Genomic DNA, 115,000 nt, shown 5'->3' with positions numbered 1-115,000 from the left:
TTGTTGACGTGGAAACAATTTTTAGCGGACAATACTATTCACGAAATGAAAAGTTGTTGGCAAATCTTACAGGTTATGGCTTACAACAAAAATGTTAGATAAAGTAATACATAGGGGGGGGGTCTAAATATAGGGGCCAGAGGTATAAAAAAAATAGGAGAATAACCTCTATATAAAAAAATTAATATACAATTTTTAACTGTTATTAACAGTTATTAACTGTTATTAACTGTTATTAACTGTTATTAACTAATTGTAATAATTATAAAAGTACAGAATAAATATGAATAAAAAAAATCTTAGTAAAAAAAATGCTTGTAATTTTTTTTTTAAATATACAGTTTAAATATTTAAGATAAATATATTTTTTTAAATTATAAATTGTTCCTGTTCAAAATAAATTTTAAAAATTTCAATTTTTTTAAATGTAATTATATCTTAATTTTCTTAATTTTATGATATTATAAATATATATGTAAAGTATATCTACTTTATATTTAATGATAATTTATATATAGAAATATTTCACTTAAAATAAGTAATAATTTAATTAACAAATAGACAAAAATTTAACATTTATGCCAATAATAGAAAATATTTTACTTTCTATAATTTTATTACTTTTTCAAATAACTGCCGACTATTTTATGGGTCAATCTATTGACTTAAATCCCTATATATGCCAGTGCTTACAACTGCAACATATTAACTACAAATGTATAACAATTTAATAATTAAATAAAATAATAATTTTAAAATACAATGAGTTTTTTAATGTATTGGTGCGTAATTACAATTGCCGTAAAAATCAACTAATGTTTTACATATATTTTTATATAATATAAATTTATATACACATAGTTATTTAAATACATGTCAAAGTACACTATTGTAACATTTAATATATATAGGTTTATTTAAAAAAAATTGGTGGTCAGTCTACTTATTGTATGCTTATGTTATGCCTATAGTTAGTCATCAAAATTAGATATAAATATATTAGTTTTTTTTTACTAGAAATGAGTCCAAATAACCAATAATTGTTTTATCCATTTATTTATTTTTTTTGGGTCATATATTTAAATGTTTGAATAATTATTTTTTTTGGGTTTTAATTATATTTTTTTATGCATTATGTTATGTTTAAAAGTTATTAAAAACCAGAAATAATTAATTTAATTAATTAATTAATTTATTTATTTATGATAATTATAAACAACAATTAATTAATTTTTTTAGTATTCAATATCTAATGATAAACTCTATTATAAATCAAATAAAATACTAAAACAAAAATTTACTTAAATTATTACAATAGTATTGTAATTATGATAATTAGTTATTAAGATATTACTAGAATAACTATAATTGAATTATTAATAATATTATTGATTATTTAATTAACTTATGTTAAACTTGATCATGATGATGATAATTAATAATTATTTATAATAATTATGTTGGTATAACTAAAATTTTATTAACATTGTGCCACCTAGATACTTTTATAACAGTTTGATCAACATTAACATTAAAATTATTGGTAATTAGGTAAAAAAAATTATTATTATTATAAATAAGCAACTTTATATAATTATTTATAAACAATTTACAATTACAAAAATTTTATAAATTAATAAAACAACAAAAATAGTATATATTGTAATAGTAAAACAAATGATTAGCTAATAATCGTTTAAATTTATAATTAAAAAATATATATATATTTTATTGAAATTGAAATACTGTACAAACATAAGAAAATATAATAATATTTTTTAATATAATAAAAATAAAATAAATAATAATTATTTTGTTTATTACAAAAAAAAGTCATTAAAATACATCCTTTAAATGTGAATTACATATAATGTCTTTATTGTTGTTATTTTATATATTTATTATATAATATGATATTATATTTATTATTTTATTAATTAATTTCTTTAAAAAAAAGATGTTTACTATATCTATGATATTGTATAAAAATTTAAATAAAAAACAGTAAATTATACAAATTAATAATTTTAATAATTTAACCCAAAATATTTAAAATGCGAAAACTTTTCAAATATTTCCAAAAATAGTCTCTAAATTGACGGCTAAACCAAAAATAGATTAACGTATAGAAATCGCTGGCAATTAAATACCAATAATAGTATCGGGAATAATCAGTTTCGGCAATTATAGTACATAGATCAAATATCATTGAATTAGTAGCTGGATAATTTTGTTTAGTAAAATAATAGACAATCATTGTATTTTGCATCAGACAATTAGCTAGAAAAAATACAGTAATTTGCCAAAATATACGTATGGCAATGCTATCCATATTATTTGGTATGATTGTTGTTGTGTTGGTGTCGTCCTTTTTCATATAATTGTAAGCCATTGTATACAATAAGCGTATCGAATAGAATAGTACTATCAAACCGGGTACCATCAATTGCAATACAAATCTGATAGTAATAATATATTTTCGATATATATAACCATCGGTTAGTTGTATAAAATATGTTGAACTAAAGTTACTGATATTATTCATGCAAACTATTTGGCCGGTTGTATAGTCTAGATAAATGATTACATTGTCCAGACTAAGTGGTATGGCCAATAGTAGACTGGCCAACCAAATGGAAATAATCAGCAATCGAGTAGACAACCGATCGAATGGGTTCAGGTGTGTGAATATCATTGTCATCGATATATAGTGATCAGTGGCTAACAGTGCCGTCGACAATGATGTTACATACAGTGACCAGTTTTCGCATAAAACGCCAATTGATTTGACTGTATAGGTAGGTGCAGGTAGATTGGCATACTGGAGCACTGGTAGATAAATTAAACATGAATAGGTGCATCCAATTTTCAATAKTAACTGCGATATTGCTATATTCATCATTAATAGTTTTGGACGTTTGTTTGAATTATTATTATTATTATTGTTTGCATTATTTTGTTGTTTAAATGAATACAACATAACTCTAATTATTAAAATATCCGATATTATAAACACTGTAGTAATTACTGCTATCAATATAATTATAATCAATTGTATGGAATTATTTCCAAATAAAACGGTCACTGTATTGGTAGCCATTAAAATTTAAATTTAAAAAATAAATTGTTAAATAATATTTTTTTTTATATAAAACTTTCACAATTAGTTATTATTTATAATTATCGATATATTAATCAATAATAATAAAACATATTTTGTTAGCAATAATTTTTTTTACTAATATATTGTTTTGTGCATTAATAAAAATAATGTATTAATAAAATACTGTACAAAAACAACAAATCAATTAATTTTTTATTATTTTATTTTTATATTTACAAATATATCCTTTATTTATGAATAAATTAATTTTTTTTATTAATTGCATATAAATCAGTGATATATAAAATATTTACTATCAATATGTGTTATTATTATATCAATATATTATTTAATTTATTAATAAATTAAGGATATAAATAATTAAAACAATTAAATAAATAGATAATTAATTTTATTGTTTTGTTATCATTTTTATTATTATCAAGAATTTTGTAAAAAATTAATGATTACTGAATAATAGTTTTTTTATGTTTATATATTATTACATATTATATATTATAAATATAATAAATAAAATTTATTAATAATACGGTTTAATGTTTTACACAAGATTTAGTTAACTGTTTAACTAAACGTGAATTTTATATTTTATATATAAAAAATTATATTATATAATATTATTAAACATTTAGTTTACTATTTAATAACAAAAAAAAATTATTACAGTATAATGATGTCTAACAATACGCTTACTATTGTATTATTAGAAAATAAATCCATTGATTTGATAATTAATATTATATTATTAATAATCACAACAGTGTTTATCGTATCGGATATTATTATAATTATAGTTATGTTTAATTCATTTAGACAACAAAATAATACCAACAGTAATAATAATAATAATAATAATAATTATCAATCAAATAGACGTCCAAAACTATTGATGATTAATATAGTTATAGCACAGTTGATAATGAAAATTGTTAACACCTACTCGTATTATATTTATCTACCGGTGCTCATCCATTATTATAATTATTATTATAATAGAAATCTATTACAATATACAATACTATTATATACAATCAGATCGTTGGCCATCGCGTGCAATACATGTGCCGAATACGTAACATCCATATCGATGGCACTGTTATCATGCGATTCATATATATATCGTTGACAAAAATATTTACACACCTAAACCCATTGGACCGGTTGTCTAATCGGCTAATTATTTCAGCAATTTGCTTGGCCAGTCTACTGTTGGCCATACCGTTTACGATAACATCGCATATAATTTATATGGATTATACAACTGGCCAAATGCTATGCCAACATACTATTTATAGTAACTATAGGCATCACTATTTTTTCTACCTGTCCACTAGTCTAACGTTTCTAAAATCGACCAACATCGTACGATTTCTATTACAATTGACCATACCCGCTACGATAATACTATTCTATAGTGTACGCGCCTATTGTTTGCAAGCGTATACAACTATATGAAAATGGACCAACCAGTGTATGAACGAAAAATCATTGTACGCATAGTATTGCAAATATCGGTATTTTTTATGTCCAATCTATTGATGCATTCAAAAAAGTATTTTAATTTTTTAGGACAAACTATACGAAAAATTTAGATAATCTATGTCTAGTAGCGGCCAATATATATGTATACTATTGTTTTTATTTAATTGTAACACAATTCTATACGCTAGTTTATTTTTGGTTTAATAGACAATTTAGAGAATATTTCTGGAAATATCTAAAAAGTTTAAATATATTTTGAATTTGTTGTCAATTTAGAAATAATTAAATTTATTGTTAATTAAATTATTAAAATTAATTTTATTAAAATGTATTATTATATATTACTATTAAAGAAATAGTAAATATTTTATTTTTTGCAATTAAAAAACAAAAAAATAATTATTTATTAAATATTGTATTTAAATTGTATTAAATATTAATTATTTTATATTTTCTTATATTCAAATAATTATATATATAAATTATATATAATTATTATAGATTTCAATAAATCAAAAAGTTTATATTTTATAATATTTATTTTTTATGAAATATATAGTTTAATAATATTTTTCTACTAGTGCATAAAATAATATAATTAAAATTGTTTTATTTATTATTAAAAAAATAATTATCAATAAAAATATTGTAATAATTATTTTATTATTTTTACTGTTGTTTATACTAAAAAAATAACATCAAAAATATATATTCTTATGAATAAATTTTTATTTACTTATTATTAATTTCTACATTACTTGCACTAAATAATATGATATATGAAATAATATTACATTTATTTAATAGATATTTAGATTTAAATATTTTTTTTGTTATTAATTATTATTTTTATTATTATGTCTAGTATTATGTCTACTATTATGTCTAGTATTATGTCTAGTATTATGTCTATTAATATGTCTATTAATATGTCTAGTATTAATAATAATACTAATCTAAATCATTTATGATACTTAATATAATTAAATAATTAATTTAAGTCTTAATATGTATATGTTTATTATTATTATTATTATTAATCATATTATTATATCTATGACTATGTCTACTAAATATGTATTTGTATTTTTTAAAAAAAAAAATATAAACAAATCTTAAAAAAAACACTAAAAACTTTTTATATATTTCCAGAAATATTCTCTAAATTGTCGACTAAACCAAAAATTGCTTAACGTATAGAAATCACTGGCAATTAGATAGAAATAATAGTTTAGCATTGAATTAGTATCGGCAAGCCCTTTACATAGATCAAATATCATWGAATTTGAAGCTGGATAATTTTGTTTATTAAAATAATAAACAATAATTGTATTATGTAAAAACCAATTACCAAGAAAATAAACCGCAATTTGCAACACTATACGTATGGCAATGCTATTCATATTAGTATTGCTAATAGTTGTTGTTGTTGTTTTGTTGTCGACCTTTTTCAAATAGTTGTATACTATAGAATACAATAGGCGTACAGTATAGAATAGTACTATCAGGCCGGGTACCARCAATTGCAATACAAAACGTATACTAATAATATATTTTCGATATATAAAAGTAGCGGCCAGTTGTATAAAATATGATTGATTAGTGTAAGCAATATTCAAGCAAACTATTTGGCCGGTTGTATAATCTAAATAGATTAACTTGTTGATTAGAATAAACGGTATGGCTAAAAGTAAACTGGCCAACCATATGGCCATAATTAGCCAACGTGTAGATAACCGGTCCAATGGGTTCAGGTGTTTGAATACCATAGTCAACGATATATAGTGATCGGTGGCTAACAGTGCCGTCGACATTGATGTTACATATAGTGACCAGGTTTCGCATAAAGAGGCCAATGATTTGACTGTAATCGATAGCTCAGGTATATTGATGGGCTGGAGCACTGGTATATAAATTAAGCTTGAATATGTTAGACCTAGGTTTAACATTAACTGTGATATTGCTATATTCATCATTAATAGTTTTGGTCGTATGTTTGTATTATTATTATTATTATTATTATCATTTATATTATTTTGTTGTTTAAATGAATATAACATTACTTTAATTATTATAATATCCGATATTATAAACACTGTTGTTATTATATATATTATAATTAAAATTATGAATTGTATTGAATTATTTMCAAACAAAACAGTCACTGTATTATTGTTTGACATCAATAATATTTTTATATAAAACAATATATTTATATTTAAAAAAAAATAATATAATGTTGAGGAAAAAAAATTTAAATAAGTATTTATATTATTTACAACAACAAAAAACACATAAAATTACATATCCTTTATTTGCTAATAAATATTATTAATTACAATAAATAAGATAATATAAAATCATTGAAATAATTACAGATAACATTAATTTTTTCCAAATAATTAATATTTTTATTTAATTACTTAATTTATTATATTCAATATATTATTTATTTATTTTTTTAGTATTATATCTAGCAATTATCTTTATTTAAAAAAAAATTTGTTTACAAATATATATATATATATATATATATACAGTATATAAATTACTATATTGTTTGACATAAATACTGGACTATTATGTGATATATAAAAATTTATATCTTATACATAAAAAATACAATAATACTTATTATTATTTTTATTGTTTCAACAAAATCATACATTAAAATACAGCCTTGACTTATRAATKAATTATTATATAATTTTTTTTTATTAATATTTACATTAATTGCAACAAATAAATTAAATGAATATAAAATAATATTACTTATACTTTTAGATCTTATTTTTATTTATATATATATTTGTTGTTGTTTTTTGATTTTATTATTTTTTTCTATTGTTATTTATAATTTATTAGTTTWTGATAATAAAAAAAGTTAAACTAAAATTATTTAGACATTTTTTTTTATTTACAAACATTCCTAAAAAATCGAAATACTTTTCAAATATTTCCAGAAAATTTCTAAAAATTGCCGATTAAACCAAAAATAGACTAACGTATAGAATTGTATGCAAATTAAATAACAACAATARTATACATAAACATCGGCAGTCATTAAACAGGGATTGTTTGTTGAATTTTGTCTAAAATTTATCAGAAAATTTCTAATASTATTTGAATGTTTTAAACCATTGGATACGAAAAATACGGAAATTTGCATAACTATTCGTACAATAATTCTATCGTTACAATAGTTTTGGTCCTTTTTTACATAATAGTTGTATAATTGTGAATACAATAATCGTAGGTTGTAAAATAGTATTATCGTACCGGGCATAGCCAATTGCAATACAAAACGTATTATTAGTGTATACTTTATATAATTGAAATTTGATGCCATTTCCGTAAACTGGTGACAATAGTTGCTTGGATTATTCATTAGGCACAACATTTGGCCAGTTGTATAGTCCATAAATATGACATGTGATGTTAGTAGAAACGGCAGGGATAATAGTAGACTGGCCAACCATAGACCTGAAATAAGTAGCCAATTGGACAACCTGTCCAATGGGTTTAGGTGTGTAAATATTTTTGTAAATGTTATATAGTAATCGCCAGATATGATTGTCATCGACAGGGATGTCATRTATTCGGTGCACGTATTCAACAACATTGTCAACGATCTTATTGTATATAATAGTGATTGGTTGTGGTCGTCATCATAGTAGCTAATAAGCACCGGTAGATAAATATAATATGAATAATTGTTGATAATTTTTATAACCAACTGTGCTATTACTATGTTCAACATCAATAGTTTTGGACGACGTTTTGAATAATTAAWATTATTATTATTATTATTTGTATTATTTTCACATTTAAACGAATATAACATAACTTTAATTATAATTATATCCGATATAATAAATACTGTACTGATTATAAATAGTGTAAAATTAATTATTAAATGCATTGTATTATTATCTAATAAAACAATTAGTGTACTATTATTATTATTAATGTACATTTTTATTTTAGTTTTTTTAAATAAATAATTTTTTAAAAACTTATTTTTTTTCGTTAAATTGATAAATAAATCAAATTATTGCTGAATTATTATYAAATAGATTCAACTAAATAGTTATCAATTGTTTTTATAATAAATATAAATATTATTGTCATATACAGTATATTAAATTTAATGATTTTAGTAATAGTTTACAAATATTTTATTAGTATTATATTAAAACAGTAAAATGTATTAATATTTGTTATACCGAGAAATTTTATTTATTGTCTTATATTATTCTAACTAAAATATAACAATACTATATATATATATATATTTATTTATTTTTATTAATTATTAACAATACAATTACATAAAAAAGTTATTATATATACCGTATATAAATTGCTTATCATTTTATTTTTATTATATTCTATAGTATTGTAAATTAACTAACTTTTTGTTTATATTATTTTAGTATATTAATACACAGTGCTATTATTACACATTATTATAAATAAATAAATTAATTAATTAGATATATGATTAAATAATAATAATATTAATAAAAATAATAATAAAATAATTATAATAATAAAATAATTATAATAATAATAATAACATTTAACAATTATTATTRTTATAAAAAATTTAGGTTATATAATAAACTAGTTAAAATTATAAATAAAAAATAAATTAAATTAAATTAAAGATCATCTAGCTTGTCGACTATGTAGTATATTATACGACTGGCCCAACACATACTGTACATTTGAAGCTGTAAATATGATTACCAKGAATAGTGTGGCCATTACGGAAACAATATAGCCGAGTACTAAATGTTGGACCAATGGAAACTCTAGTAATAGTACAATATAGGCGCCCAAACTGACTACCGATCCCAGCAATGTTCAATTATTTAGCAATATATTTTGACCAATACGTACAGTTATATTGATCAATTTCATAGCATAGCTGATCGTATTGTTTGAGCACCCGGTCCTCCTCGACATCCATTGCTAAACGCCTCCTATTCCTTATAAGCAGTGTACTATTGATAGTACGTATTTTCAATTTCAAATATAGACATAGTATATAGAAATAGTATAATTTCCATAAACTGATACCGAAATTATAGTAGCCAACTAGGCTAGTATGCAAACCGTTTAGTAGGCCATATCCAAGTGTATCCCACGGTGACAATAGTATAGCATAGGGTACGACTACTATTAAGCCCATAAATGGTGTCGTACGTCGGATAGCAAACCAGGTCCACCGGTATAGACGTTTGGCCTGTCGGGCCAATCGGACAACAGCCCGGCGATTGGTTAGACCAACCGATTCGGGCGATCGCCGGCCTGTTAGCACCGAAAATATTGTCAGCAAAAATACCGGTTCATTATGACAACCATTAGCACTTGATGGTAGGCAGTGGTAGTTATAAATGTAGATTAGATGTGTGGCCAGATTGACTAATGTCCATAGTATGCTAGTCAAACGTATGTGTGGTCCAAAACCGATTAGTCGACTATAATCGCCCAGTGCTATATACAAATGGGGACAGTTATCCGGTATAAACTCCAACAATGTGTTTACTAATAGATACTGTAAGTGAATAATATTGTTATGTTTACTAGCGGTTGACTAATTAGTTTGCGTTTATGTTCTTGTTTACTATCGGCTATTTGCGGCTCCGGTAGTCTAATATAGAGACCAATATAATATAGACAATTATTTTCATTTGGTGGCAATTGTAGGCTAACCGGTAAATTGCGATCACAATTGATTTGATTCATACTCTTATACTATTATATATTAGCTTTTTTATATAGTAATTATAGTAAAATATTGGTACTATTTATTTGATTAATAATAATTGTTTTAAATATTTCTTATATGAAAATAAGACTATATTTTATTTCTAAATATTTCTATTGAAATATAAAAATATTTTTCAGGAAATATATTACATTATATATTTTAAAACAACAAAAAAAATATTTATTTTTGATTATATCAAATATCAATAGTACTGCTTAAATTTACATTAACATTATTATATTATATACCTGTATATTAAAAAAAATATGAACTTATAATTTTGATATTACTATTATTGTTAATTTTAGTATATTAATGTTTGTTTATTATCATTAATAATATAGTTAATTACTTTTAAATAAATAAATATACATATATATTATATACTGTATATAATATACTATTATTTTAATTGTATAATACGTTTTTTTAAAATAATTTTTAAGGTTAATAATATTTTTTTAAAGTTTATAATTATTGTATAAATTATCATATATATTATAATTTTATGGTTAGTATGCCCATGATTTAATAACATGATTTTATTATATAATTATTATTTTAAGGTTTTTTATGATACTAATTAAAACTAAAACTAAAATTAAAACAAAACAAAAATATAATAAAAATTTCCATAATTATATAAATTTTAGCAATATTTTTATTTATTTATCTATACTGTATATATATAGTGTATATAATATACTAATGTTTTAATTGTATAATACTTTTTTAAATAATTTTTAAGGTTAATAATATTTTTTTTGCTATAAAATTATTAATATAATAATTATAAACTGCGAACAAAAATAATTATCAAAAATAAAATAAAAATATTATTAACCTTTAAAATTATATTTAAAAAAGTATTATGCAATTAAAACAAGATTAAATATATTAAATATATATTATAATTAAATTAAAATTTTAACTATAATTTTTTATTTATTTACAATTAATTAATCTAAATATAAAATAATGTTTTTTTTTATAAATATGATTTTTTATAAATAATATTTTTTTTATAAATAATATTTTTTTTATAAATATGATTTTTTTTGTCGACTAAACAATAATTTCTTAATTAAGATTTTTTTACTTAAAAGAAAAATATTTAATTAATAAAAAAATAATGTTTTGCTATTAAATTTTTCGTCCAAAATATAAGGCATTCAATATGTTTCAAATTATATCCAATAATAAATAAAATTATAAATAAATTTAAATTAAATTAAAGCACATCTAGCTTGTCGACTATGTAGTATATTATACGACTGGCCCAACACATACTGTACATTTGAAGCTGTAAATATGATTACCAGGAATAGTGTGGCCATTACGGCAACAATATAGCCGAGTAATAAATGTTGGACCAATGAAAACTCTAGTAACAGTACAATATAGGCGCCCAAACTGACTACCGATCCTAGCAATGTCCAAACTGTTAGCAAATATTTTGACCAATACGTACAATTATATTGATCAATTTCATAACATAGCTGATCGTATTGTTTGAGCACCCGATCCTCATCAATGCCCATTGCTAAACGCCTACGGTTCCTTACTAGCAATTTACTATTGATAGTACGTATTTTCAATTTCAAATATAGACATAGTATATAGAAATAGTATAGTTGCCATAGACTGATACCGTAGTTATAGTAGCCTACCAGGCCAGTATGCAGGCCGTTTAGGAGGCCATATCCAAGTGTATCCCACGGTGACAATAGTATAGCATAGGGTATGACTACTATTAGGCCCATAAACGGTGTCGTACGTCGTACAGCAAACCAGGTCCACCGGTATAGACGTTTGGCTTGACGGGCCAATCGGAAGACAGCCCGGCGATTGGTTAGGCCAACCGATTCGGGCGATCGCCGGCCGGTTAGCACCGAGAATATTGACAGCAAAAATGCCGGTTCATTATGACGACCACCACTATCACTACTACTACTACTAGCACTGGACAGCAGGTAATGGTAGTTATAAATGTATATTAAATGTGTAGACAGATTAACTAATGTCCATAGTATGGCACACAAATGTATGTGTTGTCCTAAACCGATTAGTCGACTATAATCGCCCAGTGCTATATACAAACGGGGACAGTTATCCGGTATAAACTCCAGTAATATGTTTGCCAATAGATATTGTAATAATATAGTTATATTTACTAGCGGTTGACTAATTAGTTTGCGTTTATGTTGTTGTTGATGTTTGCGACTATCGGCTATTTTAGGCTCCGGTAGTCTAATATAGAGACCAATAGTATAGAGACTATTGTTTTCATTTGGTGGCAATTGTAGACTATCCGGTAAAATGCGATCACAATTAATTTGATTCATACTATTATACTATTATTATATTAGATTTATAGTAAATTTTAATTAACCAAATATTATTATAATTTATTTAATTATAATAATGGTTTAAAAAAATTTTTTTTTGAATAAAACTATTATTTTATTTTTTAAATATTTCTATTGAAATGATAAAAATATTTTCAGGAAATATTACTTTATATTTTTGAGAACAGCAAAAAAAATATTTATTTTATTTTATCAAATATCAATAATACTGATTGCATTTATATTAATATTATTATACTGTATTATAATTTATATATATAAAATTATGAACTTATAATTTTGATATTACTATTAATGTTAATTTTAGTATATTAATGTTTGTTTATTATCATTAATAATAAAGTTAATTACTTTTAAATAAATAAATATATAGATACTGTATATAATATACTATTATTTTAATTGTATAATACTTTTAAAAAAAAAATAATTTTTAAGGTTAATAATATTTTTATTGTATTTTTATTTTTTGATAATTATTTTTTGTTTGCAATTTATAATTATTGTATAAATTATCATATATATAGTTTAATTTTATAGTTAGTATGCCCATGCTTTAATAACATCATTTTATTATATAATTATTATTTTAAGTTTTTTTATTATACTAGAAAAATCAGAAAAATAAAACTATGATATAATAAAAATTTTCTTAATTATATAAATTTTATCAATATTTTTTTTTTATTTATCGATACAGTATACGATATAGTGTATATAATATCCTATTTTTTTAATTGCATAATACTATCTTTTGAAAAATTTTTTAAGGTTAATAATATTTTTTTACTATAAAAATTATTTATATAATAATTATAAAATGCAGACAAAAATAATTTTCAAAAAATAAAAATATTATTAACCTTTAAAATTATTTTTAAAAAGTATTATGCAATTAAAACAAKAGWATATTATATACAGTATATATATATATTAAATATATATAATTATTAAATTAAAATTTTAATTMTAATTTTTTTATTTATTTACAATTAAATAATCTAAATATAAAATATTTTTTATAAATAATATTTTACTACAATTRCTATTATAAGATTTTTTTGTCGACTAAACAATAATTTCTTAATTAAGTTATTTTTTTAAACTTAAAATAAAAATATTTAATTAATAAACAAAAAAAAATGTTTTGTAAATTAATTTTTCGTCCAAAACGTTTGACATTCAATATGTTTGAGATTATGACCAAAATTATTGGGAAATTTTTTCGGCTGATCACTGAACTCATAATACGGTCGTATTAGTTGATCGCCTATATTATAATATGCTGGCCATTGGGCACCAGGAGTTAGAGGTACTGATGGCCTATCCGATTTGGCAAATGTTGTAAACGTTTGGATCATATGTCTGGATAGTAGACGTTCCTCATTCAGATAACGATCCGGATCCATGTAGGGGTTACCAAACAGATAGTATATATCATCGAAATGACAGGCACCCGACCATCGGCTACAAAACAGTTTAGGCTGACCCAGTTTACTATTGAAATAGTATTGATAGACATGGGCACCACCATCACCACCTATTGAATGTACTAATTGGCCAAACTGTATGCTTGAACAGCCCAGAACCATATCGCCCAGGGCTACAGCCAATTGTTGGCGCAACCGATCCGGTTGGGTATCATTGGATAGACCAGTAAAATAAAACTTRACAATCAGTTCACGAGTTTCTAGACTWAKATTRGGTTTAAATATGGAKATAAGTGTCCGAAAATCRTGGACTACACTATCATAATCWACAGRTTCAGGTGCTCCGTGTATGTCATATTTTTGWSGRTTYAGGAACTGTAGCATAATAGTACCCTCATCCTGGGTAGTACCAAATAGTAGATTCAGACTACCCTGTTTGTTGTTAAACMCARTTAGTTGWCTGTCAAAYWGTTTGGGTATAATTATATCRTCGGGCACTAGTAGAAAAAWAGGYKTACCATCACCGACATGATCKATRAGGTTAGTTAGCTCATCGGCTGATTTTGATTTTAGACAATCAAACATTTCRGGTGTAAATCTAATAGCATCATCATTACTACTACTACTAGTGCTGGGATCACCAGTTTTAKTATTATTATTAGGGCACCCGATCCTATGGGCAGCCCTGGCCCATCCACGCTGGGCATTAGCGGGCGATATCAACGATCGTTCACTGACCACTGCACCCGACATTGCTATAGCATTGCGAAACAATRGTCGGCTAACGGCGACATAATATGYAACGAACTGAYACCGAACCGGCACTTTCGCCCACAATGGTTACCCTCTGGGGATCGCCACCAAAGTAGACGATATTATCCTGAACCCATTCCATGGCCAACGATTGATCCCATAGTGCCTGATTGCCCTGAGCATCATCAGCTCCTGTACCCGTATATAACAGTCCAAACGCATTCAAGCGATAATTGATGGTAACGACCACTACATCGCCCAGTGCTGCCAATACTTTCCCATTATAAAACTCTTCGGCTGCCGATCCCCAAACCAAACCGCCGCCGTGTATCCAAAACATGACTGCTTTCGACTGACCAGTTTGTCGGCTACTACTCGGTGACCATATATTCAAATACAGACAATCTTCGCTTTGCGTAACATTATTGTAATCGTTATGAAATTTTTTGTGATGACATGCCGGTGCCCAGTGTCCGGCATCGTAGGGTTCAGTCCATGGTTTGTTGTCTAGTGGTAATGATCGGCGAAATCGTAGCTCACCTACCGGTGGCTGTGCATAGGGTATACCCAGATATACGTCCAACTGGTGGCCATTATAGCTATCCCGTAGACCATTGACCAAACCTTTACTTATCCTAACGCTTACTATATTATCGTTTATGTTATCATTGATCGCACAATTGCTAACATCTATTAGCACAACAAGTAATAATAATAATAATATATTTAAAATAATTAATAAATTATTATTTTTGTTAAACATTATTATTATTATTATTATTACAATATATATAACTATAAATAATTTGTTTTTGTTGATTCAACTGATATCTAACATTTATATATATACTATACTATTATAATAATAATAAAAAAATTTTTAAACTAATAAATATTATTTCTAAAAACTATTTTATGATTAGTTTTATTATTAATATATTTACTGTATATATATATATATTTTTTTGTACTTAAGTAATAAATGATAAAATTATCAATGTTAATACAATTTTTATATAGTTTATACTGTTTATTAATACACTTTATATATATAATTATATATTAAAGAGCAAGGTCAATTGAAGTACTGTAGTTAATGATTAAATAGTAATAATAAATTTAATATTAATACAATTATTTATATATATATATTTATAATATTATAATAAATATTTATTATTATTTGAAATTTAAAAAACAATTAATTAACATAAATAGATAAATTTGAATTAATTTTTTCAAAAAAAAAAATTAATAGTTGTATCAATTGTATTATTAACCTTGTAGATATTATTTATTAATAATAATAATAATTTAAACTAAAATACCATCTACAGTTTATTAAGTAAAACATAAAAATATTGAATATTTTTTTTTAATTTACAAACAAAAAATTATAATTATTTAATTTTAAATTAAGTTTTAATAAACTATATTAATCAGTATTTTTTATAATAATAATTATTATTTTAAGTATAAAAGTATTAATTAATAACTAATTACTAATAATTTTATTGTTGTAATAATATTTATATTTTTAATAATAAAATCATTATACAGTTTATTATATTCTAATATAGTATATATATATACTAAATATTTTATTTTATTAATTAATTAATTATTATTTTATTAATGACACTCCCATTGAATTACACACTTATCTTAATATACTGGCAAAACAATTGCCTAAATTGACGGCCAAACCAAAAATATATGACCGGATATAGTAGTGTCGATATTAGAAACAAATAATAATATAAAAAACTATTAATATTTATGCATGGATTTTGTGATTTATTTATGAAACTTTTCATAATATTTCTGACAATATTTGTATAAAACATACTATTAGTTAATAAATATACTATCAGTACAATCAATAGGCGTCCAAGAATCCAATAGCCAAAGTTTACGTCCCTTTTCATAGTGTTTCGTACGAATACAATCAATATACCAATAGTATAGAATAGTATGATTAGTCCGGGTATAAACAATTGTAGGATAAGCCTCGTTAGGGTTACACTAGTTTTATACGGGCGACTAGTGGCCAGCACTGGTAGATAATCGGGTTGATGTCGGCAAACTAGTTGACTCCGGGCATAGTTAATATAGTAGATATCGTTGGTTACCAGAAACGGTACGGACAACAATAGACTGGCCGTCCATATGCTAGCTATTAGCGTACGGGTAGCCAAACGGTTTAATGGATTCAAGTGCTGGAATATACGGGTCAAAGTCATATAGTGATCGTAGGATAACAGTGCCATCGATAGTGAGGTTACATACAGTGACCAGGCATTGGATACGTTAGCCATTGATTGTACACAATTGAGTACTACTGGTGAAGCGCCGGCATATTCAAGCACTGGTATGTAAAGAAAACATGAAAAACTTGATCCAATTGTCATCAATAGTCCCGATAGGGCTATGTTTGTCATCAAAATTTTCGGTCTTTTTGTTTGAATTGTATTATTATTATTATTATTTGTATTATTTTGTTTGAATGAATTAAACATAACTTTAATTATAATAATATCCGATATAATAAATATTGTTTGCATCGATAATAATATTATAAAAATTATTTTTTGATTAAAATTTATATTTAAACTAAATATTGTACTATTATTAATACTATTATTATTATTATTATTTGATATGTTAAATAACATTTTATTTTTGTTTAAAAAAATAATATCTATATTGTATATAAAATAAATATTATTTTCAACTATTTTATTTTAATAAAAACATATTTTTGAATTATTAATTAAATTTATTAACATTTTAATATATAAGATATTTACTGATACAGTATATAATGTGTATATAATAATAATTAAATATTAATAAAAAAAATGATTTCAAGTATAGATATCTAATTATACATAACAAATATGACGTAATATCATCCTGTATAATTTTAATATAAATAATTTAATATATTACAAAATAATAAAATAAAATAAAAATAATATTACAAAAATATTTTCAATTTAAATATCTATAAATTTTATATATATTCAAATATAATGTTGAATATATTATTTTTTAAGTTTTTTTATAAAAAATTTTACAGGATGATAATATCATATTTACATTTTAATAATTATATCATCCTGTTTATCATATCTATTAATATATAATTTAGTATAATATTACTAATTATAATATTAAATTTATAGTACATTATATTTTTCTAGTAATCAAAAAAAAATATTTATATGATTATAATGTGAATTTGAATATTTAAAAAATAAAATTTAATTTAAAACTACAATCATATAGTTATTGATATAATATTACATTAATTATATGATATTTATAATTTTAATAACACACACACATACATACATACAAACACATACATATGCACACACACACACACACACACACACACACACACACACACATACACACATAAACACACACACACACATATATATATACACATATATACACACATATATACACACATATATACACACATATATACACACATATATACACACATATATACACACATATATACACACATATATACACACATATATACACACATATATACACATATATATACACACAACTCATCATAATTTTTAGCTTTTCATATACTGGCAAAACAATTGCCTAAATTGATGGCCAAACCAAAAATATATGACCGGATATAATAGTGTCGATATTAGAAACAAATAATAATAGATATAACTATCTGTAGTCAGTATACATGGATTTTGTTTCATATATTTGAAATTATTGACAACATTTTTGATAGTATTTGAATAAAATAGAAAATTTGTCAACAAATATACTATCAGTACAATCAATAGGCGTCCAAGAATCCAATAGCCAAAAGTTATGTCCTTTTTGAGTGTATTACGTATGAATACAATCAATATACCCATTGTACAGAATAGTATCACTAGTCCGGGTATAAACAATTGTAGGATAAGTCTCGTTATGGTTACACTAGTTTTATACGGACGACTAGTGGCCAGCACTGGTAGATAATCGGGTTGATGTCGGCAAACTAGTTGACTCCGGGCATAGTTAATATAGTAGATATCGTTGGTTACCAGAAACGGTACGGACAACAATAGACTGGACGTCCATATGCCAGCTATTAGCGTACGGGTAGACAACCGGTCCATTGGATTCAAGTGCTGGAATATACGGGTCAACGATATATAGTGATCGTAGGATAACAGTGCCATCGATAGTGAGGTTACATACAGTGACCATGAATTGCATACATTAGCCACTGATTGTATCAAATTTAGTATTTTAGGTGAAATACCGGCTATACTACTGAGCACTGGTATGTATAGAAAACATGAATAACTTGAACCGATTGTCATCACTAGTCCCGATAGGGCTATATTTGTCATCAAAATTTTTGGCCTATTATTTGTGTGTAAATTATTATTATTATTATTATTATTATTTGAATTATTTTGTCGTTTCAATGAATATAACATAACTTTAATTATAATAATATCTGATATAACAAACACTGATTGCATTGTTATTAATATAATGAAAATAATTTGATGTTTTAAATTCAATTGTAAATTTAATAGTAAATTATTATTATTATTATTATCATTATCGTTGATATCAATACTATTATTATTATTGATAATAATATTATTATTAATATTAATATCAATATTACTAATGTTAAACGACATTTTTATTTATTTAAAAAAAATATTATTAAATTTGTTTTAATTAAATTTGTGTAATTTTTTTATATAAAATAGTTATTAAATATCACATAACAAATGTAAAAATATATATATAATATACTTTATATCTATATTATTTAATTTAATTGCTTCAAAATAACTAATAATAACTTAAAACATCAATATTTTATTTTTCAAAAAAAATAAAAACGGAAACTAATTTGTTTTGTTTAGCATTTAATGTTTTTTTACCCGCAAATTATATACATTTAATACATTTATTTACATTAATTTGTTTTATTTTTTAATCATATTATTTGATTAATTGTAATAAAAATAATAATTTTTATTATTATTATTTGTTTGTTTGTCTAGAAGATTATAAGAAAATATTGACATTATATTATTTATAAATAGATAAATTGTTTTTTTATATTATATATTAGAAAAAACAATTATTATAACTAACTAAATAATTATAATTAATTTTTTATTATTATGAAATGTCTAAATATAAAATTATCAATATTAATGTTTAAAGCATTATTATTATTATTTTTATTATCAATAGTACTAATAAATATTTTTAATTAATTATTTCAATTTATTAGCATATTAATTATAAATAAATAATTAATATAAATGTTATTCAACTATATCATAAAATTATATTTATAAATAACATTGACTTTAATAACACTTTAATCAAGATAATAATAATTATTATTATAATACTTTAATAATAATTATTATTATTTAATTAAAGTGTTATTAAAGTCAATATTGTTTATAAATATAATTTTTAGTGATATAGTTGAATAACATTTAGGTTTAATTATTTATTTATAAATAAATACTTAAATACTAGTATTATTATTATTATAAATATTACTATAATAGTTTGAAATTAATACAATAAAACTCATTTTATTAAACTATAATATTAGGTAATAAGTTTTATTGGTAAGTATATAAAATTATATATATTTTTTTTATTTTTAAAATGTATTTTATAACTACATGTAATTTTCAAAAAAAAAATTATTAAAATTTTTATGAGAAATTTTTAATTAAAATAACAATTATTCCTATTTAAGAATATTATATAAGAATATAAGTTTTCAATATATATATATATATATATATATATATATATATTTATCAATAAATAATGTTTTATTTAAATATTTTAATTACTATTCATCTTATTTAGTAATTTAAATGTCTATAGAATATATGTCATTGTATTTGTTTTTAATTATTTTTTTTATTTAATTTTTTAAAAATTATTTATCATACATAGTGATAAAATTTTTTTGATTAGTTAATAAGATAATCATTATTAATAATAACATATTATTTATTTACTTATTTTTTAATTGATTTAATTATCATATATTATTTTTCCAAAAAATATTAGTAGTGATAATAACAAAAGTTATCAACAAAACAAAAAACTATTTATTAAAACATTTGTTAATTTTTTGTTTGTTTTTTTCAATAGGATTTATTTATTATATTTATATATCTAGGATTATGTTTTTAATAAATTAAAAATTAAAAAAAAATTATAGAAATAAAAATCTTTAAATTATAGATAGCAATAATAATATAACACTTTTAGATACCATTATAATTAATATTAGGTTAGCTGGATAATTTTTTTTGTTAATTAAAATAATAAACAATCATATATTAGTATAGACAAACCAGTTAGCCAGAAAAAAATTCAATTGTAAAATATATAAAAATCAACTAATATTTGAAATTTATATAAAATAAAAAACAAATAATAATTATTATTTTTATGTATGAAATTTATTTAACTATTAGTTTAAAAAAATATATGTCATTTGTTATAAATATAATTTTTATAATATTTTATACAATATACAAATTACAGTATAATGTAATGAAATACTGTTTTTATTTTATTTTTTTTTTATAAAATGATAAATTTTTGGTTATTTTTTTGTTTTAAATTAGTTTATTTAGTATTGGTTATATAAAAAAAATTATTTAACATGTGATCAATACATGCATTATTAGATTTGATATATAATATTGAATAAAATTCAATTAATAATCTAAAAAAACTAATAATTTAATTTTAAATGAATTTATATGCATATAATGCTAAATGATAATTCATAAATAAATTTTATGAAATGTATAGATGAAAATTGAAAAAATTTATTAAAATAAAAGAAATTAGTTTAGTTGTAATTACATGTAATATACATGTAATATAATATTTTGTGTCAATATATACTGTATATATATATATATATATATATATATATATATATATATATATATATATATATATATATATATATATATATATTGAAAATTAAATAATAATTTAATTTTCTAATTTTTTAATAAATAAAATAGTTATTTATTTATTTTTAAAAAAATAATTAAAAGATTTTTTCTTAAAAAATAAAAAAAATTATGTATAAAATAAAACCCGAAGATTACGTTACAATGACCTACAGGGACGACGACATACATTTAGAGTCAATTCAATTGATTTCAAATGAAAAATGGTATTAAAATTTTTTTTTAAAAATAAATTAATTAATTAGTAATTAAATGATTAATATTATTACAGTTCATACAATCTGATTGTTGACCTGGGCTTCGGTGACGGCAGAGTTACCCGAATGTTGTCCAAACATGTTCAGCACAAACAACTGGTGGCCATCGACTCAGTGGCCGAAATGTTAGCCTACGCTGTGGCCAACAACAGTTCAGACGATACCTCTATTGAGTATGTCTTACAAGATATGAGTGTCCCGTGGCTTGAGTTGTGTCCACAGATCAGACAATTGGAGTCCAAAGTGGATCTACTGTTCACTAACTTAATGCTAAACTATATCACAAATAAACGGCAAATAATAGAAATCATTGGACGGTTGTTGTCAAGCGGTGGACTGTTTTTTGCAAATATTATTTTATTCAAAGATCTGAATGAAAAACAACTGTTGAACAGTCAGACTGATGAAGACGAAGAAGACAAAGAAGAAGAACAGCAACTGTTGTGTCATTCAATTGATCGACAATTAGATGATTGGAAACAATGTTTAGTCGACACAGGATTTACAATAAAACTATTCAAACGATTTGATTTCAACGAATTAGCAGATAATCGCAAACAGATTTTAGGTTTAGTATTATTATTATTATTATTATTAGTTAAATAATAGTTAATTTTTGAAATTGAAATATTTTATTCACAACATATATTTATTCACGGTTATGGAAATGTTATATTATATCATATATTATATGTTAATAACTATGAATGCGAACAATTGCGAACATAGGGGAGGGAGGGTGGGGAACATAGATTTCGTAAATAATGCAAACGTAATATGTGTACAACCCCTTACTTTTTAATTTTAATTATTTTATTCAATTATAATTTAAAAAAATTTTTTTAGATTTTATGCCAGAAGTATTTGACTGCTACGGTATCTATTGGTCAGATCGGCGCCATTTTGACACCAAAATCAATGGTAACGACAAGTTCAGGGATCGTGTATTTAACGCCTATTTTAGTCTACCAGACAAGTCGGTGGCGACGGCATCGGCGGCGGCGGACATATCGGTGATGTCGTGGAAACAATTTCTCGGCGACAATACTATTGATAAATTGAAATTTTCGTGGCATTTGTTACAAGTGATGGCATATAATAATACAAAACAATAATTAATTAATTAATAAATTAATAAATAATAATAATTTTTTTTAATGCGAAAAAAATTTAGTAATTAATATTTTGTTTTGTTTATTTAGAAATTTTATATTTTTAAACTTTTTTTAATTTTTTGTTTTTTTTTAGTATAAATATATATATATATATAGTTAATATTAGAGATCTACTATTATAATTGTTGCAGTAATCAATAAAAATTAATTAATATTTTTTGTTGTTGTTTATTTATGTTAATATTTAATATGTTTAATTTATCAACTAAATCATAAAATAATCTATCATATTAAATTAATTTATTAATATTATAATATATATAAAAATAATATTTTATCAATTACATAATAAAATTTTTTCTAAAAAATATAGTGCATTCTTATAAAATATATATATAATTTATATATTTTTAACTAAAATTTTAGTTATATTTAGATAGATTAATTTTTTATGATTAATTTTTAACAATGTTTTTAAATAATAATTATTATTATTATTAATTATTATTATTAAAAAATAAAATAAAATAAAAAATGTACATTTATAATAAAAGTATACTAATTGTTTTATTTTAAAAAATAATTCAATTCGTTTAATAATTAATATTACAATATTTATAATTACTAAACAGTATTTATTATATCGGATATAATTATAATTAAAGTTATTTGTTATTTCAATAGTAAACTGGGTCAGCCTAAATTTATTAAAGTTTATTAAAAGTTAAAAAAAATCTTATTAGTAATTGTAGTAAAATATTATTTATTTAAAAAAACATTATTTTCTATTTAGATTATTTAATTGTAAATAAATAAAATATTATAGTTAAAATTATAATTTAATCATAATATATATATATTCCCTATAAATTCCCACTAAAATCCCACTAAATTCCCACTAAATATACTATTGATATATATATAATATACTCTTGTTTTAATTGTATAATATTTTTTTTAATAATTTTAAAGGTTAATAATATTTTTATTTTTTGAAAATTATTTTTGTCTGTAGTTTATAATTATTATATAAATAATTTTATAGTAAAAAAATATTATTAACCTTAAAAATTATTTTTTTTAAAAATATTATACAATTAAAAAAGAGTATATACATATACAGTATATATATACTGTATATACATATACAGTTTATACATATACAGTATATACATATACAGTATATATATACTGTATATACATATACAGTTTATACATATACAGTATATACATATACAGTATATACTGTACATATACAGTATATACTGTACATATACAGTATATACATATACAGTATATTCATATACAGTATATACATATACAGTATATACATATACAGTATATACATATACAGTATAGACATATACAGTATAGACATATACAGTATAGACATATACAGTATAGACATATACAGTATAGACATATACAGTATAGACATATACAGTATAGACATATACAGTATAGACATATACAGTATAGACATATACAGTATAGACATATACAGTATAGACATATACAGTATAGACATATACAGTATAGACATATACAGTATAGACATATACAGTATAGACATATACAGTATAGACATATACAGTATAGACATATACAGTATAGACATATACAGTATAGACATATACAGTATAGACATATACAGTATAGACATATACAGTATAGACATATACAGTATAGACATATACAGTATAGACATATACAGTATAGACATATACAGTATAKACATATACAGTATAKACATATACAGTATATACATATACAGTATATACATATACAGTATATACATATACAGTATATACATATACAGTATATATTCTATCGATAAATTAGAAAAAATTATTGTTAAAATTTATATAATTATGAAAATTTTTATTATATCATAGTTTTTGTTTTAATTTTGAATTTTCTAAGTATAATAAAAAAACCTTAAAATAATAATTGTATAATAAAATCATGTTATTAAATCAAGTGCATACTAACTATAAAATTATACTATATATAATAATTTATGCAACAATTATAAATTTAAAACAAAAAAAAAATATTATTAACCTTAAAAATTATTTAGAAAAAAAAGTATTATACAATTAAAACAATAGCATATTATATACAGTATCTATATATTTATTTATTTAAAAGTAATTAACTTAATTATTAATGATAATAAATAAACATTAAGGTACTAAAATTAACTATTAAAATATCAAAATTATAAATTCATATTTTTATTTTATATATATATTGTATATATGATATAATAATTTTAATGTAAAAGTAATCAGTATTATTGATATTTGATAAAATAAAATAAATATATATATAAAGTTATATTTCCTGAAATTATTTTTATCATTTCAATAAAAAATTCAATAAATAGTAAAAATATTTTAATATAATTACTATAAAAGCTAATATAATAATAGCATGAATCAAATCAATTGTGACCGCATTTTACCGGAAAGCCTACAATTGCCACCAAATGAAAACAATAGTCTCTATAATATTGGTCTCTATATTAGACTACCGGAGCCGCAAATAGCCGATAGTCGCAAACAACAACAACAACGTAAACGGAAACTAATTAGTCAACCGCTAGTAAATATAACTATATTATTACTATATTTATTGGTAAACATATTGCTTCAATTTATACCGGATAACTATCCCCGTTTGTATATAGCACTGGGCGATTATAGTCGACTAATCGGTTTCGGGCCACACATTCGTTTAACTAGCATATTATGGACATTATTAAATCTGGCCACACATCTAATCTACATTTATAACTATCACTACCTACCGTCCAGTGGTGCTAATGGTGGTCATAATAATCATGAACCGGTATTTTTGCTGACAATATTCTCGGTACTAACCGGCCGGCGATCGCCCGAATCGGTTGGCCTAACCAATTGGGCGGCTGTAGTTCGATTGGCCCGACAGGCTAAACGTCTATACCGATGGACCTGGTTTGCTATCCGACATACGACACCATCAATGGGCCTAATAGTAGTCGTACCCTATGCTATACTATTGTCACCGTGGGATACACTTGGATATGGCCTACTAAACGGTTTGCATACTAGCCTAGTTGGCTACTATAATTTCGGTATCAGTTTATGGCAACTATACTATTTCTATATACTATGTCTATATTTGAAATTGAAAATACGTACTATCAATAGTAAACTGCTAGTAAGGAACCGTAGGCGTTTAGCAATGGGCGTTGAGGAGGACCGGGTGCTCAAACAATACGATCAGCTATGCTATGAAATTGATCAATATAATTGTACGTATTGGTCAAAATATTTGCTAACTGTTTGGACATTGCTGGGATCGGTAGTCAGTTTGGGCGTCTATATTGTACTGTTTCTACAGTTTCCAGTTATCCAACATTTAGTAATCGGCTATATTGTTGCCGTATATTTAACACTATTCCTGGTAATCATATTTACAGCTTCAAGTATACAGTATGTGTTGGGCCAGTCGTATAATATACTACATAGTCGACAAGCTAGATGTGCTATAATTTAATTTATAATTTTAACTAAGTTTATTATATGCACTAAATTTTTTATGTAATTATTATTATTATTATTATTTGAAATGTAATTTAATCTTATTATGAAATACTAAAATAATTTAATTCAATAATAATATTTAATTAGTAAATAATAATAGAAAACAAATAAAAATAGTTTTTAAATTTAATTTGAAAAATATAAATTAAAAAAATCAAATTAATAGTATAATTAAATAATATTAATAATAATTCAATTAATTAATTAACATATTTGACATTATTATTATTATTCATAATGTAGTTTTATCTTAATAAAATTGAATTATTTAAAAAAAACATTAATTAAATGTTTTTTTTTTCAAATATAAGATTAATATTAAATAACTATTTATTTATTTTTTAGTAAAATAAACATTAAAATACTAATATATATATATATATATATTAAATAATTAAAATTTTTATAAGATTTAATTTATTTAATCAATAAAATTTAATTAATACTATTGAAAATGTATTATTAGTTCTATATATATATATACAGTATATATATAAAAATAATTTATAAAAAAAACATATCTACAAAAAAAAAWTTTTGTTAGCTATTTATAAAAAAAATCTATAATAATATTACTGGAGGGGGTGGGTGGGTTGGGGTGGGGTGATGAGAGGTAGGGTAATATTTTTAATAATAATTTTTGACAATTTGTTTTCATTTGTATTATAAAATTATTTGTTATATTTCTTATAAGCCATTAGTTGCAAGTATTGAAATGAATGCATCAATTCATGGATAGTATTGTCTTTAAAAAATTGTTTCCACGACAACAACATCGGATGGTTGGCCACCGTTACCGATGCCGACGCGGACACCGATTTGTCTGGTAAACTAAAATAGGCATTAAATACCTTATCCATAAAGTGGTCGTCAACTTTGACCTCAGTGTCAAATTGTTTACGATCATTGTAATAGATAGCGTAGGTGTTAAATATATCGGGCATCATATCTAATGTTTTAAATTAAAAATAATTAATAAATCAATAAATACAACCAAAAAAAATAAAATTATAACTAAACCAACAAAAAAAATTATTATAATTTTATAACTGATATAAATTTTAAAATTAGTTATACTTATAACCTATAATCTAATTAACTATATTACTAAAAAAAATAAGTTATTATTTTAATTTGTTTTTTTTTAAATAAAAATACAGATTTAATTCATAAAATATTATATAATTAATTAATTATAATAATATTTTTTGAATTAAATCTGTGTTTTTATTTAAAAAAAAACAAATTAAAATAATAACTTATTTTTTTAGTAATATATATATATTACTAAAAAAATAAGTTATTATTTTAATTTAATTTTTTTCAAAATAAAAATATAGATTTACTTCAAAAAAAAAAAATATTAATTATATACTTAACCTATAATGTGTTTGCGAGTCATTATTTCATTGATAGTCAATTGTTTGAATAATTTAATATCAAATCCATTGTCGACTAAACATTGTTTCCAATCATTTAATTGTCTATCAATTGAATGATATAACAGTTGCTGTCGTTGTTGTTGTTGTTGTTGTCGATCTTCAGTCTGACTGTTCAACAGTTGTTTATCATTCAAGTCATCTGATAGTATAATATTTGCAAAAAACAGTCCATCGCTTGACAACAACCGTCCAATGATTTCTATTATTTGCCTTTTATTTGACATATAGTTTAAGGTTAAGTTAGTGAACAGTAGATCCACTTTTGACTCCAATTGTCTGATACGTGGACTCAACTCAAGCCACGGGACACTCATATCTTGTAAGACATACTCAATAGAGGTATCGTCTGAACTGTTGGCCACAGCGTAGGCTAACATTTCGGGTACGACATCGATGGCCACCAATTGTTTGTGACTAATGTTTTCGGACAACATTCGGGTAACTCTGCCGTCACCGAAGCCCAGGTCAACAATCAGATCGTATGAACTGTTAGTTTGATTATTATATGATTAGTAATAATAATAATAATTATTATTATTTAATAAACTTTTTTTTTATCAAAAATTAAGATACTTTTTAATTAAAAATTTTCAAAAAATTAATACCATTTTTCATTAGTAATCAATTGAATTAATTTTAAATTAATTTCGTCCGAATTGTTGGCCAATGAAGCGTAATCTTCGGGTTTTATTTTATACATAGTTTTATTTATTATTATTTTTTTTAAAAAAAAAAGATTAAAAATTTTATACTAATAACTATTTAATTTAAAATTAATATTTGCTTATATATATATATATATATATATATATATATAGCAATTTACATTTTCAACAACAAAATTGATTAAATGACAAATAATTAAATGTTTTTTTCATAGGCATAAAATCATAACTTTTATAGCATAAAATTTATATATATTTATTACATTATATTTTTTTGAATAAATGTATAATAATAATGAWTTTTAAAAAAAATGATTACTAAGACAATAGTCAATATTAGCCAATAATTTATAATAACATAGCATTTTCTAACTAAACATACTTATAATTATAATTTATTTTCATTACTTTCATTGATTATTAATTATAAAATTTATATAGTTTTATTATTTTAATAATTTAATTATTGTTTTAAAATGATTTTTTTTTACAAATTCAATATTTATTCTCTTATTATATATATATATATATTTCACTTAAAATATAATTTTTATAAAAATATTTTATTTTTAAATAATTATAATTAATAAGATCTAATGTGTTTTTTAACTAAAATTATTAATTGAAAATATTGAAAAAAATTATTAATTTTAAATTGTATAAATAACTATTATATATATATATATATATATATATATATATACACAGTAGATATTTATATTTAATATTTTCTATAATTATTATAAAATTAAATTTAACAAAAAAATATATTTTATTTGTTATCTATTTGTTTTAAGCTTTTGTTATTAAAATTCTTAAATATATTATTTAAAATATAAATATACTGTATATTATATTCAAAAAAAACTGTATTTTTAATTTTATTTAATATTAATATTAATAATATATAATAAACACAATTATCATTAGTTATAATTTGTCAAACAGTTTTTTATTATACTACAATGACATTTCAATTTTATAAAGAAAAATATTAAAAATAATAAAAATCAATTCAATGATATTTGTTAATTAATAAACAATTTCACAATTGATTTCAAAATAATTATTATATTTATTATGACTAATATATACCTGAGTTATATTTTTTAATAATTTTAATAAAATAAATAATAAACTTTATATTTAAGCAAATTTACTATTGATTAAACTATTTATTTATCTAATAAATCAATAAATATTTAATTTATAATATTAAATGAAAAAAGAAATTAACATTAAATTTATAAAAAAAAGTATAATTTATTTTTAATGTTAAAAAATGTTAAATTAAAAACAAACTGTATATATATATCAATAGTTTTAATTGTATTGCAATGATATTTTAATTTTATATTTAAAAAATTTTTAAATAATGAATTTTGATAATATTTAGTACACATAAATTATTATAGTTTAACTATAAATTCAATAATAAAAAATTATTTTTAAAATTAAAAATTAAAAGTTCAATATATATATATAAATAATAGATAGATTTATATTTATAAAACATAAAATAAAATACAATTTATCCAAAAACAAATAATTTAATTAAGAAAAAATAATAATAATAATAATTACTTTATTAGATATTTAGTTTGATTTTTTGATTTAATTTTTTTTAAAAAAAAATTGTGTTTTATTACTATAGTACTTATGTACATACAAGTGTTAGTGATTAATAATTATTTAATATAACTATAGCAAACTGTATATACTGTTATAATAGTTATAATATACATTAAATAGTTTTTATTATACTGTATTACAATGACATTTATAATATATAATTTTTTTTTATATAAAAATAATAAAAACATACAAAAAAAATGAAAATCATTTCTATTCATGTGTATTTGTTATACACATAGAGATTTATTTCAATAATAATAATAATTATTATACAGTTTAACTATAACTAACTATGTCTAGCAACTAAATAACTTATATTTTTTTAAATAGTTTTTTATCTTGAACAATTAACTTGAACTTTAAAAGTAAGTATTTATAAAAAAAAATAATAATATTTTTTACTAAAATTAATTAAAAAAAAATAATTTATCTACAACACTATATATATTATATCTATATTAATATAATATATATTTATCTAATTAATAGCAAATAATTTTTTTTTTATAACTACATGTACTAAAGTTAATAAAAATTATTTACAAATCTCTCTCTCTCTCTCTCTCTCTCTCTCTCTCTCTATATATATATATATATATATATATATATATATATACATATTATACATACATATTATACATACATATTATACATACATATTATACATACATATTATACATACATATTATACATACATATTATACATACATATTATACATACATATTATACATACATATTATACATACATATTATACATACATATTAATATAATATATATTTATCTAATTAATAGCAAATAAAAAAAACAAATTTTTTTAACAACAAAATAAAAGATCAAAATGACTGAAAACAATGAACTAATCGATGGATGGATACATGAATGTCAACAAATGTTTGATGAGATTATCGACAAAGTTTTGAATGAATCTTTAGGATCGGATTTCAAACGATTGAGACCGTCATTGCAGAAAATGTTTGATTATGTTTTAGGGAACCGGGATTTGTATGCTTTCGCCAGAATACTATTATCAACGTATAGTGTACTGAGTGGTTGTGGTGATGGCGGTGCTGGTGGTGGTGATGAGCACAACCAGGGATCAAACAACCAGCCAATTGATAGGCGTGTCTATGCATTGGTCTGTGCTATGGCAATGGTTATCATTTACGTTGATATGTTGGACGATATTATGGACGGCTCGGACACACGTCTAGGAAAGCCGTGTTGGCATACATTGGTAATTATAAAATGCATTAATAATAATAATGATAATTATTAGTATTATTATTATATGTCTAATACTTTTAGTACACATAGGAATAGTAAATGTTTTTTTTAAAATTATTATTATTATGTCATTTGATTGATTATTACGTATAATTTTTAGCCAACAGTGGGTATGTCGGCCCTAAACGATAGTACTATAGTATTGTCGACAACTTATAAGATTTTGAAACTATATTTTAGTGATCATCAAAATTATGTGCAAATTGTTCACTGCATTCAAGAGGTTAAGTATATATATATATAATATATTTATTATTAAATATGATTTATTATAAAAGATTTTTTTTTAAAACTAATTATCTATAATAACTACTGTATATCTATATATATATAGTCTATCGAGAAGACAGCTTACGGCCAATTGTTGGACATGCAGTCTACCCGTTCCCAGACAAACAATGTTGATCTGAATACCTATACCTTAGATAACTATAGACAAATTAATAAAGCTAAAAATGGTGATTTTGCTACCGGTGCATTTTTATTGGGTTAGTTATACAAAACCAAAAGCATATATAATAATATTAGAAATAATTGATTATTTATTGTTGTTATTAGGTATGTATGCATCGGGTCAGTCATCGTACGCTAATTTGGACAAAATTGACGAAACGTTGACCGCATTGGCCATTCTGGAAGGTGTTACCAATGATTTGGATGATTTGCTAACCGATGGCACCGATATTTCAGAGGGTAAGTGCAGCTGGCTTTACGTTAGGGCCATACAGTTGGCTGATAATCGACAAAAATCATTGCTATTGGCTAACTATGGACTCCCGGATCCCGGTGCTGTCCAACTGATCAGACAATTGTACGGCGAGTTGAATATCAAGACCGAAACCGAGGAGTTTATCAAAACCGAGATCCGACTATTGAAACAAAAATCATTGGATATCAGCAGTACTACTGATAATACAGTACTCAATCAATTGCTTAACAAATTTATTGCAATCTATAAGAAATATTTTGAATATTTAAATATTTAATTATAAATTAATTATTTTAATTTTCTAATTAATATATTTTACTAATTTTTTTTTTTAAAATAATCAAGTTAAATTTTTTTTTGTTGATTAAATAGTGTTAATTTGTAGATTCAATTTTGTAGTTCAATACAACATCAACAACAAAAACAATTATAATAATCAAGATTACATTTATTTTTATCAATTATTTTTAAATAATAGTTATTTATTATATATATGAATAAAAATTAATAAAACTTAATCTAATTTATTGCAATCTATGATAAAAATATTTTGATTATAGAAATATTTAATTTTAAAAATTATTTTCTAATTTTCTAATTAGATATTTCTAATTTAATATTAATTAAAAATAATATTAATTAGTAGACTCTATTGATAGTTAATACAATAACAAACAATTATAATAATCAAGATTACATTTATTTTTATCAATTATTTTTAAATAATAATTAATAGTATAGTTAATAATAGTTATATATATATATATATATATATATATATATACAACAGGTATATTTATGAGTAAAAATTAATAACGCTTTTAATATAAAATATTCAATATGTAATATGATTTTTTTTTGTTAAAATTATGTTTATGTTACTAAAAATTTTTTTCATTGCCACGATTTTAATAAAACATAAATAAAATGATTACTTAGTTTTTTTATTACTTTAATATGATTATACATAAAAATTAACTTTAATATAAAAATATTATTATAATGAAAAACATAATAATAAATAATTGTTTGATATTAATTATATAAATGACTATTATATATATACAGTAGATATTTATATTTAATATTTTTTAGATATTTAATTGAAGATTATAGATTAAATAATATAAATTATTTAAAAATTCTAATTATTAGTATTTTACTATTTGTTTTAATAATTATTTTACAAAAAAAAAGTTATGTTTAGTTATGTCAACTTTTATTTTAAAAATAACTCTTAAGTATAGTATTTTTTTTTTAATATATAATACATTAAAAAAATTGTATTTTTAATTAAATTTAGTATATATATTAACACAATTATCACTAGCTATAATTAGGCAAACTAGTTTTAATTGTGTATTACAATGACATTTCAATTTTATAAAAAAAAAACTATTTGTAATAATCAAAATTATTTCAATACGTTTTTGTTAATAAACTTTCCACATATATATATATTTAATTGCAAAAATAATTATTATATTTGATGTCTAATATTTACATTGGTATCTAATATAATTACTATAATTATTAATTAATAATAACTTAAATAAACTTAAATTTTTAGGTTATGTATGTTATCAAATGTTTGTGTATCAGACAAAATAAACTCAATTATAATTATTTAAGGTATATGTAATAACTTATGTAAGAAATTTTATAAAGCTAAATAAGCTTATAAAAAAATTAAATTTAATAAATTAATAATTGTACAGAATTTTATTAATAACAACAATAGCAAAAATTTATTATCAATGAGTGCTATAAATAAATAAAAAACTAAAAACAAAAATTATCTTTAATTAATTAAATTTTTCTGTCTTTATCTTATATCTAAAAATGTGAATAATAATAATTATTATTGATTTATTTATGCAAACATTTAATTAAATTTTAATTAGAATAAAAAAACAAAAAATTATAATATTTGTTTTATTTTATTAAATTAGTATATTAAAAAAATAATATTTTCATTAAAATTTTGCATATATGTATGTGTATACATAGTTTTATTTTATTTTTAAAAACAAACTATTATGATTTATAAAATAAATATATTAAAAAAAATTTTATACTAATAATTATTTTATTGATATTAATATTTTTAATAAACCAGTAATAAAAAAAATGATTATCAAAAACATCATTGTATAGTAGATTAGAAATTAGTTCAATAAATAATAATTTGCTAAACATTTACTGTTTATTTAATTGTTATGACATAGCAATTAATAACAATAATAAAAAATATGCAATGACATAGCATTTATACAGTTAAACTTCAAATAAATTTATAATATGTTTTTTAAATAGGCATAAAATCATACTAATAAATATTAATATTTATAATAATTTACTATTTATTTATTATTAATATTTTATTAATATTTTATTAATATTTTATTAATATTTTATTAATATTTTATTAATATTTTATTAATATTTTATTAATATTTTATTAATATTTTATTAATATTTTATTAATATTTATTTTACGATTTATTTTAGTATAAAAATTATGTTTTCAATGACGTTATATAATGTACTACTGTATAGTGTAAACATTGAAAAAATAATATTATTATTGTTATTACAATTTATATTAAAAAAAATAAATATTTTATTTGTTTTTCTATTATTTGTTTTTTTATTAGTAATGGAATTATTTTTGTATTTATTTAAGATTAATTAATATTTCAAATAATAATAATAATAATAATAAAATATTATTAATATTATTTAATTATGCTATTTATTTGACATTTGATTTTAATAATGTTTTAATTTATTTACCAAAAATAATGATTTTGCTAAAAAAAAACTTAATAGTTTAATAACAAATATTTTATTGTTAAATAAATAAGTAGTACTAATATATTAATATTTATAAAATAGTATTAATAAAATTAGTTTTTTTCAATTAATAACTATAGATGTATTTAATTATAATTATAGTTTTAAATTTACATGCAAACATAAATGTCCTAGAATAATTATTTATAAATTAGTTTATATCAATTACTAAATTTTAATAAAATTATAATTGTTTTTTTTGTTAAAATTTTACAATTTGTTACTTATTTAAAATAATTTACTTAAATATTATTATAAAAATTAATTTTTAGAAAATAGTTACTATAGTTATCAAGAGTTTTATATATTTATTTTTTTAAATATTAAATTTAAATTCATAGTAATTTTTGTTGGTTGAGTTAATTAGATATAAAACAATTATATAAACATTTATATTTAATTAATATATAAATTATATATTTATTTGTTGTTTACTTTACAAAGTTTTAACTTACTTTAAACATATTATTATTAATATTATTGTGTTTTAGTTTACCTGAAAATATTTTTTGATGACTAATATATATATAGATATTTAATATAATTACTAGACATTTATAATGACTCATTAGTTTAACATTAAAACCAGTTAAATAATGTTAGAAAGCATTTCCAGAACGAACTCCTTATCCAGGAATTAAATATAACAAAAAATTAAGAAGTCATGTAAGATATTATATTAACCATAAAGATATTAAATATTAGTCATGTAGGGTATCAAATTCATTCAGTATCAGACAAAATAAACTCAATTTTAGGTCATGTGAGGTATCAGATTCATTCAGTATAACAATATAAACTTTACTATAGTCATGTAGGGTATCAAATATATAATTATTATAAAAATAAACAACTAGAGTCATTTAGGGTATCAAATGTATCAGTATTAGACAAAATAAATTCAATTTTAGTCATTTAGGGTATCAAATGATTCGGTATAACAAAATAAACTCTACTATAGTCATTTAGGGTTTTTTTAAAAAATCATTTAACTATGAAACATAATTAATGTTTAATCAAAAAATTTTAACTTTCTTCAAAACTTCCAACAACAACAAAAATATCTATACAGACATATAGAATTCAAATACCTAACTAATTTCAATGAGTTGATTCAAATAATAATAAGTACATGTATTATTTAGTATAAATATATATATATATATATATATATATATATATATATATATATATATATATATATATATATATATATATATATAAGTTGCACAAACAACACAAAGATTTCCAAAATCATAGTAATATAATATTATTAACTTTAATATATATATATATATATATATATATATATTAAAAATTAGATTATTAATATAACATAATTTTTTTTTTATTAAATAATCATTTTTCTATAATAAATAACTAAAACCACAATATGTTATATTTATTTGAATCAAATCTATTAATTCAATGGACTAGTATTTTATTAGTTATTTTATTAAGTTTTTACGCAATTTATAGGTAATTATAAAAAATAATTTAAATTTAAATCTAAATTTATTTATTATTTTTTTGTTTATTTGTTTTAAATACTATATACTACTGTAAATATTAAATATATAAAAATAACTTTATATACAATATATATATATATATATATATTTATGTTAATTTATTTATTAAGTTAATAAAATTGAAAATATGTATAAAGTTATTGTATTTATTCAAAAGTATAATAATTTTATAATTATATTTTTTTATATTTTAAATTAATTAATTATAAATTAAAATAATTGACTAATTATTATTATTATTTAAAAGTAATTTAAATTAAATTATAAATGTTTTTTAGTGATTTTTGTATAAATAAACTATTATTATTATTATAGTTATTAATTATTGTTAATTAAAAGCTAGTATTTAATATAAATTAATTAAATTATAATTATTTATTTCATAATTTTTTAAAAGATATTATCTGTCAAAATGTAATTATTGGGAGACACAAGGCGTCCAAACAGTATCGGTTGGGCTATGGACTCGGTTAACAAAAATGGCGCACAATTGGGAACAGGATTTGTACCGTCGGTACGGCAAATGTTTCGGTGTCTATGAGCTAACAGTTCCGGTACTCTATGTGTCGGATCCGGTAGTGATTCGCGACGTTTTGATCAAAGATTTTCATTGTTTTGTAAACAAAAGGGTATTACTATTACTATTACTATTACTATTACTATTACTATTACTATTACTATTACTATTACTATTACTATTACTATTACTATTACTATTACTATTACTATTACTATTACTATTACTATTACTATTACTATTACTATTACTATTACTATTACTATTACTATTACTATTACTATTACTATTACTATTACTATTACTATTACTATTACTATTACTATTACTATTACTATTACTATTACTATTACTATTACTATTACTATTACTATTACTATTACTATTACTATTACTATTACTATTACTATTACTATTACTATTACTATTACTATTACTATTACTATTACTATTACTATTACTATTACTATTACTATTACTATTACTATTACTATTACTATTACTATTACTATTACTATTACTATTACTATTACTAGTCATTTACCAACAATACTGATCCAGTGATGGACAATATGCTCGACAATCTTATGGGACACAACTGGAAGAGAGTCCGATCGATAATATCGCCGACATTTACCAACAGTAAACTAAAACTAATGATACCATTGATTAAGGAATGTCTGCAAACAATGGACAAGAATCTCGAGAGAGTGGCCGCCGACGCCGCCACTGCCGACGGGTCATCACAACTACCCTTACTTGAGACTGATATCAAACAATTGTTTGGCGCCTACAGTATGGAAGTCATCATTCAGGTTGCCTTCGGTGTCAAAGTTGACGTAATGATCGATGAGGACAACCCTATCATACGAAATATACGGACATTTTTCGCCCGTGATCTTAGTCTACGATATTATATCCTATTTCTACCGGAATCGCTGGTCAAATGGTTGAAACTGGAAATTTTCGACCGAAATGTTACCAAATTTTTCCAAGACTTTACACTTAAACTGATTGATGACTATCGCCGACAACAACAACAACAACTGAAGACTGGAGTCAATGGTAATCAACAAAAACGGATCTACTTTTTGCAGTTAATGTTAGACTCGATGTCATCAACCGAAACAACGACCGACGATAAAGTAGATGTTATTACCGATGAAGAAGACGAAGACATTACTGATGGCTCAGTCAATAATCAGGAAGAATATGAAGAGTTGTTTTCGTCGTCGTTGTCGTCGTCGACGAAATCGATGAACACGTCTAACAAAAGTAATAAAGTTTTTAATTAATAAAAAAAAATTTTTTATAAATAATTTAATACTAAAATTACAAAAAAAAACAATCGATAGGTATATCAATTGATGAACTAATATCTCAATCGGTATTTTTGTTTATTGCCGGTTACGAGACAACTGCCTCAACACTATCGATAGTATCGTATTTGTTGGCCAAGAATCCCGTAGTTCAGGAAAAATTGTTTGAAGAAGTCGATGACTATTTCATACATAACAGTCAGGTATTAATATACTGTATATTTATATACCGTATATAATAGGCTACATAAGCACACAGATAGAGATATAGAGATAGAGATAGAGATAGAGATAGAGATAGAGATAGAGATAGAGATAGAGATAGAGATAGAGATAGAGATAGAGATAGAGATAGAGATAGAGATAGAGATAGAGATAGAGATAGAGATAGAGATAGAGATAGAGATAGAGATAGAGATAGAGATAGAGATAGAGATAGAGATAGAGATAGAGATAGAGATAGAGATAGAGATAGAGATAGATAGAGATAGAGATAGAGATAGAGATAGAGATAGAGATAGAGATAGAGATAGAGATAGAGATAGAGATAGAGATAGAGATAGAGATAGAGATAGAGATAGAGATAGAGATAGAGATAGAGATAGAGATAGAGATAGAGATAGAGATAGAGATAGAGATAGAGATAGAGTACTAAAAAACAGGTAAACTATAAAAACTAAAAAACACTGAATCGTTTCCTATTGATCTCTACCCTACCCTACCCTACCCTACCCTACCCTACCTTACCCTACCCTACCCTACCCTACCCTACCCTACCCTACCCTACCCTACCCTACCCTACCCTCCCATCTCAACTCTACAGAAAGACGTCGACTACGATATATTACGTTCGCTAAAATACTTGGACGCAGTTATCAAAGAATCGATTAGATTGTATCCGAACTCACCGTTTATCGAACGAGAAGCCAACACTGACTATACGTTGAGCACTGGTATCCAAATAAAAACCGGTCAACAAATTCATATACCTATCTATGCTATACATCGAGATGATGATAACTTTCCCCGAGCCGACCAGTTTATACCCGACAGGTTTCTGGATGATAACGATATACAGCAGCCGCACAATCCGTACGTCTATTTGCCGTTTGGTATCGGACCGCGAAACTGTTTGGGCAAACGATTGGTCGATTTGATAAGCAAACTATCGCTGGCCAATGCCGTACATAAGTACCGGTTCATCGACACTGGGGTAGAGTATATAAATAAATATATATTATATATATACTGTATATATACAGATATATATACTAATATATATATTTGTATATATATTATATATATACTGTATATATATATTATATATATACTGTATATATATGCAAATATATATATATATACAGTATATATATATAATATATATATATATACAGTATATATATAATATATATACAGTATTTATATAATATATATACAAATATATATAATATATATATACAAATATATATATATATACTGTATATAGTATATATATATATATATGTTAAATAAATACTCAATTCAGTATATTTTGATAGATTGTATAGTATATAAAATAATTTTACTAATTTATTTTTGTATTATTATTATTATTGATTTTTTTGTTTTGTTTTTACATTTATTTTTTTATTTTAGAAACCAATGGAATTTTATGAAAATTTGCTTCTAATGGCACCTAAAAAAGTTATGGTTAGTGTTGAGAAACGGGAGGTTAAAAAACATCAATGAGTGGTAAAAATTGAAAAACTAAACAAAAATAATTTGTTTTAATCAAAATTTTCTGTCTTTATTTTTTAGCTAAAAATAAAATAATAATTATTATTGAATTTTTTTTCAAACAATTTAATTAAATTTTAATTAGAATAAAAAAGCATTTATAATATTGTTTTTATTTTATTAAAATAATATATTATTATTAAAATTTCTACTGTGTATGTGTATGTGTATGTGTATGTGTATGTGTATGTGTATGTGTATGTGTATGTGTATGTGTATGTGTATGTGTATGTGTATGTGTATGTGTATGTGTATGTGTATGTGTATGTGTATGTGTATGTGTATGTGTATGTGTATGTGTATGTGTATGTGTATGTGTATGTGTATGTGTATGTGTATGTGTATGTGTATGTGTATGTGTATGTGTATGTGTATGTATATGTATGTGTATGTGTATGTGTATGTGTATGTGTATGTGTATGTGTATGTGTATGTGTATGTGTATGTGTATGTGTATGTGTATGTGTATGTGTATGTGTATGTGTATGTATATGTGTATGTGTATGTGTATGTGTATGTATATGTGTATGTGTATGCCAACTGACCCATTTTACTAATAAATAGTATTGCTAATAGACACGAGCTTAGGGTGGGGGAGGGGGAGGATAGCTCTATGTAATAATTTTTTAGCCAAATTAGCAAATTTTAGTCATATAATAAAATAATTAACTAATATTGATTTTGTAATTATCCTAAATTTAATAAAATTATTTTCAATTTATATTGGTTTATATTAATATAATAAATAAATTTATTTTTTAGAAAAAAAACACAAAATATCATTTTCCGATATAAAATTTTATTAAAAATAATATAATTTTTTATTTATGCTTAAGAAAAACAATCTTGATTATTTATGATGATTTAGAATTTCATATATATATATATATATATTTAAATTTAAATTTAAATTTAGTTTGTAATAATAAAGTAATTAATAAATATACAGTACTATATTTATAAAATTAATAATAATGATTATAATTATTATTAAAACTGTATTGAATAAATTTAGAAAATTTATCCAGCTAATTAGTAAACTATTATCATTAATTAGCCAGTTAATCAGGGATATTATCAAAATAATTATACTATTTATTGTTGGTCCAGACTATCAAAATGTTTGCAAAACGTTTGAACAATTTGAACAGTTTTCCAGTCAAAACTATTTGATACCATTCAATAGTATTGATGACCAGTTCAGGGGTAGTCCAGTTAGACCGTCCCGACTACTAATGTGTATCATATGGAATCTGACATTTGTTAATGCATTTGTTCGCGGGATAGCATTGAATCGGTTTGTCGATAATCCGGTACTATTGGCACTGGTAGGTTTTAAAAAAAAAAAATTATTTTTTGAAAAAATATTTAATATAAAAATTTTAGAATAATTTTTGAATAAATATTATTTATATTTTTTCAAAAATAAAATTAATATCAGATTCAGATATATAAATATATTTAATTTTAATAGAATATAATATATATTAGTTTTATTATTTTAATTTAATTGTAATACAGTATATTATACAGTAATTATATATTTCTAAATAATACTAATATATAGTAAATATATATATAGTGAGAGAGAGAGAGAGAGAGAGAGAGAGAGAGAGAGAGAGAGAGAGAGAGAGAGAGTTAGAGAGAGTTAGAGAGAGAGAGTTAGAGAGAGAGAGAGTTAGAGAGAGAGTTAGAGAGAGTTAGAGAGAGTTAGAGAGAGTTAGAGAGAGTTAGAGAGAGTTAGAGAGAGAGAGAGAGAGAGAGAGTTAGAGAGAGTTAGAGAGAGTTAGAGAGAGTTAGAGAGAGTTAGAGAGAGTTAGAGAGAGTTAGAGAGAGTTAGAGAGAGTTAGAGAGAGTTAGAGAGTGAGTGAGTGAGTAAGTGAGAGAGAGAGAGAGAGAGAGAGAGAGAGAGAGAGAGAGAGAGAGAGAGAGATAGTGAGTGAGAATATATCGTATATTTTATAATAGATAGCAGAGTATTATTATAATTAAAAAAAATTATAATATTTGAATTATTTAGGTAGGTTGGACCGGCCCCGTACAACAATTGAAAATTATATCAATAGCCGGTACAATGTCACTGATGGCTGCAATAGTAACCGTATATCTATATCTAGGACTGGATTGTAGTCAACAAACAACTACCCGTCTATTTTGGACATATATGTATCGTTTGAAATACAATCTAATCAGATATCCATTGAATCAATCTAATCGTAAATGGTTTCTGATATTAATAAGATTTTTAACCTGGTATCTATTGAAGCCAATATTACTATTCAATATACTATGGGGTAGTATGTTTTATATAGGTATTACATTAGCTTATCAATTGAATAGTACTGCTATCATCCAGACACCATGGCCGATTTATATCTATTGGACATTGACAACAATCTTATTGATTATACATGCACTGGCTTATGTAGTCTATGTATTTCTACTATTTGTTACAATCATAGTATATTTGGTATTAAAATTTAAGGAAATTAATTTGAAATTTAATCGAGCCTCCTACTATACTAACAGTCCTAATCATCGACTAATACAATATGCTATAGGCGAGCACCAGTATGTTACCAAATTTTGTTCAGCCATCAATCAGTATATCTGTCCACTGGTTTGTATATCATTTTATTCATCATGCTCGATTTTTGTATTCCTACAATACATGGCCGACTCGGGTCACCAGTATTTTGTTGAACTAAAAATCCGATACCTAACAGCCCTATGGCTGCTAATGGCTTATGTATTACTAACGGCTGTTTCCTATGTATTCATACTAATACCTCGTTTAGCCCACCGATCCTTATCGCTAATGTATTCCTATTTGACCCGATATTCAGCTCAGCTATCGATTAGCGATAGACTACGGCTAATGGTTTACATAGAGAAGCTGGCGTCGGGACCTCAAATCGGTTTCTATTGCTATGATTTATATCCATTAAATACCTATGAGATTGCAATGTTTGTATTGACTGCTTGTAATAACTATATGATGTGTGTCCAGACATTTCAATAATTTATATTATTATTATATTTAGTTTTATATTATATTTTTAATAAATTAAAACATATTTCAATAATAATAATAATTTTAAAAAAATTAATTTATAAAATAGTACTTATGTTTCATAGTTAAGTTTTAATGATTTAATTACTAAATTTACTAAAAAAAATTGTATTAAAATATTTAAATTATAATATCTTGAACATTTTTTTTAAAAAGAAAAAACTTAATAAATTAAAAATCAAAATTACTATAAAGTTTTTTTTATTATTATTTTTATATTCATTACAATTGTTATTATATTATTAATGTAATTTTTTTTTTAATATTTATTGTAATATTATTTAAATATTATTATTTTTATTGTAAATTTTAATAAAAAAAGTACAATAATAATTATTTATAAATAAAACATATTTTTTTGTAATCTTAATGAATATTTTTGTATGAATAAATATTTATTTATTTTTAGTTAATGATTGTTATAACGCAAAATAATAATATTATTATTTTTTTTAAAAATCTGTAATAATATTTATTTAGAAAAAATGCGTAAACAATATTTGAAAATATTTGAAATTAAAAATATTTATTATAATCATTAGACATAATAATAATAATAATGAAAATCATAATAATATTAAGTTATTATCATTAATTATGATACTATATGTAGAAATAAAAATATTAAAAATAATATATAAAACAATTCATATTATTTATAAACTAGAAAACTTTATTTATTTATTTTTGTAAAAAAATATTTACTGATATAAATACATTATTATAGCTTAATGTTTAAATATTAATAATAATAGTTAATTCAACATCAAAAAAATCAATAAAATTTATATATATATATAKATATACAACAATAAATAGTTAGTATATAAATAATTGATTCAAAAAAAACAACTCATAATATTTGAGATATAAATATATAATCTCTTTAACTAAAAAAAATTACTTAAAAATAATGTTTTTAAATAAAATATTACTAAAAAAATATATTGTTTTTAAATTAAATATTACTAAAAAAATATTGTTTTTAAATTAAATATTACTAAAAAAATATTGTTTTTAAATTAAATATTACTTAAAAAAATATTGTTTTTTTTTAAAAAAATAGTTAAACAAACTTTAATTTGTTTTTTAATCAACAAAAAAATGTCAATTATTGTTTGCAACAAATATTTACCACTGGATAAACGTGTTGAACGCGCGTGCAGTCAACTATACCTAATTGGGCTATCACTGAAAAAACCAATTATACCACTAATATCGACAACACAAACAACTATACCTATAGGTGGTCATCACCGACACCGACACTGGACCAGACATCCCATAAATGTATCGCTAATCCAATGGTCATATCTGATAATACATATTATATTATTATTGCTAAATACTGGCGATTCAAACAATGATTACCATCTAACTGTCCTATTGGGTGACTTTTCCGAAATGTTGGACATACCTCAGGCTGGCCTACAATATAAGCTAGCTGCTTGTATATGGACTATTAAAAACATAATCATTCAATTGATATTCATTTACAACTATTATTATGTCGGCACCGGTAGTACATGTATACCATTTATGCCTGTATTTGATATGCTGTCCGGTTGGCGTACACCCCTGAGTCTAGGACTCGATGATCCAGTAATGGTCGATAAATTTACCCGATTAGCCCGGAAACTGTTTCGATGGGCACAATGGATAACCACTAGACTGACCCCATTAGCTGGACTGATGCCCATAATTATCTACTATAGTTCAACCAGATCCATGAGTACGTCCATTGTTTATGGTCTACCCAATACAATCTATCAACTAAATGTATTCTACTATAATTTTGCCATCAGCACCTGGATGCTAGTCTATTTCTATTTGGAACATTGGTATTTTAAAATTAAATTACAAAAGTTGCATGATAAAATTTCTATTTTGTTCAAACATATTGATGATGATGATGATGAAAATATTATTGATAATAATAATAATGAAAATAATAATAGTAATAATAATATTAATATTAATAATAGTAATAATAATAGTAGTAATAATAGTAGTAATAATAGTAGTAATAATAGTAGTAATTATAGTAGTAATAATAGTAGTAATAATCGTAGTAATAGTGGTAATAATATTAGTAATAATAATAGTAATAATAGTATTAATAATAATAGTAATAATTATAGTAATAATACTATTAGTAATAATAATATTAGTAATAGTAGTAATAATTATAGTAATAATAGTAATAATTATAGTAATAATTATAGTAATAATAATAATAATAGTAATAATAATAATAATAATAATAATAATTGTAATGATAATATTAATAAAAATCTTAATAATAATAATCTAAAAAAATTACTATATATTAGCAAAATTTTAACCAGATTAAATAAATTAACATTAGAAATTAGATTATCCAATAGTACATATTGGTCAAAATATTTGCTTGCTGAATGGCTACTAATGGGTACAATAGTTGTTATGAATATACATGGATTAATTTATTTGAAATTTCACTATCTAATCAAATTGGTTGCATTCAATTGTTTGCTATTGTTTTTGATATATCTAATATTTATCATGTTTATTACGGCATCAGTAAATTATCAAGCTAAACAATTTTATAAATTATTGATTAAAACTTATTATAATTTAAAATTAATTGATAATAATAATAATAATAGTTGTTTATCAAGCAACAATTACTTACTAGTTATTAAATATAAAATTAAGGTATTTAACATTACTATTATATATATTTATGTTAAATTTTTTTTTTAATTTTTTTTTAAATTTACTATAGTTATTAACATGGATTGATATACTATCTAATTGTAACATTGGCTATACGTGTTGGAAATTGTTTATTATTAATTATTTTCGATGCTATGAAGTAAGTTTACAACAATAATAACAACAAATTAAATATTTATTAAATTTTTTTGCATTAATTAGTTTATAATAATTAATTAAAATATTAATTACACCCATTTTTTTTGATTAGCTAATTGAATAATAAATTTTTTATTTTATTTTTGTTTTTATAGATTATAGCATTTTTGGTTACACTGTTTCTTAAATTGAATGAATTTTATAATAAGTTAAGTTAATTATATAATAACTATTTAAAAATAAATAAATATGTATTTAAACTATTGTTTGTAAATTTTAAAATATATCAATAATAATAATAATAATAATTATTATTATTATTATTATGCATTATAAACATTAATATAAATCCCCTCCCTATTAATATATATTAATTTAATATATTTACTTTATTAATATTAGGATTAATTAAATAAATCATTTTTGCGATTAACTAATGTAATATACTAATTATTTTATTTATACTTAATATGCTTTAAAAATCAGTATCAAATTTTTATTTTTAAAAAAATATTTATTTATTTTCTAACAATATATAGTAACATAAATACTGTAATAACAATAATGAAAAATATTATTATTTATAAATATAATTAATATAATTTTATTATCATTAGTGAAATAATTATATTTCTCTAATTTATTATTTAATTATATTGTTTACATTAAAAATATATATTATATTATAGTGTTATTGTTTATTTTTCAAACTAATTTATATATTATTATAATGTAGCATTTTTTAATATAAACAGTAGCTATAGTAATTAATATAATTTAATATTATTGTTATTATTTGTATTTATTATCAACAATAAAAATCAATATATTTAATTTTAACTATAGTAAATTAATTTTATTAAAATATAAAAACTAAAAATAGATTAATAATAAGTATTAAAAAACAAAATATTTAATATTTATTAAAAAATATATAGTTTTTTATATTAAAAAAATAACAGACTTTTATTATATTAAATATATTTTGTGTGCAATAAAAATGTTTATTTTTCCCACTTGTAAAACGTGTTGAACGCGCGTGCATTCAATGTATATAAGTATACGTAATAAGGTTATCATTGAACAAATCATTTTAAATACTTTATTTAAAATAATTTATTTATTTAATTTTTTATTTTTTTAATATAGATTTAATTCCATTAATTTAATGAAAAATGTTGCCAATATTGCTAGAATCTAAATTGTATTTTTCAACAAAAAAAATATTAAATATTATTATTTATAATTTTAAAAAAAACTGTATATTATACTAATTAATTAATTATTAATTTTTAAAAAATTAAAAAAAAATTAAATCCCATACTTCATAACATCGAAAATAGTTGATAACAAATAATTTCCAACACGTATAGCCAATGTTATTATTTTTTGCTAATATTTCAATCCAAGTCGATAACTATTAATATATAATATAATTAAATTATAATTAATCATAAATAATAATAATTATAAATAATAATAATTATAAATAATAATAATTATAAATAATAATAATTATAAATAATAATAATTATAAATAATAATAATTATAAATAATAATAATTATAAATAATAATAATTATAAATAATAATAATTATTAAAAATAATAATAATAATAATTACATAAAAATACATTTAATTTATATAATTAAACCTTTAATTGATTATTAATCCATAATTTGCGTTTATTATTATTATTTAATTTAGATAACTTAATCGCAATAGTATTATTATTATTATTACTAATATTATTATAACTACTAATATTATTATAACTGCTAATATAATATTTAATAAATAATTTATAAAAATATTTAGCCTGATAGTTTATCGATGCCGTTATAAACAATATAAACGATAAATATGTAATAAATATTATGACAACATAGATAATGATAAATTTAATAATCAGGGCAAATTTTAGAAATATACATGCATGTACGCCCATAACAACCAATGTTGACATTAATAGCCATTCAGCAAGCAAATATTTGGACCAATATCTAGAATTACATTGATTAAATTCTGTAATTAATTTATCAAGCTCAATTAGTAATTTATTTGAATTATTTTTATTTAATAGAAATTTTTTAGTAATTTTTGTTGATTTACAGCAATTCAATAAATATGATTGAATTTTTTGCTGTATATTTTTCAATTTAATTTTAAAATATAAATGTTGTAGATAAAAATAGACAAGCATCCAGGTACTTATCGAAAATGTTTGATACAGTTCCAACATTAAGTAGACAGTATTGGGTAGGCCATACAATATACCAGTGCTCACGGGTCTAACATATATACAATAGGTAATCAAACACATTAGACCGGTTACCGGGGTCAGTCTAGTTGTTAGCCAATATACTACTGGAAACAATTTGCCAGCTAAACGGACAAATTTTGCTACCTGTCCCCGATCGTCTACTACTACTAGTCCAATACTACTAGCCGTACGTTTACCGGCAAGCATATCAAATACGGGCATAAATGTTATACAACTACTACCAGTGCCCGTATAGGTATAATAATAATTATAGATAAATATCCATCGGATACATAGATTTTTTGTAATCCACATAATTGCGGCAATTTTATAGACCTGTCCCACTGTATGACTGCCCAACATCTGGGAAAAATCACCCAACAGGACTGGTAGATAATTATTGCCATTATTGTTAATCAATAGTATAATACAGATGACTATATATGAATACAATACTATGGATATTGTTATGGGATGTCCGGTCCAGTGTCGGCTGGGTTTCAATGTTGTTGTTGTTAGGTTAGGTAGTATATCTGGTTTAGTCAATGACAACCCGATTGCGTACAATTGACTGCCGGCCCGATCAACACGTTGTTCAGGTGGCAAACATTTGTCGCATGCAATAGTTGTCATATTATTTTTTGTTGTTGTTTAACAATATTATTATTTATTATATATTTTTTTTAAAAAAAACTGTATTTAATTAGTAGTTAATTATCAATTGTTGTTGTTATATATATATAATAATAATAATAATAATATTAGTTAAGCTAGCTTAATTTTTGAAAATATATTTTTTATTTATATTGTATATAATATATATATACAAAATAGTTTAACAATTTATATATTAAATATAAAATATTTTCTTTGTTGAACTAAACTTTTGTATATTGAAAATAATACTAATAATAATAACTTTGTAAATAATTTTTAAAAAATACTAATATTTATATTAACTGATATATTATAAATGATTAATGATTTTCATGCTTATAAATAATTATTTATTTAAAATATATATTTTTTATTTGCTATAATAATAAAAGATTAATAGTTATATTATATTAAAATAGATAAATATTTTACTAAATAAGTTAACAAAAAAAAATAAAAAATACTATACATTTGCAATAAATTCAAATATATATATATATATATATATATATATATATATATATATATATATTAGTGAATTTTATTTGTTTGGTGCAAATATTTTCCAATACAATAAAAGCAATAAACAAACAAAAAAAATATTATTTTATTTATTTTTTCAAATGAATTATTAATTAATGTCACACAATATTATAATATATTTATCAATAAATAATAATCATTATTTATATAAAATAAAAATTTCTATAAAAACTATTATATAGAGTAATTTTAAACAAAAATAAAAATAAAATCAATATTATAATTTATAAAAAAAAACTATAAAATATTGTAATTATAAATTATTTTGAATATTTTTTTGGTAATATACTGTATATTAATTTTTAATAAAATTTTTAATAATATAAAGTAATTTAAAAATGTTTTTTAAAATTTATTTTATACAACTATTAAAAAAAATTAAATATACAGTACATTAACAATTATAGTAATTTTATTTTCTATATATTATTAAATGATATCTCCATTAACTTAATGAATAATACGGTCATAAATGATACAATCTGTATATATTTTTAAAAAATTATTTTTAATTATTATGTTTTAATATTTTATTTTTAAAAAATTATTATTATTATTACTAATTAATTAAATATATATATATAATATTTTTTTACCTCAAAGCATCTAGTATAATTGATGATAAATAAATTGCCACAGGTAAAACCAATATCGCGTCTAGCAAATATTTCTAACCATCTCATTAGCTAGATAATTAATTAATTAATAATTTAACTAAATAATAATAATTTAATTGAATAATAATAATTTAACTAAGTAATAATAATTTAACTAAGTAATAATAATTTAACTAAATAATAATAATTTAACTAAATAATAATAATTTAATTAAGTAATAATAATTTAATTAAGTAATAATAATTTAACTCAATAATAATAATTTAACTAAATAATAATAATTTAATTAAGTAATAATAATTTAATTAAGTAATAATAATTTAACTCAATAATAATAATTTAACTAAATAATAATAATTTAATTAAGTAATAATAATTTAACTCAATAATAATAATTTAACTAAATAATAATAATTTAATTAAGTAATAATAATTTAATTAAGTAATAATAATTTAACTCAATAATAATAATTTAACTAAATAATAATAATTTAATTAAGTAATAATAATTTAATTAAGTAATAATAATTTAACTCAATAATAACAATTTAACTAAATAATAATAATACTAATATAATACCTTTAAATTATTTAATGTATTTAAAATAAATATACCAATGATATTTTGATTAATAAAATTATTATCATTATTATTTTTCTTATTATTATTATTATTTAAAATATTAATATTATATCTAATAATACATAATTTTCTATAATATAAATTTAATAGCTTATACAATTTGAATAGTTCTAGGTTAATTGATGCAGTAGTATACATTAGAAATATCAATATTATAGTTAAATTAATTAGAAAATAACTGAATATCAATTTAATTAATAAGTTAGCCTGGACAAATATAATTGAATAGCAAACTATAACTGTAATCGTACCCAATAGTATCCAGACAACTAGTAGATATTTAGACCAATAACTTAGATTATAATTGTTAATCAATAAGATTAGCTTGCACAATTTTTCGTTCAATAAATTTGCATGTTGATTTAAATTGTTGTTATTATTAATAGTAATAGTAATATGCTTGCATATAGATGAAATCAATAATTTCAAATACAAATGTACCAGGTAGAAATAGACAATACACCAAATAGATATATTAAAATTACTATAGCTTAACAATGCTAGATATAGCGTATTAGGTATGCCATATAGTAGGGCCTGCCATAGTGGTTGCTCAAGTAGATAGTAGACAATACACAACAGGCCAAACAATGGTATAGTTTTATGTGTTACAAAATGTGCCCAGGTAAATAATTGTTTAGATAGTTTAATATAGCTAACTATTTTAGGCCAGTCGTCTAATTGGACACTGAGGGGTGTACGCAAACCGGACATCATATCGAAAACAGGCATAAATGTTGGCGACTGAGCTTCCAGTAGGCCTGTCCTCCCCCTCCCACTCCACTGTTGATAATAAAATATCAATTGTATGCTTGTATTCAATACCGTCCACATTATGACTGCCAGCTTATAGTGTAGGCCATAGCCGGCCATTTCGGAAAAGTCGCCCAACAGTACCACTAGATATTGATTGCGCCCCCGATTGACCACCAGTACAATGTTTACCAGTAGGTATGTCCATAAAACTAGTGTCACTGTCAAGGGATGGCCGGTCCAGTGTCGCGGTAGTTGACGTCTCACTACTGGTGATGATAATTGTTGCGGTTTTTTCAGACATAACCCAATTGAATATAATTGACTGCCGGCCCGATCAACACGTAGCCAATCGGCCAGACATTTGTTACATGAATTAGTTGTTGTTGACATTTATGTTTTTACAACAACAAAAATTAATAAATTAATATTATTTAGAGAAAAAATTAATCAAAAAAAAAAAAACAATTTTTATCCCTTATTTTTTATTTTTATCATTACTGTTTAATAGTTAATAATTATATACATTTTTTTTTGTTAATTAAATTAATTATAATTTATTAATACTGTATTATTTTATTATTATTATTATTAATTTTACTTTGTATAACATATATGATAAATCACAAATTATCATGTTTTTCAAAAAAATTATATATTTATCCCATAAAAAAATATATATATAACAACTATTCAACAACAAAAATGATATTTACATGTATTATATACTGTATCATAGTTTATAAATAACAATAGTGATAAGTAATAATTATTTTTTATATATATATATTTTATAAAAATAATATTTTTTTTTTGATACACTATAAAACATAATATTATATAATATTTTCTTTAATTATTATAATTATAATTATAGATATTTTTTTTTATTTTCTAATTAAATCTATATTTATTATTATTATTATTATTATTATTATTATTATTATTACATTTTCAATTCACACTGAAAACTAATATTAGATTTTCTTAGTATTATTATTATTATATTATTATTATATTATTTTTTTTCTTAATTATTATTTAGTAATTTATATTTTCAACATTAGTTGATGTTAAGCAATATTATTGACAATGATATTACAGTATTATTATTATTAGTATTATTATTATATTGTACTTAAATAAAAACATAATTTAAATACGGTATATAACTTATGAAAATGCAATTTTATTTTATAATTAATTTATTTTTTTAAAAAAATAATTATATTATTTAAGTTGATTCTAGAAATAAAAGTTTCATAAATATATATATATATAATCTATTTATTTCATGTCATTTTATAATAGTATTGCAATAATGTTATCAAACTATGTGCAAAAAAAATAAAATAATCAAAATATGTATTTAAAAAATATAATATAATTTCATAAACAACTATTGCATAAATATTTATATATGTTATATACAAAAAATCATAAAAAAAAATTAATGAAATATTTTTGTTGTTATAAATAATTAAAATAATTATCTCATTTTTGGATATTATATATTTATTATTATTAAAAAAAATTTATTATTATTTAAAATAAAAATCATTTAAAAACTATTTATTCAAAAAAAAAACATAAAAACAATATTCAATTTATTATATATTAAATAATTATTAAGTAATAAATTATAATTAAAAGCGTTTCCAAAACTCATTACATTCAATATGTTTTAAATTGTGGCCAAAATTTGAGGGAAATTTCTGATAATTACTAAATTCATAGTAAGGTTTGACTAGTGTATCGCCAATCTGATAGTGGGCTGGCCATTGGGCACCCGATTGTCGGGAAGGTCTATCCGATTTGGCAAATGTGCTAAAAACGTCAATCATATGTCTGGATAGTAGACGTTCCTCATCCAGATAACTGTCCGGTTTGATAAATGGATTGCCAAACAGATAGTATATATCATCGAAATGACAGGCACCCGACCATCGGCTACAAAACATTTTAGGCTGACCCAGTTTCATATTATAATAGTATTGATAGACCTGGGCACCACCGGGATCGCCACGTTGAATATACTGTCCAAATATTATAGTATCGCAACCGATAACCATATCGCCGACAGCAACGGCCAACTGTTGACGAAACTGATCGCTACTACTGGACTCCTGGGATAGTCCAGTAAAATAATAGTCAACAATCTGGTCGACATAATCACTGTCCACTCGAAACCTATGCAATATCTGCCTGAACTCATGGCGTACACTATGGTAATCAAGCGGTTCGGGCGCCAGTAGATTGAATCGGGTGCTATTGAACAGGGGTAGCATAACACTACCCTCATCCTGGACGGTACCAAACAATAGATTCAAACCCTGTTTGAAATCACCCGATTCTAACATTTTGAAATACTCCCGAGGCATCATCTGGCCATCCTGTACGATAAACATACCGGCACTGGTATCTTTCCATAGCTGAATCATACCTATCAATTCAYGGGCCGGTTTCGACATCAAACAATCCAACATTTTCTGGCTAAACCATAAGCTATCTGGTTGATCGGGTCGAATATGACTGTCCCCACAACCTACCTCAGCTGCGAGTTTGGCCCATACCTGTACAGCATATTCCGGGGATATCATTAGTTCACGTCGGGTACCGACACCGCCCGACATTAGTATAGCGTTACGAAACAAGTGTCGACTAACAGGGGATACTATATGCAAGGATACGGCATAGGCACCGGCACTTTCGCCAAATATGGTTACCCTCTGGGGATCGCCACCAAAATATCGGATATTGTCCTGAACCCATTCCATGGCCAGCGACTGATCCCATAGTGCTTGATTACCCTGAGCCTGGCCATCCCGGCCAGTGTATAGCAACCCGAATGTATTCAGCCGATAGTTAATGGTAACGACCACTACGTCGCCCAGTATTGACAGGACTTTCCCGTTGTAGAACTCGTCGGCAGCCGTTCCCCACATCAGACCGCCGCTGTGTATCCAAAACATGACTGCCTTTAACTGACCAGTTTGTCGTCGGGTAGTACTACTAGTCGGTGACCATATATTCAAATACAGACAGTCCTCGCTATGCGATACGTTGTTATAGTCTGCATGATAGTGCTGATGATGACATGCCGGTGCCCAATGTCGGGCATCATAGGGTTCAGTCCACGGTTTGTCGTCCAGTGGTAACGGTCGACGAAATCGTAGCCTACCTACCGGTGGCTGTGCATATGTATACCCAGATATACATCCAAATCGTGGCCATCATAGCTATCTCGTAGACCATTGACCACACCTTTACTTAACCTAACACTTACTAAATCATTGCTATCACTACTACTGTCATCCGTACAACTGATTTCATTAACAATTATTGTTAAAAATGTTAATAAATTAAAAAATACAAAACAATTAAATTTAAACATTTTTTTGCAGAGAGAGACTTGTAATTGAAAATTATTTTTTAAAAAATATTTATTTTTTTTTAAATAAAATATTTTGATTAAAAAAATATGTTATTTTATAAATAATATTCATTTAAAATAACACTATATATACAATATATTGTGGCATTTATAGTTAGCAAATAAATAATATTATATTTACACTGTAGAAAATAACTTTATTTTTAAAATAAATAATTAAAAAGTTTTATAACAAAAAAATCATTATTAATAATAATAATAATAAATTAATTTTCTATAAATAGTTATATATATATATTATATTATATATATAATTATTACTGTATGTCATATCTAACGTTGTTTTATTTGATATCGTATTTTTAGTTATCATTTTTTTGTGTGTAATTAAAACGAAAAGTTTTTTTTATAATTTTATTTATTTTATTTTTTTGATTAATCGTTTCGTTTTATTTACGCAATTATTACATGACTGATACAGTAATGTAAAATAGTTTATAGTTTTAGACTAAAAAAAATAATAATTATGAAACAATTGCTGAAATAAATGTTAATAAAAAAAAGTTTATTAAAAATAAATCAAAAACTTATAATTAACATTTTTTAAAAAATAAATAATAACTTAAGTTATATATATATATATATTTCATATTATATACTATTAATAAGTAATATATTATTTATTTATTTAATTTAATCAAAATTAATTTTTTGTTTAAAATGTTTTTTTTTAAAATATTTACATCAAATATAATTTATTTATTTAATATAAGCTATATTTTTTACAACAAAAAATTAACCTTGAACATTAAGCTTGTTTATGAGAAAAAAATTATTAGACTATAACTATGATTATGATTTTTTTTAATTAAAATTAATTATAGATTTTTTATAATATAATAATCAATTTTTTCTAAATTAAGTAATATGATATAATATTAAGATAATTATTGTAACATTAAGATAAACATATTATAAATATTTAATAATACAGTACAATAAATGTATAATATTTATCATAAAATATTTTATAATTTTTATTTAAAAAAAAATTTATAAACAATAATTAATATTAATGCTAATTTTAAAAAAAATTAATTAATAATTTTATAATTATAAAATTAAAATTAAAATAATAATAATTATAGTTATATTTGCTTTAAAAAGAATATTTAATTAAATATAAGTAATGGTTATAACATTTAATTACTATACTGTATATAATATTTATTAAAATAAAATTATATTTATCAAATATATATATATATATATTAATATAAACATTTTGTATTATATCATTCAAACATTAGATAATACTATAGATAATACTATAAATATATAATTATATAGATTTTGATATAAGATTATATAAATTTAGACATTAATACATTTTAGACATTTATAATGTAATATTATATATAAAATAACATATTTTTTTAATCAAAATATTTTTTTAAAATAATTTGCAATTAAAGTCTCTCTCTCTCTCTCTTTTCAAAAAAAATGTTTAAATTTAATTGTTTTGTATTTTTTAATTTATTAACATTTTTAACAATAATTGTTAATGAAATCAGTTGTACGGATGACAGTAGTAGTAGTAGTGATAGTAGTAATGATTTAGTAAGTGTTAGGTTAAGTAAAGGTGTGGTCAATGGTCTACGAGATAGCTATGATGGCCACGATTTGGATGTATATCTGGGTATACCCTATGCACAGCCACCGGTAGGTAGGCTACGATTTCGTCGACCGTTACCACTGGACGACAAACCGTGGACTGAACCGTATGATGCCCGACATTGGGCACCGGCATGTCATCATCAGCACTATCATTCAGACTATAACAACGTATCGCACAGCGAGGACTGTCTGTATTTGAATATATGGTCACCGACTAGTGCCCGACAAACTGGTCAGCTAAAGGCAGTCATGTTTTGGATACACGGAGGCGGTCTGATATGGGGAACGGCTGCCGACGAGTTCTACAACGGGAAAGTCCTGTCAATACTGGGCGATGTAGTGGTCGTTACCATTAACTATCGGCTGAATACATTCGGGTTGCTATACACTGGCCGGGATGGACCGGCTCCGGGTAATCAAGCATTTTGGGATCAATCGCTGGCCATGGAATGGGTTCAGGACAATATCCGATATTTTGGTGGTGATCCCGGGAGGGTAACCATATTTGGCGAAAGTGCCGGTGCATCAGCCGTATCCATGCATATAKTATCGCCAGTTAGTCGACACTTGTTTCGTAACGCTATACTAATGTCCGGTGCTGTCGCTACCCGACGCTATGTTATGCCATCACTGGATTATGCCGAACATGTTTGGGCCAGACTATCGGCTGAAGTTGGTTGCGGTGACAGTCATATTCAACCCGATCAACCCCTCGATAGCTATAGGTTTAGCCCGGGTATGATTGATTGTTTGTTGGAGAAACCGGCCCGCGATCTGATCAATATGATCGACCTGTGGACAGATACCCGAACCGGTCTATTTATTGTCGAGGACGGCCAGCTAATGCCCGATAATTATTACGATATGTTACAATCGGGTGATTTCAAACAGGGTATGAATCTATTGATCGGTACGGTACAGGATGAGGGCAGTATGTTGTTGTCGATGTTCAATAGCACCCGATTCAGTCTACAATCACCCGAACCGCTTGATTACGATAGTGTACGCCATGAGTACAGACAGATATTGCATAGGTTTCGAGTGGACAGTGATTATGTCGACCAGATTGTTGACTACTATTTTACTGGACTATCCCCGGAGTCCAGTAGTAGTAGCGATCAGTTACGCCAGCAGTTGGCCGTTGCTGTCGGCGATATGGTTATCGGTTGCGATACTTTAATATTTGGACAGTATATTCAAGGCGGTGATCCCAGTGCCCAGGTCTATCAATACTATTATAATATGAAACTGGGTCAGCCTAAAATGTTATGTAGCCGATGGTCGGGTGCCTGTCATTTTGATGATATATACTATCTGTTTGGTAATCCATTTATCAAACCGGACAGTTATCTCGATGAGGAACGTCAACTATCCAGACATATGATTGACGTTTTTAGCACATTTGCCAAATCGGATAGACCTCCCCGACAGTCGGGTGCCCAATGGCCGGCCTACTATCAGTTTGATAAGCAAACTGTTATCAAACCCTACTATGAGTTTCGAGATCAGCAAAAATTTCCCTCAAATTTTGGCCACAATTTAAAAGATATTGAATGTAATAGCTTTTGGAAACATTACTAATAATTAATTAATTAATTATTAGTTAATTATTTTTTTTTGTTATTGAGATTAACTATTGGTGTAATATTTTTGTTGATATTTAGTTTACATTTTTTATATATATAACTAAAAAATTTATTATAAAATTTTCTATTAGTTTTTCTAATAAATTTTATTAATTAAATAAAATATTAATTTTGAGAAAAAAAATTATTTAATAATCTAATTGATATTTTTTTTTACTTAATTGTAAATTTTATTAAAAAAATTATTATAATTTAGAAAATATATCTAGTATCTACTAATTATTAATTATACTAAAAAATTTTCATATGGAAATTTCATATATTTTCAACATTAACAATGCTAAAACGCCAAAATTCTATAAATAAATATGATAGATAAAAATTAATATTTATTATTTAATAATTATGATATTAAATTTGTATAATTATTTTTAATGTTATTTTTTTAAAAAATTAATTTACCACTAACCTCAACTAGGCTATAATGATTAAAAACAAATAGCTGCCAACAAGTAAAACCATCATGCTTGTTTGCCATAAACTCAATTGATGTAGATAGCTAAAATTTCAACAACAAATAAATAAATTTATTTATTATTTTAACAACAACAAAAAAATTATTATTATTAATTAAAAAAAATAATAATTATTAATTAAAAAAATAATTATTAATAAAAAATTAATTATTATTATTAATAAAAAAATAATTATTATTATTAAAAAAATAATTATTATTAATAAAAAAAACAATAATCATTAATTAAAAAAATAATTATTATTAATTAAAAAATAATAATAATTGTTAATTTTAAAAAACATTATACTATCAAAAAAAATTATAAATAGTTAAACAAACTTTAAAAAAATTACCTTAAACAAAAATCTAACTTGATACTTATTATTATTATTATTACGATTACGATTACTATTAGCAATTTGATGACAATATAAACTATTTAATACAGGATAAGCTAGTTTTAATTGTCGATTAATTGATGCAGCCTGGAACAATATAAAATATAGAAAATAGATAAACCACCCGGTACAATAATAGCCAATCAATTTGGTAATTAAATTAAATTCAAGAAACAATAGCCCGGATAGACAACAAACTACTGTTAAGCCTAATAGTAGATAATCCAAGCACAGGTATCGACTCCATAACCCTGTATTATAGTTATTAATCTCCCGGTGCAATAAATGTAGTCTAGTTAGTATATTTCTATATTGATTAATATTAGTAGTATAATAGTGCACCTGGATACGTTTATGTTGTTTGTGGTTATTGGTATTAACATTAGTTGAGCACCTGGTGGTTGTTGTAGTAGTGGTGTTGATGCTATCAATTAGCCTATTCACTAGATGTCTATGTTTTAGACGCAAATACAGACAAATTAGATAAAAATAGGTCATCAATGGTAAACTGATACCAAAATTACTAGAGGCAACCAAACATAAATGTATAGTATTAGGTAAACCATAGAGTAGGACATCCCCGAAACTATTAGTTTTTACTAGATATTGAAACAAACACATCAAACCAATCAAATGATTGATATAACGGCACATAAATCTACATAAGCCGAATGACCAGTGTGAACGTTTCACTACATAGCTAACTGAGCTCAGGTGGGTTAGACCCAGTGAACTGGGACTACGTAGACCGGCTAACATTTCAAACAGTTGCATAAACTCGGGTCCATCATCATCATCATCATCACTAGTTTGATGGTTGTACCCGTAGTTATAGTAGAATAGTAGACAATAGCTAAGGTTAAGTAGATCCCATAGGGAGGCGCCCACTTTATAGTGATATTTGATGCCGCTTAGTTGGAAAAAATCGCCCATCACCAGATGACATCGGGGACAGTTGTCTACAATGGCCAACAATATTAGCTGTACGATTAGATGGCTGCCCAGTACACTGGTTATGGTTATCGGATGCCTTAACCAGTGTCGTCCACTACTACTACTACTACTACTACCGGTACTACTACTAGTTGATGATGATTGATATTTATTAGGTAATTGTAGTCCCGATTCATATAAATAGGTATGTGCCCGAGGCAGCCGTATGTTTGTAGGCAATGGTTTGTAGCAATTAATAAATTGTGATTTATTTGTAATTTTTATGTTTTTACTATTCATTACTGTATTGTATTGTTAAATATAATACACTTAATAATTATTTATAATACACTTAACAATAATAATATTATAATATATATTTTTTTCAATAATTTCAATTATTTTTTGTTAAAAACTTATTTATTATTATTATTATTTTTACTTAAAAATATTTTAATGTAAATTTGTTATACACATTGTATATTAAAAAGTGTATACAATATTAAAATTTTGAACTTAATATTTAATTTGAATATTAAAAATACTTTATATTATTATTATTTACTGTATTAAGTATAATGTATTAATATTTTTTAACTACAGTTTTATGTAAATGAAACTTGAAATATAAAAATAAATAAATAAATAAAATATTAATGAATATTTATAAAATATTTTTATAACTAAAAATATACAAATATATTAATCATTTTAGTATATTATATAAATTATTTTAGTTTAATAACATCATTAACGTCAATATACTGTATATAGTCTAGTGATAAATGATATAAATTTTTATTTTGTCAAAAAATAATATTACAACAAATATTAATCAATACTACTGTATATATATATATATTTATTAATACTTTATTCAACCCAATGTACTGTAAATTACAGTATTTTTTATATAAAAAAAATTTCCATAAATTTCTATAATGATATTTCATAAATTTTCAACATTAACACCGCCAAAAACATGTAATTCTATATAAAATTTTAGAAATTAATTTTTTATTTATTATTATTGAAAAATATAATTAAATTATTTTATTTTTTTTAAATTATAATATTAAAAATAGCTATAAATTTTTTGTTTACCTCAAATAAACGATAATAATTAAAAATAAACAATTGCCAACACGAAAATCCCAATTGATTATTAGTTGATAGTAATTCAATAAAATTAGCTAGCTAAAAAAAATTTACAACAACAAAAATTAATTAATTAATTAATAAACATTTCATATATTTCATATATGAAAATAAAATTTTAAGTTAATATTTACAACAACAAAAAAATCAAACATAAAATACAGTATAAAATTTAGAAATAATTTTATTTATTTATTTTTGTAAATATTTACCTTGCATAAAATTGTTATTGTTGATTGATGATGATGATAATTATTATTATTATTATTTACCATGCTACAATATAAACTATTTAACAATTTATAAGCTAGGTTAGCCTCATAGTTAACTGATGCTGCTTGAACCAATATAAAATGCATCAAATAGGCAAACCAACCGGTACAATAGTAGCCAATTAATCGGGTAGCCAGGTTAAACTGTAAAAACATTACACCAAATAAACAAACAACAACTGCCAGTCCCAACAGTAGATAGACTGAGCACAGGTATAGACACCAATAGCTACTATTGTAGTCATCTATTTCCCTATAGATAGCATTTAATTTATATAATATACTATCTATTGATTGATAATATTTATTATTATTAGTATTATTGATGATTAACCTGGTACATTTTGAAATTTGTCGACTACATGAGCGTAATTTTAGTTTCAAATATAGACACAGTAGATAAAAATAGAGAAGCAATGGTAGACTGAGTCCAAAATTAGCTGACGATACCCAACATAGGTATAGTGTATTAGGTAAACCATATAGTAGGACATCACTGAACTGTTGACTATGCAATAGATAGGGAAATATACACATCAAACCAATCCAATGGTTAACATATCGGCATAGAAATCTACATGAGCCAAATAATCTACCCGAACGTTTTACTAGCATATTGCAAGCACCGGGATCAGTTAGACCTATTGATTTAGGACTCACCAAACCGGCCATCATATCAAACAAACGTAAAAATTTTGGTTCAATATTTACGCCCCGATAGTTATAGTAAAATATTAGACAATAGCTAAGATTAAGCAGATCCCATAGGGAGGCGCCCACTTTATAGTGATATTTGATGCCGACTAATTGGAAAAAATCGCCCATTACCAGATGACATCGGGGACAGTTGTCTACAATGGCCAACAATATTAGTTGTATGATTAGATGGCTGCCCAGTACACTGGTTATGGTTATCGGATGCCTTAACCAGTGTCGTCTACTACCTGTACTACTAGTAGTAGTTGATGATGATTGATGATATAGTAGTCCCGATTCATATAAATAGGTATGTGCCCCAGGCACCCGTATGTTTACAGGTATAGGCACTGTCAAGTCAAGTATTAATTGATGATTATTGGTTTTTTTAATTGGTTGACACTGTTGTTGTTGTTGGTGTTGTAATTGTGGTATTATTTTATTAATATTTAGTTTAAACATTTTATTTTTTTTAATAAAAAAAAAATTATATATAATATTTTTTTTATTAAATATTTGTGTTTGTTTTTTTCACAATAATAAACATACATAGAAAATAAAATATTTATTTTTCTATAATTTGTTTTCAATTTTTATTGACACAAAATATAACTAAAAAAATTTTTTATAAAAAACTGAAATAATTAAATTATTTTTTGTTGTTGTTATGTAAGTAAAAAAAACATAAACTGAAAATCATTTAATTTTGTAGATAAAATTGTAGTAAAAAATACAATAATAAAATAAATTATACAGAAATAATATTTATTTATTTTTTTATTTTAATTATCTAAATAATTATTGTATTTTTTGAGTGTAATCTTAATTATAACTATTAAAACCAAAAAAAACTACAATTAGATATCAATAACAACAACAAAAAAACTATTAGAAATTTTCATAAAATATCATTAACTAAAAAATATTAATTAAAATATAATGTTAATTATTTTCATTATATTATGTAATATATATTTCTAGTAATTATTCTTCTCTAACTAAAAAAATAATTATTTTATTTGTATATTATATTTATATATATATATAATTTTAATATAAATAATATTGTAGTTATAATATTATTATCATATTATTTAAACAATTTTTATTTATAAAATTTATATTTTACTTACAAACACATATACAGGTACAGTATATTACCTGTATTTATGTATACAATGTATACAATATACACTACAGTATATACAGTATATATATAAAACTTTATATTATTTTGATTAAGATATTACTCTCTAATTTATACCAAAAAAATAAATAAAATTACTTATAATTATTGTTTTAATTTTAAACTTTTTATTAGTTTATTTTAGACTGTAATAATTTAATCGATAAATATTTACAGTTTTAATTGAAATCATTTTATAAATTAATTATTGATCTCAATGATTACAAACAGTTCTAATATTTTTTTAATATATATATATTTGTTTTAAAATTTAATATTATTAATAATATATATAAAAAATATCTATTTTTATTAATTTTACAATACATTACAGTTACAAACATACTAACACATTATATATATATTTTTAAAAATTTTAATTAAAACATATTACATAGTACTTTATATTTTAAATTATTAATAATATTAAATGATTTAAATTTATATTATATAATTTTAACTTAAACATTTAAATTAATTAATTAGTGATAATTATAATAATAAGTGTTTTTAAACACTGGTAATTATATGAAATAATTTAATAGAAATTTTTTTATTAATTTAAAAAAAATTATTAATCAATTGTGTATTGACAATAATAATAATTTTTTCAAAAAAAAAATTTAATATACAGGTGCAATATAATAATAATAACTAATAACTAATATAATGGCCAAGGTAGTCCACTAAAATCGATAGGTCCACCCAGGCACCCGGCATCAGCCTCCAAAATGGACATCTATTTATAGTTTCATAATAATAATAATGGGTTTTAAAAAAAAAATTAATTAATAATTTTATTTTAATTAAAAAATAAAACATTTATCGATACGATTTGAATATTATGTATTTAATTAATTAATTAATTTTTAAAATAAAAAAAATTAATTATTTATTTATTTTTATTTTTTTGATCAATCAATCAATCAATCAATACATACAATCAAACTCATAGCCGCCTCATCTGTTGCCTCATTCACCTGATTTTGTTGTTGTTGTTGGTTATGATGATTGTGATGGTGTTGCTGCTGCTGCTGCTGATGATGGTGACCATGGATCAGACCATTATTATGTGTAGTAGTAGTAGCAGCAGCACCGGTAGCTATAAAACCATTCAATGGTCTACTGCTGACTACCGGTATTAAGCTATGCTGTTGTTGTTGCTGCTGATGGATGTGATGGTTGACCGCCGCAAGTATAGGATAGCCTATGTTGTTGTTGTTGTTGTTGATGGCCAAGGGTTGGCCAACTGTTACAAGCGGTTCGATAGGTATGTCCGATAGTGAACTATTGGACAATGAGGTCAACGACGGCAACGATAGGCTATCAAAATAATTGCTACTATTGCTGCTGCTTTCGGCGCCACTACCGCTGCTACCGCCGACACCGCTATCAGTGCCACCGCCGCCATCACCACCACTACTATTAGCCGACAAATAGGAGGCCATGTTTTGCAAGACACCGTCATCGACACTGCCGTTACCGCCGCTGCCGCAGACCATCGCCACCGACGTCTTGTCGACGATAGCCGAAACACTTGTACCGGCACTGGACGATGACGACAACATACCCGTACCGTTGTTACTCTCCAGTGTCGACAACAACGATGGACTACTACTCGACGCCTGCGATGACGACGACGAACTGCTAAACTCTTCGGCCCTTCGCTGAGCGTCGAGTACTTCTTCGGCAATTTGTTGGCCAATCTTCGAATGTTTCATTCGGTTAGTGATAAAACGTTTGACAATCGATGAGTTAGAGGACAGTTGACTGCTTCTGCTGCTACTACTACCGCCGCCGCCGGTAGACAGTAGCGATTTGCGACCTCCCGGCGAACCGACCGATGACGGGGACAGCGATGACGACGACGACGCCGCCGACGATGGCGATGACCAACGCAAATGATGCTGTCGTTTAGTGCCGACCCGCGAACTGCCGGCCATTACGGAAACAGTTTGTATAGGACTGGTGTTGTCTTTATGTTGTTTTCTATAGCTCAGTGACTCTGATGTCGCCTGTAGTAGTAGTGGTGGTGCTGGTGCTGGTGCGGCCTCAAGTGCTTCAGTAGTTTTTAAATCGCCGCCACCGCCCTGGCCAATAGTAGTATTGGACGCAACAATTTCGGCACTGGTCGACATTGGCACACGAAACGGCTGCTGCTGCTGCTGGTGGTGGTGGTCAGGTGTGGCCACATTTTCGTTGACGGCTACCATATACTCGAACTCACGGGTCCATGGGTTTTTGAATGTCCGCCACTGGGTGGACAAGTATAGGTAGGTGCCCAGTTTGGTTTTGAACCGGTAGGGTATAGTTGAAGTGTTGTTGTTGTTGGTGGTGGTAGTGGTGCGCCTATCGCTGGTCGGTAGTATCAGTGCTGTGTTGTTTAAGTGTGTGTGTGTGGGACGGGAGGGGTGGAGGGGATGTATAAAATATATATATATATTAGTTATTATCATTTGATATTAGAAATGTGTGTGTTTTTTAAAAAATAGTATTAGAAGTAAAAAGGGGGAACTGGTATATAGTAGTATGACCTATACTATACATACCGGTGCGATGACTTTCGGCCAGTGTAATAATGTCGTCCGGATGACAGTAGTCGTAACATGAAGTTCCCAGCATTTCCTGCGGCAAATAGCCTAACAATGGTGTGACTCTATATATATATATATGTATAGATGGATAAAATGTTAGGAGATAACATAAGCACAGGTAGTTTTTGATTTTTTAAACACACAAACCTTTGATCGACAAACAAATAGATGCCGTCCATACTGTGCCGGGATGTATACTCAAACGGTTTGACTGGAAACTCCCGATTGTCGGCCGAATGTTGCCTATCGAACTGAGGCATCGCACGGGCCATAGCTACCAGACAGCCGCCCATATGGCTACCGGTGCCGCCACCGCCACCACCGATAATGCCATCGGAGACTATGCCGTTGCCAATGTTGTCGTCAATTTGGACACCGCTACCACTGGTGGCGGTAGGTTTTTGTTGACCCGATGTCAAGTATGACTGGTTGGCGGCGGGACTACCGATAGCGGCAGCGGCAGCTGCAGCCGATTCGGGTGTCCACGACTTAAGATAGCCCATACAATAGAGATCGCAGTAGCGATCGCTTAGACAGTTTAGTCGGCGACGTTTTTTACCGTAGGCCAGTCCCTTAACTACATGTCCACCACCATCTCCACTGCTAGCAGCAGCAGCACCGGTAGGTGTATTAGCAACACCACCAGTAGTACTACTACTACTAGTAGTTTGAATGGTAGGAGTTGTAGTAGCAGTAGTAGTAGTACTATTGGTAACAGTAGTTGTTGTTGTTGTCGATGCCGAGGAACTGGATGTCAAGCGCTGTTGTTGTTTGGCCGATGAGGCCGAGGAGGTGGTGGTGGTGGTGGTGGACGACGATGGCATATGAAACTTGTATTTCATGCGACAGAAAAACGATCGCCTACTGCCCGGACACGAGTGTATAGCCGCCGATCCTTCATCAGAGTCGCCTACCGATGCCGCCGACGCCGCCGCCGCCACCACTGATTGATGATCTCTTAGCTGTGTTTGTGTTGACGATACTGTTGCTGACATACCGGTGCTATCGCAAGCTTTACGACGTATCAGAGGGTAATGTGTAAGCGGATGGTAGATGGGTGGGGGGCGGCGGAGGGTTAGGTTAAGGGTTAGTTAGTTTGTTTTAATCGGAAATTTAGTTTTATTCATATATATATAGTAATAATTGATAGTATTTATAGTAAAATAGTTTGTTTTATATATATATTAATAAATAATTTTTACTGTATTTACTGTATATATATATATATAAACTTTATATTATATTATTATATATATATAAAGTATTATTAAGCATACAGACCATTGAATTAATATATTATATTAATATAATATTTATTTTTTTTAAAGATACATAAGCTTTGTTATTATTATTATTATTAATATCACTTTTTATATATATAAATATTTATTTGTTTTTTTTTGTAGTTTTCCAACAGTTTAAACACACATTTATAGAAATGATATAATATATATATACACTAAGTTTATCTTATATTAATATATATTTTAATTATAATAAATATATAATACAAAAAATTACTTACAATTATTAGTGTCATCCTGTTTGGACGTCGTCATCGATGATGATGATGGTGTTGTTGTTGTTGATACATCCCATAGAGATAACTGTTCCTTGACTTTAGGTATGTCCTTATGATGTAGTATATCAAACCAACTGATTCCCAATAGATCTTTCTATAATAAAATTAATTAATAATAATTAAATTTTTCTATAGTTATGTTTTATAAAAAAATTACTATTTATTTAATTTTTAAATTAAATTTAAATTTAAATTAAATACCTGATTATAATTAAGTGTCTGGCTAACATTTTCGGATACGTACAGTATTTTACCACGATCACACGATACAACAAACAGGAAACCCTCAGTTACCTATAGGTGCGTTTAATGGACACACATATTATATATATGTATATGTATTTAAACACACAAATAAAAAATAATAATAAAAAAATAATTACAATAATAATTTGTACAACACAAAAATAAAAATATCTTGTTTTATATAGGTTAATTTTTTAAAAAAAATATATTTTTAATTAACTATATTTATATATTAAAATAATAATAATAATAAGGCATGGTTCACATATTACGTTCGCATTTGAGGGGAGGGCGGGGAGGGTTAGCCTAAGCGAACTTTTTTGCGAACGAGAGGGAGGGTAGGGATATATACTATAAGAACGTTCGCATTTTTAATAATAATATTTTATTTCTTGTGGTGGCGGGGGTGGGGGTGGGGGTGGGTGTGGGTAGCGGTTAGGGACATGAGAACGTAATTTTTGTTTATAAAATGACTACATACGAACAATTTCGAACATAGGGGAGGGGAGGGGTCTAGATTTCCTAAAAAAAAGTGCGAACGTAATATGTGAACAACCCCTCTAATAATTTTCCCAACATAACATTCCTCAAGTAATAGCCTATCGATATGTTGATCGCTTAACGGCTGAGCCGCTTGACTGATAGCCTGGTCCAGTGCCGACCGTTTCCTAATGGCCTTAATATGCTGGACAGTCATACGCATTACAGTCAGCTTATCTAGTTTGCGGGCACTGGGTATGGCATTGCACATGGGTACCAGTTTGGCCAGTTCCCTAATTAATGTATTGATTTTCTCCCGGCGCCGCTTCTCTATCTCCGAGTGATTTTGTTTGCGTAATTCATCCAAATTTATGCCGCATGTGTCCAAACAGTCCATCAATTGTTCAACATTTCTAAGTGAAAATTGAAATCAAAAATTGAAATTTTTTTTTTGTTTTTTATAGTTAGCTAATAATTGTTAGAATTATTATTTATTTTAATTAAAAATTAAATTATTAAAGTTTTAATAAAAATTGTGTCTAATTATAGCCTAATAATAATAATAATAGATTATCACGAAATAAGTTTTTAATTTTCTAAATGGTTATGAATTAATCACAAAAAAAAACAAACAAATAATCATAAAAAACAAAACTATTGATAACTTTTTTGTTTTTTTGGTGTTTAATCTGTTTATACAGTAGTTGTAAAAAATAAATAAATAAAAAATTTTTAATCATATAATACCTGTATATTATAGACATCTAATACACTAATATTTATGTTATTTGATGTTTTATTTTCTAATATATAATATAATATTAAAAAGTTATTTGTATTTATTTATAATAAATAAAAAAAAATTGTTTAATTTATAGAGAAACGCTAGTATCACAAAAAAATTAAGATTAAAAATCTTTCAATTTTTATTTTTAGGTCTAAAATCATTGTTAAAAAAATATCAATTACTATAACTAATGATACTATTGTTGATTTTTTATGTGTTATTATTATTTTTAATAGCAATATATAGTAACCTTAAATGATATTTCCTATTTACCTATCGTACGATTATTATTATTATTATTATTATTATTATTATTTGATATTATGATTATTATTGATATCATTTTTTTTTGTTTTTCAAAGATATTATTATTATGTGAGATAAATGTTTTTTATCAGTTATAGTTGAATTATGAAATCAATAATAAACACTTAATTTACAGTTATATATATTATGTTATATACAGTTATATAACTTGTAAGTGAAAGAGAGAGAGAGAGAGAGAGAGAGAGAGAGAGAGAGAGAGAGAGAGAGAGAGAGAGAGAGAGAGAGATGTTTAAGTTATAAACAAAACAATTTCCAATTTAATATCAATGATTATGTGGAATGGCATGCAATATGATGAGCACCTGTAGTAGATATATATTAGCACTTTATGTCTATGTGTGTGTGTGTGTGTGTGTGTGTGTGTGTGTGTGTGTATTTATGTAAGTATGTATATGTATGTTTGTATATGTGTGTATATATATGTGTTTGTAAGTATGTGTGTGTGTGTTTATGTATGTGTGTTTGTGTGTGTGTATGTAAGTTTGTATATATGTTTGTGTATGTATGTAAGTATGTATATGTGTTTGTAAGTATGTGTGTATGTGTTTATGTATGTGTGTTTGTGTGTGTATGTAAGTTTGTATATGTGTTTGTGTATGTATGTAAGTATGTATATGTATGTGTGTTTGTGTGTGTGTGTAAGTATGTATATGTGGGTTTGTGTATGTAAGTATGTATATGTATGTATATGTATGTATATGTATGTATATGTATGTTTGTATATGTGTGTATGTATGTGTATGTAAGTATGTGTGTGTTTATGTACATGTGTATGTGTGTTTGTGTGTGTATGTAAGTATGTATATGTGGGTTTGTGTATGTATGTAAGTATGTATATGTGTGTATGTGTGTGTGTATATGTGTGTGTGTTTGTGTATGTATGTATGTGTGTGTATGTATGTATGTGTGTGTGTGTGTGTGTGTGTGTGTGTGTGTGTGTAGTATCGTGTTGGACACTCATAATCTGTGATAATCTCTAATCATTATATATTTAGTGTTTATTACTATTTGCTGATTAACTTTTTTATTTTGCTTGATTTTGCCTGTAGTATATACAGTGTATAGTGTTTTTTATTTGATATTATTTTTATTTATATCAAATTGTTTTGTATAGTTTAGTTGTTTGATATTTAGTGATAAAGTCAAAAAAATAATAGCCAGTAAAATATAAATAAAATAAAAAAAACATTATATTTGACACTAAATTAAACTATTTGTCAATAATGCTGTATAAATAAATAGATAAATAGAGAGAGAGAGAGAGAGAGAGAGAGAGAGAGAGAGAGAGAGAGAGAGAGATTAATAATAAATTAAAAATAAATTGTTTTCTTGGAAATAGTTATTTGATAATAAAAACTTTTTTATTATTATTAATATTATTTAACTATATTATAGGTTTTAATTGTAAATAATTAAATAAATATCATTTTAAAAAAACTATATTTATATAATAAATAATTTTATTTAATAAAATTGTTTTTTAATATGATATTATTATAAAGTTTTTATTTAAAAAATATTATTAAATTTTTTATATATTATTTATATAATATTATTTTTTTAAAATGATATTTATAGTTTTAAATATTGAATACTTATTCAAACAATTTATTCAATAACATAAATAATTAAAATTGAAAATTAAATTTTAATAATTATTTAGGTTTTAATGACTGTTTAAAATTATAGTCTAATATAGGATATAATATAAACTAATTGATAATTATTAATATTTAAAAAAACTGTTAATTATTATTTCTAATTATACTAATAAACTATGTTGTATAATAATAATAATAATAATTAATGTATATGTATTAAATAATATTCATATAATAGATAATATTTTTCTAACAAATTAGTTTATACGTCAATACATCAAATATATTACATAAAATATAATTTTCAAATTGACATTTAAAAAATATTTAATAATTATCAATATACTTTATATACATATACACAAACATATACAGTACATACACATATACAGTACATACATATATACATACACACACATATATACATATTCACATATACATACACATATATACATACACACATATACATACACACATATATACATACACACATATATACATACACACATATACATACACACATATACATACACACATATACATATAGAATATAGCCTATAATATTAATGCTAAATAATTTGAATAATATTTATTATTATTATTGAAAGTTTAATATATACGTATAGAGAGTATTTTATTTCAATATAATAGAAATTTTTATATTTTTTTTGTTTTGTTTTAGATATGCATCTAACTATGCAATACAAAAAAATTAATACAATTTCAAATGTAATTGATTTTTTTTCATTGTTTCCATATAATTAAATACCATAATATTCATAATACTGTATATTGTATAGTATAGTATACTAATAAATTGACAAAAAATTTAATATATATATATATGAAATATTTATCTATATTTTTGATGTAATTTGATTACTTTATACCTCTCTCTCTCTCTCTCTCTCTCTCTCTCTCTCTCTCTCTCTCTCTCTCTCTCTCTCTCTCTCTCTCTCTCTCTTTCTCACACACACACTGTATATTTCATATTAATATAATAATAATATGATTTTTTGGTGCATTTAAACAATGATAATAATAATATATATATATAAAAAATATTATACATATATATCATATAATATGATATTCATGTTTTCAACAACAAAAAATAATAATAATGTTTATATTTAAAAAAAAATAAAAATGTTACCTAGACAAGTATTTGAAAAAAATAATTAATTAAAAATTAACACATACACACAATTAAATATTTTAAAAAACTATTATTAAAATAAACTAGATACAATTTTTAAAAATAAAAATATTAGCTAGACAATAGTTTTTTTTAAAATAATTAAAAATTAACACACACAATTAAATATTTTTTAAAAAACTATTATTAAAATAAACTAGATACAATTTTTAAAAATAAAAATGTTAGCTAGACAATAGTTTTTTTTAAAAATAATTAAAAATTAACACACACACACAATTAAATATTTTTAAAAAATTATTAAATATGCTAGATACATTTTTTTAAAAAAAATGTTACCTAGACAATTGTTTTTTTAATAATTATAAATTAACACATAAACACAATTAAATATTTAAAAAAAACTATTATTAAAATAAACTAGATACAATTTTTTTTAAAAAAAATAAATAAATTGCTTACCGTTGTTCATCATCAAAATTAGCATTATCATTATCATTATTATTATTTTGATTATTATTTTGATTATTATCCAACATCATCAATTGGCATAGATAATTTTTATCCATGCTACTATTTCTATTATTATTATTATTATTATTATTATTTTGATTTAGCATGTTAACATTTTGTTGTTGTTGTTGTTGTTGTAAACAATTTTTGACAGTCAATCGCACAGTTAGTTCGCCTCCCTGTTCCCGATGATCGTCAAACATAAATTCATTGCCAATTTCGGCATTCAATAAGTCCTATATATATATATATATATATATCACATACATATATACATATTATATATCATATAATGATAGTAATAATAAAAATTTTACATATTAAAAAATAATTTTTTTAACTATTTATTTTTTTTTAAAAAATAAAATAAAATTAATATCTTAAACATACATTAAATGAAATCATTTTCATGGCCACTGTATTATAGATATTGATGTTAATTATTATTATTATTATTTTAGAAAATATTAATAAATAAAATATAAATTATTAGTTTTATATATTGTTATTATTATTTTTCAATTTATTTAGATTATTATTATTTAGATTTTAAATATGTGTTTTTAAACAAACAAACAAAAAATAATTACTATTAGTTTATTAGTTTATTAGTTTTAACATTTAAAAAAAACTTTCAATAATAATAATAACAACAATAATAATCATATAATATATATATTATTATATATTGTATATATTATGATTTGACTATTATATAATAGCACACACACACACACAGTTACGCACACACCTATAGCTTATATCAATTGGCTTCTGTATGTAATTTTTATTTGATAAGGGATGAGCAGCTTATATATATAGGCCTATGAGCTTGCAGTGCAAATAAAAAAAAACTTTACGCACCTTTAACTTTATCCTATCCTATCTATTAATATATGTACCTGTAGTTTGTAGTATAGTGACCATAAAATAAAATTATCAATATATCATATATCATATATATATATAGTAAACTGGATTAATTTGATTTAATATAATTTTTTTTTGTAAATTTTACCAAGATAAAATAATAGGATAGTTACTCAAAATAAATTAAATTCTAATCAAAAATTATTTTTTAAAAAAAATTAATTATATGTAGAAAATTCAGTGTTCAAAATGTTTTATTATTATTATTGTTATTATAAATAATTAACTTAATTTTTGAATGTCCAGGATTAATATATAAAGTTAACTTGGTCACTGTAAACTTGTTAGACAAATAGCAAATAAATATAATAATCAAAAAATAAATTAAATATGTTTTCGATAAAATTCTAGAAAATATATATTTATATTTATAATTTTATTGGTATTACAATTAATCATTATTTATAAATTATATATATATATATACTGTATATATAAAGTATCTAGATATTTTATTTAAAAAAATAATAATAATATGTTTAAAAAAATTACTGACGATAGAAATTATTATAAATTTATTTTATTTAAAAAAAAGTTTAATTAATTAATTAATAATTTTTTAATATCAATAATATTAGCTATTTTTTTAAACCTATTAAAATTTAGAATAAAATTATTTTTTTTTAAAAATGTTTTAGCTAGTATTAATTAATATATTAATTAAATATAATTAATAACATAAATATTTAATTGTGTAAATTGTAAAAATTCAAAAAAAAAATAAATAAAAAATGATTGCTAACCTCGACTGGACTCGAACTCACTCGAATTTTCTAAATTATTGTACTAAATGTGTCAAACATTTTTACGTATAGATGCCGTTACAATATAATATATATATATTAATATTAAAGTAAGTGTATATATTGTATATTGTTAATAAATTTACACACGTACAAAATAAAATCAATACATAAATAACGTCCAATAAATATATATACAACAATACTAGAACAGTCTACAAAATTCTTTATAATTAAATTAAAAAATATATATAATTTTTACTATTTATTAAATATTAATTTTCTTATAAAAAAATATATGAGTTTTTAATTTTTATTGAATTTGTAGAAAAGTTATATTTTTCTTAAAAATATTTTTTTTAGATAATATAAAAATTATTGTGGATTTTTGTGGTAAACACTAGTAAATTCTCTATACATTTATAATACAAAAAATAAATAATAGTCTGATGTAATAAATGCTAGAAATTTCGGGAAATATCTCTAAAGTTATTGTATATACAGTATATATATACTGAATATTTTATATAAAAGCTCAGGTAGTTTACTTGAATGACTAACCAAATATACAAATTGATTAACAATTGATTTTATATAATATAATAAAATAGTTAACAACTATTAGTGTGTTTCAAAAAAAATATATATTAATTCCCGATTTACTTAATAATAATAATAATAACTAATTATTTAAATAACTTTTTTTTATTAATTTAAAAAAAAGTGTGAAATATTATATATATATATATATATCTATTGAATATATATATATTACTAAATAAATTATGACATCCCATAAAATGCTACGTTTGGTACCACTGTTACGCTGCCAACGGCTACTCCCGGGCGGACAACTACAGGGTGTCCGCCAGTACTACTGGCCGGGCAGTCGGCGCTCGGCGGCCGCCGACCTATGGTTCCAGAAAATCGATGACATGGAGCGGTCGATGAACCGATTGTGGCGCGACTTAGACCATCGTATGTCGCCGTTTACCGGCGGTCTGGTTCGGTGGCAGCCGTTTAATGTCGGTCTACGACCCGATCTATACGGTATTGCTGCGGAAACAGTCGGCGAAAATGGTCAACGATTGTACAAAATTACCCTGGATTTGGGCCGCGAGTTTCAACCCGACAATGTCCAGGTAAATGTATCGGCAGCCGATCGGGTGGTCACTGTTCGGGCCCGTTTGGAGACCGAAACGGGTGGCAGCGGCGGCAGTGGTGGCAGTGACGGTAATTGCAAACAACTACACGAATATCACTATCAGTATAGTCTGCCATCGGAGGCCAACATCGATGAAATCCGGTCACTACTAACAGCCGATGGACAGTTGGCCATTGAGGTACCGCTACCGGAGCTCAAAAAACAGGAGCCGACGAAACACAAGGAGTCGCCTAAAGTACACGAAATTCCTGTCAAAAAAAATTAACAAATAATTATAATATTTATATAAATATATTATTTTTTTTTGGTTATAACTATTATTATTATTATTATGTAATAATTATTTTATTTTTTTTTAAATATAATATTTGAATAATATTTAATGGATAATACATTTTGTGTGTGTAGTTAATAATAATAATAATTATTATTATTATATAATTATAAATTTATAAATACTATCTTAATACTTAAACGATAATTATTTTAATTATTTAATTAATTAATTAAATATTATTAAATATTATTAGTAGTATTAATATTAATTATAATAAATTGATTAACAAAAATTTTTTGTAATATTTATGACATTAAAATCTTAAGTAATTTTGTTTTGTTTTTTCTAAATAAATATTATTTTGTAAAAAAATTTATATTAATATTATTTAATATTTCTAGTTTTAATTTTTAGTAATATTTTAATACTAACAATTAAAATAAATATAAATAAATTGTTTATACAAATTATGACATATTTTTTTAGGTTTGAAATATTGTTTGTAATAAATTTAAAATTTGAAATATATAAGTATAGTTACATCATAAAAATAAAATAGTTTTTTTAAAAAAACTATACTTGTACATTTTCTAATTTATAAATAGCTATATAACACAATTTATATAGTATAATAAATACTATTTATTATTATTATTATAGTATTGTTATAGTTACCAAGGTATTTTTACTACAATATATAATAATAATAATAATTACAGATTTTAAGTACATGGATAATTTTAATAAAAATATTTATTTAATATAATAATAACAATTATTGGTTTGTTTACTGGTATATCATAAAATAATTACTATAGTTATTATCAAAATCTAAAATATAAAATAAATGTTTATTAAGAAACAATTTATTAAATAACAATAAAAAAATATTTTGTATTAACAATCTAAACAATTATTATTATATATTAAATACTTTATTGTTATTTATCTAATAAAATATTGTTAATAATAATAATAATAATAATAATTTTTTAACAACAACAAAATGTTACAATTAATATTATTATATAAAATATTATTATTAATTTTAATTAATTTAAACCATATATATTGTTATAATAATAATAATAATAATAATACTAATATTGATCATGATAACTTTAATACTAGTGAAATTTTTAATTATTATTTTTTAAATAATAATTATACTGATAATTATAATAATTATAATAATAAAACTGATATAAATGTACAGTTAATTGATAATAATAATAATAATAATAATGTTGACCCATGTCTAGCAAAAATCATACCTAAGCTGACCAATACATGTGTCCGTCAAAAAGTTGGCCATGCTACTGATACCCTAGAGTTTAGTTGCTGTCTACTATGGATAGCCTACGATTGTGCCATAAAATTGGGCAAGGTAGTTTTTATGAATTAATTAATTTTTAAATTAATTTTTATTTTATTTAATTAATTAATTACTATAATATAGGAAATGTGCAACCCTGATGGGTTTAGAAATATGCAATTGTTATTAGATGGATTGATTGATCAATGTAATAATGGCCAGTGCAATGGGCACCGGTATGTAAAGGGTATACAACTATGTAGTGGCGTAGTAGCTGCCCATGGTTTACAAGTTTATCAGTATTTTATTAATATATTAATTATGTTAATTACAATACAATATTTTTATTAATTATATAAATATTTTAATTATTTTTTTAAAATTAATAAAAATAAAAATCCTATTTTTTAGAGATAAATAGTTTATTTTTATAATTATTATTTTAGTTAATTTTATTTTCTTAAATTATTAAATTACTATAATCCTGAGCAAATTTTGTTTAATATTATTTAATTTGCATTTATATTAAATAATAATCATTTTATTCTGTATTATAATAATATACATTAAAATTTCTATATAAATATATATATCAAAAATAAATCTATTTATTTATTTAATATATATATCACTAATATGCTGAATGACTAATTTGAATATAAACTAAATATAAATAATTGGGAAATTAAAGGAAAATTGCAAAAAATGTTAAAAATGTTACACTTTTTTAAAAAAACAGATTTGAAAACAATAAAATTAACTTTAATTATATCATGAAAAATTTATATTATATATAATAAATATATATATAAATACCATTATTATAATACAATACAATACAATACAATCAAACAACAACAACAAAAAATTGTTTGAAAAAATAACTAAATATTTTTTTTATCATGGTATGTGAATTTTGAAAATAAAATTTTGTTGAAAACATGTTTATGTTTCCCCGAAAAAAATATAGTTATTTAGTTTTTATTTTTTTTTGATTTGAAAGAAACATTATATTAATAGTCCTAATATTTTTGAAAGTGTTTTCAAACATATTGACTAATGTGTTAATTTAATTGTTTATGTGTAATTTATGTATATATATATAAGTAAGCATTTGTGTGTATGTGTGTGTATGTGTGTGTATGTGTGTGTATGTGTGTGTATGTGTGTGTATGTGTGTGTGTGTGTATGTGTGTGTATGTGTGTGTGTGTGTGTGTGTGTGTATGTGTGTGTGTGTGTGTGTGTGTGTGTGTATGTGTGTGTATGTGTGTGTATGTGTGTGTATGTGTGTGTATGTGTGTGTATGTGTGTGTATGTGTGTGTATGTGTGTGTATGTGTGTATGTGTGTGTATGTGTGTGTATGTGTGTGTATATGTGTGCGTGTGTATTTGCATATAATTTTAAATATAAATTTATGTATAAATTATTTATCCCAAAATTAAAATCTATTAATAGTTACTTATGTTAATAGCATTTGCTTAAGTATTGTCAATGATATACAGTCATAATGTTATGTACATTAAAACATTAAACCTTTTTTTTGTGTTTATGATGCGCGCATTTGTCTAATATATATATATATATATATATATATATATATATAATTTATATAATTATAAAATAAAATGGGGGGTGTGGGTGGGGGTAGTCATCATCAATATGTTGTTGTACTCTCTCTCTCTCTCTCTCTCTCTCTCTCTCTCTCTCTCTCTCTCTCTCTCTTCTCTCTCTCTCTCTCTCTCTCTCTCTCTCTCTCTCTCTCTAGTCTCTCTCTACAAGTATAGTTATAAATTTTCTGGCACTGGTATCCAAAAAAAAAAAAAAAAAATTGATGCGTGATTTTATGTGTGTGTATAGTAAGGGGTGTGGGGTATATAAATAACGGCTGCTTCTCATAAAGTCAACAATCTTTTAGGATTTTAAAGTTGTCATACAATACATTAAAGACAGTATTATTATTATTATTATAATTATTACATAACACATTGCATTGGTTGGGAACCTATACTATATATATATAAAATATATATAAGTTTTGATTTTAAAACAAAACTAGTGTATTGTTTCAACTAAAAAAAGCTCAATAAAAACGTTACAATATTTTAAAGTATAAAAAGTTATATTGAATTTAAAATAAGTTTTTAAAAAAAATATATTTTTAATTCAGTACTTAATCTCTCTCTCTCTCTTTAACTTTCATTGTGTGTGTGTTTTATAATTTGAAGACAACTATTATTATTATATAATATTCAACAAACAAAGAAAAGTATTGAAAAAAATTTATTTAATTTAATTATATATTTTGTGTTTTTTTTAGAAAAAAAGATAAATTAATCTAATAATTACTATAATTTATTTCATCAATTAATTTAGAGAAAATAAACTACTAACTCTACAGTAGTAATAATTTAATTAATATATATTATTTAAATTAATTGTTTAATTCAATAATTATTTTTTTAAGTATAAATTTATATAGAATTTATAATTAACGCTAAAATTTAACTTAAATATTAATTTCTATTTAATATCTATTTATTTTATTAATAGTTTTATATTAATTTAATAATTAAAAAAAATTAAAATAAATATTATTTACTTTTAAAAAAAAAACTAATTAACTAATAAAGTAATGGCCGATCAAATTACTGAACCCGAAATCATTGCCCATTTGGTACTGGATCTGAAACCATGGGACGAAACAACCGATTTACGAGCCATGGAGGACAAGCTCAGGCAGATATCGATGGACGGCCTGGTCTGGGGTAATGCCGAACTCATACCGATGCCATGCGGTTATAATAAATTACAAATCGTAACGGTTATCGAGGATAATAAGTTGACAGTCGATGAGCTGACCGAAAAATTGACGGTCGGTTTGCGTGATTATGTCCAAGTGGTTGATGTCAAATCGTTTAATAAGGATATTGCAGCAATGTAAAATTTTAAATTTAAAAATTATCATTATTATTAATTTTCAACAATTACTATATTTTACATATATATATATTTATTAATATAATAGATTTTTTTAATTATAAATATATATATATATATATATATAGTTATTGAATACGTGTTAATACTTATTATTATTATTATTACTTAATTTCATTATTATTATTATTAGGTATGCGTAAGATTTTTTGTTGTTGATATGAGTGCGTAAGTGTGCGTATGTTTTAATATTGAAAGTTTTTATTATTATTATTATTATAATTTAAAATTATTATTATTATATAAGTGTTAAATGTGTGAATAATAAAAAATAATTTTGTGAATATATATTTATATATATTTATATCATATATACGTTTATATATGTGTAGAGTTTTTATTGTAATTTTAAGCATTTTTAATTTTTAAAATAAAAATAATAGTATGTATGTATTATTATGTATTATGTAATATTATATAATTATTGTATTATTATTATTACTACTTTATTATTATTAATAAAATGATTTTATGAAAAAATTTAATTGATTTAAAAATTTATTATTATAATTATTATTATTGATATATAAATAGAAAATTGTTATTCAAAAAACTTTATTATGTAATTGCATTGTAGACATAAAATTAAAAAAAATTATTTATAAATAATCTATGAAAACATTGAGCTCTCTCTCTCTCTCTCTCTCTCTCTCTCTCTATATATATATATATATATATATATATATATATATATATATATATATATATATATATATATATATGTTGTTTGATTTGATTAATTTAGACTAAATTTTTATTTTGTTCAATAGTCTACGTGACAGTCTATTACAAAACTAAAAATTTTCAATATATATATATATATATATATATATATTTACAGTATATATATACTGTATAAACAACATATTGTACATATAGTACACACACACACACACACTAATGATGTTAATCTTTGAAATCATTGAAAACTTTTTTTTCAGTCTAAGTTATAGTTTTGTTGTTTTGGTTTTAGTTTATTATCGTACATATCCACTACTAAAAAACATTATATACTTTAAATGTAAATTATATATATATATATCAAAAAAAAAAWAAAAAATTTTGAACCTCAACATCAAATGTGTTTATGTGTGAATCAGCATATATTATTATTATTATTATTATTATTATATTTATTTATAGACCTGGGCACATCATCCTAAAACATACACACACACACACATACATACATACAAGCACTGGTAGTTTTTTGTTTGTTTGATGGTGATGCTGATGATGCTGCTTGTGGTGGTATATGGTGTAGTGATAATCAATTATTATAATTATTATTATATACTATACTGTAGTTTTCAAAATAATTTTTTTTTTCATAAACTCAATTATAAATTACACATTTTTTTTTAAAATTAATTAATTAGACATATTATAATTTATCATATATTATGTTATATAAAAATTTTTAGCAAATAAACAATAATAAAAAAAAATAGTTTTCGCAATTTGTAATTAAAATTTTTCGACAACAACAAAAATTTTCACATTTAATATTTTAAGTTTATTTTTTTGAATTTAATCCAAATTTAGATATATATATATATATATATATATATATATATATATATATATATATATATATATAAAACAGTATATATACTGTCTATATTTAATATATTTAATTACAATACATATACAGTATTTTTTTGTCTAATGTTATGGTAGGTTATTGAACCTTACATCAAAAAAATTAGTTAAATATATATATATATATATATATAAATATTTTTATTTTTTATTTTTCAAGTTTGCCATTAAAGCAAAATTTAATAGTATTAATAATAATAATAATAATACTAATAAATAAAATAATGTTAAATTAAATAAATAAAAAATTAATTAATTAATTAAATCAAGTTTTAATATCAATAATTTTTTAATATTTTTGGTAATTGTATTCAATTAAAAAATAAATTTAATTATATTCAAATGTGATCTTGAAAAAATTATTATATTATTATTATTATAATTAATCAATAACAAAGTTTGTTGCCAAAAAAATATACAGTATATATATATATATATATAATATTAAAATTAGTATTAATAATTTATATTGTTTGATTTTTAAAAAATAATAATAATATTTTATTTTTGTTATATTGCTATAATTATATGTAGTTTAAAACAATTTATATATATATATATATATATATAGTATTGATATATACAGTAATTTTTAAAAATTTAATTGCAATAAAATTTTTGTATTTATATTATTTAAAAAAAATAAAATACTACAATATTTAGTTAAATATATAAAAGTTTTATATTATTTCAACAAATAAATTAAAGTAAATTAACTATAAAATCTGTATAATAATTATTAATACAATAATTTATATATTGTATTTATATATATATATATATCAATACTGTATATAAAACTAAAAATATTTCAAACTAAAAATAAACTATTTGTATCATGTATCATTTTTAAAAAAAATTATATTAACATGTTTGACAAAATATTTCCTATATATATATATAATATTAAACATTAAAATACCATTATATTCTGTATATAGTAACTGTATTTATGTATTTATTGATTAAGTAACCTTGATTAAATTATTAAACAAAAAAAATGTATGTATATGTATTATACATATAACAATAAATTGCTTTAAAGCGGTAGTAATTTATATAATTTTATTTTATTTAAAAAAACAAAAATCTGCACATGTACAGTTTCAATTTTTTTATAAATACAGTATTATGGCTTTAAATGTGGCGCTAATACTTAACGTACACAGTGTGTACTACACATACATACACATACACACACATACACTCACATACATTACATACACACACATACACACACATACACACACATACACACACATACACACACATACACACACATACACACACATACACACACATACACACACATACACACACATACACACACATACACACACATACACACACATACACACACATACACACACATACACACACATACACACACATACACACACATACACACACATACACACACATACACACACATACACACACATACACACACATACACTGAGTGTACGGTACAATCAATACATATAGTACTGTTTAGTACTGTACAGTATACACTCTATACTAGTACACTATACCGTATTACTACTACTACTACTACTACTACTACTACTACTACTACTACATTAATACACTATACATTTACTGTACATGTAGTCACACACACACACACACAAAATGATAATGGCCTTGAATTATTGCGCATTGGCAATTTACTTTTTATTTTATATGCAATGTTATTACTATACACAATGTACATGTATAGTATTCATGTACATGTACATACAAAAAAAAAATTTTTTTTTAATAATGTTAATAATGTAGAGAGGGAAAAAAATTACGCAAGTATATACACCAGTCACAGGATTTTTCACACTTATATGTTATTTTATTTGCTCTAATCTTATATATAACTTAAATATAAGATAACACACAAAAAATATGTGCGCTAAAAGTGATCGCCATTTCAAACAACACATTGAATATAAATTTAATTAATTATAAATTTGTTTAATAAGTTATTTTAATAAATGTGAATAAAATATTACAACAAATGATTGCAATTTATTAAAAACTAATATTATGACAATAAATGTGTAAAAATTAAATGTGCAATAAAGGTGATAACAATTTCAAGCAATTATACAATATTTAAAGCTGCGTTCACACGGACAAAATCTAAGTAGACTTGACTTAAGTTTTGGTGTTCACACATGTACTTACTTGAGTTACCTTGACTTAACTCAAGTACAGTAGTGACCCCTTCTTAAGTAAGTTTACTTCATTAAGTACAGTGTGAACACACGAGACTTATAAACTTAGCCAATCAGTGTTAAGTATAATATGTAAATATTATTACGTTTTAAATGCCTGCTTAGCTGTCTAGCAAAAATATTACATTTAAATTGTTATTTTTGTATAATTTTTATAATTAACATCAAAATTAATAAAATAATTTCAATAATTTGATTAATTTTTATAAAATTAGATAAACTTAAGTGTAGCAATGTGAACACATGTTACTTGAAACTTGACTTGAGTTCAAGTCAAGTCTACTTGGATAAGCATTAGTGTGAACGCAGCTTAATAGTTTTTAATTTATATATAAATGTGATGTCAATAATTGCAATTATTAAAAATCCAGAAAATGGCGCTCAAAGTACAAAAAATGAAGTTTTTAAAGTATAAATTTGAATAAAGCTTCAAAAATAAAATATAGAAATTAGTATAAATTTTTTTTATATATTTAGGAACATATATAAAATGGCGGTTAAAGTACAAAAATAAGTGATGGAATTAGCATACAAATTTTTATATCTTAAAGAAGATAAAAAAATGAAGGTTGAATTAATACCTTTCAAATTAAGCTAAATTATGATTCAATATAATAATTTATTTGAGTTATTTTATATAATATATTAATAAAGTTTAGTTTATTTTGTCATACTGAATCATTTGATTTTAATTAATTTTTAGTTCGGATTAGGAGTTCGTATAGATTTGCTTTCTAGCATTCTCAACTGGTTTTATATGGACATTTTTTCTGTGAAGTTTATTAAATAAAATTTATTTTTTTGGCGCGAACTGAGATCCGGTCTTAGATATACACTATACACTATATATATATATATATATATATATATATATATATATATATATATATATAAAATACTATCAATGTGTTTATATTATTATTATTATTATTATTTTTAAAAGCAACAATGTCGGATTTTTTATTTATATTATATTATTATTATTATTATTATATTATTAAAATTACTTCCATGTTCAAAACAACAATTATTATTTAAAATATATATAATTTTAAAAATATAAAAAAATGAAACATCCAAATAATAATTTACGGTTAATTTATAATAATATTAATTAAAAATTTGATTAAATCAAAGTGAAAATATTGTTTTTTTTATAATTTTAGTTTTATTAATTTTTTTTTTAAATATAATATGATCTACCTTAATTTAAACCAACAAAATAAAAATGTGTTTATTTGTTTATAATAAATAAATAAATAAAAAACAATACATTATGTGTAGTATACATGTGTAGTATAAAAATAAATAAATAATAATTTGTGTAAACAAACAATTTTTTTGTTGTTGAAAATTTTAATAATAAAAAAATAATAACACTTTTTTAAAAAATAATAAATAAATAAATAAACGGTATGTATATTATAATAATATATAGATTATTAATTATTATTATTGTTTTGTGCCATGTAACGTTTTCAATTATTTTATTTATTTAATTTTTATATATTTTTTTGCTAATGTTAAAATTTTATAGTAATAATAAATAATTTATTATTATAATTTTTATGTTTTTCAAAATGATAATAGATTTAACAAAATAATTTTTTTATTGTAATTTGTTTTTTGTTTTTTTTTTAAATTTTGATTTATTGATTTAACATATTTTTTTGTATTTTAAGTAAAAACATTAATTTTTTTTCGTCTAAAAAATTAATGTTTTTTTTAATTTTTAAATTTTTAGTTAGATAATAGTGCTATATGATATATATGATAAGCAACAAAATTAATTAATTAATTATTAATAATAATAACCTAGAATTTTCTAGTCTAGTCAATTTTTTGTTTTATTTATTTTTTAAAAAAAAATTTAATCACATGTTATTATTGTTTTAATAATAAATATCGTAATAATAATAATAATAATTATTATTATTATTCTAAATATAATATAATTAATTTAATCATCATCATCATAATTTTTTTATAGAAATTAAAATTATAGATTTATTTATTATTAGTATTATTTAATAAATATAAAATAATAAATTAATTAATTAATAATTACCTAGTGTAATATATATATATATATATATATTTAGAATATTTAAATTAATTATTTTTAATTAAATTTAACAATTTATATGTTTTACAATTTTAGTTTCTTATTGTTTTTAATTTAATTTATTTATTTTTTTGAATTTATCATGATTAATTAATTATTTATTTGTTTTAATTTTAGCAACAACAACAACAACAGTGAAAACTATACTAGATAAATTTTATGATTAATTAAAAATTTAAAAAATAAATAAAATCACCATGAACAAACAAACAACAACAAACAGGGAACTACAGTCTCCGTCACAGTTAGACCTGGACTTGGATTGGTTTAGTTTGGATCAGCCATTCCGATCGCGCAGCCATACGTGGCCACTAAAACCAAAACCTGATTCGCCGATAGATGAAGAGGACGAGGAGGTAGTGGTGGCCGCCGAGTCTAACAACTATAATGTCAATACTGTACTGGCCGTCGATAGCAAACTGGCCGCTATTATGCGCGAACTTGAAGACAATGGTAGCCGTGGAGGAGCTGCTGGTGACCAACAATATCAACAAAACGGTGGCCAACAAAGTCTACGCAAACGGTTGCTAACAGTTAGTCCCGGTTCTGCTGCCGTCGTCAATAACAATGTACCCGATTTTATCGACCTGACCACCACCACCACCACTAACTGTAGGGACACTAATAATACCGGTGCTACTATCGACCCGCCGATGTCAATGTCGTCGACCGATAGCAGCGGTATGGCCAGCAATAGCAGCGGCAATGAGGACAGCAAAAAATCCCGCCTGAATCCGTGGGGCGTCGAATCGTATGCCGAACTGATTACCCGTGCCATCAACGAGTCGCCCGATCGGCGACTACGGCTATCCCAAGTATACGACTGGATTGTCGACAATGTTCCCTATTTCAAGGACAAGGGAACCGGTAGTTCGTCGGGCGGCTGGAAAAACTCGGTCCGTCATAATCTGTCCCTATATACACGATTCAAACGGCTGCCGAACGAATGTACCGGTCAGTCGTCCTGGTGGACACTCAACGATGAGTTGGCTACCGAAAGTGCCAGTAGTTTGCGGAATAGTCGCCGTCGGGCGTCATCGTTGGACACACACCAGTACAAGAAGGCCAGGGATAGAGTGAAGAAAAAGTTGGAAACCTTACGGGAAGTGGTGGCGGTGTCCTCATCGACACCGAACAGGACATCGTCGTTGAAGGACTTACCCGATACTATCGATACCTCCAGTAACGATACGTCGATACTTGTCCAGCACCCGGAGCTCAGGCACGGCAGCCAAGAAACGCCGCTATCGTCGTCACAATCCAGTGGTGGTGGTGGCGGCCACTTGTCTCCCGCAATGTCCAGCAGTATGGGTGACAACCGACAGGTTTGTCTACTAACTATTAGGAGATTTATATATATATATATTCATAAAATTGTTGTGTTGTATGCATACCTGTTTTAGATATCACCCGTTCCGCCATTGATTAGCATAACTGATCCGATATTTATCAATATATCGCCTGATAATACAAGTGGCGGCCAATTATCGACAATTAGTAGTATCGGCGGCAACAACGGTTCACATCTACAACAACAACAACAACACCGATCGCCAACATTATTCACAATCAGTCCGTTTGATTCGCCACAGCCTAGCACTGGACAGCCCCGGGCAGATCCCGTTACCATTAATAATGATATTAATGGCAGCTTAGTAGACGACGTATCCATGATGAACGATCTACTGGTGCCAAATAATTGCGGTGTCGGTGACGATGACGTCAACGATATCAATCTGGATCTAATGGATGGACAACTAGATCCCGATGCTGTTATCAAACAGGTTCTCGATCATTTTGATTTTGATTTTACCATCGATGACAATAGCAATACCGGTAGACGTTGAGATATAATCGCTGTGTATATATATACCGGTATATCGGGGACTACAAACACACATACACACAGATACGATGACTACTACTACTACTACTACTACTACTACTGTACAATACATTCAACACAACATTAAGGTACATACCTGTCCACACCACCCTTTCCACACACCCCACCCCACACCCCAAAAACAAATGTATATAAACATAGAGTAAGCATGACTGCCATAATATATATATATATATTGTATATATGATATGATATAATATATTATACAATATATATATATATATATATACTACTATTATATTATATAACTATAGATTAATCCCAAAAAATACAACAACAACAACAAAATGTTTCAGAAAATTTCAATGAAATTTTTTTTATTTTAATAATTCAATTGTTTTTTTTAAAAAACCTGTTATTTGGTTTATGTTTTGTTAAAATTTTTTTTTTAATATTATTATTATTATATCAATATTATATATCTATAGATAGGTAAACATTAATTATTATTATTATTATTATTATTATTATTATTATTTAAGTATATATATATATTAATATATATTAATATAAAACAACAATCACCAAAAGCTACAACAATTATAATAATAATAATAATCGCCAATATTTTAGTGCAATTATTTTTTTTACTGATTATTATTATTATTATTAATAACATTAATTTTGCCTCAATTTTTTTGGTTGCATTTTTGCAAACAATATATATAATGTATATAAAATATAATATATATATAAGGTTTCATATATATATATAACAATTATATTAATATATATAATTGTTATATATTTAACCTATCATACAGATTACCGGTAATTTTTTTTTTAAAAATAATTAATTATTATATTATTAAATAACAATTGATTTGTTTTTTGCTCATAATGTGAATAATATTTAATCATATATATATTATATAAATATAATTATTATTTTTGTTATTATTATTATTATTATTAACATACATTAGATATATATATATATATATATTAAAAACATGATGTATATTATTAATTAAGTTATCCCGGTATGTTTATTATTATAATTATAATTATTATAATTAATTGTGTGTTTGTTTTTATGTTTGTGTTTGTGTCAATTAATGATTTTTTATAGACAATTATTTTTATTAAAAATTAATTATTTTTAATAATTAAATAATATTTGTTGTTTAACAATTATCTGTTTATGAACTTATAAAAAAAATATTTGTCTCTAAATATATATATATATATATTATATAAATATTAATATATCTGTATATAAGTTATGAAAAATAATTGATTTATTATTTTTTAATTATATTTTAATTGAAATTGTTAGAAAAAAAATAATATTATAAACATTTTAATTTTAGAAAAAAAAGATATAGTGTATTTTTTAAAATAGAGTAAATTGAAAAAAAATAAAATAAATTAATATGTTAATTATAAATTTAATTATAATATACTTATTGCTGTAAAACTTAGTATAAAATTTTTTTTAAAAAATAAATAAAATAAAATATAAAATTGACAATCAATTGTATAAAAATTTAATTTTTTTATGTTTAATTTTTTTACAGTTTTAAAGTWGTATATATATAAATAAAATTAAAATAAAATGAGTTATTATAAAATGTTTTGTTTAAAAATAAATTTATTAATCAATTAAAAAAATCAAAAAATTGTTTTTATATTAAATTAATAATAAATAATAAAAAAAATTAAGTCAAATGATTAAAATATCTGTAAAATAATTGTACTAAATATTTATAGTGTTATAATAATAATAATAATAATWATTATTATTATTATTATTAGTTGTAGTATTATTAGTAGTATTAGCATCAAGGTTATAGGTTTTTAAAAACAATTTATTTATAATTTTTTTTTTAATAATAAATTTTTATGATTATTTAAAATATTATTTATTATTTATTGTATTTTAAATTTAAGCAATTTTAGAAAATTAGTATTAAATATATATATATATATATAAATAATAAATACTGTATTATATTATAAATATATAACTAATTAATTATAAAAAAAATTGCTTGTATTATTAATTAATTAGAAATATTTTATCATTATTTAAATTGAGCAATTACATTTTGTTTAGGTTAGGTTAACTAATAAGATTTTATTATAATTATTATATATTAATATACTTTATATACTGTATATTAGTTTTAGAAATAAATGTATTTTAAGTTATTTATAGATGTTTTGAAATTAAGTATATATTTATTATTAATTTGATTTATAAAAGCAAAATAAATTATATACAAATGTTTTATTAGTGAAACTACTAATTAGTTGCTATAKATATATATATATATATATATATATATATATATATACTGTATATATATAATTGATATTTAATTAAACATATTATATAAGTTTCAAATAAAACAAAAAATAATTATTTTGTAATTTGTTATTTTACAACAATAGGAAATCTAAATTATAAAATAATTACTTTTTTAAAAAACTATTTTATATACACTATTGATAGTTAATTGTTATTTTTTTTAATTAATAATAATATTTATTTAATATTTAAAATTAGTTTAATTTAATGGCAAAATTAAATAAAATTGATTGTAAAACTAATAATAATAATTATTATAACAATAAAAATATTAAACTTACTACTACTACTACTACTAATAATAATAATAATAATATTGTTATTAAATATACTACTAATAATAGTAGTAATAATAATAATAAAATTACTAAAAATAATTATAATAATAATACAATCAAATTGATTAGTCTATTAAATTTAATAGAAAAATTTTCGCTAAAATATTTTATATTAATTCAATCGATTGATAACTATATATCAAATACAACTATTTATCTATAATATTAAATATTATTATTTTTGAAAAATAAAAATCTATTTATTTATCATTTTATAATTGAGAAAACTTTTTATTTTTTTCAAACAACAATTTAATTATTTATTAATTAAAAATTTATGATTACATAATAATATGATTAATCATTAATTTTTTTAATTATTATTATTACATTGTGATGATAGAAATCTAGCTACCCGTCCACCACCACCACCACCACCACTAGGTATACCACTTTGACTATGAGTATTACAAAATTTCAATAATCTCCCGGTAGATAAATCCCTGAGCCATATATGTTTAATAAATACTAATTTTTTCGATAAATTTCGTTTAGTACTCCCGTTCCTTGCGGTTGTCCTATTCCGGGTACTACCGGTGCTGCTGCTGCCTAACTGATCATTGTTACCAAACAAGTCGATTGTCTGTCTAAATATTGTACCAAAACTCCAGGTACTCGTATCCAATAAGTTGAACGAATCCTCTGACCATTTAATGTCAATACTGTTGGCAATTGGCTGCCGGTGCTGATGATCGCCCGGTGCTGCTGCTACTGCTGCTGCAGCTGATGGTTGTCCAGACAGGTTAAGCCGACTGTCCAAACTAACTACCTGATAGTAGGTAGTGTTTGGTAGAATTTTTATGGCACTAGTAGGGGAAAAAATTGTAATCATGTATTTGTTAGGAACATCCCATCCCATCCCATCCYAAAAATCACTTACTCATTGTTAATGGACAGGTAGTCAGTATGTTGGGGTCGAATACGTATAGATATACGACCCATATATCCAGTTTCTCGCACATTATTATCATAATCATCATCATTCAATTTGTGGACAGGTATTGATATTTTATATTGATAACCTAGATAAATTATATATATATTTAAATTTAAATAATAATAATAATTATTATTATTGATTATAATAAATTACCGCAAAACGGTCTATTGGTTCTGGTTTTCAAATAAAACTTTTGCTGTCTATGTTTGCCATTATTATTATTATTATTATTTTGTTGTTGATAAAATCTAATTGAATGATAGCCCATAAGTGCACAATTATGTTGTTGTTGTTGGCCACCCTGTCCTCCTCCAAAAATTACAACATTACTACTACTACACATAGACTACATTGTTTGGCCATGGTAAACTGGTTCCAGCTTGAGCACCGGTAGGCYTTAAACATACATCTATTATTATTATTATTTGTTTGGGTATGCCGTTTAAATTTATTATTATTATTATTATTATTATTACTGGTATGACCTAGATTATAATTGATACTTTCGATATAGTATTCATTGGCACGYAGATGATTGCAGGCCACTACTAGCCGGGTACTTTCCATCAGATCCCTGTCCAATATSGACTTGATTTTATCCTGGGCACAACCGGGCTGATCGTGACCACTGTTATTATATTATAGTTACAAAAATATATTATATATATATTGATTAGTTTAGATGATAATGATAATGCTAACCCGTTTGGATAGAAGTCCATATGACCGACTGGGTGTTTGGTACCGGCCCCTATATTTATCAGGCTATTCAATGTATCCGTATGTATAACATCGACAAACAGGGCATCGGTACTGTCCAGGCGTACCGATTCGGGCATTGATCTGATTGATTGAAATTTTATTTTATTTTTTTGAGAAAAAAAAAACTTTATTTTTTTTAGTTTTTTTAAATAAAAATTTACTGAAACATTGGTGCTGCCGGATCTAGACCACTAATACGACCTAGCTTGTTTTTTGTTGGTGTCGACCCACTACCACCAATTAGTTGGCCAACATAGCCGGCTATCTGTGCACCTAAACTATGGCCAATTATGTGACACTTGTCAAACTTCAACAGTTTATTAGTTGATCGCTAATTAAATATTTTTKTTTAAAATTATATATATATATAGATATTTTTAAATATTTTTCAAAAAAATGTGCTAACTTATTTGTTTTTTAAATTAACTAGGTTATTAGYAWTTTCATTTATTAAAAAAAATTTTAAAAAAAATTACTTGTAAATTTTTCAACAATAAAACAATCTGTGCGGCCACTAGTCTAGCATTGGCTACTGCCTGGGTGTATGGCAACCCTAGTTTATATAGATATATATAACCAAATTTTTACAATGTTTATGATAATTTATCTAATGTTACACACACACACACACACACACACACACACACACACACACACACATACACACACACACACACACACACACACACACATACACACACATACACACACATACACACACATACACACACATACACACACATACACACACATTACACACACATACACACACATACACACACATACACACACATACACACACATACACACACATACACACACATACACACACATACACACACATACACACACATACACACACACATACACACACATACACACACATGTACACACACATACACACACATACACACACATACACACACATACACACACATAMACACACACACATACACACACATACACAAACATACACACACATACACACACATACACACACATACACACACATACACACACATACACACACACACACACACACATACACACACAYACACACACCCACACATACCGTTCCCATTAGACCAGTCGACAACTAATACATTATAATCTCCATAGACTAGTAGCTCATCTTTTAGACGGTGTATCCATTTTCCCTGTTCTAGGCTATCGAACAGTCCGTGAACTATCAGTTTTGTTTCCCGATTCCCGTCAAATATCCGCATAAACTTATCACTACTACTACTACTATTATTATTGCTAATAATATTCCGGTTTAACCATTGATCGGGAATCATCAGCGGTCGACCCGTTTGATTACTGTTGTTTTTGTTGTTGTTATGTTGTGGACGGGTATATAGATAGACACGTGTCCTGACCGTATCGGGTGATTCGGGCAATACGTTTAGCGGCCGATAGACTATATGATGGAAATCGGCTGTTATATTAAAACAGCCTAAATCTCCGTAACAAACAGTTTCATCATTAGCATCATTAGCATCATCATCGACATAACAGTCTATTTGGTAGATAACTGTGCCGATAGTTATTAGTATTAATAATATTTGATAATAATAATAATAAGTTTTCATCAAGGTCATGATAAAAATTTTTATTATTTAAAAAATAAATAAATAATTAATTAACTTTTTACTAGACACAAAAATTAACTTATTTATTTATTAATTAATTTATCAATCATTTTGATTATTATTTTAATTATTATTTATGAAAACTTTTTTATTAAAAATATGTAACAATTTTTTAAAATATACTGTAATTTTTATATTAGGAAAGTTTAGTTTTATTTTATCAAACAAATAATAATAATAATTATTTTTTTTCAATAGGAGAACCTTGAACAAATATTGAAAGTGAAAACTAGTTTAAGTTTTTTATTTATTATTTATCATCAAAATAGTTATTATATAAATAAAAAAATTTTATTGAAAACTATATAATCTAAATAATAACATATGATGCACAAAATTTAATTTTTTTTATCAGTAAATTTTTTTTTAAATGCGTGATTTAATTAAACAAAAAATTTTTAAATATTATAAACTATAGTATATTATATGCGGTTAACTTTTATCAAACTTTTAAAAAATACAAACAAAAATCATATTTTTTAGGCATAATTTTTATAATAATTAACTTAATTTTAGTTAAAATATAATAATAATTAGTTGATTAATTGATGATAAATTTTATAAAAATACTAGTTTCAAAAAATAAATAAATAAATATAAGTTTGATATAAGTCTATCAATATAGTTATAATTTATAACTTTATTATAAATATTTATTAAATTAAAATTTAATATACTTTATATAACTTTATATATATATATATAAAGTTATATAATAATTAATACTAAACAATATTAAATAATAGTATAAATAATAGAAATTAAAAAATAAAATAAAATTGTGTCAAATAAATGCAAACTAAATTTTTTTTGATATTTATTTTATTTTCTGAATATTAATATTTTTTGAATTTTTATTTTTAAATCAAATATTTGATCAAGCTGCAACTTAATCAAATAATAATAATAATAATAATTCTGTTAAAGTACACTGTTACTTTCACTTTAGGTACAATCAATAAATTACGTCCAACATTATATACTGTATATATATTTTATGGTTGACATTGATTTTTGTTTGTATTTGGATATTAATATTGAAATGCATAGGAGAAACCATTGAAATAATCATAAACATAGAAACCATTGGCTAAATGCCTCTAATAAGCAATATATATATATATAATAAATACATTTAATGGCTACACATTAGTATGATTAGTAATCATGGCTAACATTAGTTTGTTAAGTATCAATATACAGTATAGTCTATATATACAAATTGTTTGTATTAATAATTAATTTGTAAATTTTATAAATTTAATTTTTTGAAAAAATTTTATAATAAAAATTTTTAGTATAAATTATTAATTAATTAATTATGTTTCAATTTTATTTTTGTTTTGTTTAATTATATTAAATACTAATACTAATAATATTGTTATGTATTTTATTGTATATATTCATATATACGAGTCTAAACTGTACTGTTTTTTTTTGTTGATTAAAATATTTACTGTACTTTACTGTACTTTTATTGAACACACATATAGTGTGTGTTATGTTATGTTATTGTCTGTCATATCTATTTGATAGACAAACAGTGTGTTTGTGTTGTTATTGTTATCATTAAAACAAAATACAGTAATAATAATAATAATAACAGTTTTAAAAAAAAAAATTAAAAATTTTATAAAATTATATATATATTTACAACAAAAAAAAATGTTTATAAAGTAATAATAATGTGATAATGTATTAATAATATTAATTATTATTTTTTTGTTTTAATAATAATAATAATAATAATGAGCATGCTAAACTTGTATTAATTTAATATTGTCAATAATAATAATAATAATTGAACAAGGTTTGTTTTGTTTATTTATTTTTAAAAAAAATTAATTAAATTATTATTTTATATATGGTAATTATAGTTGTTTAATTTGTACAAGCTTAGTTTTAATTGTGATATTTAATTAATTGGTTATTATTAAGTTATAATCAACAACAAAAAAATTATCTATATTGTTTTTAGTAAAAAAATAGCTAATTTTTAAACACAAAAAAAACTAAAAATTATTATATAAATTATTATTTAAAAAAAAACTAACATCTACAATTTGAAATCAATATTATATATATATATATATGATATTAATATTATACATACATTTATATATGACTCATTATATTTTATAATTATCATAAATCATCATGTTACATAATAATAATAATTTTAATTTTAACACCCCACACTATAAATGTTATTAGTTAATAGTGTTAATATTAATAATAATGTAACTACCATGTCAACTTGAAATAAATTATCCAAGTTAATTTAATTCAATAGTATTATGGATATTAATAAACCCCATAAAAAATTTTTTTATCTTATAGTAATTAAATATAATGATCATTATATATATGTATATTTTTTTATTTTCAAAAAATGTATATTTTTTTATTTTCAAAAAATAATTTATAACCATTATTAACCAATTGCTATAATTAAATACTATTATAAAAACTTATGATGATAATAATAATGATGATGATAATTTATTAAATTTTTATTTATTTTATTATCATTAATAAATTGTTTTTTATTATTTTAATCTGAGTATTGTAGTAATTATTTTTATATATATATATATAATTTACTATTAAAAAATATTATAGTAGGAAAATTTTTAGAAAATAATTTATTTTAGTTTTTTTTATGATTACCTTATAGGAGGAGTACTTATATATATATATATACAGTATATATATATAAGGTTAAGGTATTTACCGTATATAACAAACATAAATACCCATAATTAACACCTAATATATATATATATATATATATATATATATAAATGGTTTAATGTATTTTATTTATTTATTTTGACTTTAATATCATCATAATATAACAGTTTTATATGATATATAAATATATTTTTTATTTTTTTATTTATATATATATAAATGTTTAGCAATAACTTGTTGTTGTGTTTAAAAACAAATTTGTGTTAATAGTATGTTTGTTTCATTACATTATTAATATATATAAAGTAAAATAATAAATAAAAAGTTTAAGCAAAAAAAATTATTAATTTAAAAAATAAATAAATAAAATACAGTGTATAACATGTACTGTATATAAGTATATAAAAAAATAGTAAATTATTAAAACATTATACTACTAAATGCTAAAAATTTATTTTTATAAAAAAAATAAAAATTTTATACACTGTACTACTTATTTTTTTAAAAAAAAATAAATACTATAATTATTTATAAATGTTTTAAAAAATTTTAATTATGTTATATATAAAATAAATATTTGAAATTATTATTAATTAATTAATTATCTAGGTATAATCAATTATATGTTATAGATTTAATTTTGAATTAATCAAACAAACAAACAAAAAAAAAACTAATATATATGTTATCTAATCTATTATCTATTATATATATATATTATACATGTATTTATATTTAGTAAATATATTTTTTTTAATTATTTGTATTTTCTAACAGATCTGATATTTTTATAACCAAAAAAAAATATAATAAAAAACAAAACAAACAACACATTAATGATAATGTTGTTGATATTGTTGTTAAAGTTGTCGCTATTGTCGAGGAAATGATAGTCGCATCTGTTGTGGGGAACGACTACTACTACTACTACTACTCCAACAACACTGTCGACCACCATATCATTAGCAGCCAAGTGTTACATACAGTTAGATAAAGATAGAGAAGCTATCTATTAATCTCCCGTCACCTCAACATTAAACTTATATATATTTATATATACCTTATCTATCTCTTATACTTATAACAAATTATACCCCGAAAAAAATATATATATACTTAAAAGTCGACGACCACTACTACTACTACTACTACTACTACCGGTAGAGTAGAGTTAGATATAAGGCCAACAACCAAAAAAAACCCTATCGTGTCGTACCCCCAGATGATTAACTAAATAATTAAAAACTAAACTAAACGCTTGACTGGACTGTTCATCATCAGCACCTATACCTTTCATAGAGAGGGTAGTATAATCTCACAACAACTGTTTAGTGTCTCAATTGGCTTCAACTAAACTAAATAAGTGTAGTCATCATCAACAACAACAACAAATAATCTGGTGGTCATTCACCCCATCCCCACCCACACCGTCAACCCACAACTACCGGAGCCCCCTCCTATCTCATCGGGTGGAGGGGAGGGGTAGAAGCTAAATGGAGCTAAAAGTTTGGTGCGACGGTATTCAGCGGGTAGTATGCGGTGTCTCCCAGCAGACCACCTGCCAGGAAGTGGTGTTTGCATTGGCACACGCCTCCGGCCAGACGGGCCGGTTCGTACTGATTGAACGTTTTCGCAATCAAAACGAACGACTACTGGCACCTACTGAACATCCGGTTCTCGTACTAAGCAAATGGGGTGACTATTCATCGGATGTCCAGTTTGTTATGCGTAGAAGCGGTGGCGGCCTATCGGATGGCCTACAGAAGCTCAACAACGGCAACGGCCAGCCATTGACTGTTAGTTCGCCAACTGTTATGTTTCCGACGGCGACGACCACCGGTAGACGGACTGGAAGCCCGACGACTCTAAACCTATTCAATGGTAATTCAATGCACCGAAAGTCGTCATCGTCTGGTCATCGATTAGGCAATGCTGCTGCTGTCGGCGGCACCGGTATGTCGTAGTGTTTGTTTGTTTGTTAATATCTGTTTAGTTATTAATAGTTAGTTATTAATAGTTAGTTATTAATAGTTAGTTATTAATAGTTAGTTATTAATAGTTAGTTAGAGAGTGAGAGAATTAAAGAGAGAGTGAAAGAGAGAGAGAGAGTTAGTAAAAGTAGTTTTAAAATATATAATGTTTAGTATAGTTATGTTTTTTTTCAACAAAAAAAGGCTTAACCCATATATTTATGTAAATTTTTGGTTTTAATTGAAATTTATTTATTTTTTTAAAACAGATTCATCGACAGCGAGATCAGTATCATCATCAGCAGTAGCTACCAGTGCCAACACAACAAGGAATGGTGGCATAATTACCAACAACAACAGCCCAACAGTTAATGGCAATGTCATTAACAACAACAACAACAATAACAGCACCTCCACCCACGCCCACCATCATCATCAACATATCAATAGCACAGCCATAAACAACAATACAAACACCAGCGCAACAACACTGACACAGAATACTAGTGCCATAAAGTCGTCGTCGTYGTTGTCGTCGACGCCCAACCATACCATCCATACGACCCAAACAAATATCAATACTACTACTACTACTACTAACTCAAACACGTCTAGTCTAAGTCATCATACCATACCATCAAACCATAATAATAATAATAGTATTAGTAATACTAATCTAATTAACAATAATATTAATAATAACATCAATAATAATAATAATAATAATGAAATATTAGCCGATAATCAATTGATATACGATTCGTTGACCACCGGTTCTAATCATCGGCCCAGACGTCCGCCGCCCTATTGCGAAGCTATTAACAAGTCGGCACTGGTATCGTCGTCGGCGGGTGGCACCGGTAGCCCAGTAAACACTAGTCAAACAACAACTTCATTGTCAAACAACCACAACCACAACACCAACAACAACGGTAACAATCATTTAGTTCACGTAGACTACGACTCGTCTCCGTCGTCTCCATCGCCCGTCGATGACGACGACGACGACGACGAAAGGATAGATCTACCGATTATTATGAGGACAACTACTAGTAATGGTGGCGGCGGTGGTGGTGGTGGTGGTGCCGGCAGTTTTAGTTCAGGTAAACGTCGATCGAAAGAACCGTCGGCACAGTCACAGAGCAAACTGAAGACAGGAGTGATGACTGGCGGCGGAGGCCGGCCGTCGTCGATGATTATCGGCGGTGGCGGCGGCAGTCATAAGGATCTACTGTTGCATAGAGACGCCCAACGATTGGTCGAAATGCAAAGACAGACAATGCGGGCACAGGAACAGGTGTTTTATCTAACTGTTCTCTATCTCTCTCTCTCTCTCTCTCTCTCTCTCTCTCTCTCTCTCTCTCTCTCTCTCTCTCTCTCTCTCTATCAATGTTTAAAAGTATTTAATGTTTTGTTTTATATTGTTTTAAATGATTAGGTAGTAGTTTGTTAAGTCCCGGTGCTCTTTCTCTCTCTTTCAGTCAGTCAATCAATTCAATGCACTGTTAGGTTATGGATATATATAGAGATATAGATAATTGTTTTGTTGCTGTTTTATAGTTTGATATTAATATAATCAGTAATTTTATGTATATATATATATATATATATATATATATTGGTAATACTCTATGATATCTTATTATTATTATTATTATCAACTGTTTAAACAATTAGTGTGAAAATGTTAAGTAAATAGTGATTTTGTTATATATATATATATATATATATAAGTAAATAGTATTAAGTATTTATTTCATATTTTTTGTTAATAATTATTGAATTTTATTGATAATTATTAGTTTATATTATAAATTGGCACAAATTTTATTAGTTTTTTTTTCAGAGTAATTATGAAATTATGTTTTTTAAATTGATTTTATTTTTTATATTAAGTTTTTAGTTGTTTATATACTGTATATACGGTATATATAGTAAAATATATAGTATATAATTAACAATTGATAATTGATTTTAAAAAAATTTATTCAATGACAGCTAAATTATTGTTATTTTTGACGTTTTTTTTAAAAATTATTTGTTATAATTTTCACTACACAATATCATATCCTTTATCACTATATATATATAATATATATATACAGTATTTCATATAAAATAATTTTTAGTTACATTTAGTAAATTAGTAAAAGTAAACTTAAAAAGTTATAAACAAACAATTTTTGTCGTATATATATAAAAAAACACTGTTTTATATATTTTTTTTTTTAATATTTAACGTTTATTAACCATTTGATAATTTGGTACTTAAATACATAGTACTGTAGTAATAGTAATAGTTATAATATTTTAGTTTGAGATTTACTACACTAAAGTTAACATTATCTTAATGTATGTATGTGTGTGTAAGCTAACTGTCCATTAGCTAACTTTTTTCAAATTTAATTATTATTATTATTGACTTTTTTTAAACAAAAAATAAAATAAATTTTTTTTTATCTTTACAGGAGATGTCAGCCATTGAACAACACATCGAAACCATTGAAAAGAAACTAATGGACAACGAGTCGGCCATCAAAGTCTACAAACAGGAAATGGATTGTCTGCAGCAGCTATGGCTGGATCAGGAATCCATGATTGAACAGTTCAGTCAACAATCGATGGACAGGGAACTGGATGAACTAGTTGATAGGGCACAGGCCTACGAAGATGATATGCGTCAGGTTAAGCATAAGCTAAGTACATGCGAAACCCAGATCGGCGACTGCCGGCAACAGATCAACCGATTGATGGATCAGTTGGACGACTATGAACTCAAGAGACAGCTGAACGGCGAACTGGTAGCTCAGGAAGCGGCCGACAGACAGCGATTAGCTGTCGATCAGCTTATGGAGGCTATCGATGACAAGTCTAGCGATTATGAGACACAGGTATATGTTGTTTATATAAGTTGTATATAATTATTACGATACTAATTATTAACTATCTATTTATTTACCTACCGTTCCTCTCTCTCTCTCTCTCTCTCTCTCTCTCTCTATATATATATATATATATATATATATATATATATATATATATATAAAACAGAAAACTGAATTACAAACACTTACACAAAATATCGACGAATTGGACAGTCAACTGACCGACCGTAACGCCGAAGCCGAACGCCTACTAAACGATCTCAAAGAGGCTAACCTACTGGGACTGACACTACAGTCATCGTCAGGCGATGCCGACCTGCTGTCGCACTATCAGTCTGGCGGCTGTCCGGGCAGTACTAATAGCCGACAACCAAACCAACAAATGTTTCACCACAGCCGATCGGGTAGTACACGCAGGATGATCGGGTCGCCCAGGGAGCTAGAAAATGCAGTGGCCACCAATAAAAACCCGCACGGGGTATGGGTTTAAAAACCCCGGCACACACCCACACACACTTGCACACACCTACATACACACCCATTACATCACATCATATAACATAATGATGGGGCAACAGTTAGCTACTATTACTAGTACAGGTAGATAGATAGCTAACTGTGCCCCCTCCCCCTCCCCCTCCCCCTCCCCCTATCTCTATTTATCTATATATATATATATATATATCAATGAATGATAATCATTGACACTATTATTATTATTATTTGTAGTATTTATTACACACACACACTGTTTTGTCGATCAAATTGTTTTATATATATATATAATTAAGTTTTTTTTTATTATTTATAATTTTTGAATGAATCTGCCGTCTAATTGAAAGTTTTTTTATGCGTGAATTTTATATTATAATTATTAGTAATTTTTATTAATAATTTTTAAAAATTAATTAATTAATTAATTAATTAGTTTTGTGAAGTATTAACGTGTGTTTTAACGAGTGATTTTGAAGTATTTTATATATATATATATATTATTCACAATATGTATAATTAAAATGTAGTATTAATTTAATTTTTAATTTTTTAACGCACCAAATGTTTTTGTTTTATTTTATTTTTTTAAAAAAAATATTTACAATCACAACTATTATTATTATTATTTTTTTAAAATTTAATTTATAATTTATTTTCAATTTTATTTTCTAAATTATTAATTGTATAAATTATTTGCATATATTTTTTTGTTTGTTTATAAACAGTATTAATGAACAAATTTTTGTCACATTTTATTTTTGATTTAATTAATTATTATTATTAATTTGATAAGTTTGAAAATATTTTTATTTTATTTTCTTTTCTTTTATTATCTCTAATAATTTCAATTAGTATTTAATAAATTTTTTATTTCAAATATACTTATTATATAATAATAACATGTTATACGTAAAAACATAATATTTGCACCAAAAAAAATATACTCAATTTGAAAGCAAAGTTTTAAACAATAAATATTATAATATTAATGAAAAGTAATACAAAAATATACTATAAAATGTTAAAATTAATATTATAATTATTGAAAGTATTAAAAAAGTAAAAAAATATATTTATATATATTTACAGTATATTATAAACTATAGCACTTTTTAAAAAATAAAAATTTAATTATAAATTTTAAATATTATGTTAATAATGATTTTTTTTAAATAAATATTAAAATATTAAAATACATTATATTATATTAAAAATTTTAATTAATAAAAAATACAGTAAATGATAGAAAATATAAATAATAAACAAAATAAAAGATAATACCTCTCTATAGATACGAATTTGTGATTTTTTAAAAAAAATAATAAAAACATAAATAAATTATATAATAACTAATCGATTGGATTATCTTTACATTTGTTACCACAAAAAAAAATTTATGTCATTTTATGTAATAAATTTTTATTTTGAAATTAAGATTATAATAATAATAATTATTATTATTAGTATTATTATCAATAGTTTATTATAACATCAAAAACATTATAATTTTAAAAAAAAATAATAAGAATAATTGAAATAAATTATCATTATATTTGAATAGTAATGTTATTAATTAAATATTTAAAAATAATAATAAAATTTTGATTTTTTAAAAACTTTAATTTTGTATTTTATTTTATTTTTTTTATATTACAGTATATACACTGTATTAAACATAAAAATTAGATGAAATAATTTAGTTGCTATATATATATATATATATATGATTAATAAAAATAGTTTATTTTTATTATATATTATAAAACTAGTATCACAATTTTATAATAAATTTTTATGCAATAAAAATTTAATATAGTAGTACAAATTATATATATATAATGTATATTATAAAAAAATTACTATAGTTTTTAATCATTAAAAAAATATTATATCTATTTTATATATCTATTTTGATAAATACAGTATAATACTATTGAATATAATACAGTAAATATACAGTTATAGTAACTATGCAATTATTTTTTTTTTAAAAAGTAAATATTTATATTATACTGCATATAGTGTTGGATCAACATTCCTTAGGAGGGAAGTTTCTTTATATTTAAAAAAAAATATTAATTAAAATATACCTTCAATTTTCCACAAAAAAAATATTGATAAATTATTTTTTTTATAATATTACAATAAATTTTAGTAAGAAAAACTTTTGAAAATATTCAACAACAAAAATAAATTTTAATTGAATTAAAATTTATAAATCTGATACTAATTATATATATACTTATATATATATATAATTATATATAACTTAACACTACAGTTTAATTTTTCATATAATATTTGTTTGTTTTTTTTTGAAAACATCAGTAATAATATTATATAGTTTAGTTTCCCTAGGAATTTCCCCCCCCCCATCCTCTCAAGGAAACATAGGGAACATAAGGTAAAAGTTTCAGGGAAAAAATAAAACATAGACAGTGAATCTGATCTAACACTAAATTTTTTTATTATATAAACATTATGGCTGCAAATATTACACTATCAAAAAATATATATTACATTCACATTATATAAAATTTATATATATATATATATATATATATAAAACCTGTATTTGTTTGTTATCAGTTGTATACAAAAAAAAAATTCATATACTGTATATAAAATACAGTACTGTTTCATAATTGTTAAATCAATTTCAATTAATTGAATATTTTTTATTTTTTAGTTAAAACTTTAATTATTAAGTTTTTTTGTGTGTGTATATACAGTATATACTATATATATATATATATATATATATATATATATATATATATATATATATATATATTGAACATAAATAAAATTTTAAAAAAAATCATCATGGCCAATTGGCTAACTGATACGTTCAATAATGTTTTAGGCAGCAATATAACACATGTGGCCAATGCCTATGGACAGTGCGACTATGTTTGGATCAATTTCAGACGTACCCGACTGACCATCGATGATATCAGGCTAGCAGTTAGGAAAACTGGTGGTAGTAGTCCGGGTCAGGGAGACGGCCAGATAAACATCAGTCAGATATGGGTAGAAAGTTTTGTACGGTTACCGTACCGGGAGATACATCGGGAACGCCGATCAAATACATACGACTATATGACAGTGTTTGGTGTGGATGTGGATACCGGTGAAGTGGTCGATATTTGTCATAATTATGAAATACCGGCCAACCGGTCGTACATTGTTACGGCTACCGGCGGCCTAAAGGAGAGTGTCTACGATAAACTGTGGACCGATCACGAGGGTCGGTATCATTATCGCCGATAACTGGGCCCCATAACTAACTGGGTTATATACTGGTRCTTAATATATCTCGTATATACCCTTTATACTGTATATATATATATATATACTTTATATATATATATATGTATATATATATATATATATATATATATACACAGTATTTATATATAATATATATATATATATATATATACACAGTATATATATACAATATTTATACAGAATATATATATATATATTTATTTATTTATTTATAAGCATACAGTTATAGCTATTTGTGTATTAAAAATTGATTTACAGAATATATATATATATATATATATATATATCGGTAATATCTTGTCTTCGTAAACTTGGCCAGTGATTGTCTCCTTTTTGTCGCAAACAGTATATTAAATATACTACTGTAATGAATAGTTAAATAAATAAAAATTAATAATAAAAAAATTATTTTATTTATTAAAATTTTTAATAATTATTTTAGTTTTTAATTTAATTGACTTCAAATACTTTGTTGCATTCAATGTGTTTAATTATAAAATTATGGCCAAAAATTTGTGGGAAAATTTAGTGGGTGAGGGAATTAGCTTTTATTARTTAATCAATATATTATTATTATTATATATCTATAACTAAAATAAAAATATTTATTACTAAAACAAAGAAAACTATTTGCTAAAAAATATACATTAAAAATAATATATTTATACGGTAYATTAGTAATTATTATTAATCAATATATTATTATTATTATTATTATATGGCCAAAAATTTGTGGGAAAATTTGGTGGGTGAGGGAATTAGCTAAATTAATCAAAATTATATTTATTATTATAACTAAAAATATTTATTACAAAACAAAGAAAACTATTTGCTATTATTTTTATATATAATTTTATAATAATAATAACTAGCTAACTAATAATAATAATTATTACAATATACATATATTTTTTATTAAAAATTAAAAATAGTGTAAATTTATGACTAGATAATTGTGATAAATAAAATAGAATAATTAAATAATTAAATTATTTATAAATAATCAAGATTATTAATGAAATAAAAATTTAATTTATAAAATATTAATATTAATAATATTATTTGGGTCGAACCAATTTTTTGGGTACATAAGATCTTCTAGGTACTTTTGATAGAACAAATTGATTTTTATGAATTACTTTAATATTAGTATTCTTATTATTATTATTATTATTAATATTTAGTTTTCTAATTTTCAACATAATAATTTTGTCGATAAATACCAACATCATATTAATCAAACTATCCGTTAGAAATGTAAACACGGAAAACCCAAACCATACGCTTATAGTACCGCCAACTAGTGTCAGATATTCCTCGGTTGAAATTTTCAACGATATATCGTATATCCAATCGGGTTCCATGGGTAACATTAGCAATACGTTAATTATATTTAAATCACCATGATCACTAGTTGTTGTTGTTGTTGTATCGTAAATTGGTTCAAGGTAATAGTTGATGGATGTAAAATTTTCATAACAATGTCTTATTAAATTTTTTGGACATTTATTATCTAGTTTTTGTTGACAATAATCGAAATTAAAATTAAAATCCATTAGTAAATTATCACTGTATGACATATTATAGTAAAATAAATATTGCATTGGATACGTATTATTAATTGTCAACGATTGATTTAAATTGCAATCGATTAGACAATTTTTCCTAGATTGCCATGTACATTTTGGATAAATATTCTCGGCTAATTTGATTTGATAATGTTTCAAATAGATTATATACGATTGATTTAACCTAGATAAAACAATACCATTTTGATTATTATAAATATTGATAATTGGTTCCGTACGTTGACCAACAAATAGATAGACACTTTTAATTGATTTTTGTTTATTAAATAATAACCGGATAAATGCTATTGGTAATAATTTATTTTCAATTTTATTAAAATTTTTAACAATTTCATTTGTATAATTTAATTGATGTTGTTGATTTTGATTATTATTATTATTATTATTATCATCATCAATTGTTGTCCATTCGGAAAATATTGTTGAACATACAAAAAAATTGTTCATGGAAATTTTGTAGCTTGATAAATTCAATAATTTATTTAGTAAATAACTTTCCATTATCATACTATCTATTGGTACTAATAAATCTAATTGTTTTCTATAGGATAATTTATTAATTTTTTTTAATGTTAAATTATTAGTTTTAATTATTAATGATTGTTTTTGCCAACAAATAGTTAATGCAGGTAGTACGTTTTGTAAATTATATTCATATCTATAAGTATTTTTAAAAAAAAATAAATTAATTAAACATCAAAAGCATTGCAAAAAAACAAACTTTAATTTGCTAGAAATTAAAGTTTGTATAACTAATAGTTTATAAATTTAATGAATATTATGATTTTCATTAACAATACATTAGCACTAATTTTTTAAAAAAAATATATTTAATTTAAGTATATTTTACTAATATATATAGACAATTATCAAAATATTTTTAGATTTTTTTGTAAAATCTCATAGAATATATAGAAATATTTTAAATATATTATTGTTTTTTTTGACAATATTTTTATAATTGTGTTTATTAACATTATGAAAAAGTATTAATAAATTTAATTATTTTAATGTAATTTAAAGTTTTTTTTATATTATTTATATTTATCATTAGTAAATATTTTTTCTTATGATATTTCTATAATTTATATAAATTAATTTATACCATTAAAGTTTATTGTTTTTTTCTGGCAATGCTATCTAGCATTTACATTATCTATTTTTTTTATCTTTTTTTAAAATAAAATTACCTGACATTTGTTGTTGTGTCAAATCTAATATATACTTTAGTTAACGTATATAATTGATACATACATCCCATTGAACACAATAAATAACATATGATTGAAAAATGTGTTTTAGTAAACATAATTAAATTTTTAGAAAAAATTCAGTAAATATCTAAATATATATCTAAATAAATAAATTAAAAATATTATATATATTTATTAGTTAAATATTTTTCGTATGATTTATAAACTATTATATTTTATTATTATTATTATTATTATTATTATTATTATTATTATTATTATTATAAAATATATGAAATATTAAACAATAATTTAATTTAACTGTTATTCAACTCAACTGTAAATCAAATGGCATTAACAAACAAACAGATTAATTAATATTATTAATAAAAACTTAACATGCTAAAAACAATTATTTTTTAAAAAATATATATATAATTTAAATTAATTATTTTAATAATTAATAATTATTTTGTTATTCAAATACTATTTATGTTGGTGTTGTTGTTGCTGTTAACAACATATAAAAATTATATATATATTTTTTATTAGATTATTGGATTTATAATTAACCCTAATAATTATTTTGATAAAATATTTTATTATTTTTTTCTAATTATTAAAATAATTAGTTTACTATATATTTATATAAATGTCTATACAGTTTATTGTAAATTCAATCTATTGATTTTTATTTAAAAAATTAATTTTCTATTATTATTAATTTTATTTTAGTTTTTTTTTGACTATTATTATTGTTATAAATTATTTTTCTCGAAATGGTTTGCAATGGGTTTTTTTAAATGTTAATTTCTTAATTAAAAATACATTTATAGTAATATTGTTAAATAATAATAATWATTATAATAATGATAATCACATTTAACTTAATTTATTTAGTAATTTTACTTTACAACTACAAAACATTTATTTATAATTATTATTATTGTATTTCTTATTATTTTATTTTTGTTTTTATATTTTACATTAAATTTATTTTTAAAATACTGTATGTATTGATATACTATATGCTGCTAATATATACACAATATTATTGAATTTAAATAATTAATTTAAAACATATAACTATAAATAATTAAAAAAACAATAACAAAACAATATATTAAAAATTAATTTATTATTTAAAAAAATTTTTTTTTTGTTAACAAACAGTTATTAGTTGTGATTAAAAATAAAAATTTACATAAAATAAAAAACAAAACAGAAATAAATTATAACTAAATGATAAAAAAAATTCAACAACAAAACAAAACAATAGATTAAAAATTAATTAAAAAATAAAATAAAAACTAATTTTCGTTATAATAATAATAATTGACTCCAAATACGATTGCATTCAATATGTTTTAAATTATAGCCAAAATTTGTAGGAAATTTCTGACTATTGTTAAACTCATAGTACGGTTTAATTAGTGTACTAATGTTGCCGATAGTCATATTATAATAGGCTGGCCATTGGCCAACACCCGCTGATGGTCTACCAGTTTTGACAAACCGTGTCACAACATCTAGCATTTCCCGGGAAAGTAGACGTTCCTCTGGTTGATAGTTTCCGGGATCGAGAAATGGTAGACCAAAAACATAGTATATATCATCCATATGACAGGCACCCATCCATTGGGCACAGTATACTTTTGGCCATCGGCCCAGTTTACTATTGTAATAGTATTGATAGACCTGGGCTGCTCGGGGATCGGCCTGCCAAACCATTTGACCAAATAGTATAGTCGGACAACCAATACGTAGGTCACCGAAAGCTATGCCCAACTGCTGGCTCAGGGTATTGACATCCGACCCGTTGGACAGTCCAGTAAAATAAAATTTGTTGATTGACTCTACAGTTTGATTGTCTACTTGATTAAAATATAGGGAAATTATATTGGCGAGCTCCTTGGTAGCACCCAGGTAGTCAATCGGATTGGGTTTACTATTAGCATATCTATGATGATCTTCCTCTAAGTGTATCAATGGACTACCCTCATCCTGGGTAGTAGTAATCAATAGATTCAGACCCTGTTTGAATTGGCCAGTTTGAAGCCGGGACTGGTAGTTCAGGGGTATTAGTTGATTATCGGGAACCAGTAGCTGAAATGGTCGTCCAGTGGCTCCTCGATAGTCTAGCTTATAGTATAGCTCAAGTATAAAGCCGGCCGGTTTACTTTGCAGACAGTCTAGCATTTCGGGTGTAATAGTTGCCACTAGGGTTTGATTGCTACTATGGCCACCGCCACCACCCGTCGGGTTCGCGGGACAACCAATTCGGGTGGCAGCCGTCGACCATAAATGTTCGGCCAGCGAAGCCGTAGTCATTGACCGTTGGCTAACCAATGCACCCGACATAACAATAGCCCGGCTAAACAATTGACGACTAACTGGTGACATAATATGTGCGGTTACCGATTCGCCGCCAGCACTCTGGCCAGCAATGGTTACCCGTAGGGGATCGCCGCCAAACGATCGGATGTTTTTCTGTACCCATTTCATAGCCATTGTCTGATCCCATAGTCCTTGATTGCCCGGTGCCCGTCCATCGGCTCCTTCCCGGTACAACAACCCGAACCCGTTAAGCCTATAGTTAATAGTAACGACCACCAAATCGCCCAGTGCTGCCAATACTGTGCCGTTGTAAAACTTTTCGGCTGCCGATCCCCATACCAGACCACCGCCGTGTATCCAAAATAGGACAGCTTTTAATTTCCTACTACTCCTACTCCTACTCCTACTCCTACTACTACTACTACTACTAGTCGGTGACCATATGTTCAAATACAGACAGTCCTCGCTTTGCCTATGAGTATAGTAATCCGTATGAAATATCTTATGATAACATGCCATTGCCCAGTGTCGGGCATCCAATGGTTTAGTCCAAGGTTTGTTGTCCAATGGTAACGGTCGACGAAATCGTAGCCTACCTACCGGTGGCTGTGCATAGGGTATACCCAAAAATACGTTCAACTCGTGGCCATCATAGCTATCCCGTAGACCATTGACCAAACCTTTACTTAACCTAACAGTTATCAAATTTTTTGTTTGATTTTTACTACATTTACTATATGTAGTTAACAATAGTATTATTATTATTATTATTATATTGAAAACAACTAAAAACTTTTTATCAAACATTATTATTAATTAGTTAACAACAAAATATAAGGTTTAAGTTTTTTTACTGTATTAAAGTTAAAATTAATATTACAGGTATTATCTAAACAAAACAAAAATTTATAAACTATAAAATCAATTAAATATTTATTTATTTATTTATATATCAATATATAATCAAAATTATTATTACATTTGTATTAGTATTTTGCAATTTAAAAAAAAAATCTTATTTTTTTTATTTTGAAAAGTAAAGTACATTATTGTTTAAATAGTAATAACAATAATAATGATAATCATATTTAACTTAATCATCAATATATTAATTTTACTTTACAACTACAAAACATTTATTTTATAATAATTATTATTATTATAATATAATGTAATTATTAGTTTTTATATTAAATCAATCAATTTTGTTTTATCTATATTATTCAAAAATTAATTAATATAATTTTTCTTTTTGATTAAACTGATTTTAGTTTAATTATAATTATTAAAGTCAAAAATTGTTAATTTTAAAAAAATTATTATTGCATTTAGTTTATTATAATTAATTGCGAAAATTTTTTTATTACATTATATTATGAAAAACTTTTTTTTTTATTAGTTATAATAATAATAATTGAAATGATAATCAATAAATTGTTTAACTAACTATTCATTTAATTTTGTTTGAAATTAAAATGATAAATATTTTCTACAATAAAGTAGTAAAATGTTTTTTATAGCTAAAAAATTATTTGTTTAAATAAAATTATTGATTAATATAATTGAAATTTTATTTTCAACTATAAAACTACAAATATATTTATTTTTTTTTATTTATTTATAATAATTTATTAATTTATACAATATTTTTTTTATAGCAAATTAATAAAATCTAATACAATATTAATATAATCTAATAAAATTAAATAATATTACAATAGATTAATTTTATAATTAAAAAATAAAAAATAAATAAATTAAAGTCATTTATTTCATAAGATATTTAAACTGTATATAAAATATATTAGAAATAAAATACTTAAAAAAATAAATTTTAATGCTATTTATTTTATGTTATTAATTTAAAAATTAATTAATTTTTTAATTAAACTTTTTTATTTTTTTTTAAAAAAGAAAACATATTTGCCTTTTTCAACCATTTAATACTAAAACGACAATAACATAAAAAAAAATAATTCAATCAAAATTAAACAAATTGAAAAAAAAGTTATTATATTATATATTAATAATAACATTAATAATAAATAATTTTAATTATAATAATAATTATGATTAAATTATTGTCATTATTATTATTATTAGTTATACTATTAAATATTAGTGTCAATTGTGGCCCTTATAATGATAACGACTACTATGATAGTCGTGGCAGTGGTCATGAAGATTATGGTTATGGTGGCGGTGGTGGTGGTGGTGGTGGTGGTCGTCATCATTTAGGTGGTGGTAGTGGTGGTGGTCGTCATCATTTTGGTGGTGGTCATCATTTAGGTATGGGTGGCGGTCGTGGTCGTCGACCTTACCGTCCCTTAGAGACACACAATAGTGATTATCAACCACGATATGGTGGTCCACCACCTCGACGACATCCTCGACCCTATTATCTACCTCCAGGACATCCACGACATCATCAACCTATGTCTCAGTTGGAATATTTTAGCAAATTAAGTATTAAAATATTTTTGTCTTTCATATATATTATATATTAATGTTATACACATATAAATAAATACACATAAATACAAACACACACACACACACACACACACACACACACACATATATATATATATATATATATATATATATACATACACACATATATATACATGCACACACATATATATATATATATATATATATATATATATACATACACATAGATACAAACACATATATACACAAACATATACATACACACATATATACATGCATACACATAAAAATATACACACATATACATATACACATATATATAAACACATAAACACATAAACACATAAACACATAAACACATAAACACATAAACACATAAACACATAAACACATAAACACATAAACACATAAACACATAAACACATAAACACATAAACACATAAACACATAAACACATAAACACATAAACACATAAACACACACACACACACACACACACACACACACACACACACACACACACACACACACACACACACACACACACACACACACACACACACCTTATAATACACACATATAAACACCAAATAACACCAAACTATTAATTAATTAATTATCAATAATTTAAAAAAAACAAGAATCCGGTTCTGACGACAGCTGCCGGTGTGGTCTCATAACGGGTCGTCTGTGCGGCCATCAAGTGGTTCAGTCGGACCGGGAGGCCAAAGCTCGTCGCACTGAACCCTATCTGAAAGGCGATTGCGAGACAAACGGTTTGTATGAATGCCATCAATCGGGCGCTGAGGCCGTACTCGTGAAAAAGTGCCGCAACTGTTACTCTGAGGGCAATTCAGTACAGTGTCAGTCATATCATTAAAAAAATGAAAATAATATATTTATTATTAATTTTATAATTTAAAAAAAACATAATAATATATAATTCAAAAATAATATAAAAATTTAATTAAAATAATAATAATAATAAATAGTTTATAAATTTATATATTTTGTAAAATATTTCAATTACTGTAATATTTATTGTATCTAAAAATATAATTTTATTTTTATTAAAAAAATTATTAAATGCATATAAAATAATTTTGTTTTTTTTTGTAAAATATTAAAACAAATATTTTTCTAAAAAAATTATGTAATGATTAAAATAACTAATTAACATTAAATCTAAATTTATATATATTAAAAAATAATAATTAATTTAATATATTTTTTAAAAACTAGAAAATAAAACAATTAAATATTAAAACAATTAAAAAACAATTGACAATAATTGTAAACAAATTGTATTAAAAAAATTTAAATTGTATTTATTTTGATAATTTTTTTATAGTACTGTAGAAATACAACAAAAACAAATATATATTTATTATTATTATTTTATAATTAATTAGTATATAAAAAATGTCACACAAAAATATTAAATTAAATATATATGTATATTTATAAAAAAAAATTATTACTAATTGAATTAAGATTTTAAGAAAAAAAACATGAAATTTTAAGTTTTAATTTTATTTTATTTTTTAGTTTCTTAAGTTTCTTTTAAAAGTTTTATAATTATTATTAGTATTATTAGTATTATAATA

At 23.5% G+C, this 115,000-nt stretch overlaps 14 protein-coding genes across 15 annotated transcripts in view; 9 read left to right on the top strand and 5 right to left on the bottom strand.

Moving 5' to 3' along the window:
- The window catches only part of LOC128965115 (uncharacterized), a 1,902-nt gene extending 1,773 nt beyond the window's left edge, over positions 1-129 (top strand). The window contains exon 3 of the mRNA XM_054311769.1: positions 1-129. This exon is cut by the window's left edge and continues 173 nt beyond it. Within this exon, the coding sequence (XP_054167744.1) occupies positions 1-102 (102 nt within the window). The 3' untranslated portion in view covers positions 103-129.
- Positions 130-13,908: 13,779 nt separating this feature from the next.
- LOC128965045 (cholinesterase-like) lies at positions 13,909-14,937 on the bottom strand. Its single transcript, XM_054311698.1, has one exon. The coding sequence runs from the start codon at positions 14,935-14,937 to the stop codon at positions 13,909-13,911; it is 1,029 nt and encodes a 342-aa protein (XP_054167673.1).
- Positions 14,938-27,536: 12,599 nt separating this feature from the next.
- On the bottom strand, positions 27,537-29,078 carry LOC128965281 (uncharacterized). The gene is made up of 3 exons (XM_054311927.1): positions 28,984-29,078; positions 28,317-28,864; positions 27,537-27,885 (listed from the first exon to the last, which is right to left on the bottom strand). Exons 1-3 carry the CDS (start codon positions 29,076-29,078, stop codon positions 27,608-27,610), a joined length of 921 nt encoding a protein of 306 aa, XP_054167902.1. The 3' UTR covers positions 27,537-27,607.
- A 1,841-nt stretch (positions 29,079-30,919) lies between these two features.
- LOC128965108 (uncharacterized) lies at positions 30,920-32,958 on the top strand. Of its 2 annotated transcripts, none has more exons than XM_054311761.1 (5): positions 30,920-31,043; positions 31,513-31,914; positions 32,065-32,187; positions 32,299-32,452; positions 32,523-32,958. In XM_054311761.1, exons 2-5 carry the CDS (start codon positions 31,519-31,521, stop codon positions 32,948-32,950), a joined length of 1,101 nt encoding a protein of 366 aa, XP_054167736.1. In that variant the 5' UTR covers positions 30,920-31,043; positions 31,513-31,518; the 3' UTR covers positions 32,951-32,958. The 2 variants fall into 2 exon arrangements, with proteins under 2 accessions (XP_054167736.1, XP_054167735.1); XM_054311760.1 differs by having other exon boundaries at positions 31,473-31,914.
- Positions 32,959-36,935: 3,977 nt separating this feature from the next.
- LOC128965020 (cytochrome P450 3A8-like) lies at positions 36,936-40,755 on the top strand. The gene is made up of 7 exons (XM_054311673.1): positions 36,936-37,008; positions 37,459-37,690; positions 38,115-38,853; positions 38,934-39,100; positions 39,721-40,110; positions 40,533-40,628; positions 40,695-40,755. Exons 2-6 carry the CDS (start codon positions 37,541-37,543, stop codon positions 40,623-40,625), a joined length of 1,539 nt encoding a protein of 512 aa, XP_054167648.1. The 5' UTR covers positions 36,936-37,008; positions 37,459-37,540; the 3' UTR covers positions 40,626-40,628; positions 40,695-40,755.
- A 12,971-nt stretch (positions 40,756-53,726) lies between these two features.
- LOC128965279 (cholinesterase 1-like) lies at positions 53,727-55,462 on the bottom strand. Its single transcript, XM_054311926.1, has one exon. The coding sequence runs from the start codon at positions 55,050-55,052 to the stop codon at positions 53,727-53,729; it is 1,326 nt and encodes a 441-aa protein (XP_054167901.1). The 5' UTR covers positions 55,053-55,462.
- A 1,527-nt stretch (positions 55,463-56,989) lies between these two features.
- LOC128965278 (cholinesterase 1-like) lies at positions 56,990-58,732 on the top strand (the record flags this gene model as incomplete). Its single annotated transcript, XM_054311925.1, has 1 exon — positions 56,990-58,732. A coding segment is annotated over one exon (1,743 nt), but the record flags the coding sequence as incomplete, so codon positions are not given.
- A 16,909-nt stretch (positions 58,733-75,641) lies between these two features.
- Positions 75,642-76,289, top strand: LOC128965277 (uncharacterized). The gene has a single exon (XM_054311924.1). The coding sequence runs from the start codon at positions 75,645-75,647 to the stop codon at positions 76,287-76,289; it is 645 nt and encodes a 214-aa protein (XP_054167899.1). The 5' UTR covers positions 75,642-75,644.
- A 3,393-nt stretch (positions 76,290-79,682) lies between these two features.
- Positions 79,683-80,615, top strand: LOC128965130 (probable elongation factor 1-beta/1-delta 1). Its single transcript, XM_054311785.1, has 3 exons — positions 79,683-79,725; positions 79,844-79,884; positions 80,249-80,615. Exon 3 carries the CDS (start codon positions 80,251-80,253, stop codon positions 80,557-80,559), a length of 309 nt encoding a protein of 102 aa, XP_054167760.1. The 5' UTR covers positions 79,683-79,725; positions 79,844-79,884; positions 80,249-80,250; the 3' UTR covers positions 80,560-80,615.
- Positions 80,616-86,708: 6,093 nt separating this feature from the next.
- Positions 86,709-88,673, top strand: LOC128965041 (forkhead box protein O-like). Its single transcript, XM_054311694.1, has 2 exons — positions 86,709-87,895; positions 87,974-88,673. Exons 1-2 carry the CDS (start codon positions 86,768-86,770, stop codon positions 88,415-88,417), a joined length of 1,572 nt encoding a protein of 523 aa, XP_054167669.1. The 5' UTR covers positions 86,709-86,767; the 3' UTR covers positions 88,418-88,673.
- Positions 88,674-91,441: 2,768 nt separating this feature from the next.
- LOC128965276 (pancreatic triacylglycerol lipase-like) lies at positions 91,442-97,242 on the bottom strand. Its single transcript, XM_054311923.1, has 8 exons — positions 97,239-97,242; positions 93,903-94,349; positions 93,307-93,383; positions 92,992-93,161; positions 92,771-92,911; positions 92,572-92,696; positions 92,009-92,081; positions 91,442-91,934 (listed from the first exon to the last, which is right to left on the bottom strand). Exons 1-8 carry the CDS (start codon positions 97,240-97,242, stop codon positions 91,442-91,444), a joined length of 1,530 nt encoding a protein of 509 aa, XP_054167898.1.
- Positions 97,243-97,991: 749 nt separating this feature from the next.
- On the top strand, positions 97,992-102,567 carry LOC128965010 (ras association domain-containing protein 8-like). The gene is made up of 4 exons (XM_054311662.1): positions 97,992-99,129; positions 99,416-100,443; positions 101,615-102,037; positions 102,198-102,567. Exons 1-4 carry the CDS (start codon positions 98,670-98,672, stop codon positions 102,519-102,521), a joined length of 2,235 nt encoding a protein of 744 aa, XP_054167637.1. The 5' UTR covers positions 97,992-98,669; the 3' UTR covers positions 102,522-102,567.
- Positions 102,568-109,922: 7,355 nt separating this feature from the next.
- LOC128965275 (acetylcholinesterase-like) lies at positions 109,923-111,746 on the bottom strand. The gene has a single exon (XM_054311922.1). The coding sequence runs from the start codon at positions 111,744-111,746 to the stop codon at positions 109,923-109,925; it is 1,824 nt and encodes a 607-aa protein (XP_054167897.1).
- A 1,320-nt stretch (positions 111,747-113,066) lies between these two features.
- LOC128965135 (uncharacterized) lies at positions 113,067-114,321 on the top strand. The gene is made up of 2 exons (XM_054311791.1): positions 113,067-113,405; positions 114,035-114,321. Exons 1-2 carry the CDS (start codon positions 113,231-113,233, stop codon positions 114,271-114,273), a joined length of 414 nt encoding a protein of 137 aa, XP_054167766.1. The 5' UTR covers positions 113,067-113,230; the 3' UTR covers positions 114,274-114,321.
- Positions 114,322-115,000: the final 679 nt, after the last annotated feature.

Source organism: Oppia nitens, unplaced genomic scaffold (genome assembly GCF_028296485.1).
Source record: "Oppia nitens isolate AA-2021 unplaced genomic scaffold, nextdenovo-longstitch-racon4-pilon3 scaffold16_pilon_pilon_pilon, whole genome shotgun sequence".
Taxonomy (NCBI): domain Eukaryota; kingdom Metazoa; phylum Arthropoda; class Arachnida; order Sarcoptiformes; family Oppiidae; genus Oppia; species Oppia nitens.
The sequence above is the reverse complement of the archived record's forward strand: the minus strand, read 5'-3'. Positions and strand labels throughout refer to the sequence as shown.

Excerpts from the sequence above, each read along its gene's own strand:
- LOC128965277 (XM_054311924.1), top strand. The coding sequence starts at position 75,645 with ATGACATCCCATAAAATGCTACGTTTGGTACCACTGTTACGCTGCCAA.
- LOC128965275 (XM_054311922.1), bottom strand. The coding sequence starts at position 111,746 with ATGTTTGATAAAAAGTTTTTAGTTGTTTTCAATATAATAATAATAATA.
- LOC128965130 (XM_054311785.1), top strand. The coding sequence starts at position 80,251 with ATGGCCGATCAAATTACTGAACCCGAAATCATTGCCCATTTGGTACTG.
- LOC128965135 (XM_054311791.1), top strand. The coding sequence starts at position 113,231 with ATGGGTGGCGGTCGTGGTCGTCGACCTTACCGTCCCTTAGAGACACAC. Across the intron at positions 113,406-114,034 it reads GGAATATTTTAGCAAATTAA|AATCCGGTTCTGACGACAGC; the intron begins GTATTAAAATAT and ends AAAAAAAACAAG.
- LOC128965020 (XM_054311673.1), top strand. The coding sequence starts at position 37,541 with ATGGCGCACAATTGGGAACAGGATTTGTACCGTCGGTACGGCAAATGT. Across the intron at positions 37,691-38,114 it reads ATTGTTTTGTAAACAAAAGG|TCATTTACCAACAATACTGA; the intron begins GTATTACTATTA and ends TACTATTACTAG. Across the intron at positions 38,854-38,933 it reads GATGAACACGTCTAACAAAA|GTATATCAATTGATGAACTA; the intron begins GTAATAAAGTTT and ends AACAATCGATAG.
- LOC128965041 (XM_054311694.1), top strand. The coding sequence starts at position 86,768 with ATGAACAAACAAACAACAACAAACAGGGAACTACAGTCTCCGTCACAG. Across the intron at positions 87,896-87,973 it reads GTATGGGTGACAACCGACAG|ATATCACCCGTTCCGCCATT; the intron begins GTTTGTCTACTA and ends TACCTGTTTTAG.
- LOC128965108 (XM_054311761.1), top strand. The coding sequence starts at position 31,519 with ATGACTGAAAACAATGAACTAATCGATGGATGGATACATGAATGTCAA. Across the intron at positions 31,915-32,064 it reads AGCCGTGTTGGCATACATTG|CCAACAGTGGGTATGTCGGC; the intron begins GTAATTATAAAA and ends TATAATTTTTAG. Across the intron at positions 32,188-32,298 it reads TTGTTCACTGCATTCAAGAG|TCTATCGAGAAGACAGCTTA; the intron begins GTTAAGTATATA and ends ATATATATATAG.
- LOC128965281 (XM_054311927.1), bottom strand. The coding sequence starts at position 29,078 with ATGTATAAAATAAAACCCGAAGATTACGCTTCATTGGCCAACAATTCG. Across the intron at positions 28,865-28,983 it reads TTGATTACTAATGAAAAATG|TTCATACGATCTGATTGTTG; the intron begins GTATTAATTTTT and ends TCAAACTAACAG. Across the intron at positions 27,886-28,316 it reads GACTCGCAAACACATTATAG|ATATGATGCCCGATATATTT; the intron begins GTTAAGTATATA and ends TTAAAACATTAG.